The sequence below is a fragment of the Ochlerotatus camptorhynchus genome, unplaced genomic scaffold (assembly GCF_037179485.1).
Source record: "Ochlerotatus camptorhynchus isolate MF236.1 unplaced genomic scaffold, CSIRO-AGI_Acam_v1.1 ptg000577l, whole genome shotgun sequence".
NCBI lineage: Eukaryota > Metazoa > Arthropoda > Insecta > Diptera > Culicidae > Ochlerotatus > Ochlerotatus camptorhynchus.
The window spans coordinates 3,627,645-3,771,823 of NW_027041058.1; the positions used below are offsets into that span (position 1 = coordinate 3,627,645).

The 144,179-nt window shown below is 40.4% G+C and overlaps 1 protein-coding gene across 1 annotated transcript; it reads right to left on the reverse strand.

Annotated features, from left to right (window-relative positions):
• Positions 1–46,503: 46,503 nt before the first annotated feature.
• On the reverse strand, positions 46,504–118,412 carry kermit (PDZ domain-containing protein GIPC-like protein kermit). Its single transcript, XM_065236956.1, has 5 exons — positions 116,746–118,412; positions 47,431–47,661; positions 47,122–47,370; positions 46,966–47,055; positions 46,504–46,902 (listed from the first exon to the last, which is right to left on the reverse strand). Exons 1-5 carry the CDS (start codon positions 117,076–117,078, stop codon positions 46,750–46,752), a joined length of 1,056 nt encoding a protein of 351 aa, XP_065093028.1. The 5' UTR covers positions 117,079–118,412; the 3' UTR covers positions 46,504–46,749.
• Positions 118,413–144,179: the final 25,767 nt, after the last annotated feature.

A 144,179-nucleotide genomic window follows, 5' to 3' on the forward strand; every position in this document is an offset into this window, starting at 1 on the left:
CGTCATTTCCAATGTATATATTGATACATTTAAGCCATTGGCATTTGAGATAAGACAGAGATAGGATGCGGAGGGCCCACTTAGAAGGATCGTAATCCATTTATGATTTCCATTTATTAAATAGTTCAGATAGGCTAGAAATGACCGGTTTATAGTGAGAGAATGTACCATATTGGGAAAGCATAATTTTCATAGGTTTCAGAGCGGCTGAGCTGTTCGTTTGTAGTTTTTCCTTCCTTCAAAACCAATTTGGCGCTTGAACAATGTTAAACTTGTTCTGCATTATTCACATGTTGCAATTATTGAAAAGAGCTCGATATAAGATAGCCAAAGAGAACAGACGTTGAGGCTCCAAAATTTCTCTAAAAACTTGTGTAAAGATTCCTATTCGACTTAAGCGCCACTAACGGTGACTTCCCCACTTAAAAACCCTCTTTGACAACATGATGGCGCTGGCGTTGCAAAACTTACGCTAGACACTAAGTGCTGGTAGCGCCAAGTGGCAATTTTCAGCAGATAATTCAGCGCCAAATTGGTCGAAAGTGATAAATTTATAGAGGAAATCAGGAGATGCTAGCGCTACGTAACGGCAACGTTTCCACTTAACTTTACACAAGTTTCTGACCGAACTTGGACGTCTGGTCTCTGTGAGATAGCTTAATACAATTAAATATAAATGCTAAAATCTTACCGAGTAGTTTAGCTGTTCTGATTTCGGTACAATTTGTTGAGGTCGGGTATAGTTTCTGAGTATGGATGCCCATTTTGAAATAACTCATATTAGCACAGAGTAATAGTTTTATTGCTAGGGAACTTTCTTTTGGGATCGTCTTTTCTTCATACAATTCTCATTATTCATACTATATTAATCATGATCAGTCTTAGAAAATGTTATATGTTTAAGTCCCGTTCTAGATTTGTTTGTTATTCATATCTTATGCATTGCAGCTCGCGAGAGGTTACCAAATATGAGTTTTTTCCTTATCAACAATAGCTTGGGGGGAGGGGGCGATCTGCGGCTCACACTTAACTTGTTCTATTTCTTTCTTCCCCTCATGTCCCACGATTACCTACCTGAGAACAAATGGGAACTCGGCCAGATTTTCAATAGGAAGAAGGAAAAAAAGCGAGAAAACGTAAGAGAGTAAGCAGTCAGAAAGGATTAGGCCATTTGGAAACAGCCAATTTATACTGGACGGAACTGGTAAGTAGGATAAGAATTGTAAAAGGTGTGTGCTTGCATGATTTACCTATTTTAGAATTATCTATAAGCCACATGAGAACCTCATTTCCTTCAATTACTACTCCATTGCAGCACACACCTAATAATGATCACTAACATTCATATAGTTTCAGCATTATCGACATTTATAATCAAAAGGTGAGTTGTAAAGTATAATTACCATGCATAGATATAAGTTAATGTACCAGAACCTGGACGGACACGAACACCCAGGGGAGGACCCGGATACGACCACCCATGTGTGTCTAGAGTATCGCACGAGCTGACGAGTGCAACGGGAAGAACAGTAGGTGTATAGACTAGGGGGTTAGTCCCTAGATAAGCCAACATAGCGGTTGGCACAGCCACGCATCCGAAAACAGGCGGCAACTAACAACCAACCAGGACGCAAGAAGGACAAAGTCCCGGCATTTCGGATGGAGAATTTCCCGCCCCTTCGTGCTCCTCAGCAAAGGCAAGTGAATTCGCGGGTGCATTCCGCTCAAGCAACTTCCGGTGATTCTGCTGGCCAAAGCTCTCCATCCCCCCCTGGATTCTGGAGACAACCAACAGCGCAAAACAACAACCCCGATCTGTTCTCAGCGGATGAACTGATGGAAATCTTCGTCAACATGTCCGGTGCTCTTCGTAAGTGCCGCAATAAGCCCGAACAGATCCAAGTGCTCGGTAAGTTCATCATCCAGTATGGCGTCTAAACCGCTAAGTATCGTCACCTGGAATGCTTGCTCTATAAGAGCAAAAGAGATTGAGCTTGCCGACTTTCTCCGCAAGTACAGCATCGACGTGGGCCTTCTAACCGAGACCCATCTAAAGTTCGGCGACAGCTTCTGGTTGCCTGACCACAACATTATCCGGCTTGATCGCACCAGCTCCAGGGGGGGGGGGTGGTGTTGCGGTCGTCGTCAAGAAAGGAATAAAATACCACACTCTGTCCCATATCCGCACCACTATCATCGAGGCCCTTGGTGTGGAGGTGGAGTCGTCGACTGGATACGTCCAGTTCATCGCCGTCTACTGCCCTCGAAAGTGTGCCGCCAGCAGTGGACTAGCGGCTAAATTCAAGAAGGACCTGTCCACCATCACCCGTAACGATTCCCGCTTCGTAGTAGGAGGAGATCTAAACGCGCGCCATGAGGCCTGGCTTAACTACAGGCAGAACCAGAACGGCCGTCTGCTGTTCGACCACTCACAGCATAGGCTGTACTCCGTTTGGTTCTCGGATGAGCCAACATTTATCTCACCGGCGGGCAACCCATCGACGCTAGACCTGTTCCTGACAAATATCGGCTTGTCCAAGCCGGTAGCCTTGAACGAACTCAGTTCCGACCACCAACCGGTGGTGTCTGAGCTAGGCTGCAACGTGGCTCCTGCTTCAAGCCTGCGCAAGGACTATCATCGCGTAAACTGGGCCCAGTTTGGACGCGTGGTAGACAGGCACATCATCGACAACCCGCCGCTTGACACCGTGGAGGACATCGACCGAGCGTTGGAGGGACTCCACCAAGCCATAACCGTGGCTGACGAGGCGTGCGTCCGACGAGTTCCTGTGAGGGGTAAGTTTATTGCTATTGATTCCCACACCCAACTCTTAATTCGCCTGAGAAATGTTCGTAGACGCCAGTTTCAGAGGACTGGAGATCCAGCGATGAAACGTGAAATGGCCGATCTGAACAAGGAGATTGCTTCCAGAATTGTCTCACTCCGGAACGAAAGTTTCGGGCGGCTTGTCCAGAATCTGGACGACCACTCCAGACCATTCTGGAAAGTTGCCAAGGTCTCAAAGACGCACCCTAAACCCATTCCGCCACTAAAAGATGAAAATGATGACGATCGGCTCATAATCACCCCTCAGGAGAAAGCAAATGCGATTGGTGAGCATATTGCCAAATCGCACTTGCTTGGCTCCAACATCCAAAGTCTGCTCGAAGTTCAGGTTGAGCAATGCGTACTCAACCTTGATTCCTCCCCTTGTGCCATCCCTCCGGAGGATAGAATCACAGTGGAACAGATTTGCTCAGCGCTGAAATGCACCAAAAACATGAAGGCCCCCGGGTTTGACGGAATATTCAACCTAGTGTTGAAAAATCTCAGCATGAAGGTTCACTCTCTGCTGGCTGCTGTCTTCAACAGATGCTTGGAACTGCACTACTTTCCAAGTATCTGGAAGACAGCGAAAATCATACCTATCCGCAAACCCGGGAAGGACCCAACGCTAGCTTCAAGCTACAGATCAATCAGCCTCCTTTCAGCGCTGAGCAAATTGTTCGAGAAACTCATTCTCAATCGTTTGCTCAAGTTTGTCGAGGAAAATAACATTCTCCTTCCGGAATAGTTTGGGTTCAGAAAGGGGCACTCCACCAATCACCAGCTAGTGCGGGTGATGAATAACATCCGAAGTAACAAAGCTGTATCCAAGTCCACAGCCATGGCCTTGTTAGACGTTGAGAAAGCGTTTGATAATGTCTGGCACAATGGGCTTGTATACAAGCTCTGTAACTTCAACTTTCCATTACATCTGGTTAAAATCACCCGTAACTACCTCCAGCAAAGGTCGTTTAAGGTATCGTTGAATGGTTGTCTTTCAGACACGTTTTCCATCCCAGCAGGAGTCCCGCAAGGCAGTCTGCTGGGCCCCTTGCTTTACAGCATTTACACTTCCGACATTCCTCCCCTCGGAGACGGTTGCGTGTTCTTTCTGTTCGCAGATGATACCGCAATAGCCGTCAAAGGAAGGATGCCTCGCGAAATAACGAACAAACTTCAACGATGCCTTAACGCCTTTGCTGATTATGCCACCACGTGGAAAATCAGAATCAATGCTTCCAAAACACAAACAATCATGTTCCTCCATCGACAATCACCCAAACTAAAACCGGCTCCCTCTTGTACTGTAATCATGGATGGCACAAGGGTTGAGTGGTCCGCCGAAGTAACCTATCTCGGGATGTTATTTGACGAAAAGCTTCTAAAGGGTGTCCACGATGAAATTGCCACACACAAAATTGATTCGCAAAATTCGAGTTTTCATCCGATTGCCATCAAATTTTCAGGGATTGAGAAATAACTATTAAACTTCATTTTACCATTTTACTCGTATTTTATTTACAGTCCATACGCAAATGCCCGCACCTTAGCCTTAACCCCGGCCATAAGATTCTGCACAACCTGTGAATCAACCGTTTTTTGCATGTAAACCCATACTTTCTTCAGTTCCTCGACTGTTTTGACTACCTTAGGTCGTTTAAGAAGGTGCTGCTTCATAATCGCCCAGTACTTCTCGATGGGGCGGAGCTCCGGAGTGTTGGGAGGGTTGAACATTTTCGGCACGAAATTGACCTTATTGTCCGCATACCACTTCAGCACGTCCTTGGAGTAGTGGAATGAGGCCAAATCCGGCCAGAAGATTGTTGGGACGTTGTGGGCCTTCAGGAGAGGAAGCAGCCGCTTCTGGAGGCACTCTTTTATGTACACCTGTCCGTTCATCGTGTCCTGGGTCACGAAAGGTGCACTCCGCTTCCCGCACGTGCAGATGGCTTGCCAAACCAGGAATTTCTTCGCAAATTTGGACATCTTCTGAGTGCGGACATGCTCCGGAACGCTGAACTTATCCTTGGCCGTGAAAAACAGGTTGCCGGGGATCTGTTTGAAGTCGGCCTTCACATATGTTTCGTCGTCCATGATGCAGCATTCAACTTTCGTCAGCATGTTGAGGTACAACTTCCTGGCACGGGTTTTGGCGGACTTGTTCTGCTTCTCGTCGCGATTAGGGGCCTTTTGTACTTTGAACGTTCGAAGCCCAGCCTTAGTTTTGGCCTTCTGGACAAAACTTCGGCTTAGGTGCAGCTTCTTAGCCACATCCCTAACGGAGGCGTTCGGATTTCGGTTGAAGGCCCCAACTACGCGGTTGTGATTTTTGGTGTTGTACGGAATACTTTTTCCTTCACTTCTGGGCTTCCGATCGGTGGTCAACCGTTCCTCGAACCGCTTAATCACTCGCGACACCGTGGAATTCGCGATTCCCAACGTTTTAGCGATGGAACGATGCGAGAGATCCTTGTTCTCGTGATGAATGCGCAAGATTTTATCACGCACGAGCTGTTCTTTCGACTCCATTTCCGCGAGTTTTGATCACAGGACTTTAAAACTTGCAGGATGTAAATAATGCACTATGAACTAAATCCACCCAAATTTTCATTAAATTCTACCCAACGGTTAAAAAGTTAGAGCAATTTCATAGTGTGGCAATTTCATCGTGGACACCCTTTATTCCGCTCGCATGTGGAGAAAACCGTAGTCAAGTGTTCCACCTTGGTTAGGAGTCTGTATCCGCTGATTTGCCGCAGATCCCGCCTCTCAAGGGTGAACAAACTGGCCGTCTACAAACAAATCGTAGCACCTGCGATCCTCTACGCAGCTCCGGTGTGGGAATCATGTGCACAGACTCACAGGAACAAAATACAGGTAGCTCAGAATAGAGTGCTGAGGATGGTTCTTGATCGTCCTTTCGACACTAGAATAACAAATTTACATGAAGAGGCAGGCATTGCCAAAATAGATTCCAAAATTAACGAAATTAAGACTAAATTTGCACAAAAATGTAATTTATCAGAACATGCTTTGATAAGCAATTTGTATATAGTAGGTTAGGTGTACATAGTAGTAGTAGGTTAGTTGTAGTTGTAAATAGTAGTTATAAGTAGTCTCCTTTTTTCCAATTCAAATCAAACCAATCCCACCAAGGTGGTCATACTTTAAAATAGGCCTGATAGGACTAGGAACTGTAAATAATAATTAAAATCTCAAATGTACTAAAGTTGAAAAGACGCATCTGTGTCACTTAAAAAATTCATACATGTAAACCACACAATCACAAGAAATAAAGATCATTTAAATGGCAATGGTTGGCACAGCCTATACACTGAACAATTACAATTACAATATTTTTGAAAAATATAGTTTTAGGTATCAATTCATAATGTTGGAGTATTTTGAGTACTTCTGAACTTAAAAAAGATATTTCCCTGTGAACCTGTTGAAAAACCGCATGCAGTTTCGATTTTTCGCTGATATATATCCAAAATCAAAACAGAGGATCAAGTGTGTCCACTATCCCCTACCTTTTGACAGCAAACTGCACCCTTCAGTAAAAACAGCTAGTTCTTCGGAAAAAAAATGGTTGTGAATTTTCTACCAGGTTGACATAGGTATACCACCCAAAATGCAGTGCTGCACGATTATCTTCCTTCAAAGAAACCTACTGCGTTGTCTGTCGGGATAGTGGGTCAATCGTTGAGCTGAACTGTCCAAAATAGGCGACTTCTACAATCTGTCAACTGCTCACAGTACAAACAGTGATTTATAATTAAAAAAAATACAGCATGACACAGAAGAAAAAAAAACTTACCTTTGCATAACAGAACGCTATCCATGCTATGGCACGCTGCCTGTCGCTTATTCCCTTCTATGGACGTCGAACCACGAGCGCAAGCTCGGTGGCATCTAATCGGCCCCGTTTGTTACATTAACATTACAATCTGGCTAGGACAGCTATGTGCCCATTTAGTCTCCTCGCACCGTGCCTCGGTGCCGCTTACCAATATGGCCTAGCCACTGGAGTTTTCTAGCTCTCGAGTTACCGCCGTCTCTCAAAGTCGCAAGTGAGGTGGGTAGGAGTTTTTCTCTTCTATGCAGGTTGGGCTTTTTGGTATAAACACACACAGCATCAGTGCTGGCATCAAGCGTCTGGCTTGCTAGAAGAAGAAGTTATGTCACGTGCCTGTATCGAATTAGAAAGCTTTTTATTTAGCTTTCCGAGCATGGAGTGCTTCGATGGATTGTGCTTGGTGTAATGTGTAATCATTATTAGATGTTTACTTGATCGAATGTGCACAAGCTGGCGGCGTGCTGGTGGTGCCTGCTTCGATCTAAACTGGCCACCGAAGATATATGAGAAAAGTTTGGAATGCCAGCAAATATCATTGGTAGTTAGTTGATCAACTGCTCGGTACATGATGCAATAAAAAACAGCTGGTATTGACATGGCAATTGGGCAAGTGTTTCCAGAACCTTCTGCTGCTCAACATTGAAGAGAAGTACTTGCTTCGGTTACAAAATTATCAATGCAGCGGTCTAGTTTTTCCGGGATTCAGTAAGGCACACCGCTCGGTTGAATCTTATGCAAACATCACGGATAACTTTATAATTTCTTCCCGCCAGCTGCCCTTATCGATCGGAGACTCCGTTCCACCCCCGTACGCCTTCTTTATGCTCTGTTTCAATCAAGACTGCTTTTCATCAATTTACCTTTCTTATTATTTTGATTGAATAACACCTTCTTCTCTCGTCCGTTGTCTATATCAGTGGGGCCATATCATCCGCGGCCACAACGCCACCGGTTTTATATTTATCGCCGGTTATACTGGTGGCGCCCTCTCCGATGTTGCATCTGATCTCGACTATGTTTTCACGCGCCGATGTTGGCTGCAGAGAGGTTATTTAGGTGTGCATAAATCACTTATTAGATCACCCAGCCTGCTTTGATCGCTGCACGATTCGTCAATTTTCTTGATCGCAGGTGCGATGGCCAGAGCAGTATGGGGTAATGAGTCTTAGTTATTTGTCACACAGCAGACTGGTACGAGTCGTATACGAAAATAGAACCCGTGGAAACTTGGCAGTGAGTGTATGCAAAATTATGCTACGGAGCAGAAAACAGGTGGGAGTGTATTTCTCCTTCTCGGCACCAGCAGCGTCGTCAACGCCGTCGTCTTTGGTTGCACAACGTCTGTGATATTCCTTTCTCCCAGAAGTGTCTATGGGCAAGAATTATGATCGCTTTGGCCAGTGATTCCAATAATTGAGATTATGTAAATCAGCCGGGTGTGCTGTTACGAAGGTGTTGCACTGTGGTAAGGGTTAAGGATTTGGCGATTTGATCCCGTGAAAGCAGTTCACACCGCAGTATCCGCAACCACGGAGATCGAATGGAAATTCTTTACATAATTCGATTGCGGAGAATTTACAGTCAAAACAAACGAATAAATAACAACAACTGGCTGTACAAAGTAACTGACCTACCTAACTGGTTGCCCTCTTTTTTTGGAAATTTATATTTTCAACATTGCGTTCCAATTTCCCAACTACCTATACGAAGCGAAAACACGTGCAAGCCGGTAGACAGTGCCTTTGTCTCGTCCGTCTTGGTTTGCCAGAGATCGCGAACGGACGTGATCGACTGAAGTTTGGTAATTGCGGTGGACTGACGGAGCTTGAAGAAGTAACTTGCTATCAACACACGCCCGCCCGCACCGTCACCGCAGTTTCGGATGAGAAGACTACATTTACGCACTTCACTGGAAGACGACGCTTTCGAGTTGATCTTGTGTATTGCTGCAAAACAAAATCGTCACGTAATTGGTGACGTGTGTTGCGAGATGTGATGTATGATAGCAGAGCGTTGTTTGCGAACGAGACAATAATAAACGACGGAATCAACAGTACCCTTACGTGGTCAGATTTCGTTTCCATTTTTGATGCGATGACAACGATAATCAACTATGGGAAATTATGTCATATTTAGCAACAACAAAAATACTGAATAGTATATTTCTGTAGAAACAAATTTCCAAACAATGAATGATGAGCCTTGCTAGGTTTAACATTATGTATCTAAAGTTGTAGGATTTAAGTTTATGTATGGAATATTGTGCATTTGGTGGTTAACAAATAAAAGTGTTTGCACTTTTTTCAAAGTCTGATTTAAGTGCGCGAAGCAATAAATAAGCGTGCCGAGCCACCAAGATGATTTGGTGTAAATGTGCCAGACCAGTTTCAGTCACATTCAACAATAAAAAAAAAACCCGATTTTTGAAATCTTTATCACCTCACTCTTAAAAGTTTTTGTATCGGGAGGCAATTACAGTTGTTTCCTCGTTAACTGCTTTCCCTATAGAGCATTTCCAGGCCAAATAGTAAAAAAATGCAAGTCGAGTCTGAGACCTTCTCCAATTTGGATTAAACTTTTCTTAATTGTTTGTTATGGTCTTTCATTCGCATTTGAACAAAAATTCGGCCATTTGAATAACGCAAAAAACTTGAAAATTTGAATTCGATATTTTTCAACAAATCATAACTCGAAAACATCACTTCCAATCAAGTCTAACGACTACTGACAAAAAATTTTAAGGAAAAAAAATAATTGATTTTCATGGAAAATATACATGGTAAAAACATTCAAGTAATAAAAAATGTGTAAAACTAATGTAACAAAAAAATACCCTCTTCAAATTAAAAAAAAATCATTAAAAAAGTTTATGAAAAACAATACAGTTAACTCTCAATAACTCGATATTCAAGGGAACATCGAGTTATAGAATTATCGACTTCTAGAATAAACCATTTTTTTGGCTATAATTATAAGAATAATGCCGAAATACACCATTTACTGGAATATCTGGTCTTATTTACTCATATGCAGCGAATTCAAACACATCAAGCAACCAACGTTACAGACAAAACGCTTGCTACGACACCACGACAAACAATTCTCTCCATCGATCTTGTTTTCCGTACTGAGTACCAATGCAACCGACGCCAGGAAGGCAGCTCCCACACTTGGATCCTACCTATCGACCCATCAACTCATGAACCGGGGACCAACAGCGTGATAAGAAATTGTATGCCTCAGAAAATCCCGACGGCACCGACTGGGATTGAACCCAGGCCCTTTGGGGTGAGAGGCAATCACGCTTACCACAACACCACCGGCGCCGCTATTTGTTCAACAGCTGGCGGTAGTGATGTTTTACAGTGAGAAATATTCAATGTCTGATTGTCTGGGGTGACATTTTCAAGTTAAGATTTGTTGAAGAATATCGAATATGCCATTTTGAATTTCTTTTGCGAGATTAAAAATGTCCTAATGTAGGCTTAAAGGGTGTTCCACATCAAATTGCATCACGAAAAAAAAAACGCTGTAGAAAATTACCTATTTGACCGATTCTATTCAAACTTTCAGACAATAAAATATAACCCATTAGTAAGCTTTTGGCATATTTATTTCATTAAACTTCAATACACTTACACTTACACTTACACTTAGAAAAAATCATGTAAATTTAGGTGCTCTGAGACTGACATATACGAGCGTCAATTTTGACATAAAATTGAGTCATAATAGACGCAAAATTCTGCTCAATCAAACGTACTTTCGAACTTTTCAGTCTCGGAGCACTTAATTTTACATGACATGTTTGTTTACATCTCATCCTTTATGTTAAAGATGGATTCCGTCACGTGTAAAATTATGTATTTCTAAGTGTGTACCATAACCGTACGCTCGCACCTTACGCTTCCCAACTAACTTTTCCAGCGTTGTGCTGTAAAGTAGCTGAAAAGAAGCTGCAGATACAGCTACAAGCAAAAGCTAGCAAAATAGTTTTGGAGAGCGTTTACTCAAGTTTCTCACAACCATTATTCAATTTGTGAGTCGCACTGAATAACATCAGCCAATAAACGCTAATGTCACTTCTATACACACACTAATCAACTTTCCACTTGTAGCTGCAAAACAAAGCTAAGAAAGTGAATATATTACTCATTTGATGGCTTCTACACAACCAACAACTCTTGCTGAATAACATAAACATCAAAAGTGCTTTTCCAACAACTAAACAACCTGTACTCAGCTTATAAACTGTGTTAGAGCAACTTCGGAAACATTTTCACAGTCAACTAGGTTTATTTTTAGACGTGTGCAGTTTTACAGCTTTTACTCTGCTCTTTTATAACTAGTCGAGAAAAGTGATTCATGTGCACTATTATAAAGCCTCTACTCAGCGATTTTGTTGTAGAAGGGAATGTTGATTTGTTTACATAAGTTCAAAGTGTTGGCGTAGCACAGTTGGTAGTGTCAAGGTTTGCCAATGAGGTCGTCTCGAGTTCGATTTCAGGTTACCGGTGCAGGGTAAATAATTTGGTGATGATTTATAACTAATTTCGATTAATTTGATTCACAGCAAAATTAACTCAATAAATTCCTTCATAAAAAAAAGCGTAAACAGTATTTAACCCGGCTTCAAGAGAAAGCTGTGTAGTGATTATTGGACAACCGGGAAAAGGTTCAATAAGCGCCTTTCAAGTTCACACACAACTAAACAGCAGGATAACAGCTGTATAGAAGCGTTAATGGATATGCAATAAGAGCTTCTCCCGACCGTTCCAACAGCCATAAGTAGCTGACTAAATTCGCCAAATTTGCTTGTATAGAGGTTGAGTAAAGGTTTGCTCATATCTTATAACGTTTGAATACAGCTTGAGACTGTATAAATGAAATGAGTAAAGCGTTTACATTGTGAAAATTGTTAGTTGGGTTGTGAAAATTGTTAGTTGGGTTAACTCCACACACTACTAAAAAGTCATGTAAATTTCGGTTCCCTGAGACCGACACATATAAGTGGGCCTTTTGACATAAGAATCAGTTGAAAGAAACGTGAAAATCAATTCAATCAAACGTTCTCTTCGTCGAATAGCTGATGTTTTGGTTTGAGAACACCTAATTTTACATGAAATGTTTGTTTACGTTCTATGATTTACGTCCAATATGGATTATTTCTCGTGTAAAAGTAGTTATTTCTATGTGTGCATTCATTAGGTTCTGTACAACATCTGGCTGCAGCTGCAGCTTTTTCTGTACGGAAACCCACTTTTGACGTAGGACTACGTCTGTGATTTCTATATGGGGGTACACTTTGTGAAAACTGAAAATGGAACATGTTATGAAATAATGAAAAATTTTGAACGGTAATAGCTCAGCTGCCCCTGAACCGATTCAATAATTTCATTACCAATCGATCAGGGCTACGCTTACGCATCGATATCAATGTTTTTGACTGTTTATGTTCAATAAAAAACTATTGAAAAAGTAGTAAATGTCAAGCATTGTCCAAAAGCGTCGAAATAATTAACAAATCCACCAATTACGTACATGCTTATGCTGCTTCCCCAGCACAGTCGTCAGAGAGTAGTAAGCAGACGAAACAAGTCGAAATGGCATTCGCCTCCGATTCTTGGGCGCGTGCGAATAGGGAGGATGGAATTGCGTAATATTTTGCACACTCATCGCCATATTCAGAACCACACGCTCCCAACGACCACACAAAATGCTCTCCAGAGTTGTAATCTTGTAACCAAACTTGAAAACAAGGGATACACTCAAAAAATTTATCACATATGTAATGCATGAAATCCATGTGAATTTCACATAGCTTTCCAAAAATAGTTTTTTTTTTTCTTTGGTTTGTTTTCCGTCGATCTTGTTTTGCGTGCTGAGCACCAATACTACCGACGCCAGGGAGGCAGCTCCTACACCTGGACCCTACCTATCGACGCATCAACTCATGAACCGGGGACCAACGGCTTTACTTGCCGACTGGGATTGAACACAGGCCTGCTGGGGTGAGAGGTAATCACGCTTACCACTACACCACCGGCGCCGCTAGCAAAAATTAGTTGACGACAACATAAAGAAATCGTTTATAAACTTTGTCGTTCAGTTTTTTCCTGGAAATTTTTGTTAAATAAGCTAGAATTAAATAAAAATGGTTTTTTTCCCATACATTTTTTAACCGCTTTACTACCAATCCCCAGAGAGCCAAAACATTCAAATTTTAAAGAGAAAATTCTCTCTCACGATCTCAATATCTCAACATGCCATGTATTTTGATGACACTCTGTAACATTTGGTGGGGAGGGATTTGATGACACTCTGTAACATTTGGTGGGGAGGGATTTGAAGGCCCTCCCATTTGGCATATTCTGCATAATAAATACATAAAAATTCCCTCCCTTTTAACATATTCTGCAAGAAAATACTATTTAACAAAAATTTCAAGGAAAAAACTGGACGCTAATGAATGATTTCTTTTGACTTATTTTGACCATAATATGCATCCAAAGCGTTTCTATCCACTTTTCCAAATTTCTAACTTACTAACTTAATGAGAAAAATAGCCTTGATGGTGAAAACTATTTTTTTAATTCATAAAAAAAATCTACTCTAACTCTTTTCTTAAATGAACTGGGTGGCCCTGAAAAGTGCCGTTTTGTTATTTGGTTGTCATTCGTCGTCTGGCTCGACGTGGTGGTGTCAAGCTCATCTCCGGTCTGATGTACGAGAAAACCCGAGGTGTGCTGATGGTGTGCCGAGAAAATGTGATCCGTGATGCCGTCACTGAACACGCAGCTGCCAACACGTCATCATCATCTTCCAAAGGCTTTAAGCCTGTACTACCATCGGCCCTTTTCAGGGCTACCAAAATTTTCCTAAAGAGTTAATTTTATGAACATGTCCCAACTAAAATTCATACCAAAACGTTCTTTTTACGGTAATCATAGTCATACTAAAAAGTATTAACAGAGAGAACCCCGCAAACATTCCTATTCCTACACAAAACACAAGCTCCTGCTGCAGTTAAAAAAAATATTTATTATATCATACCACGTAGTCCTACGTCATCATTGCGTACAACCCCATTGGGCTTCCTCAGATTTCACCTCCTTGGGATGCTTCCGTAGTGCCTGCTTCATAATAGCCTAGTATTTTTCGATGGGCCTTAGTTCCGGTGCGTTGGGGGGTTCATGTCCTTGGGTACGAAAGTGACCCCGTTGGCTTCGTACCGCTCCAGGACAACATTTGAATAGTGACACGAAGCTAATTCGGCCAGAAGATCGTAGCGCCCTCGTTTTGCTTCAACAGAGGAAGCGGACGCTTCTGTAGACACTCTTTGAGGTAGATCTCTCCGTTTACAGTCCCGGTAGTCATAAATGGCGCACTCCGTTTGCCACATGAGCAGTCCGCTTGCCAAATCATGTTTCTGCTACCTTGCTTCCTCCGGAACATCAAACTTGTGCTGGGCGGTGAAGAACAGTAGCCCCGGAAGCTGCTGGAAGTCCGCCTTGACGTAAGTCTCATCATCCAGGATGAGACAATGAGGCTACGTCAGCATCTGGGTGTACAGTTGCCGGGCCCGTGACTTTCCCACCGTATTTTGCCGTTCGTTACGATTTGGAGGCTTCTGCACTTTATACGTATGCAGTCCCTTCCGGTCCTTGGCTCTCTGAGCGAAAGACTTGGACAGATTTAACTTTTTGGCCACATCCCTGAGCGAAGTATTGGGATTCTGCTTAAACGCTTTCATGACATGCTTGTGATTCTGATCACTAATAGAACATCCATTTTGACCGCATTTCTCCTTCCGTTAGATGCAAGTTTCGTAGTAACGTTTAATTACACGACTTACCGTTGACTGCACGATTCCGAGTTGTTTTCCGATGTCCCGATGAGAGAGTTGAGGATTTTACAGGTGCTTGCGCAAAATCAATTCGTGACGTTGCTTTTCAGGTGGCACCATTTTATTCAATTTTCGAAAGCGATAAAAATACAGTGTAATCAATACACTCTAAACTACTTCTACCCAAATTTTCAAGAGAAAATACCCAATGGGTAATTTTCTACAGCGTTTTTTCCATGATGCACAAATATAATCTGAACACGTTCTATTCGGAGATTCCACACTAGCTCATATGGAGACCAGACCACATGTACATTCTCAAGTATGGGGCAAGCTCAAGAGCAATATAGCGCCTTCAAGCAGTGAGCGTCTTTCAAATCTCGTGCAATCTTCGAAATAAATCCCACTTGACGATTCGCCTTAGAGATGATTGAGGAATAGTGTAGATTGAAGGTCAACTTTGGGTCCAAAAGAACACCAAGATCAGTCATACGTTCTACTCTGCGAAGCGTTACATTGTCAATGCAGTATGTAGTCGTAAAGGATTGAACTCTTAGAGCGGTGAAACGTCATCACTGCACACTTTGGAACGCTGATGATGAGCTTATTGCGTCGACACCAATCCACAAACAAATCTAGCAGAGCTTGAAGACGATGACAATCCTCAATCGAGTGAGATATGACGTATAGCTTAAGATCATCTGCATAAACGAGCTTGCATTTAACTCCCAACAAAGCTGCTACATCTTTGAAGAATAACGTAAACAAAAGTGGACCCAGGTTACTTCCCTGAGGTACTCCAGAGGTGCTGGTAAACGTAGAAGAGACAAAAGGTCCTAGTCGTACTCGAAGAGTTCGTCCAGTCAAGTAGGAATGTAACCACGACGTAAGTTGCTCAGACGCTGCTAGTCGGGAAAGCTTGCATAAAAAAACCTTCTGGTCGATTTTGTCGAATGTGGTTTTCCGATCAGTATATATGACTAGTAGTAGCTAGTTAGTAGTACTAGTTAGTAGTACTAGTTAGTAGTACTAGTTAGTAGCTACCGATCTACCGGGAATAAATCCATGCTGGTCAGTTGAAATGTAGTTCTTCGAGCGATTCAGGACAAATTTGCTCAAGATGATCTCAAACAGTTTGGACGCTGCCGAAAGACTGGTGATACCAGCTTTGAAAACAGCAAAAATATACGACTGCTTCCACAGTGTTGGGAATTTTCCTTGCTCAAATGATGCATTAAATATGGCTGCTAAAGGTTCTGCCAAGGCAGCTGAGCAACGACAGAACACCACTGCCGGAATTCCATCTGGACCAGGAGAGAGTGACTTTTTCAGTATCCTTGCTGCTGAAAGTACCATATCCCGAGTTACTGCGAATGTGCTCAGTTCCACTAAGTCACTAGGCGTATCAGAGGCAGCAGATTCAGCTTCAACGTCAATTGTCATATTTTTATCGAAGACAGATGCAAAGCGTTTAGCAAACATCTCACACGTTTCGCTAAGAGAAGTGGACTCTTTCCTATCAAGTAGCATATTGGAAGGTATACTCGCATCTTTCCTTTTGCTGTTGACAAATCTCTTTTGCGAGATAAAAAATGTCTGAAATGTGAATGTGATCACAAAAAAATAAACAATTATGCAAAGATTCATGCAAATCGGAAAATGTCGCATCAGATCGGTTCGTCATTTGGCGCGGAACTGCTCAATAGGAAACTACCACCGTGCTGTCAGTAGTGGTGGAACCCAATCTGACTGCATATACCTTGATTCATTACCACACAAAAGTCGTTTATATGTAGATGAACAGCAAGTTGATGGGAAGGACGTTAGCGTTCCTGTTATGGCTGCATGTAATGGACCATTTTATATGAGTTTTGTGCGAGTTGCACGACAAAACAAGAAATGGATGAAAAAGTTGATCGTATAATTATAGTCCAATTAAATGCCCAGGAAAGACCCACTTTTCGCACTCACTCAGTTTGCAGTTCATGCATGGGACGCAACACACCATTTATAGTGTGCATGATGCAGAAATTAATATCGGTGGTCATTGTTTTCACCATAAAAGCAAATTGCTGCTAATCAACGGGGTCTCAGAACGATAACCATATGCTAGTAATGGATGTGTGTAATTTATCAAACGTTTCAGGTGATCACAAGCGTTAGGGCATAACTGCCTTAGTCAATCAAGGAATCAACAAACAATTTTCTGTTTATTTTTTTTTGTAATATTGTAGCAATCTACTCGAAAGAAAGAGGCTGCAACAGACACGGATATATGTAAATACCTAAACTTTTTTTTTTTTTTTTTTTTTTTTTTTTTTTTTTTTTTTTTTTTTTGTAAAAGTGAAGTTTTATTTGTCAGTTTAGCATACAAAGTTTTTTTGTTTTACCGTCAATTTGCTACATCAAGATTAAAGTTCAAATCAGCTAAATCAATTCTTCCGTTACAATCGTTAACGAAGCAGATATATGTAATAAACATATTCAGAATTGCCACTCTATGTCTGTCGTTTATTCCTAATAGGGCAGGTCTTAGCAAGTCTTCGAACTCGAGTCGCCTCCATCCACCCAAGATGACTGCTATTCTCTGCTGAAGAACCGTCCAAGCCGGGCCGACGCGAGCACAAGCACAAAATTTGTGGGAGAGAGTTTCTGCTGTACGGTTGCCACAATGCGTACAGTTTTCGTCATCTACTCGCCGCATCACGAATAGCAGTTTGCGGTGCTCTATCTTCTCGTTCACCAACAAGTAAAGCTTCGTCCTCTGCGCTGAAGTAAGTTGCCTCGATGCAATGTTTCGCCATATGCGTGACCAGCCACTTGCTGGACTGTTACGTTCCACCCTTGGTAGCTCAGTTTGCTGGACGAAGTACTGGTGAATTTGATCGGTGGAGGGGTTCTGTTGGATTTGGTGGGGAATTTGGGATAAGTTTGATAGGATTTGTCTAAGGTCGGGAAGATCTATTGAGATGGCTGGGCGGGGATTATCGTGGAAAAGAAGGGATCTATAAAAAGGAAGGGATTCGATCTCTTGTAGGTGTCGGTTGATTGCGAGTGACTTACATTTCAGAGCTGGTAATTGCAGCTTCAGGCCTCCATTCTCTCTGCTGCGTGCCAGCTGTATCATTGGGACACGGGCGACAGTCCCTCTCCAGAGGAACGTACCCCTTGCTGATGTGATTTTTGCCGTATGCACTCCCAACGGCGGTAGTATGGACGCGAGGTACCATATCCTGGACGTTCCGAACGTGTTGAGCATGATGACCCTTTGGTGCAGCGTCAGCGTGCGCAGAGAATGCAGCCACATTTGTTGTGCGAACTTCCCCACTAGCGCATTCCAGTTCATCGTTGTCATCAGTCGTATTGAATTTGCGAAAACAACACCCAGAATTTTAACTACATTGACTGTTTGTAGCCACTGAGTGTTGATTCTGTTGCCTTCGCAAAGGCCAACATCGACGGCAACAGTTTTCCGCAAATTTAATTTTGCGCCAGCAGCTCTCTCGAAACGAGTGAACAGCCTATTTATCTCATCGATTTGCCTGGTCGATGTGACGATCACACTGATGTCGTCCGCATACGCCACTAGCAGATCATTCCCGCACACTCTTTCGAGTCTGCACACTAGTGGATGCAGGTAAAGAACGAAGAGATGCATTGATAGCGGATCCCCTTGCCGTACAGAGCGTTGAATTTCGAACGGACGAGAAAGGTGCCCATTGATCAACAGCCGAGAGGTGGACCGGCTGGCGATTCGCGAGAGTAGAGCGATGAGATCCTGGTTGAAGCCGAGCGAGCGCATGGTTTCGAAGAGAAAAGAGTGCCGGACCCGATCGAAAGCGTGATCGAGATCAAAGCTGATTAACTTCCCGGCACGGCGGTGGTGGCGGAGATGTGCTATCCGGTCCTTGAGAGCAAGAGTGGCTTGAAATATGTTGTGCTCTGAGTTGGAGCATTTCTGCCCGTCGCTCAAGACGTGGTGCTCTCTCATCACTTGCTCGAGTCTGGTTTTGAGAATGCGGGAGAAGAGCTTGTAGTCGCTGTTGAGCAGCGAGATCGGACGATATGAACGGGCTGTGTCGTCGCCGCCTCTCTTCTTAACCAGCACGATGATGCCATCGACAAACGCTGGAGGAAGATTACCGCTGAGTGCTTCATTCAGCAACAGATTCAACTCTCGGTGGATGACGTCGAACATGCGGTGGTAGAACTCTCTCGGAATACCATCGCAGCCGGGAGATTTTCGTGGGGCGCTCGCTTTTATTGCAGACCAGATTTCTGCCGTCGTAATGTCGTCCGTGCAGGCTTCATTCGATGGGTCGTTGGGTGGGATAACACTCTCGCAGACGAAACTGTTCTCATTCTCTTCTGTTTCCTCCTCCGAGTACAGCGTCGAGAAGTAGTCCATCATATGCGTCTCGATCGCTCGTGGCTCTGCTACCGTTTTGTCTTGCTCTGTCTGCAGCTGCGTGATGACGGTTCTCTTCCTTCGCCTCTCCCCCAATTGGAATATTGACATGGGTTCTCCCGCCACATGTGTTTCATTCATTCGCATGAACGTGTAGGAAAATCTCCGTTGAAGTGCTAGCATTTCACCTTTCAACCGGTTTATGGTGGTTATCATTTCAGGGTGCTGGTAGTACCCGTCGTAGGCTAACCGAAGCTCGCTGTAGAGATACTGATGTTCACTGTGGAATTCATCGAAGACGGCTCGAGATTTCCACTTGAAAAAGCATTTGATCTTGGGCTTAGCGAACAAAATCCACCATTCGATCCAGGAGCCATAGTTTCTGCGCTGCCGGGTCCAATATTGCCACTGGTATTGGAACTCGGCAACGTTCTCGTCACTCAGAAGATAGGGCCGAAGGGACCAAAATCCACGGCCATGCTCTTGACCAAGATGGGGGAGACAAAGTCGGAGTACCAGCGCTTTGTGGTCGGTAAATGAGCAGACGTGTGCATGTGCTGCTCGCAGGTGATCGCGCAAATCACTGCTGACGTAAATACGATCGAGTCGCGACTGTGCGTTACGGCAGACGTACGTGAAACCTGGATCACGCGGACACAGTTTCTCCCATACGTCGTGGAGCTGCAGTTGCTGGACGGCTGTTTTGAGGGCGGGACTAGTGTTTGGGCTGCTAGAATCACTTGTTCGAAGCACGCAATTGAAATCGCCGGCCAGAATGACATGCGTGGTACGATGGCGGAGATAGTAGGCAAGCGTCCCATTGAAAAAGTTCTCCCGAGCTGCACGTAGCGAAGAGCCGGAGGGAGCGTAAACATTACAGATCGTTGTGTCTTGCACTCTCAGCGCAAGCAGTCGGCCGTCCAAGCTTCTCTCGATGTGAGTGGCCTGGATGTGTTCCTTCAGGGCAATAGCTGTTCCCCTTCTCGTATGGTCCACATTGAAGAAAACGACGTAGCCAGGCAAGGAGAGCTGCTCGTTCTCTACTTCTTGTAGACACACGATATCGAGGCTATGGCTGTTTATGAAGCTTCGGAGCGCGTTCAGTTTCGTGGGGTTCGTGATGGTGCCGATGTTGATGGACGAGATGTTGTACGACGTGAGAGCCATTTATAAGCGATTGTCCTCGTCCCTCTCGTCGTCGTCGTCATCCCGGCGGGGTTTTTTGCCGGCTGGTTTTCCTCGGCTTCGTCTACTGCTCGTGGAAGCGGAGGATTCATCGGTTTCGTTCCCGTTGCCGCTTCTGCTCTGCGATCGCAGCGCATTTTCTGGCTTTTTGAACACGTCATCCAAAGCCACGACAGCTTGTGGTGGTGTTAGGAACGAACTTGACACATTGTGCGTTCGTTGTACTTGCGCAGACCCTGCTGCAGGCTGGCTGCGTGTGTGTGTTTTCGGGCCTGAGAATTCACTCTGGCTCTTCGGCAGTTCGGGGAAAACGTCTGACTCTAACGATGGCGGAGTAGTGGATTTTTGACCGACTAGTTTCGTGTTTGGTGGTTTCGCACCAGCTTTTTTGGGTTGCTGACCGGCTGTTGACCTATTGGCCTGTCCAGTTTGCTTCGTGACATTCGCGTAGCTTTTCTGATACAGTAGCTTTTTGTTCTGGACACATGATATGCCAGTGTGCGCTTGCTCTTTGCAGTGGCGGCAGGATTGCAGCTGTCCCTTGTAAACAACGAACGCTTGCTCTCCATCGACGGTGACCCACGAGTCAATGTTCCGCTTCACTAGCATACGAGCAGACCATATGCCGAGCGGTATGCCTTCACATTCGTTACTCTCACCCCACGATACCTCGTGAACTGAGATCACTTCCCCGAACGCACTTAGGAAACTAAAGACTTTCTCTTCAGACACATATTCGGGAAGGTCGTAAACCCGCACTTCAACACTACCATCTTCCAACGTGATCCGAAGCTTGTGTTTCTTCCCCTCACACTCCACTTCATGCTTCCCGTCATGTTCGTCAACGACTTTTTGTGCCAGCGTCAAGTCACTGACTTTGACGAAGGCACATGCTCCACCTCTGTGGCACTGAAGTCTTTTAATGTCTTCCCTATTTAGACCGAGAACCGAACGACAAAAACCATAGAGTTTTTCGACCGACGGCTTGACGGAGAACTGCGAATAGTCAATCTTAAAAGTGTTTTCTCGCCTCATCGCGAAACACTTTTGCACGCGACGCGGCGCAGCGGATAGAAGGGTATCCAAAACGTAAATGCTTCACTAGTGATAAGCGCAATCGAGAAAAACGTCTGCACGTCTCAGAAGCTGAGCGATAACTGTAACATACACGGATATAAATACCTAAACTCGAAAATGTAGATGCTGAAGATCTTGAAGAGTTTCAAGAAAGACAGCTTGAGAATTTGTATTAATGCAGCATATTTTAACAGATGTATCTAGACAAATTCTTCAAAAGTTCCTATCTGCTTTGATCGATTCTCGTCATCGACTTTCTTTTTTGGCGCACTAAAATCTTGTGCTGGAGGGAAATTATTGGCTGCCTTCTAGGTAAAGTGATTCCTCAGGACCAGTTGGTATTGGTATGATATTGTCCATGAGCATGAGCATGAGTATGATTGACCACAGAGTTCCAGAGTATGCTGAATCAGTTCCAGAGAAAGGCAGTTAGCAACACCCATGAGTTCGCCCAGCAATTACAATCATCAGGACACATCAACGAGGACGATATTATAGTAGCTTTCGATGTCACAGCTCATTTTCCCATCGTACCAGTCAAGGAAGTGATGAACCATTTGGAGGACTAGCTATTAACACAACGAGAGGATGCAGCATTCAAAAACAAGGTTCGGATGTACCTTAAGCTGACCCGCCTTTGTATGGAAGAGAACTATTTCTCTTTTCGAGGTAACTTCTACAAGCAGATGAAAAAAGCCCCAATGTTTTTTTTAAATCTTTATTATAGAAATTTTAAGCCGAAGGCTAGTTCATCTCTTATACCTTAAACCCCTTCCTGTGTGAAATTTTCTTGTCTAACTTGGAAACAATCCTGAAGGAGGAAGAACTATTACCAAACCGTTGGTGTTGGTTTGTCGACGATATCTTCAGCGTAGCTAAATAGAAAGCCCTTCCTCAAATTTTAGATGAGATCAACAGAATTCACACGGATATAGAATTCACTCACGAGGTAGAAATATAAAGAAAAGTCGCATTTTTCGATTTTCTTGTCATCAGGGAAACGTCATCATCTTCTTCTTTTGAATACGAAGTTTACAGGAAAGTCCCTATACTTCCAACCATTCATTCCAGCAAAAAATGGCCACCTTTCATCACATGATTTATCGGATACAGACTCTTTCACACAGCGAAACAGGAAAGGTTAAGGAATGTCAGAACATGTTCAAAACAGTGAGACTAAACACCGTATGAAAAAAATCATGTAAATTTATGCGATACATAGCGCACATGTTATTAACGGTAGATTTGGCGTATGTTTACACGGTATTTCATGTAAATTTAAGCGAAATATCGCGTAAATCTGCAGTATTGTATACAAGCTTGTAAACATTTTCATTGTTTACGCCAAATAGAGCTCAAAATTAAACGAGAGGAGATTTTACGAGACAGTTAAAATTCAGAACTTTTTCTGTGAACGGATACAAGGAGACCACACTGGAAATATATTTTCGTTATTTCTCTCAAGCTCATTTCGTAAAAATGAGTTTCGTACATCGTACAATATTTTCGTTAATCGTACGCAAGCAACATTCGTATTACATGTCGTGAGGTAAAATGCCAACATTACGCATAATTCGTAGAATTCATGTATTGAATTTCGTATGAAAGTTATAACCCAATACGAAAATCATTCCTACATACTAGCTATTGAACTAGCAACGTTACGAAAAAAAAATGGTTTATTCGATTCATATTTCGGCAGTTGTAAACTATTACCAGCATGGCGGTGTTCATTATCTGTAGAACAACAACAGCTGCAGCAGCGTAGTGGAAAAGTTAGCTGAATAAAAATACAACTTCAAATAAAAGTAGCGAAAATTAGCACCAACGCGTTGCATTGACCGGGACGAAAACGAGATTTGCAGCTGCCGGCTCAGCCTCAGCGCAGCGGTCTTCATTATCAGCAGAACAACAGTCGAAAAATTAGTCGACTGCAACCTACATAACTAGGCAAACTGCCTGTTTAAAGCCACCCAGAAGACAACATCAACATCGGAATGTGTGTATCGACCGGTACGGGAATGATTCGCCATCTTTCAACTGGATTCAATAGACGATTTTCATTTAATAGGCCTACCAACATTATTTTGCCGCTGTAGTCTTCTCAGTAGCCAAATTCATATTCTTTCTGCTGTTGTTGTGTTGGGTAAGCAGATGCTGATGAGAATTTTGGTGGGTATGAAGTTGGTTTGACCGGTATCTGGGAAGGCGGAACCGCTGTGTTGATGTGAATGAAGACTGGTCACCTCAGAAGTGGAATTGTTCCTAAGGACCTGTATGATAAACGTGGCAAATCTCATCAAACGCGCTGAAGGCTCATGAATTATTTGTGGTATGAATTTTTAAAAGCGAGACCGTAAGAAATGTTTTCGTGCATCCAAAGATAGCCAGAAAGACGATTTTATTTTTCTACGAAATGTTTGTGCCCCTTTATATTTTTTCGTATCATGTACGCATGTTGGTTTAAGATTTTACGAATGTTTCGTACTATTTTCAATTGATTTTATTTTCTACGATAATTTCGTGTCCATTTGTAATGATTTCTTACAATGTACGCATGCCATCAGTGTTCACTCGGCTGTCGACAAAAGCAGGCCACTCTCGATGTGTGCTACGCGATCGTCTGTTTACTCGGCAGCAACCATTGTGTGGTCCTCCTCATTGTTCTTCATCAGCAGTTCTTTCGGTCGATGCGTCGTCGACTTTGGAAAGCAACCGTTTCGTGATGAGTGTGTGAGTGCTGACCACGTTTTGCGTCCATTGCTGCAATGGACGCGCTCTGACCCTCGTTGGCGTACAACAATTTGCCATACAATGAAACTACTGGAAGCGGCTCCAGTTCTGATGGAGGAGGCTTTTTGGATAGCGGAAGATAAAGTGTTTATTGTGTTGTACCTTTTGACTATAGCTTTAAGATGTATTGTATAGTGACCATGAACCCTCGGCTCTGTTAAGTTAATTCGGTTGAGCCTTATCAAATAAATTAATAAACAAAAAAAAAATGTACGCATGTTGTTCTATTGGTATACGAATGTTTCGTGGTATTTTAAATCCTTGGTTTTTTTCTCACGAATAGTTTGTATTTAGTTTTTAATCATTCGTTGCAAAAATCAGAAGTGATTGGGGCAGTTTTTTGCGAAACTAGCTTCATATAACGTACGAATCTAGTTCGTTGCAGATAACAACGAATGGATTCGTGGAACAAACGAACGATTTCATTGTATATACTAAATTTTATTTTCAGTGCACAATCCAGGGAATCATGGATAAAAAAAAGCGAAAGTTCTACAAAATAGATTATTTACAACCCTCACTGCACCGCAGCTTCTGAACCCAAACGAGTGTCCGTTACACTTGATCAAGATATTATTTGTAAGCTAAGACCACATTTAAAAAATTCGGATTAGACTTAGTTTGCACTAAATAGTAGACATAACCAGTTAAAATCATAGTCAGAATCCACTAAAGACCCAGTTAATGTTTTAGGTAAAGTAGGTGTATATGAAATACGAAGACAACAAATCAAGAAGACTGGCAACTTTGCCAGAATCCAAGCGACAGATACAATAGCGCTGCGTTTGAGTGAAGGTGGAAGCAACGCATAGAAAAATGAGCAAATACACAAACCCTTCTTCTGAGGAAGTAATCTTTGCTATCAAATTCGTTCTAGGCATTTACCTTCGAGCGGTAGATAACGCGATTGTACCTGTCTCATAGCGTTCGTATGAGAAAATGGAAGAGTTCCCAGTCTTCTTGATTTGTTGTCTTCGCTTAAAGTCTAGAACGCGCAAAAATCGTTCAACTTCAAATTGGTGTATTTTTGCATTAAAAAAACCTGAAATGCTGCATTTGGAAGTTGAGTGTATATACAATGGTTGCTATGATGAGTTTCACCGTTTGCTCTCCAGTTTTCAAAATGACGTCCAAGCAAGAGGAGCAGCGTGTCAAAATTTTACTCGCGCGTCATGAGAATCCGACGTTCTAACACGCCAAGTTGCTGGATGTGGCCAATTCGACCGTGACAAACGTTTTAAAGGTGTTTGGGGAGCGTCTGTCAAACACATGAAAGCGGCGACAATCGTAATCCGGACATGGTAGCGATGATGAAGAAGGTGGCGGTAGCTGGCAAGCTCAATGTCTCCCATAGTACTGTGCAGCGGGCCAAGAAACGAGCCGGGTTGTCGACGTTTAAGAAGGTGAAGGTGGCGAACCGAGATTACAAACAAAACACGTCGGCAAAGCAGCGGTCCCGAAAGCTGTATGCGAATATGCTCACAAAGCTCGACTGTGTCGTCATGGACGACGAAACTTATATGAAGACGGATTTCATTACTACGGGAACCATCAATCAAGATATCTACGTCCAGGAGTGCCTGGAAAAGCGGCTGCTACCATTTCTAAAGCAACATATGCCACTATGGGAAAAAGGCAATCGAGTGGTACGATGCGAACAACGTGGTTGTGGTACCCAAAGACCACAACCCTCCCAACAGCCCAGAACTCCGCCCTATCTAACGGTATTGGAGCTTGGTCAAACGGAATCTCAAAAAGCTAATAAATCCATGGAAAGCAGCAGTTTAAATCTAACTGGCATTCGGCGGCGAATAAGGTCGATGAGACCACTGTGCAAAATTTAATGGAAGGGGTTAAGCGGAAGGCACGGCAGTTCGGATTATGCAAACCAAAAGAATAAACGAACATTTTTTCCTTTGAATATATGAATTGTACTACCAAAAGAAAAATAAGAAGATTTTTGTGATATGAATTTTGACTGAAAGAAACGATTTTTGTTTGTCGACCAACCAGCATATTAAATACCAACTCTCACGAAAGAGAATAACTTCAACGGTCAATCTATATCAACTGAATAAGCCAGTGCTGACCTAGTCTGACCTGTAATGGACAACTACATAATATAACCAAACAACAGCTTCCAATTTGTGCGAAGTATGGATCATGTTGTGGATCATCTTGTGGATCATTACAACAACACCTAACGATCCTGTTTAACTTTTAAAACTCGTTTTTTCAATTCAATTTGAAAGTTATATTGAGATTTTTAAAGTTTCTGAAGATAGCTAACGAATCTAATTTTACTTCTAACGATACACCTCAACTTCTATGTCTACCGCTTTAACTAATCGATCCCTGGTCTAGCCAAGAGTAATCTGCCTTGGGTCTTTTAATGCTTATGAACTGTGTGTATGTTGAAACTATAGAGGGTCTAGTATAAGAGAGGAGTGAATTGAAAACAAACTGCCTTGGCAACCTATGCCTAGGTGGTTTCTAGCACCACTGCCAATGCAATCAAGACAGGCGCTGCTCGATTGATTGGCTCTGGCTTTGACAGTTCGTTTGGCTCAAAACCAGCCAGTCCGCTCCTCTCTTATACTAGACCCTCTCCAATTGAAACCAAAACCAGCATATTTAATATGCTGTCAGACGATATTTTCTTTGATCAGAAAATGTACTTTGATTATTTTTGAGTAAATGTGAGTAGCTCAAATTTACTCGCTATATTTACTCTGAGTACAGCTGTCTTGTCCCTAGGTCGGAGTGTATTAGCGAATTTGTTTATTATTCAGTTCCAACCTGGATCGGATATCAAGATCGGCTCTGCTTGACAAACGTCAGTTTGATCGTTGGTTTTTAAAACCTATGTCAGGTTTACAAAAAGCTGACAAAAAGTGCGGTTTCACACTTCGAATAAATTTATTCTATGCAACCTAGCTCCTGTCTGGTCATTAATTTTTTTTGGGTACTAATTTTATCATAGTCTATTCTATATAGTATTATAAGTAAAGAGCTCATAGCTTCAATGACTATAACAATTGGAGTAAAGTCACGAAAATAACATCTAAATACATGAGCTCAAAAAGCTCCGTTCATAGCCAATCCAAGGCGCACACGCATTTCATCGACAGTGCTAAACAACTCTTATAGTTCATTTCGATTTCGAACATCATCTTTTTCTTTCTTTACACTCAACCCAAACCCCGCCAAGCACGTGCTCTTGCGACAACTTAATAACATACATAAAGATCCGAAGGTATAGAAAGAGTAGATAGGTACTTGCTATACCCAAATTGCTTGCCCATACGATCAAAGACAATTGACTATTAGGCCACATGGGTGGATAATTGATTGACAGCCGTTAGTGCTGCACTCTTGCAACAAGCCACACTCAGTACCCACACTTGCACCCCTTTGCTTCCATTGGCTGGCTTGCACTTGTTTGAAGGTAACACAAATGTTCGTCTAAATTTTGCGCACCCGCCCGCTGCTGGCTAAGTGACCCCACAATACCACTCGATAAACACTCTCGCAGTTCAGTTGTACACAACGATGATGATAATTGCCACCATCAACAACCAAACACTCGATCCATGGTGAGGTGAAAATCGTTTTGGCCCTCGAATTTTCCTCTGCCACTCTAAACAACTTGCTATGCTGCCTTGCGAAGAATTTGATATTACTATAACATGACACGTCAAGGCCGATGACCTGCATTGTTGGCTGAGCCTTTTGAGCATATGGGTGGTGCCGTCTGATCGGTAGAGAGGTGCGTCTGGAATGTGGGTTACGTCGGTGGAACCTACTGCAATAATAAATTGATCTCCTACGCGATGAGCAGAACTGACGACGCGTTCGGTCAAGGTTTTCCAGCGATAAGAAATCCTAATATGGACATAGTCAAATCAGAAACATCTGCACAATACTAATGAGATTGCATTGATCCAAGCCTTTGTCCGATTCTGTGAAAGGGTAAAAGCTACCATCGTTCGGTCTAGTGTGAAGAAACGCATCGTAAATTTTCTCCGATATCACGAACCATTTTGATCGCATCGTCGTTGATCGTGATGGTTGACGGTCACTGGCACTTCCAATAGGTAGTCCCTCGGCCGGCTGCGGAACGTGTAGCACGTGCAAACGGTCCAACTTCCACCCGACATCATAGACCACCCTGCTGTGGTGAATCGGTAATCAGGCAAGTATTATGCCTATTGTGCAACATTTCCTCGACCTTCCGTAGAGGTCCTCCTCAGCAACGTTCAATGTTTTGATTCTTTCGGTCAGTGAGTTATTAGAGTCGCAGAGTGAATGACTATCAAGTGCACTTTGAATGGGTGTACTCCTACTGTATTGTCAATCGATGTTTACTTTTTTTCGACTTAACATTCCGCGGACGGTCGAGTCGAGGATGCAAATGCTTCCATTGGGATCGTGTGTATGATTGATAGGCGAGTCATTTTGTGCTCCTCGGTGTGCCGGTCAAAACGGCGGAAAAAAAATGACAATCGCACCATCATTACATATTCGTAGTTTCGATTTTTGTTTGGTCGCAAGTGAAGGCGAATCACCCTTTTATCAAGTCCAATGGCAAATTGAAGGCTTTTCTGTCGGTTTCTTTGCTCGATGCTGTCCGTTTATTTTTTTTATTTTTTCGAAAATGTAAACAACCGTACTGTGACTCACCTCCGAAAACTGTGCAGAAAGGCCAAGGATTGGACATGCTTTGCGACCATTTACGTTGTATCATACTTCCGAGAAACTGATCCACTTTGTTATGTGACTCGTGCAGTGACAGAGCGTTAATATGTTAAAAGTACTAAAAAAAGCTAAATAACTGCCTCCAAGAGGAGCTGTACTTGAGTGTTTGCGGCAGTGCAGTCATTATGACTTGACGATGTTGATGAGATAATTGCATAATAGGCCAAGTGTACGATCTGATTGCCTTTGATGACTGAGTTGGCCTTTAAGGAGAGAAGCTTCAAATGACCATCATGAGCAGCTTTTCCTATGTGACTGCTTTAAATTTTAATTGAATATGAGTCTAGTCTCAATTGAAATAAATATTGTTTGAAAAATATGTATGCAATATATCATAACATATGCAGGGGACCATCAGGTGAACCAAAGTTGATTTTTGCAATCAAGATTTTTATTTTTCAAAACGATTTTTCTATATTATTTTAGGAGGATAAAGTCTTCTTTATATGCCTGCCTCCTAGTTGAGACTTATTCCGAATTCAATGTAATGCACGTTTTGTAGGATTTCGCAATTACCTTAGGCTTATTTCTAGACCAACAATTGGAATAGGTGGAACAACCAAACATAAACAATGCCTTTAAACCAGAGGGTGGGACACCTTGGCTGAATAAATAAAATATAGTTTGATATTTTCATTTTCTTGACTTAGACTAGTATCCGTAGAGCAACAATTGTTGAACACAAAAAGCTCTACCTTTTACATGTATTAGTGTAAGAAAAAAAACTTAAATACTATCAAAATATTTGATGATATTTTCAAATATATCAAAGTTGTCTTGTCCCTTTCTTTAAACACAGTACCAAAACACACCCACGCAAACTAACAATGGCATTCGATAAAGGAAGGTTGATCTATCATATTCTGGTGTAAGGTTGCTTGGATGTGTTTTGATTCTCTAGAAATTTGCGTTTAAGGTGAAAGGAGACGTCATTAATTTTTAAAAAATCAAAATCATCATCAACTGCATCATCTTTTTGTAGGAAATCTTCAGAATCGTTATCAATCTTCTTTCTGTCTACTCAGCGTGCGCGCAGCTAGCCACAGCAAAACACAATCTTTTCTGCATCGTAGATAAGTCGTCCCCCTCGACAAAAACAACGTTATTGTCTCTGTACCAATCCAACGTCGATCGCGCGTAATGGCATGATGCCAGGTCCGGCCAAAATAATGTCTCGTCTCCGTGGGACCGCAGGAAGGGCAACAGACGCTTCTGGAGGCACTCGGTGCGGTAAATTTCGCTGTTGATGGTACCCATTGTGGTGTACGGTTTACTCAGTTTACCGCATTGGCATATGGCCTGCCAGAGCAAGTATTTTTTGGCGAATTTGTCCACTTTCTTCTTTCTTATGTCTTCCGGAACATCAAACCGTGATTTGGCAACGTAGAAATCCAGCCCCGGTATCTGCTTTGCGTCTGCCTTGATGTAGGTTTCGTCATCCATAACCACACACATCGGTTTCGTTAACCACTCTCGATACAGCTTCCTTGCGCGGGATTTCGCCGCCGTGTTTTGTTGATCACGCCGGTTCGGTGCCTTCCGGACCTTGAATACACCAAGCCCAGCTCGTTTCATGGTTTGCTGAACGAACCAGGCGGAACACTTTGCCTTCAGAGCCGCGTCGCGAATCGAAAAGTTCGGATTACGCTTGAAATAATCCAACACCTTCCGGGCCTTCACAGGGTCAGCTGTCTTCGATTTTCTTCCACTTCCAGCCCGCCGCTTGGTCGTCTGGGACTCCTTACACGATTTTACCACCCGAAACACAGTTGTATGGGTGACTCCCAGTTGTCTTCCGATCCATCTCATGGTCACAGTCGGATTTTCCATGACGGCGCGTAAAATTCTCTGGCGATTTTCTTCTTGTTTCGATGACATCTCAATAACCACTGAACCGATTGTTCTCCGAACTAGTTATACCCAGATTTTCATCAATTTTTACCCACGGATAAAAAAGTTACACCCGGATAAAAATGGTGCATTTTTTTCGAGTACAAGCCTTAATATCTACAGTGCTGTTCGATATTATAGCAGCGCCTGTCGATTTTCATACAAAATTGGCAACTTTGACATGTTGTAACTTTGTTCTCTTAAGATTAATTGAGCTGAAACATTGGCCACAGATCTACAAATATGTTCAATTTTACTAATACAAAATACCAAATTTGTGGAAGCACCTGCCGGAAAGTGAGATATGTACTACACACTTAGATTTTTTAATAAAGTTACATCATGTCAAAGCTGACCATTTTGTATGAAAATTGGCATGCCTCTGCTGCTATATCGAACAGCACTGTAGGTACTTTATTAAAGTGGTTTTTAGCCTAAGGATAGTTCATCATTTGCTCTAATTCACAAGGACTGCTGTTTATGTCAAACAGGAACCTAAAGTGGTACATTGTCAGTTGTTACGCCGCTATTGGAGGATTAATTAGCAGATCGATCACGGAAATATCTGATTCCTCATGGAGAGAGTTCCGATTCAAATGGTTTCAAAGAGACAAGAGAGTTAAAAAGTACGTTTTGAGCATTTCCAGGCCAAATAGCAAAACAAAAATTGAATTTCAGATTTGACCTTCTTCGATTTGCATGAAACTTTGCAACGTTTTTGCCATTTTGAATCTCGCAAAAAAACAAAGTGGCGTATTCGAGATTTATCAACAACAACTCGAAAATGTCACTTCCAGTCGTTTTACTGCAGAAAGTTCATTCTACGATGGTTAGTTCATGAGTTATGAATTTTCAGATAGATCCGAATAACCTCAACTAAAAAAACGATAACTTAAACTAAAATTTCCCGGCAAAATTAATCACCCAGAATTTTTAGATATTTTTTTTTTTTAGTCCATATAATCATAAACTCTACCTGTGGGCAAAATTTCATTAAATTAAATACCAAAGGCCAAAACCTGTCCTATTATAAAAAAAAGCCATTTACCACTACTACTGGAATAGTGTTCCTTTTTAATGGAGGACGATTTTTGCATGAATGTATACAATTTAATCACAATAAAATATGTTTTCATCAAAATAGAGGTGTAAAGGTCCAAACGCAATGTGGGCGGAAGCGGAACGGAAACAGAAAGTTTGACAGTTGTCACAAATGACATCAAGCTGCCTAACCGAAGTCGATCTGGTTCTAACTTGTTTTCAATCCGACAAGTAGGTTTACTCAGATCGGGCTTTTCCGCTTTCGCTGTCATTGCGCTTGGGCCTTAAAGAGATTGACATAGAAAGATTTCATGGAGCGCGTTTAGTTTTTTTTTTTAATAAATAAAAGGTCTTAGTTCCTTCTTTCGCAGAAAAAAAGACACTGAGGCGTAAACCAATAAAATATTTTGTTATTATTTAATACGAAATTTCTATTTATTTCAGTTCATAATGAAGTTTCAAATCAATAAAGAAGTCCATTCAAATCAAACCAATACAATTGTTAAAAAATCTTTTCTAGTATTGTGTGTGTGTCGCCGCCAAAAGCTACTTTCTTCTCCGGTTAGGGAGAGTCTTTCGCTTTCAGATCAGACACTGTTTCTCGATTCCAGGAGCTACTTTTTTCCCCGGTTAAGGAGAGGAGTTTTCACTTCTAGGCCGAAAGTTCTTTCGGATTCAAAAAAGAGAAGAATCTGGAGTAACCTATGAAACTTAATTTTATTCAACAAAATTGTACAAAGTGATCTTACAGCTACGTGTTGCATTAGCAACTTATAATTATGTAAAACTTTTACTTGGTTCGTCCAGGGTTTTACATATCCCTTTCAATACCGGACTTTTGACCTAATTTTGCCTATTCTATTAGCTAGGATTTCGATCGCCCTTGAAAGGGTAAATTTGTGTTATTTGGATCTTATATACTATGCCCTCTCAGATCTGGGATTTCTCGGGTTATCTTGTAAGTTTATTTCTTTTTGTAACTCAGATCTGATATGGCTCTTCAAATAAGAATGAGACATTTGTAACGTTTAAACATTATAATTATATCCTTCGTTAAGGATAAACAGAGAGGGAAAGCTAAACGTAACCTAGATGCGCAAGCATGCCATGCGTGGGCGTGTTTATCCTACTTGAACGCAGAAACGTTCCTAAGTAAATACTGCAGTTAGATTATGTAAAACGAGCTCTCGCTCCTTTTGCCCTACTTTTCATTTCATATTCTTGGCCTTGGTATCAACGTCAGCTAGGGCTATGCAAACGGGATGCAACTGTGAGTATCTTATGGTTTTGGTTTGAAATTAATTGCCTCGCGGTAACATTCCGGAGCCCGTAAATCCTTCTAGGTTTACTTATATATGATCGTTATTCCGCGAGTGTTTCGTCATTTACTTTGTGTATCATTCCCACAAAGCAATCTTTTTTAATGATAGTTTCAACATCTTGGTGTTTCAACACCCGTTTTGATGCTACTTGTTCTTTTTTATTGTCTTCATTTGAAGAAGCTTCTCCTGGCGACTCAACATCCATAATAGCCAATTTGACTACTGGTCGAGTGTATTCTCCAGAGGCTGTTTTCACAACAGCCGATCTTACCTGACCATCCTTGCCTACATGTGTTTTTAAAACAATTCCCTTTTTCCACTTTGCCTTTTGATCATCTTCCGCAATCATAACGATGTCTCCTTCCTTTACATTTTTCACAGCTTCCGACCATTTTGTTCTTTTGGCTAATGAAGGAAGGTATTCGTGTAACCACCTATCCCAGTAAGTTTTAGCCATAGACTGCACTTTCTTCCATTGTTGTCTAGTGGCCTCTGCCTTCGACACATCATTCAATGATGGTTCGGCACCGCCGGCACAACCAATTAGGAAGTGGTTTGGAGTGAGTGGTTCGTCATCCGTGGCATCTAAAGATATTTTCGTCAAAGGTCTACTATTTATTATATTTTCGATTTCTGTTAATAACGCACGGAATGTGTGTTCTGGCATAGTTTGATTTGGTAAAAGACTTTTAACTTCTTGAACCAACCTTTCCCATGCTCCACCAAAGTGTGGAGATGATGGAGGGTTGAAATGCCATTCAATTCCTCTTGACGCAAGTCTGTGCTGAATCTTTTTTAGTTCATTGTCAGCTCCTACAAAATTAGTACCGTTGTCGCTATAAAGGAATTTTATTCTGCCTCGTCTGTTCTGCACTGAGTTCAAGCATAATAAAAATGCATCTGCAGACAGATCATGGGCTATTTCAAGATATACTGCCCTTGTTGTCATACATGTAAACAATGCTCCCCATCGTTTTTCTGTTCTTCGTCCGATGGACACATTGTACGGCCCAAAGTAATCTACTCCGGTATGGGTGAATGGTTTCACGAACGGTTGCAATCGACACTCAGGTAGAGGTGCCATTTTAGGGGTATTTATCTTCGCATTTTCATTTTTACAATGTTGACATTTTTTTATTGTCCTCTTCATTCCAGCATCTATTTGGATAACATGATATTTTTGTTGCACTGCTGCTATCGTAGCCTTCATTTTTTTATGTTTAAACTGTTCATGTTGATTTTTCAATATTAAATCAACTACATGATGCTTTGCTGGAAGTATGTAAGGATATCGAGCCGCATAAGGAACGCACTCTGCATCCTTATATCGTGTTTCTGATTTTATTGTACCATTTTGATCTAGGAATGGTGTTAGCGTTCGTATTTTGCTAGATTTGTCAACCGTCTGTTTAACATTGAGTTCCGTTAACTCATCTGGAAATGCATCCCATTGAGTTTTCAGAATCAGCAAAATTTCTGCCCTTTCCATATCAACAGCACTGATGGTCTTATCGAATCTCAATTCTTTGTTTGTTTTAGACCTAAGCCACTCTATATATTTTATTGTAATGCATACAGACCTCTTTAAACGGTCCCAATCCGAACACCATTTAACGTTCAGCCAATCTAAATTTGGTTTGCTTATGCTCTTTATTGAATGTACGGGACGTAATTCTTCATGACTTAAGTCTGAACTATGATTGTCCCCATTCACGGATGGCCAATGTTTCTCGTCCAGCTTCAAAAACGCGGGTCCTTCAATCCAAGACGATTTCGATTGCCTTACTTTAGTTCCTTCATCAGCCGGGTTTGCTGCTGAACTAATATATTTCCATTGTGATTCAACGGTGCTTTCGAGGATTTCACTAACACGGTATTGAACGAATTGTTTGAACTTCCTTAATTCAGATTTGATCCAACTTATGACTGTTTTTGAATCGGACCAGTATATAACCTGGTCTATTTGTAGTCTTAATGCTCTCTGTACTGTATTAGATAATCTTGTCCCAAATACAGCAGCTTGTAGTTCTAAACGAGGTATTGACATTATTTTCGTGGGAGCAACCTTTGATTTGGCAGCAACAATCGTTACATCAATGCCGTCTTTGCTTACTGTTCTCATATATATAACAGTAGCGAAAGCGTTCAGTGAGGCGTCGCAAAAAACATGAAGTTCTCGACGTATCACGCCTTTAAAATAAGAGTAACATCTTGGGATTTTTATCTTAGATAGGGAAGACAATCTATTAATCCAGGTTTGCCAAGTCTTATTTATGTCATCGGGAATTTTATCATCCCAGTCTATACCACGTCGCCATAAATCTTGCATTATTATTTTAGATTCGATTGTTATATGTGCGATTAACCCAAGAGGATCATACACACTCATAATAAAAGACAACACTTGTCTTTTTGTCGGTTCCAACATTACTAAATTGGGAATGTTGATTTTAAATGTAAGTTTATCGTTTTGCGTGTCCCAATACATACCCAGGACCTTTTCATATACATTTTCGTTATCATCCAGTTTCACTTCCTTTATTGGAGAGATTCTATCATTTGGTAATTGCTTCAAGCAGGACTTCGAATTTGATATAAAATTCCTTATTCGGAAGTTAGCTTTATCATGTATCTGAATGATGTCTGATACAGTTTTTACAGCTTCTTTCACTTCGTTGAAGCTGTCTAAATAATCATCTACATAGTGATTTTTAATTATAGCCTCAACTGCTTTAGGTCTTTCATTTATGAATTGTTTAGCATTTTCATTCTTGACAAATTGCATACAAGCTGGTGAGCAAGTAGCTCCAAAGGTCATTACTTGCATTTCATAGATGTCCAATCTTGTATTAGGTTGCTTTCGAGATACCATTCTTTGTGATTCTCGATCTTCTTTTCTGATTTTTACCTGATGGAAGGCCTCCTGAATATCCCCGGTTATTGCTATTGGACCTTCTCTAAATCTCATCTTTATATCAAGAGCTGACTCTGTCATGTCAGGTCCTGCTAATAATTGTGAATTTAAAGAAACTCCATCAATCTTAGTTGCCGCATCAAATACCATTCTTGGTTTAGGCGGTTGTTTACTTTGGTTGATAGTTATAAAATGAGGTATGTAAAAGGTTCTCGCAGTCTCAATCATATACTCATCAGGACTTAACTTTTTAAGATATCCTTTCCTTACATACTCATCAATTTGTGTACTATACCATTCTTTTAAAGAAGAATCCTTCTCTAATTTCTTTTCTAATAACAGAAAGCGATTCAGAGCCGTAGAAAAACTATTTGGAAATTCGACCTTATCATTTTTCCACAAGAGGCCGATTTCGTAACCCTTATCAGTTGGTTTCCATGTTTCTTGCATAATTTTTAAAGCGCGTTCGTCTAATTTTGATATTAATTCGCTCTGAGGTACCTTTACGCCAAAGGCTTCTGTAGAGAAGTAATCTGCCATTATCTCCTTCATTGTTTTTTCTTCTTCATTCACCTCATTCATTACAAACACATGATTTTTGTTTTCGGTGTTATTTCGGCTGGTACCGAATATAACCCATCCCAACTTTGTTTTCTTGGCAATAGGTTCAGAAAATCCACGCGATCTTTCTTCAATACCCTTAAAGAGATATGCATGTGGTAATCCTAATAATATCGTTGGGACTGCCTTATCGTAAGATTGCAGTTCTATTCCCTTTAGATATGGGAACTGTTCTTGTATTTGTTTTGAATCAATAGATTGCATGGGTAAAGCCAGTTCATTAATTGTACGTAAATCCTTAAGCAAAAACGATTTCTCGTTTTCACCTTTGATATGTACTTGAACGGTCATACTCTTAGTTTCTTCTTGGACCTCTCCGTTTGTCCAAGCTATAGTCATAGGCTTATTAAATCCTGAAATATTCAATCGTTCAACTACGCTATTATGAATTAAGCTTACCGATGAACCTGAATCGTAAAATACGTGAGTTTTTAAACTGTCTTTTCCGTTGTTCAAAGTAACAGGCAAAATTTGATAATACACCATGTTGTGTTTTTGTACGTGACAGTTTACTTTGTTGGACGCAATAGTGGTTTCAAAACTTTTCCTTAATTTTTCTTTTTTATCAGTTCTTGGATGTAGCAATCGATTATGTTTACTGGTACATCCGTCAATATTGCATGGTCGTGCTACTCTACAATCCTTTAATAGATGATTTGGATTGCAACATGAAAAACAAAGTTTCTTCTTCATTATAAACTGTCTTCTTTCTTCGGAAGACAATCCTCTAAATTCATTGCATCCTGTTAATCGGTGATTTTGTCCACACTTAAGGCACTTAGGATACCCTGTACTGTGGTAGTTCACTCTATCGGGTCTTTCCAATCTGGAAAACTTTTCATTTTTAATCCCCTTATCAGCTATCAACATTGTAGCCAGTTTTTCTTGGGGCTTTAACCATTCATAGAAATCACTTAGCGTTGGAGCGATAAATGGATTTAATATAGTTGACAATGTCTTATTTTCATTTACATGCATCAACCATTGTTGATGCAGCCCATTGGGTAATTTTCCCGCCAGATCTCTAATTAATCTTTGATCATTTAGATATTCCTTATGATCAAGACACGTCATATTAATTACCAAATTCCCAATTGCAGAGATGAAATCCACCATTGTTTTTGGGGTTTCAAAACGAGGATTTCTAGTTGCAAGAACCTCTTGCAATAATCCAGAATAAACCAATTCTACACTTCCAAATTGGTCCTCTAATTTTCGTATTATCAAATCCACATTATCGGAGTCGAGAAGAAGTGCGCTAACCGCGCGCAATGCATCTCCTTTTAGACTTTTCTGTATACGGTGTAAATTTTCAAGGTCCGAAAAATTTCCCCGCTGTGTGGTTTCGAGGTATGTTTTTTTAAATCTTGGCCAAGCTTTGAAGTTTCCATCAAAATATGGCAACTCCAGTAATGACTGTCTTAAAATGTATTTTTCCGTTGTGTTTTGTCCGCTAGCATTGATACCATTAATTTTTTCAATGATCGCTTCGAAAGCTTCTACTTGGCTATCTGCATTAGTCTTGTATTCTTTCCTGTTTTGAAGAGTTTGTATTTGCTCTTCCTGTGTAGCCAAATGGACTCTAATCTTAGTACATTTTGTACATGTCCAAGGCTCTTTTTTCTTCGGTATGTGATCTAATCCTACACAGGTCAGGTGGAACCAGCGATCGCAATCGTCGCAGGCCACCATGTTATCACTGTCGTCTTTCTCAAAACAAAGACGACAGTGTCCGTTTTTATTAACAACAAATTTTTCACTCATCTTGTTTTTTTTTTTTTTTTAATTTATAAATTTCTACCTGATAATATAATAGCGTCAACTCTGATTTTACTCACACTTTAATTTGAACTTTGTTGATATTAATGGCCTAACAGCTCGCCATTGGTCTGCTCCTTGCCACTGGACGTCCTTCTAGGATTTCGGTTGGCCTATAGCTTTTGTGATATTTTCGGCCTTCAGCCGTGGGAGTCCGGATTTGATGAACTGGTAGCCTGGTTGCTTGTGGTCTGCTTCTGGCCTTCAGCCGTGGGAAAGTGCGGCGTTTTATTACTCTGGCTTGAGCTACTTCTTTGTGGCGTGGTGTAAAGTGAATTTGCTAATATGTTGCCGGAACACTTTTTCTTTATCGGTACCGCGCCACAAGGTCACTGGAAACACCTTGCTTACACAATACACTCCCTTTGGAAAGGGTTCATTTAGCCACTTTTTATATTTCTTTACTTTTTTAATTTTGCAACCTGAATGTCGATTTCGTTGAAATACTCGACCAATTCATCAATTTCTTTTTGCAAATCGTTCATGTCCACTTCCACCGATGTCCGGATTTTCTGAAACTTTTCAGATCACTTGGCTATAAGCCTACTTGGCTTTGACGAGCCCAAATGTTCGCACTATCTGACCTTTGTCAGATTTGCACTTTGGCTCAACGGCCCACTTAAAACGCCAACTTTGCGGTTCTTTGCAGTCAGATTTTGACTGACTGCTATTTGGCTTAACGCCACACTATTTGGCACAAAGGCCCACTGGAACTGCCAACTTGCGGTTCTTTACAGTCAGATTTCGACTGACTGCTATTTGGCTTAACGCCACACTATTTGGCACAAAGGCCCACTGGAACTGCCAACTTGCGGTTCTTTACAGTCAGATTTCGACTGACTGCTATTTGGCTTAACGCCACACTATTTGGCTCAAAGGCCCACTGGAACTGCCAACTTGCGGTTCTTTACAGTCAGATTTCGACTGACTGCTATTTGGCTTAACGCCACACTATTTGGCACAAAGGCCCACTGGAACTGCCAACTTGCGGTTCTTTACAGTCAGATTTCGACTGACTGCTATTTGGCTTAACGCCACACTTTGTCAGATTGACACTTTGGCTCAACGGCCCACTTAAACCGCCAACTTTGCGGTTCTTTGCAGTCAGATTTCGACTGACTGGAAGTTCGCGGGCTCAAAACGTCGGAAAACGTCCTCCAAGATTCCTCTCTGGAGCCACCATGAAATGTCGCCGCCAAAAGCTACTTTCTTCTCCGGTTAGGGAGAGTCTTTCGCTTTCAGATCAGACACTGTTTCTCGATTCCAGGAGCTACTTTTTTCCCCGGTTAAGGAGAGAAGTTTTCACTTCTAGGCCGAAAGTTCTTTCGGATTCAAAAAAGAGAAGAATCTGGAGTAACCTATGAAACTTAATTTTATTCAACAAAATTGTACAAAGTGATCTTACAGCTACGTGTTGCATTAGCAACTTATAATTATGTAAAACTTTTACTTGGTTCGTCCAGGGTTTTACATATCCCTTTCAATACCGGACTTTTGACCTAATTTTGCCTATTCTATTAGCTAGGATTTCGATCGCCCTTGAAAGGGTAAATTTGTGTTATTTGGATCTTATATACTATGCCCTCTCAGATCTGGGATTTCTCGGGTTATCTTGTAAGTTTATTTCTTTTTGTAACTCAGATCTGATATGGCTCTTCAAATAAGAATGAGACATTTGTAACGTTTAAACATTATAATTATATCCTTCGTTAAGGATAAACAGAGAGGGAAAGCTAAACGTAACCTAGATGCGCAAGCATGCCATGCGTGGGCGTGTTTATCCTACTTGAACGCAGAAACGTTCCTAAGTAAATACTGCAGTTAGATTATGTAAAACGAGCTCTCGCTCCTTTTGCCCTACTTTTCATTTCATATTCTTGGCCTTGGTATCAACGTCAGCTAGGGCTATGCAAACGGGATGCAACTGTGAGTATCTTATGGTTTTGGTTTGAAATTAATTGCCTCGCGGTAACAGTGTGTAATGCACGTTTCAAACTGTCAGTCTGTATCGACATCATAACATCGTTAATTAAAACGCAAAAAGTAAAATGATCATTTTCTTTGGCATTTTATAATATTCTATCATTACAGGAACTCCTCCTCTGCACCGCCGGAATGCGTCAACATCGGCTTCTACAGCAGTATCGCTACTAGCAGCACAACAATTGTCAAAATTACTACCATTAATAACATTAGAATCTACACCATGGTGTACAGAAAGGCGCACAAGGGAAACACGTTCTTCCACCCATTCACGCACCAAATAAATTAATAAACAAACAGTGGTAAGTTGGTAACTTGATTGAAACCATAATTGAAAAATGTGGGTTTATTTTTTAATAATGATTTAATTTGGTTTTGAAACAATCAAAATAACATTTCAATGCAACAAAACGACAATTACTTTAAATAATGCTTTAATTTGATTCAAGCAAACATTTTTTTATATCAATAAAAGTCGATGTTCAATTCAATAAAAATTAGTAGAAATAACCAGCTCAATATTGTTGTTGAATTAATCTATCAATTTTATTGATCCATATTCGATTCAAAATTTAATTTAAAATGAAACATAATTTGTTTGATTGCACTATGCTTTTTTCTGCGTGATACTGGCTCACCCAACGTACACTTAAAAAACACTGAAAACGAAACTAGCTCAGAAAGTGAATCACTTTTACTCAGTTGTGAGTCGCTTTTACTCATTCGTATGGAGAATTTCTAAAAGCGTAGGTCACTCAGCGCATGAGTAACCATACGCTTTTAAAAATGTCTCCATACGAATGAGTAAAAGGTAAAGCCCTACAGTAAAAGTATGGACGACTGTCACCACAAAACAGAAAAAAACTGTTCCAATCGAGCAAAGCGGTGCATTTTGACGGTTCGATTGGAACAACTTTTGACAGACGTCCATACTTTTACTGTAGGGCTTTAGTAAAAGGGACTTACTCTCTGAGTCTTCAACTGACAGTCTGAAAGCTTCTATAAGTATAATGGTTGGTGTGTTCCGTATCCAACAGGCGAAAACTTTTTTTTCCAACATGGTGTAAAGTATGATGCCTACATTTTGGCTGTTCGTGTTTTCATGCGGCTGGGGCCAAGGCTGATGGAAGCTTAAGGTTGATCAACACTGCAAAAAACACACAAGCGACCATTTCACCATTTTGACAGTTTTGTTCCTTTAAATTATGCTTTAGGTCTCATTATCAATGTATTCCAATACAACACCAAAGCACTACAGTAATAAAATTTCCATTGTTATTTTTATGTGTCCCACACATGAATTTTTGCAATGTGATGAATATATGATATATATGTGTAAATCCATGTGTAAACACACATGCTATTGATTTGACTCATAAATTTCATGTGTACTTCTGAGTGGATTCTGTTTATGTGTGGACACATGAAAATCATGTGGAATTAGACATGGAAATTCGCCAATAAAAATGTGTCGAATTTTATGAGTGTAATCGAGTTTTGTCTAACGATCTTCAGGTGTTCTAAGATCTCCATGAAGTTCTCTTGAAATATTTTCAAGACATCAGGTTGATCAGGTATTATTCGCTAAAGATCTTCAACTATCCATCATTTCAAATCACATTTATTGGATGTTCTCTCACATACCTGGGTTCCTCAGAAATTATTCAGTAGACCATCAGATGATCAGAGATCCTTATTATAACTTTAGGTTTCTTTTTCAAGACTTCAGATCAATCAGGTATCAATCTGAAAATATTCAACTATCCAACAATCCAAATCATATCTCTCATATGATTCTGGCGGCTCAGAAATTATTCCAAAGTCCTTCATGTGTTTTAAGATTTCCATAAAGTCCTCTGGATACTTTATCAAGACTTCATCTCCTCGATATTCTCTCATGATACCAGGTGACTGAGTATATCAATTAATAAACGGATTCTTCAAACGATGTTTTTAAAAAGAAGGTACAATTGAGACTGAGCTTTATTAATCGATCCAAATTAATTGAAACCTACCAAGTGACCCTAAAAGTCCTAACGTTGCATTTCTCTACCCAGGTAGCGGGGCCATAGTCCGTGTCGTTGTCCTATGTCGTTGTTGTTGCCAAGTGCTGCGTCTGCAAGTCCGAGGTTCACTCGAGGCTAGTTGCTGTTGTTGTCAGGTGTCCACGATGGTTCGATGGTGCCGATGTTGAATATGCTTAAGCCGGCAATTTGTTTATGATGCTGATGAGCTGTTCCTTGGTCACCGGTGTTTGTGTTGTTGGAAAATGTAGGCTACCGCTGTTAACTTATATTCCAAAGACCTTCAGCTGATCAGTCTTCAGGTTGAACAAGTATTATTCTAAAGATCTTGAACTGTTCACCAACATCACGTCTCTTAGATATTCACTCACGATACCAGGTCGCTTAGAAGATGTTTCAAAGACCATCAAGTGATCAGTGACATGACATCCCTAAGATATTTTCTCATTTGATACCAAGCGACTCAGACATAATTTCATAACCCTTCATAGGATCAGAGATATTTTTTCAAGTCTTCAGGTTGTTTAGGTACTATTCTGAAGACATCTGGTTTAATCAGGTATTATTCTGAAGATCCCAAACTGTCCAACAATTAAGGTAATGGCTCTCAGATATTCTCTCAGGAAACCCGATGACTCCTATTTTTTCCAAAGATCTTCAGGTGATCAGAGACCTTCAAAAATATTTCTGGTGGATCAGTTATTCTAAAGATCCCTTACTGTCCAATAATAAATAATATAACTCTAGGCAATCAAAACAACTTCCGAATGAGAAATTTCTAGCTCAACTCTTAAACCAGCTTCTTCTTGTTCTTCGCATTTCAAGCTTATTGCATATCGCATATCAGCTTATTGCGTGCTCTCAACTTAGTGTTATAGATGCACTTCCACAGTTATTAATTAAGAGCTTTCGATGCCTTTACCACAGACAAACAGACATAACACATTGAATATTTCTCACTGTAAAACATCGTCACTAAAACATTACCGCCATCTGTTGAATACAGTGTGGTGGGTAGCACGCTGAACAGATGGCGGTAGTGTGTAAACGTCAAACACAAGGGAATTGAATATGCGCGCCACAGGTGGCGGTACTACCAACTACGATACTTTTAAATTGACCGTTAAATGCTTGTTCGATGAACAACTTGCGACTGTTATGTCTGTTTGTCTGTGCCTTTACCATTTTTGCATTGGTATAATTGTGTAGCAAGTCCAATAATACTTCTATGCCCAGGGAAGTCGAGAAATTTTCCAACCCGAAAAATTCCTAGACTGGACCGGAAATCGAACCCAGCCACCTCCACCACTCAACACAATAATCTTCTGTTTAAGCCATGCTATATTCACCTTTTCTCTACGATGGGACCGGCAGCATTGCGACCAGTGCGCAAAACAGTCAGCTTCAATGAATCATTTTCATATGAAAAGTTCACTGCCTCGTGAGAGTTTGAATGATTGAGAAGTAAACGAGTCACTGACAGCCGAGCACTCAGTCAGTACGTTTATTCTTCCGTGATGGTACCCAATCCTTGTTTCTTTCATTGCCTCGTCCTTTACCGTTTGGTACAAGCGGTCTGGACAGAGCCATGAATTAAATAATGCAGTGATTTCGATTCTTTGACTGCTTCCGTCGAAGAGTCCATCAATCGGCTGCTGCACGGTAACCGCAAAATACCCAATAATGAATACAAAGTAAGCATTTCCGAGGGAAACTGGGACTATTTACTCATTAAATGAGTAAAATGTTACCCATTTATGAGTAATTTAAACTACAAATATATGTGTAACATATTCATTTGTGAGTAACAAATACTCATAAATGGGTAATATTTTTACTAATATAATAAGTGGCCCCAGTCTCCCTCAAAAATGGTCACTTTGTAGTAAATATCGAGTCTTTTATAGTCATGTATTGTTGGGAAACTAAAAAATTTCAAGCAGTTTTCCATTGGCTTGCAAATTAAAATCGATCGACTCCGCAGTACCCAGCTGATTTATCATAGAATATACGTCGACTACTGTGACCGCTTACACCACATTGTGAAAAGTACCAAAGTACCATTCTCCTCCATTTTTTTACATGACAAGAAAGAAAAGGATAATATTGTTGGATTGTTGCATATATGTCAGGCGCACAATATGCTTCAATTTCACCACAGCTCAACGTGTACATTGAAAACGAAACTAACTCAAGGAGTGAGTCACTTTTACTCAGTTATGAGGAACTGTTACTCATTCGTATGGAGAAAATTCAAAAAGCTTATGTCACTCAAAACATAAGTAACCTGCGCTTTTAGAAATATCTTCATACGAATGAATAAAACGGGCTCACTTTCTGAGTACGATTCGTTTTCAGTGTAGCATAAATTCCCTGATACTAACTCTTTATTAAGAAACATTGTAAAAAATATAGTTCAGTTCCACAAAGCTTCCTCATTTGAGCCTTGAAATATAAGAGATTTTTTAAAAAAACGATAGACGCGATAGGAAAGTTTTGCCCACCGCTACTATTCGGCTGTTTTCTATACGGACCATGAGATCAACTCAGATGAATTCGAATAAATTTTGCAAAAAGTGGATTTGCTCACAAAGTGAGTAAAATTTTCCGAGTTTTTTCAGGAAAAACTTTTCTAATATAAGGAAAATCGAGAAAATGTTCGACATATTCAAGAAGTTTTTCCTGGAAAACTCCGAAAAATTTTACTTACTGAAAATTCACTTTTTGCAAAATTTAGTCGAATTCAACTAAATTTTGAATGATTTGTGTATTCAATCGATTTGCTATGATTAGTTTCAACCCTAGACTAATCGATTGCAAAAGTTCAGATCTATTGATTAGTTAACAGTCCAATAATAGCGCTGGCAAAATCTTACAGGAATCCCCCGACGAATGCGTTGGGTGGCACTGTTCACCTTCAACTTGAGCTGATTTTCTAGTTTATGGTGGACACGTACAGAAAATCAGCTCAATCGGTTGGAAAACTGCCAATAAAAAACGTTGGGTAGATAGTGTATAGTTACGTTGAAGGTGTAACCAGTGGTGGCACGAGTCCTGGAGTTTAACATTTTTTCCTTAACATTTGATACATTTTGCGATAACCATTGTGACGACACACAAAAACAAACTGGCAAGCGGCAAAAATGTCATGACATTTCTAAACTGTTTTCTGCCAGCGACAGAACATTTTCGCACAAAGAAGCAGACAAGACCAGCGGCGCGCGCGACATACATTTATGTCGTGTAGAATTTTGCTGATTTCTGGCTAATTACTGCATTTATTTGATGTTTATTGCATGGAATTAAAAGATAAGAATGAAGACTGACCACTCATAAGCATTGATGTTAAAATTATGCGTAAATAAGGGAGTTGGTAATTTACTGTCACACGCAAGCCTGCAGCTAAAATTTCATTCCAATAAACTGTTTGGAAAAATCAGGCTGCGAGATTTTATTTATTATCTATCTCCGCTGTTCGTTTGGAATGTAGTTATACACGGTCGCTCGTGTGCTGGCTGTTTTGTTTCGCTCTGGACGATGGTTTTTCAAAAAATGTACTGTTGCCACCTCTGGGTGTAACTACGTCAGTCAGAAGTAGTTTAGCTGTGAGTGAAGAATAAAAAAGACAAAATATTAAACTATTCGTCACAAGGCTTTCTCTGAATTGTATTCACCAACTCCCAGCATTTTTCTCTTAAACTCAATATTTCTAAACGTTGATCATTGCTTAAACATACAAACTCTTCTAATCGACACTTCCCACCTTGGCGGCTAAAATAATTCTCCATCCATCGTTCCATTCCATTGTATGACTTGATTTCCGTTCTCCATCTTTCTAAAATCTACACAAACTTTTCTGTTCCGTTCCTCCGTCGATTTGTAAGTGCACTTCTTGCTTCTATTTAGTCTGAATAACGTTTAACATTACTTTAAAATTACTCATATTATCACTTCCACATGTTTTATAGATTTTTTTTTGTTTTGAGTTACTGTTCGTTCAATTTTAGCTACACATTTCATCATAAGTATTGTTCCGCTTCCAAATGGAATGCTTTTCAATTTCCTGCTGGTTTCGCCGTTAAGTCATCATTACAAAAGTAAATGCTATTATTATTAGTTCACAGTACTTGTCATTGCTTTCTTAGGATGAAATCAGGGAAGATGAAGGATTTTATCATAAATAAGCATACATTCATATCGTTTTAGTAGTAGTGCATCATCCTTCCGGAAAGCAATGAAAAGTGTTCCATGTTCAAAACTGAATCCAAGTTTTATTCTGTTGATTGGTGGTAATTTTTATCATTAGACGCTTGGCGGTAGGCTCTTGCTATTATTTTTTTGGATCGATACGCACGTACGCAGGTAGACCACAAAACGACAGACTTATCTTCTGTGGCGACCCTGTCGGGCGTCGGTGACTGCTCCCCACAGTTCGATGATAAAGTCGTCGGTGAATCCGAATGCTTCCAGGTCGGACGCGTCAATTGCCTCGGCAAAGTCCATTGAGTTAGTTTTATTGCTACCTAGGTCCCAGATCTAAAATAAAGCAGGAAAAATCAACGACGATGCTAGAAGGATACTCAGACAGACATAATTTACTTGTGTCGCTAGTTCGGTGTCGTTGATTCCCATGAACGAATCTAGCAATGTGTTGATGGCATCTATTCCACGCTGTGTGACGTCGTCATGCTACAATGTAGGAATGGCAAATTTAATCAAGTTGTTTAGATATTTTCGAAGGATCTTCCGACAAACCTCGTCCTCGATGGCTGCATTGCCGTTGGCCTTAAACCTAAGCGTCTCCTTTCCACTGCCATAGCCTGGCTTCGACTGCTTGGCACCTCCCTTGCGTGGTGCGATACCCTGGAAGCCGCTCTTCATCGGTTCGATCAATCGAATCGTGAAGGTCGCTCCGGTGGGGATGTCCTTGAGCATGCGGGCTACTTCGTAGTGTCGCTTACCGACCACGTTGATGCCGTCCAGTTTCTCGATGTGATCGCCCACCTGGAAATTCCAAACTCAGTTTAATGTTGATACACCGACAGCGGAGGATCGAATCCTAACCTGTATGTGAGGAAGCCGGTCGATGACGCTGCCGCTTTTGATTCGCTTGATGAATGCATATCCGGCACCGTTGTCGGTGATGGTGAGTCCGAGGGCGTCTTCTGATTTCACAATTTCCACCTCCTTCGGTCGGCCTTTCTTGTGTGCGAAGATGAAATCGTTCAAACCGATCTGACCGCCCAGCAGGTTGCTCATGTCGACCTTGTGCGAGTTTAGCGTGCAGAATAGAATCTGAAAGGTTAGGCAATAGAAGGGGAGGATGTGAAATGTACGTTTAAAATTTGACAATAAAAGCAATTATTGCAATAATGGTCAAAGCATGTTGTACAAGAATTTACAAATTACTGCTTATAAGCGCATATCAGTTCCAATTTCGCTTGATTTTCTATTCATAAGAGACAGAGTTGTGCAATTATGAGGGATTCAGATTATACCAAATATATCATATTAACAATATGATCCATTAATGCCTTTAAGATGTAAAATCCATCTGTTTTGAACAGTAGTGTGATTCAATGTGCAATACACTTGAATTGATAGAGAAAGATTATCAACATTTCCAAGTTTGAAACACTAGAAATCAACGTGTCGAACACATTGAAACATGGTGAAATACTCTTAAAATAAATTTTTTTGTGCATATGAAAAATCAAGTGCTTAAACACTTCGATCAGACGAGTGGAATTTTTTGAGTGTAAGCAAATGAGTGGATCATATTGTTATGCCTTAAAATGTTCATTGCGGTATTAAGCCACCGTACGACGGCCTTCAACGAAATTTTGTAACAGCCCCATTTAAGGAGAATAGATGACTGCATCCTCGTAGATTTAGGATCTTCATGCGGAGGGCAAGTTCTGCAGCCATTTTTGGCAGTAGAACCAGATCCAACTGTAGATTGATTATATGATCATATAATTAATGTAGCTTGAAATGACGTTTTCTACCAGTCGAACTTTATCATGGAGCAATACTATGAGATTTATTCTACTGTAACTGTTTCGAATTGCGAGAGAAACGCGTCCCGATAGCTGGTTGTACGATTGTACGTCAAAGATTTTCTTCTTCTCTTCGAACACGGCCCATCATCTTTTGATTCCGTGATTAGTACGGAATTACATAATAAGATCAACATTTCCCAATTCAGAAGATAGTTTCGGGCTAAAACAAGGAGAAGGAAAATTTTAAGTTTCTTATTTTAGAAAAAAATAAGGAGAAGGGTCTGTGCCTAGGGGCACAAACGGAAGTTTGACGTAGGACCGCTAGTGGACGGAACAAATATCTTGATCTTTTAGTTCTTAACTCTTTCAATTCTGATTTGTTGGCCTTGAAAAGGGCCGGTTGTTTTGACGTAGGACTACGTCTGTGATTTCTATATGGGGGTTCACTTTATGAAAACCAAAAAATGGAACATGTAACGAAATTATGAAAGATTTTGAACATTAATAATTCAGCTGCCCCTGGACCAATTTTAATAATTTAACACCAATCGATCAGAAATATTTCTACGCATCAATAGAACTGCTTCCGACTTTTCAACAAGAAACTATTGAAATGTGGTAAATGTCAAGCATTTTCCAAAAGCGTCGAAATAACTAACAAATCCACCAATTGCGTACATGCATATGCTGCTTCCCCAACACAGTCATCAGAGAATCGTTTCTAGACGAAACATGTCGATGTAGCATTGCTGCTTCCCCAACACTGTCATCAGAGAGTTGTTAGTAGACGAAACAAGTCGAAGTGATATTCGCCTTCGACCTTCGGGCGTGTGCGAAAAGGGAGGATGCAATTGCGTAACATTTTACACACTCATCGTCATATTCAGAACTACACGCCCTTAATGACCACACAAAATACTCTCCAGAGTTGTAATTTTGTAATCTAACTTGAAAGCAGGGGTGCAAGTGATTTTGATCCATTCTCTCCATCGACTTCCTGTTTCGTTAATAACTCGAAGGCAAACACATTCATTGATATGTTTGTTGTTCTGGATGATAGAAGAGCATAGCAGAAATATTGCGAAATAGGTTAGTGAAGCCATGATCATCAAAAGAGGAAATCGATGAAGAGAATTGACTTTCACCCCTCTGCTTATAAGCCCCTTAATTCAGTCATCGTCATAGCAATGAAAACTTGCATCGCATCGCTTTTGATTCTTGGGTTACACTTTCTTGTTGCAATTCTACTGTTCGATATTTTCGAAGGACCACCAAAAAACATGAAATTTAACTATTTTCTAGGGATGCCTAAAACTCAAATTATTCGATTAACGATTAATCGTAAAGATTTTTCCAGCTATTCGATTAAATATTTATCGAATTTTCAATTATTTGAGCGCGTTACCGACATCCTATCTTATTTCTACTCGTTTGATTTTGCGCAGTAGAGAAGAACCATGACGTGAAACAAGATTATAAATTCGCCGAAAAAGTGCTAAGCGTCTTTCTGCTAAAGGCTCAGATTTACCAACTTGTTAAGAGAAGGAGTTTAACGAGAGCATCTAAAACGGAGAGGAGCTTTAGCTGGATGGATACTGATATTCTGCGGTCTTCCAACCTGTCGCAGACACCAGTTCAACCTCTGTCCAGCAGCAGACGGGCAGAGACTCTTGTGAGTGCCCAATCATTGAACCGAATAATATGGGATTGTCCGGTCCGATTTGCTGATCCAGCTGCCTACACGTCATCATCATCTTCCAAAGGCTTTAAGCCTATGCTACCATCGGCCCTTTTCAGGGCCACCAAGATTTTCCAAAAGAGTTGAATTTCTGAACATGTCCCAAATAAAGTTCATATCAAATGGTTATTTTCAGGGCATAGTCATACTAAAGAGTAAAATCAGAGAGAACCCCACTCAAATTCCTATTCCTATACACAAAAAAACAAGTTCCTGCTGCAGTTAACAAATATCATTTATTATTTAAGAACACGTAGTCCTACGCCATCATTGCGTACAACCCCATAGGGCTGTCCCTTGAAGTTTTTCAAATGGTGGGCACACCAGTGCAAGTCGATGCCGACCGGATGACAGCGGCCTAGTCTTGACTTCCTATTGCGGGAAGCCTTTCCTCCGGTTGATGTGGGTGCTTTCCGTCGTCTTTGTATTGGTGCGATGCGTTCTGTTCCACTCATACGTCGTGTCCGACGCTTATCCGTCCGTTGCTCGAATGTAAATGACGAAGAAAACGACTTGCAGGGCTGTTACAAAATTTTCTAAATATGATCCGCGAAATCCGCGATTTTTTAAAAGAAATCCGCGACTTCAAATACTAATCCGTGCCAAAAAATTATTTTCATTGCCTAAAAATAGCATTTGTATACTACTACATGGCATTTCAAGCTTATAGCATATTAGATTTTCGCCTGCTCTCAACTTAGTGTTCTTTGAAGTACTTTCACATTTTAATTGAGAGCTTTCTATGCCCGTACCATCCTATGCCCAAGAAAATAGAGAAATTTTCCAAACCGAAAAATTAAAAGACCGGACGTGAATCGAACTCAGTCGCCTCCAGCATGGACTTGCTTTGTAACTGCGCCTTTACCGACTGAGCTAAAAGAGTATCGTTTGTAACCTTTAATTTTTTTTTTAATTACATTGTATCATCTTCAGTTATTTATGTATAGTATAAATTCTGATTAATTAGTGAATATAATAAAACACCCTTACATTATGAGATTCTATTGAATAATACCGGCCTAGGTTTGAAACATTATTTAAAAAAAATGCATTTTCATTTGAAATGCAAATTTTCTTGACGTATTTTGCTGTCCTAAATGTTGTAGTTAATTTGGCTCTAGTTTTCTCAATGTTTTACCGATTCAAACTAAACACCCTGCACATAATCGAGAAATTACCAGAGGTTCATAAGTCACACTTGTTGGACACGTCGCGGTTGTGTATTTACACGGATATTCCTTGGGTTCTGTCCAATGGTGAGACATTTTCATTTTTTTTTCAATATGAACCTAGCACTTTTTGTTGTCAAATCATAACCGAATCGTATATATGTGACTTTGTGGATCATGTATGTATATTCCGAAAATTATAGGTTTTTCAAATCGTCCAGGACATCAGTTGATTTGCTCAAAGTGTCTATGTGGATCATGCATGATCTATTTCCGAGTAATCCAGATGTTCAAAGGTCTTCAAATCATCCTGGAGTTCAGATAATTTGATCTACTACACCAACCGAGACTGGGACAATGTCTTTAGTATCGAAATATTTCTAGATAGATGCACAGAGTCTATGTGGATCATGCATGAACTATTGCCATGTATACCATATGTTTTAAGTTCTCCAAATCGATCTGGAGTTCAGATGATTTATTCTACTAGATCAACCATGACTGGGATAAAGTCTGTAGTATCGAAATATGTCCAAACAGATTCATAGTGTCTATATGGATAATGTTTAATTATTTCCACGTATACCAGATGATCTAGGTTTTTCAAATCGTCCTGCAGTTCAGATGATTTGTTTTACTAGATCAACAAAGACTAGGATAATATCTGTAGTATCGAAATACCGATTTAGAAATCCTAGAACATTTGACATACACGGAAATAGGTTGGCATGATCCACATAGACACTGCAAATTTGTGTGGGCATATTTCGATACTACAGATATTGAATTAGTCTTGGGTGATCTAGTAGAAAAATAATCTGATCTCCAGAATGATTTCAGAACCTATAACATCTTGTATACGTAGCAATAGGTCGGGTACAATCCACATTGACACTTTGAATCTGTTTGGACATATTTCGATACTACAGACATTATTGGAGTCTTGGTTTATATAGTAGAACAAATCAACTGAACTCCAGGACGATTTGGAGAACCTAGAATATCCGGTATACATGGCATTTACTCGCATATATACGATTCGTTTATGATTTGACAACGAAAAATGCTATGTTCACATTGGAAAAAAAGGAAAATGACTTCATTGGACAGACCTCATTGAGATCATTTCTCGATTTTTCACACGGTGTTTGGTTTAAACCGGTAAAAAATTGAGAGCCAAATGAACAACAAAATTAATGACAGCAAAATAGTCCGGGACGGAAAGGTTACAATGCATTCCACAATTTTTATGACAGCACATCAGTCCCTTCGCGATTTTCGCGACATTATTTAATGTTTCCGCGATTTTCGCGACTGAAGATTCAAATCCGCGACAAATCCGCGAAAATCGCGAAATACGCGAAATTCGCGAAATCCGCGCCTGTTGTAACAGCCCTGGACTTGGCAAGCGTTTTTGTTATCGCTGCTTTTCTCCTCCATTCCTTTCATTGGTGAAAAGATGCGCATGCACAATGTGTCGTTTGTTCGATTTGCGCTCTATCGTTGCGTCCGTGTTTGGGATTTTTCGTTACATGTCTGAATTTTGAGTTTTTTAATGTGACCCCCAGTGTAGAAATTAAAGACGTAGTCCTACGTCAAAACCTCGCCCCAGTGCTTAGCTAAAGTAATTGTCTAGTCACTTTGATGTTACTGGATCACACATTTCTTTGATTAGCCTAAATTTTAGAATCTACTAATTAACGATTAATTTTAAGAATTTTAACTTTAATTTTCCTGGTGTTAGTCCACGTTTGTCTTTCTGCTATGTTGTGTGCTGCATGTGCCGTTTCTCAATACGATGTTATGCTCCCTTTGGCGTTGACATCTGGATGACGTTGACACCTCCGAGTGGTACTAAACTCACTCAGCTCAGTGGTTTCGTAACAAAAACTTCGAGAAAAGATGGTTTTGTTTATAATAGGCTGAAACATTCAAAATTTACTGTCCCATTTTCTTAAAACTGTCATGCATCCTCAATGTTTTCATGCATCCTCAATGTTTTCATGCATCCTCAATGTTCAGTGCTAAAAATCTAATCAGATTGAAGCTGGAAGACTAAGGAATCGTATAAATATATATAGCGAAGTATTTAGGTGAGAAAATCCAGCGAGCTTTACATTTCAATTTTGGTTGCCGAAAACAGTAACTGCCTGCCGAAGCCGTCATTTACCCTAGATAAATTACGGCTCAGAATAAACGCTATTTTGGGCTTATAGGCTAAATGCCATTGATTCACTAGGCTGAACAGCATTAGTCACAATCATGGAAAACTTAAGAACTATGACAGGGGGAAACTCGAGTTGACATAGAACTTTCAATGATCCTGGATCGAAACATGAAACATTTAAAGTTAATATTTTACTTGACTTTGTTTTGAAGACACAAAACTTTAAAAAAAATCAACATTGTGTCACATGTGTCATCCCAGACATTGAAATTTGTAAAATCTTGAACTTTTAACATTTTCTTAAACTAAGAAAAATCATCAAAGTGTCCTGTATTTGGAAAAAAAAAATTCAAACGATGGAATTGTAAAAAGTTGTAAAATCTAATACAATTTTAAATTTTCAAGATTTAAAAAAAAAACACGGGATTAAACATTAAAAAAAGGATCATTGAAGGATGAGGACCAAAGGGTGAGTCGATAATTATTGCCACACTTTCAAACTTGCGTAACTTTTTTCATAATTGACCGAAATTAACCAAATTTTTCCTAGTTTCTCATTAGAGTGTATTGTTTACATCCGCACAGTTGTGCAATTGTCAGTGACATGGAAGAAAATCAGCAAACCGTTCGCGAAAGGATTTTGTTCACCCACAAGCAAAATCCTGGGTGGTCTCATCGCGCCTTGGGAAAACGGATGAATATACATCATTCGACCTTCTCAAGGGTTCTCCAAAGGTTCCAGGAACGGATGACAGTAGTCCGAGCTGAACGAAAACCGGGAACCGTGCAAAAAAAAACGAGAGAGCGCTGATTGCTCATGGAATTTCAACTTCTTTTTGAATTTCCATTCTTCCGGGTCACTCTTATGTTTAACCGAGGTATAAAATTCCTGCCCAGGAATTTGATCGAAAACTGTCAGGAGCGGATAGACCGGGATTTTCGTTTCGAGCGTGCAGGATCGAATCGCGACGTGCTTGCTTCCAGGGCTTTGCATTTTCGAAGCTCTAAAATGAACTCGAGTTTTGTTTCTCTCATACAAACGTGTTCAATGCTTCATTTCTATAACGGCTTGCTAGACTATCAGCAAGAAATGATAATGAAAAAGAAGCACGCTTAGAAGGAAACGCTGGCTGTGGATCTTCTCGTCGTTGCTTTGCTCATCGCTTTCAATGTAATGTCGTTTTCGTTTTTGCGGTGTAGCTACACCGGTGCTACACTGCCGTACACCGAAATATTTTAGGGTGTAGATATACGATGCACCTTTGTTTACAAGCAAATGCTGTTGAGCTGTCAAAGACTCGCGCTTATTCCTGCTTACACGACACCAGTGCTACACCGCAAAAACGAAAACGACATAAGTAACGTCGATTTTCTAGTTAAACGAAACCTCATTATGGCTTTCAATCCCCTTTCACGAACACTCTATCACCGCTCTTTCAATTTGTTTAAAATGCGTTATGTCCCGTTTTCGTTCAATTTTTTTAAATAAATATGTGGATGGAAAATAAATTAAACATATTACGTGTAATCTTCAAGTGTTTTCACGTGAGAAATGCTTTAAATATGTAATTTCATTTTCCGTCATATACGTCATGAAACCTCTGTTGATGGGTTTCATGAAAGAGAAAACTATCAAAGTCGAGCGCTCTTTCGCTCATCCGTTTCACCGAAGCTGGAAAGGAAAACCAATGGAGCGACGGGAGAAAGAGAGACAAGCGATTGAACATTTATTATTGCACGCCGACTGAGGTTCTAGAATGCTGCGAAGCTGTTCGACTTTAACAGAAAAAGAAAGCCAGCAGTCTCTTCGTCGCATCGATTTGGTCGATTGAAGCTGATATTGTGACGCCCTGCTTGCTTCGGTGAAGCCATGATGTAAACAAATGAGCTTATCCTGACAACCAATGCCTACTGTGATTTTATACACTCTTAGCTTGATACGGTGTCCGGATTTTTTCGTGTTCAATCTTTATCCAATATGGTATAGTTGTCAAGCATAAATTTACAAAGTTTCTCAAACAGAAATTGATTTTTTTACAGCACTCAATTCCGAAAGTTCATAAAAAAAAGCTTGAATGAAGACTTCTAACAAGTAAGGTATTGATTAATGCAAATGCCGATGATCTTCTGAGTATTTAATTACTTCTACAGTCAAATTGGTGTGTTTGCTGCAAAGTCAACAGTGGATCAATAAGGAAGTCTGGTGGATAAACAACATTGCAGTTTACTTTTGGTGCTACTATACATTTATGGTGGGTCCCATGGAAACTTTCCATGACATGATGTGAGATGTGACCATAATTGATGCATGCGGAATCAGGAGCAGTTTTCAAGTACATAGTGCCATTATTGGTGCACCTCAACTAGTCTATTTTTCATTCATCTTTACCAACCCGTTCTAAATTAATGCAAGGTGAGAATAAGATATCGTAGTGTAATAAATAATTAATTTTGCTTATAGTAATGTCCGTATAGTAAGTAATTGGATCTGACGTGTTTTGTTTATGCTGCTGCTTTATTTTTCGCGAATTTTACTGAGTGTTAAGTGAAAATTTAGTAAGAGAATTGAAAAACTCCGTCAACTGAAACTTAATCAATAATTTCGTGTGTAAGTGCTCGGTTGTTACAACAAATAGAAACGAACGGATTATTAGACAACCACGAGTGGACAAACCGGTGGGAGATAGAAGAGTGTTGTGCTTGTAGATGGAAGCGAAGAAATTTCATCCCGTTAAATTTATGGATTTTGCGTTGCTCCGGATTTTTTTCTAACATATGTGGATTGTATCAGACGGCCAAGACGTATTTCAAGACTATACATTCCGTGCAAGCTTTACCACAAACCGGATTACCCTGTGAAGCGAACCGTCTACAATTGCGACTTCCCCTCTAACACATCATGCCAGCTTGTTAGGTTCACTTGGCCAGATTTGGTGAGTTCGTTCCATTTTGTCCTTTAAAATATTTTCATACTTAATTTCCGAGTACTAGTACTAGTGATACTACAAACATTTCCAAATCATTAAATACGCGTCAATCAAGCAATACCGCTTGGTTGAAAGTCCCAGTACATTATTAATGATTCCTACATTGAAATGTATTGGAGCGGGGCTTATCATATACGAAAAAAGTTTCGGAATGCTTGCGTTCTTGAAATGGGTTTTAGGAGTTGTGATAGAGCTGTCACCTTCTAACTCCCGGATTTAAGCTTCTTGAAATTATTTATATAAAAGATGGTTCCAGGAGGATTTTATCCATAATGCCACTGCCAGTCAATGGACAAATTCATGAAAGAAGGATACATATGTGGTAATATAGTAACAGGTTTCCTAATGACTACTGACTACTGATATTAGGCAGAATATAATGTTTCAACAAACACGTATTGGTCGAATTAGGATTTATCCCAGGCTACTATTGTAGAAAAACGTAATTGATAGATATTGGGCGGACCGCGTCGGAATGTTTAGAAAAATAGGGCGCACGCTTGATCCGGTTTAAGATACATTGTTGACTGCTTTCGGGAACATGATTTCATTTTAATAACTTGTTTACTTGTTTAACCAGGGCTTAAGCAATCGTCACGTTGGTCATAGCTTGTTATGATAGCCTGAACAATGCGTAAAGAGCAAACCGCGAAACATTGAACGTCGCGTGAAAGTGGAACTTAATAAAGGCCTAAGTGCTTTTTCGTAACTTTTAGTTTTCGGATTAGAAAAATAATCGGTTGCAGGACAGTGTTACCGATTTATATTAGATAATTCAAGCTATGTTGATCATTATAACATTAAATTTTGAATAACAAATGATAAGACAATCTTATTCAAATGTCGTAATAATACCTCTGACCAAGGAAAAATGATTTATATAGTTTTCATAAAAGTTGACGATACAAATACTAATGAGGAAAGGAATTCCGCATTTCCTTTTCCCAAGTCCTTTTCCTCTCCTTCCCTTCCCTTCTTCTCTTTTCAGAAAGCGAGTAATGGCGCTATAACCATATGCCATATAGGGCTAGGACAAGAGTTAGTGCTCAGGTCCCAACCGCTAGAAGAAAATGGTAGCGAGTAAGGGCGCTATAACCTAGGCGAATACAGCATTCCCTCCGTATAGGTTACGTCCGCACACCGCTCTCTGTTGTCCTTCGACTGAGGTCGGCTGGATCGATTGAGGGATGGCAGTGGGTTGGCGGTGCCGTCCACGCTTGTACGGAGGGAGGACTGTTTGCTCGAACACAAGGGGTAAATACCTGTGTTCCATCCCAGGAGATCGGACAACCAAGGAGTGTACATTAACTTTCTTAGCTCTGTCACTCCCAACGATTTATATAGCCTATTTTCAAATCCAGCATACGGAGCGGTTGGTACGGTATGTCCCCGCTCTTTGATTACCTGTGGATTAAATGTTAACCACTGTCTATACTTATTAAGTAGACATGGTAAACATTCACTTCCACAAAAATTAACTAAACGCTACACAGTAGGCCTGGCCGCTTTATTGTTTGTTTCACATCCTTGATGTGCAGCAGGCATTAATAATGACAAGAAAAATGATAGATGTATCATTTTCCAGGATTCTTTCAAGTACTGGCTGTGTATGTGTAGACTAGACTAGACTAGACTAGACTAGTAATGTCCGTATAGTAAGTAATGTCAGGATGTAACTAAATAAGTTCGAATTAATGGAATCCCAAGAGCAGTGTGTAGCCTAAATCTCTAATTTTATATCACTCTCTAATACATGCTTATTTGTATTCACCTTTGGTAAAGCTATGTAATCACACAATCCGGACTATTCGGTAATTTTCAAAAATATTCTTCACCACATCCACTTTATTAGAATTTCATCCCTCTTCCTATAAAATGTTCGTCACTACCACTGGAATGTTTATTGATTAAGCAGTAATTGTATAATAACATCCTCCTATTTTAAAACGATGCACTTATGGTTTTTCCATTACGATTTTTTCATCATCGAAAAAAACAACTCTTCACACTGTTAAATTTCACCGCTTCACTGTGGACCAATTACATTCCTGATAACTACTCAGAGCCACTAGCTCGAACTACCAACGACCGATCAAGAGGCGGATCCGGACAAACTAACGGTGCCACCATCAGTCCGCCAGCCAACTTGGCCGAACTTTGCTCGTGAAGATCACACCGAACTGCTTGATAGTGTTATGCATGCGCATCACCATCATCGTCATCATCATCATCATTATCATCGTCATCGTCTGCCCCCAACTCATCGTCCGCTCATCTACATGCAGCCTCCACCAATCCATCATGATCGCGATTATGATCAACAGCATCGTACGAACCAATATCTCAGCATATGCACCTCCTCGGATTGGATAGATAATGTATCATTCAACCCCGCGAGGGAAATACGTTCAATCAACGTATTTTTTTTTATTTCCATACACATGGATATGGGAAGTGGAGATGATTTTGTTACGAGTTTTTTTTCTATTAATTAGATAAATAATAAATTAACTTCGGAAGCTCCTCGGTTGATGTGGCACATCAATCAAACCATTGCAAATTTGGTGGCCAACATGAATTGAGTTACGTTTCTGCATTCCAACAGCAGCGGCCTTGCATCAGTTTGCATTTTCCAGAACAGGTTAGTATTGCAAGTTTTTTTTTTAAATTACATAAAGAAGCATTTAACATTTCTTTTACGAACATTTCAATAGCCCCACCCAATTGCCATTACCGAATCAGCTCATTAACCAAATTCCACACAAAAACAAACTCTCCTGCCTAGAGCCAATTACGATCCCACCCAATTTCTCAGCACTTCCACGCGATGATCGGTGGTCTCCACCTGTGTACATTATATTAGATAGATATAAGATCATATTGCATGCAGACATGGGAAATGGCTGCATGACGCAACGGCCGTAAGCCCCCCTTGGAGGAGCCACATTATTTTGGCTCAATTTTTGAGGATTGAATAACCAAGCGCCTCTCTGCTCGGTTGGTAGGAGGTACTTAAATGCTCAGCCTCTATTGGTTGTTGTTTGGTGATGATGCTGCTGAGGCGATTGCATGTGCATCAGTTTTATCCGCGTGCAATGACTGCTGCATGTTGAGGGTTAATTTAGTAGTAATTCTCACCACCATGCACCAGCTCAACTGAAGCGAACACTTGTAAATAACGTGTAATCAAAAGCTTTTAGACAGTGCCGCCCGTTGGGTGATGATTTGTTTTAGCAACTGTATTATGAGCTGGTGGGAAAAATCTCACTATGCTCGTGTCTGAAACAATAATTGCGGGTGCCACTTGGGCTTGTAGCTTTAGTGCTGCTCCAATTATTCACCCTATGTGGTGCATTCCTGCTTGCTACATCGATTCGCGTACGACATCTGCACTATCGTCTCATTCATGGGACAGAAACCTGAGTCCGGTCACGTGACAGATGAGCATGATTCGTTTTACGAGTTGTTTGTTTCGTTTTGCTCCATTGGTTCGTGTGATGCTGGAACACGAGTAGTTGCCGTCACGTTTACGTATCGATGAGTATATTACACATGCCATGTATAAACAAGCACTGATGTAATTTCAAAACCCAAACGAATGCCCAACAACGGTTAAAAGATCCTGATTGATCCACCACCTACCGGTGAAAAAAGCCACGTTCTTCTACGCTGCAACTTTCTGAAATATCCGCAGCTCGAGTCTCAAGTTCTTCAACGAAAGACCTTCGATCTATTAAGCAAGCATTAATTATAATTTTAATTATATCTCAACAAATAATCGACCTGCAGATGGAATTCCAATGTCAACATATGTAATAATATAACCTTATCATTTCCGTACTAAATGAACGCCATAAACATTTACTAAATTTATCATTTCCACATGCCTAGTCTGTGCGAGAAGTCGGGATAGTAAATAGAGTGGGTTCACAAATTTACTCGTCTTATGTTAATGTTAATCTGTTGCAACTACAGTCAATGTCCGAACGCAGGAGATCAGCAATGAAGATAGCCTTAGCGACGTCAGGGCCAACACTGAGAAGTTGTAGGCTCATCAATTTACATCGACTTTCATAATAAGGGAGGTTTACAGGGTCTCTCTAGCCAACGAAGAGCAAAGTGAAAAATCTTCTCTGAAGAGATTTAAGTCGTTTCGTGCCATTGTAGTAAAATGACGCCCAAACTTCTGAACAGTATGCCAGTGTCGAATGCTAGTGAGCAATATAGCTTGAAAACGCACGAAATTTCTCTGAAATCTTTAGCAAAGCGAACATTAAAGCCAAGCTACCATTTCCATGTTAGGCTCAACAGTGGATGTTGCTGTGGCCCCTCGAAAATAGTCCTTGAAATGAGATTGCTGGTTGTTATTTTTTTTCAACTCGCTCTGAGTCACTGTTATGCAAAACACAATTCTCATCATTTTAGTGGTAATTTCACTTAGTAAATTGAAAAGAAAACGTTCTATAAACCGATGAACTTGTTGTTGTTGACAGCAAGACAAGGGTAGCGGCGAAAAGCGCAGTCAAAAACTGAATGTTACACAAATTCTTAATTTTGCCCAATTATTTTGACGTAGGACTACGTCTGGGATTTCTATATGGGGGTACACTTCGTGGAAACAGAAAATGGAACATGTAACAAAATTATGAAAGATTTTGAACGTTAATAACTCAGCTGCCCCTGGACCAATTTCAATAATTTTATCATCAATCGATTAGAAATATTTCGACGCAGACTTTATCATTTTTAAAAATGTCACTATTGAAAATTGCACAAATGTGCAACTGTTGCTATGATAATTAAAATTACCACCGATTGAGTGTGAAAAGCGATTTCCCTGATTTCAAAGTTGAATTCCATTAGATCTCACCAAACGGTGTTTATTCAATCAATGAGTGGTAGTGTTCTCCAGCACACAACGAAAGACTTCCCGCAAGCAGCTAGCTGTCAAGGCTGCTGATCGGATTTAGTTCCAGTAATGTAATATCAATGTACCCTGAATATTTCTGGGGGGAGGGGAAGGAAGGTGACTGTCAAATACGAACAATCGTTGCCTACCTCGCATAACTGGTTCCAAACGACAACAAAGCCATAAGCAACGAAGGTTTGTTGATGTTTGGAACGAAATTCACATAGGGAAAATCAATTAGCGTAATCAGGTGAGGCCCAGTTAATTTATCGTCTCTCGTTCTCCGGCTTATTAAATTGATGACGAAGTTTGACGCCACTACAGGTTGATTCGGAGTAACTGTCACCGAATTGACATGTATGGAATTCAAGTATTTTTGTTTTAAAGTGTGTAGAAATGTCAGCTTGTATTGATAATAGAATTAGATATTTCATTCGTTTTCGATTTCATGCTGCCATGGACGTAAAAATGGAGGATGTTGTATATCTGTAAACAATCGTTATCTTTTAGAAGCTGAAATATCTTCAATTGAATGAAATATTTATTCTTCGCAACATGGTATATAGGTAAAAAGGAACCATGCGTGGAAAAATCTGTTCAATATCAGACCATGCAGCATCGCCAAGTGCTGGAACTAAAACGTGCGTGTCAGCCGTGATTCATTTTCGTGACAAATTTGGGTGGTAATTTAAGTACACAGCAAAAGCTTTATAAATGTACATGTGCCACATTGATGTATTTTATGCACTTATTTGAAGCATATAACAATATAACATTAATTTTACATGACAGTATTTAATAAAACATTCATTTGCATTTTAGTATGTTAGTTTTTAGACGCAAGTCAAAAGTTCAATTGACAACGATATAAATTTAAATGAAATTGTAAATTTCAGCTTTAGTTCATTGGATTTCAGACTGTTAAATGTGTAATTTTATGCTCCACTTGATAGTTGGAAATTACAAAATATTTTTATCTGTGTGTAGGGAGAATACGCTAAGTTGAAGGGTACACACTTAGAAATAACAAATTTTACACGTGACGGAATCCATCTTTGACATAAAAGATGGAACGTAAACAAACATGTCATGTAATATGAAGTGCTCCGAGACTGAAAAGTTATTTGCTCGATGAAAAGTACGATTGATTGAGCTATATTTCGCGTCTGTTATGACTCATTTTTATGTCAAAACTGACGCTCTTATATGCCACTCTCAGAGCACCTAAATTTACATGAATTTTTCTAAGTGCGTATATAAAGGGTGTACCGTTTAAAATTTGCACACACAAAATTCATTCTCAAAATTCGAGTTTTTATCCGATTATCACCAATTTTTCAGGGAGTAAAAAGAACCAATTAAAGTAAGTTTTGGCATCATTCATTTAATTTATTCCACCTTTATATCCTAATACGCGAACCTTGACCTTAACCCTAGCCATAAGGTTCTGCATGACCTCAGAATGGTCAGTTCTTTTTTATATATTAACCCATGCTTTCTTTATTTCTTCTACATTCTTCACCACTTTAGGTCGTTTTAGAAAGTGCTCCTTCATAATGGCCCAGTATTTTTCTATTGGGCGCAGTTCCGGAGTGTTTGGGGGGTTCAGATATATTGGCACGAAATCGACATCATTTGCCTTATACCACTCTAGCACGTCCTTCGTGTAGTGGCATCATGCCTAATCCTACCAGATTGCGGTGCCGGTGGTGTAGTAGTAAGCGTGATTACCTCTCACCCCAGCAGGCCTGGGTTCAATCCCAGTCGGTGCCGCCGGGATGTTCTGAAGCATTACATCTCTGATCACGCCTTCCTTCGGAAAGGAAGTAAAGCCGTTGGTTGATGAGTTGATGGGTCGAAAGGTAGGGTCCAGGTGTGGGAGCTGCCTCCCTGGCGTCGGTAGCCATTGGTGCTCAGCAGGAAAAACAAGATCGACGGAAAACAAATCAAGGAAAAAATAATAATCCGGCCATAAGATCGTCGGACCGTCGTGAGCCTTCAGGAGAGGGAGAAGCCGCTGGTGTTTGAGGTAACGAAAGGTGGCGAACTTCGACATCTTCTGTGTCCGGAGGTTCTCGGGAACATCACAGTTGGCAGTCACATACAGGTTTCCTGGAATCTGGTTGAAGTCCGCCTTCACATATGTCTCGTCATCCATTACGCAGCAGTGTGGTTTCGTATTCTGTTTCTCGTCACGGTTTGGAGACTTCTGAACCTTAAACGTACGTAGTCCAGCTCGAATTTTGGTATTCTGAACGAAAGTCTTGCTCACATGCAACTTTTTAGCCACATCTCGAACTGAGGCGTTTGGTTTCCGTTTAAAGTCACCAACCACGCGTTGGTGATCATTCTCGTTGACCTGACGATTTTTTCCCCGGATCTTTGCTTCAGATTAACAGTCAGACGTTCTTCGAACCGTAGAATTCTCGATTCCCAACTTTTTTTTCCGATGGCAAGATGCGACAGATCCTTATTCTCAAAGTACTCGTGCAAAACTGTTTCGCGCACACATTGTTCTTTCGCCGCCATTTTGAAAACTTTTGCGCACCTGATGATATCAACTCACAGAGTGTAAACAATACACATTAAACTATGTCTACGCAAAATTTCAATCAATTTTACCCACGCGGATAGAAATCTCCTTATACCTTTTAGCAAATTTCTATTGCTGATTATTCATAAAATGTATAAGTCAACTAATAAGCAGACGCCTTGCAAAAAGTTAATGAAGATCATGTGACAAATGAATTGTATAAGCGGTCACACATACCTTTTATGCATTCTTATAGGACCTATGCGGTTCGTCTAATGGAATGTATAAGGCTGATGTTTTGGCAAAAATGTATAAGTGAAACACATGAATAAAATAATTGATTTTCGTTTCGTGCAACGGATCAAAAGTTAGAGCAATGTGTGCTAATTTTAAACAGTACCCCCTTCTATGTAGTACTAGCTGAGTGTGCCCGGCCTTGATCGGGATTCAATATTAGCTTGAGTTTATGCGCCAATTAAAAATAACTACTCCCCCTCTTATTTAAGGGCGTGTTACGTACTCCCCCCGTATTATTTAAGGGGCTACCCCCTATGACCTCCAAATGCCAAATTTGGTTCCATTTGCTTGATTAGTTCTCGAGTTATGCAGAAATTTGTTTCATTTTTCCTTACAGACGGGGAGGGGTCTCGAACCATCATAAGAACCTTTCCCTGTCCCAAAAACCCCTGCATACAAATTTTCACGCCGATCGCTTCAGTAGTTTCCGAGTCTATAAGGGTCAGACAGACAGACAGACACAGAAATTCATTTTTATATATTTAGATAGAAGATATCTGAAATAAAAAAAAAAAAAAAAAAAAAACATCACATCACTATCCCTTAAGTATTCTGTCTAAATTCGGTTGAAATCATCGTTAAAATGTTCATGGAAATTTTTAATCATTTCAAAAAGTAGTATTGATATGTATGATTAGAGTATTGACCGAGGGGGGCGACACATCTCAATCTCAATGCTAGATGTTCGAAAAATCTCACACTAGCGAATCAATCTTCTAAAAATCTTCTTTCAATTCTCGCATCTACTTACATCGCGCATCATCTTTTTGCAGGAAAGCTTCAGAATCGTCATCAATCCTCTTTCTATCTACTCAGCGTACGCTCAGCTAGCCACAGTAAACCACAATCTTTCCTGTATCGTAGGTAGAGTTGTCCCCCTCGGTATTGACATACCCTTGCTACTCTTAACATTGCAAAAAAACGGAAATTGATATTTAACTAATCGCCAACAAGTAGTTAGATACAAAGGGAAGAAATCGAATCCCATTCCAGTCACTTCAAGAGTCCCGCAAGGCTCTCGTCTAGACCCCCTTTTGTTTATACTATTTGAAAATGACATATCCTTCATTATTAAAAACATAAAAGTTTTAATTTATGCCGACGACATAAAGCTCTTTGAAATGACAAGGAAGACATCAGGGCATTCCAGAATGATATACACATGTTCTATATTTGGTGCAACAAAAGCCTTTTACAACTGAACTGAACGTAAAAAAAATTCAATAGTTATTGGTAGAAAACGAAGTACACCATATGCATGCTTGGCATACACAGTTTTCGTCAAGAACTGCTCATTTGCTAATAACTGTTGACGAAACATAGTTCTTTTTGAAGCAGTAGATAGAATAGAGTTTAAGCTTGTTATAACTACGTGAAAAAAGTAGATATCATTTTTAGTAATAAACTGTATTTGTTAATGCGTTGTAAAAATGAAGTGAGAAATGCTTACTGCACATCTCGGACTTTAAGTGTATAAATTCATTGATGTTGATTCAAATGTTAAGATTTGCCTACTCTTTCCATATCTATAGTAAACTATGATCCTAATCCATGAATTACTTTAAAGAAATGCAAATTTCAAAAACTGATTTAATAGTTATTAACAAATGAGCAGTTGGTGTGTAGAACTTTGTACAAGTTACATTGATCGATTCTCTTCATCGACTTTCTCTTTTGATAGCCACAGCTTTATAAACAAATTTTGCACTTTTTCTGCCACATAGTTTGATAAAAGAGGTTCTCTCTCATCTAGCCTCCAGAATGGAACACGTATCAAGGAATGTGTTGCAGCTGAATTATTAACGAAAGAGAAAGTCGATGAAGAGAATCGATCAAAGTCACTTACAGTTTAATCCCCTAAGTTAGGTGTTATTTTCACCCTTCAAATCGTCCAATCTACATTGATCAATTTTCTTCAGCGACTTTCTCTTTCGTTAATAACTCTTCATCAAAAACATGTTCATCTGTTCTTATCGTTCAATACGCTTAATATAACTTAATTTTAGCATACTATGTAAAAAAAATTGCCCTAAATATGAATGCAGCCAAGTTATTGCCGAAAAAGAGCGTCGCTGAAGAGCATCGATCAATGTAGATGCTACAATTCGACATGCATAAGGGCGTAACCGCAATGATTGGTTCTCTTTGTCGATTTTCTCTTTAAATTACTACAGCTAAGGGAAGCAATTTTCTGAAATTTTACCAATATAGTGCAATAACATGTTGTATCGGCTATCAAAGGCAACAACAAATGCTCCAAAAAATGTTAATCCTAGCAAGTTATTAACAAAAGAGAAAATCGACGAAGAGAATCGATCATCTCTTTGGCCATTTTATTTATTATTCCATAAAAAGCCTAGCATGCTATAAAACCTTACAAATGTGATTACAAAGCTCTTCGCACAAAACTACAACCTATATGACAACACATGTTACCTAATATTTACAGCTTATAGAATACAACTTATTCCTAATATTTACTAATTCAAATCTTTTCCCACAATGTTTACCGCCAACTCAATTGGAATCAAACGCACAGCGTTGAGATGGTTTAAATTTAGAAAAATATCAAAGCCATACGCGAGCCTCAGAGAAAAATCCTTATTACGCAAAAGGATAGAAAAGTTCTCTTTCCATTCCATAAAAGTCACCAACTTTTCCCGTAGTTCAACAACTCTTGTTAGCAGTTTACCTCTTGACAATCGTCGAGCTTGTGCGTTCACGAAGTGGATTCTTCTTTGGTAGGAGGAGATTCATGGAAGGATTTTCAAATTTGAGAGACATTTTTAGAAATAGAGGCGAAAAATATGGAACGTGATATTTTTTCGCAACCCAAAGTTTGGAAATCTATGGAGTAAAGTATCGATCATTTCGCTGCGACATTTGCATCAACTTTACAGTGACAATTTGTCGCGCAAGAAGGCCACCTTTCTATAGGAAGCCTCAATTAACTGTCAGAATTTGAACCCACCATTTCCGAAATGAACCTTGATTGCATACGTTTGACACAGCGAATCACAGCTACATATCTGCTTTAAACCACTCATATTTTTATATGCTAATTAAGAATAGAAAAAGACAACATTTTCGTTCGAATACTCTGGGATCACTAACGACAGGCCTTCCCTTATCAAAAATGTAAGAAGCTAATACTTACATTTAAAAAAAAAAAAATTAAAAAAAAAATAAAGATTTAAAAAAACTCACATTTAATGAATTTGACGATTGGCTTAGGAGAAGAATCATCACTCGCCATTGCAGCACAATCAAGTTGGACTGAAATATAGCTATGATAATCATCAATATCAATCTCGTCATTCAACACGTCAAGCAATCAATTCAGACAAGCAACCCAATCACGCCTATCCAAAACAGTGTACAACTAACCCAAAATAGAGATCAAAATGAACCGTTATCGCAATATTGCCGCTTGTACCATTTTTATTTGTTGCTTTGTCGGAAGCATCATCGTGCCTTCATTAGAGTCAGAGCTGTGCTGCAGCTACCCCACATTAGCCTATCAACCGATAAGCATGCAAATTTACACTTGTTAATTGAAAGCTCCACGCTAACAAACGAATAAAGCTGGTTGGCCGCGATATAAATCTATTTGTGATTGTTCCCCACCTGATTCCTCCGGAATTGAATATCTGTATCGGACCATTCATTCGTGCATAAATTAGTATGTATGTGTGCAAACAAGACGCTCCTCACTCTTCCCATATAACCAAACGACTGGCATTCCACAGATTGACTTCGCTGCTCGGTTGGTACGTACATGAACGGACATCCATTGGAAATGGTTTGGAATTTCATCTTATCGACCATTGATACAACTGCATTAGGGCCAAATGAGAGACTCTTCATGAGTCAGCTCACGTTTTGTATTTCTTCAACATTTAACACCATCGGAAACTCGGATTTTTCTCACAAACTAACCCTACGTTATTCGATCCAAGTAGTTGCACCCACAAAGCAACCGAACTAGTTACAGGTGAAAATGGTTGGAATGTAAACTTGTTCGTTGAAAGGCAGATAAAATAATCCAGTTACATACGTTTGCTATGATGTACGCTATATGAGCTGACGACCCCTTAATCCCATAAGCAGAGCAACAGCAACAGGCGATTATAACTCTCTAAATTGATTACACCACCACCGGTGCTGTTCCTTTACATGGTGAGCCGAGATTCTTAGCGTAAAAATATTCCTCTAATTTCCGTTTTGCCAAACTTTGCCTTCGTGGATGAGCTTATGAACTTTTCCCATAGGCCCCATCGGCTTCCACTAATGGCCTTTGCTCATAAATCCGCTTAACCGATGCATCAGCCATGAACTAATGAAAAGCTGCAAAACCGAATTAGGTCTAACGGAAATCGAAACTTTCTTAGAGCAACCACGGAGCGATCGTTTATTATGGGTATATTTAAACGGATGTTGAACACACATCTACTGTGGTTCAATTTGTTCGTCACTGCGTGGTAACCTTGACTGGCACTGACCACTGCCACACGATCGGTGGTATTTTTAGATGAAAAGTCCAAAAGCCATACATACATGGCTCGCGAGGTGACTACTTTCGTTTTGCTGTACAGCAGATCAAAGCACACGACACGTATGTAGGTAGGTACCTATACCTGCATGGGTGCCGCTCCGGACATTGCACCACAGGTAGGAGCCTCTTCTTTCGAATTTTCGATACATTTACACTTTGTTTTCAGCATTTTTCACCTACTACACCTGAGCTGTATTTGGATGTCCGCCCGGCGTGGCGCGGTCGTCCACGGATGGCACGTTGAGTTGACTCGTGTGAAACAGAGCGTGGTTCCCCTCGTTTCAATCAGTCATCGTAAGCCATCGACGCTCGGTGGAGCTCGCTGTGCTCTATGGTATAGGTAGTGAGTGTGCGCTTTTTTCGAGTTTTCGTTCAATCCTACCGAATTTATCACCTGCGTCTTCATCCAGTAGTGAGCCTCTCGCTGGTGTTGGTGGTAGAGAGTGAAATTTTTCTATGGGTTGTAAGTGAGCATATTCTATGGGAAGGGAATCTGCGGGTTTTTCCTAAGGTTCATTGTTGTTGGTGGGGTTTTTTTTTCCTTGTTTGCACATAATTAAATTCTACGCTTGCAATGATGTCTAGTATTTTGTTTTTCGTTACAAGTTTTCATGAGACCTTTTGCTGTAGCAGGGCTAGCAAAATTCAACCAACCATCTCGACCCCACGTACCAAACATAGCTCCATAGGGTAGAGAACAACTTTGGCATAAGCGTGAACGAATCAATCATAATTTTCCTACGATAGTTTAATTCAATAGCTTCCGTAAGCCGAATTGCGTCCAATGACATTTCAATTTATTTGGACGGAATTGGTTGATTGGTTGGTTGGTTGTCTTTATTAAGGAGATTTTCAGCAAGACACTGGCTCATCTCTCGAGGACGAATTTGAAATTGGAATCAAGAAGCAGAGTTAGATTTTTAACAATATGACTTTTTTATCAAATCTAATGGTAAATAAATTTAGATGTAAAAAAAACATTCCATCTTTTGTTCGAACCCGTATGACGGAAATTAGATCTCAACCCTACATAGTGTTGCAAGCACTAGACCTAACTAGGATGAAAGTAAAATTTCTAATGCTTATACGTTGTTTAGCTGTTTCTGCCCTCTCAGCCCATTCCTACAACAAGAGAAGTGATCATACAGCCACAAAAGACGGTTAACCTCAATTTTCTACTGATTATGATAATTATTAACAGACCTCTCACCGCTTAATACTCTTACATGAAGGAAAGGTGAATTTGCACAATTTGTATGAAACCTGTCTCAACTTGAGTTGAAACAGGAAAATTGTAAAAGTTCATCGTGTGGTGTTTGAAGTAGAACGTAGTAAAATAGGTAAACTTTGGAGAGATCTGCGGGAAAATTAACAAATAAATGAAACGAATAAGGTCAAACTTTCAGTCACAAACCATTCAAAGCACAAGAAATGTGCACAATGTTTGACCACCAAAAAACTCATAAAATGTATACGCTTTTAATTCTGTTTTTTTAGGATTTGTCCTCATTTAGAATGAGTACTGAAATTTCAATTTTGTGGAATTTCTAGCGATAACGACGATTGTTTGTACTTCCAGAACGTACGCGGTCTAAGAACTAAAATTGACGACCTTCCTGTAGCGGTTTGTGATTGCAATTACGATGTTATGTTGCTGCCCAAACGCTCTCGCATATGTTGGCTTGCGTCATTGAGCGACACGTTCCGAAAAAAGTTCCTAAACAAGGTAATCATCGTCCTTGGCAAACAAGTGAACTCCGTATGTTAAAGTCTTCCAAAAGAGCCGCGCTAAGAAATTACACCAAGTACCACACCCTACAACTCACGGACCATTATGCGAGGATCAACCATGCGTATCAACGAACCAGTCGAACATGTTATCAGCGTCATCAACGAGATGTTCAACGGAAGCGTCAATCTCACCCAAAAACTTTTTGGAATTATGTGAATGAGCAACGAATGGAGTCTGGCCTTCCATCGACTATGTTACTGAACGGCGAAGAAGCTTCATCCCCTCAGGACATTTGCCGTCTGTTCTCAACCAAGTTTGCAAGTGTATTCTCGGATGAGAACCTACCTGACGAGCACGTTTCTCTAGCAGACAGTAATGTTCCAATGTCTGGTCAATCTTTGGCAGCTATCAACATCGACCTCGCTATGATAACTAGGGTGGCTAAGCAACTGAAGTCTTCATTTAAGCCTGGACCTGACGGAGTTCCTTCCGTCTTTCTCAAACAACACATCAATAGCCTGGTGGCTCATCTCTGCCTTCTGTTCGAAATGTCCCTCTCCAGTGCATAAGAAGGGATGTAAAAGAAACATCGACAACTATCGCGACATCACATCGTTATGTGCCATATCTAAACTGTTCGAGTTGGTCGTTATGGAACCATTATTCTCTCACTTCAAGCAGCACTTGAGTGAAGACCAGCATGGTTTCATGACAGGGCGGTCGACTACTTCCAACCTTCTGTGTCTCACCTCGTACATTACGGAGAGTATGACAGACCACATGCAAACAAATGTCATCTACACTGACCTATCAGCCCCCTTCGACAAGTTGAACCATCATATAGCGATCGCCAAACTCGATAGGCTCGGTATAAACGGCAGTCTCCTACTATGGTTCGCATCCTATCCATCTGATCGTCAGTTGGAAGTGACCTTCGGGTATTCCGCAAGGTATCCACCTCTTCTTTTTCCTTTATTTAACGTCGGTCTCTGTTCCGCAATCTAGTGCCAATCACCGACGGACATCGATTGCCATCCATTGACGGCAATCGAATGTGCAGGAAGGCAGCTTGCACACCTGCGTAGGATATCGCACCCATTCAACACACATGGGCCGGGACCAACGGCTTTACTTCCCTTCCGAAGGAAGACGTGACCAGAGATTTTTATGCCTCAGAAAAATCCCACCGACCTCGACTGGGATTGAACCCAGACCCATTGGGGTGTTAGAACGCAGTTACGTGTACCTCTACACCACCGGCGTCGGCGAGGTAGCCACCTCAGCCCGTTGATATTTTTTGTGTATTTCAACAACGTCAATTTCGTCCCCGACGGTCCACGACTGTCGTTCGCAGACGACATGAAAATCTATCTCCGAATCCGAGCCGTCGCTAACTGCCACCTTCTCCCCGACTCAACGCTTTTGCTAATTGGTGCCAACTGAACTGCATGGTTGTAAATCCAACGAAATGTTCAGTAATCACGTTCTCACGGAAGAAACATCCAATTACATTCAGTTATATCCTAGAAGGCGTTGACGTACATCGTGTGAATCACATTAAGGATCTGGGAGTCATCTTAGATTGTCAACTTACATACAGCCAGCATATGTCGTACGTGATCGACAAGGAATCCAGAACGCTCGGCTTCATTTTCAGGATAGCTAAAAGTTTCACGGACATCTACTGTTTGAAGTCGCTCTACTGCTCCCTCGTCCGGTCGGTGTTAGAATACTGCTGCCCTGTATGGAATCCCAAATACTAAAACAGTGTACAAAGAGTAGTTCTATATTTGCCTTGGAGGGATCCTCATCGCCTTCCAAGCTACGAAAGTCGGTGCCAGTTAATTCACCTGGATCCTTTGTGGAGCCGAAGAGATACGACAAGGGTCCTGTTTGTGGCAGACATTCTACAGGGCAGAATCGATTGTTCTTCTATTCTACAACAAATCGACGTTAACGTTTAACCACGAGCACTCCGTAACAACGCAATGCTTCATTATTTGATTTTCACTTGGCACGCTAGACACTGCGTCAGAGATTCCGTGATATATTTTTAAGAATTAGGAATTAATTTGGACTTCACGGCCTTTGCAGCTTGTTATTGTATTTCTTAGTATTGATTAATCCATCATTAGGACTAAACCCAGTCTGTTGATGTAGAACCAAATAAACAAATAAACAGATAATTATATTGATAGAAACGGGTATTAACGACAGCATCAACTCGATGCAACTTTTTGGGACTGTATATTCCTCCGGATCGTAATCGGGACGTAGGTGTTATCGATGCCCATTTATCTACTCTTCGTGAATTACGCGACGCAATGCCTAATGGAGACCTTTTGCTTGCTTGTGGTGACTACAATCACCCACACATAGCATAGGATTGGCTTGATAATGCAATCTTAAGCCTCGATTCTTCCATGATGTCTGCCGCCAGCGCTGCTCTGGTGGATGGTACGAACTTCTTGAATTTCCGGCAACACAACTCTATTCGGAACCACCTGGGGCGTCTCCTGGATCTGGTTTTCTGTGATTCCGATAGCAATATTGTAGTTAACTGTGTCCCTATTGCTGGCTATTGATTTGGATCGTCCTCCGCTTCTATTCTCTTTACCAACGCAATAAGATTGTGATGTCCGTGTGGAATCTCTTAATGCTGGTCAAAAACCGCTCGACTACTCAAAAATCGATTTCGCCATGCTCAACAAGTTCCTGTTAAACTATGATTGGAACAGTATTTTAAAACAGCGTGAAGGCTTAATGAAACTCCTCCAACTCACATGTGGTTAGCAAATACTATTGCCAAGTTAGCTCAGGTAGCCTTCACCTTGAGTGACTACAGAGTTGCCAGAGCTTCAACGAATAGCGAATTTGTTTTTGATTCAGTTAAAATCTGGATTGGGTATCAAGATTGGCTCTGCTTGTTGTCTTTCAAACGTCAGTTTGAACGTTTGTTTTTGTAACCTGGATCGGGTTGGGGTTCGCACTGACAATAAGCTCGTGTTCGTACGGGTTGGAACTGGTTCCAACCTGGATAATAATCAAATTCGCGAGCAGATTCCATATGTTATCAAAGGATGCTTTCCGAAAAGTTTTCCGACTTTCAAGGAAGTTCTGCGAACTCTAGGGAACTGCAGTGAACTTTAGGAAAGTTCTGCAAACTTAAAAGATGTTCTGTGACCTTCAGCACAGTTTAGTGAACTTCAGTGAAGATTTTCAAACTTGAGGAAAGTATTGCGAACTTCAGGGAAAATCGGCGAGCTTTAGGGACATTTTGCAAACATCTAGAAAGTTCTGAGAACTCCAGTAAAGTTGTAAACTCCAGCGAAGAGGTTCTGAGAATTTTAAGGAACTATTTCAAACTTTGGGGACGTTCTGCATTTTTTTCGGCAAGTTCTTTGAACTTAAGCGATACTTTGAACTTCAGGATGTTATTTTTTGAGCTTCATGGAAATTCTGGGAACGTATGCAAGTTCTACGAGCGCCAGGAAAGTTCAACATACTTCAATGAAGATCTCCGAAGTCAAGGAAAATTTTATGAACTTCAGGGATCTTGCAAACTACAGAGAAACAGAGAAGTTCAGTTACCTTCAGAGAAGTTCTATAAACTTCGAGAGATTCTGCAAACTTTCAAGACGCACCTTGAACTTCAGAGAAGTTCTTCAAACTTTAGAAAAAGTATTGCAAACTTAAGGGAAATATTGTGATCTTCAGACAAGTTCCACGAACTTCAGGAAAATTCTGCAAACTTCAGGAACGTTTTGCGAGCTCCAGGGAAGTTCAATGTCCTCCGGGTAAGTTCTACGAACTTAAAATGAGTTCTGTGAACTCTAGCAAAATTATATGAACTTCAATGTACTGCTGGTAATCGCAAGTCAGTCCCATCTGCATTTTTATCAATTTTGAGTTAGCATCATTATTCAGTTTATCTTTCTATGTTTTTTGAGATATGCTATTGAAAAAAGGTGGTTTGTTCAAGGAAAATGAAAAACAATACCAAGTCAAATTGTCCCACAGCGAAAAGTATCCGCAAGTCAGTCCCATAAGAAAAAATATGTTAGAAATGTTAGACAACACATCGCATCATGAGATTTGTGTCAAGACAGATTTTGCGCACTTTCCCTATGGTATCTGGAATATGTCCGGATGTGGCTAATATAGTTGTTACGATACTCAGTTTGACCGCCAATCGATGTGGCTTTGAATTATCATGTGATTTGATGTATCGCTTGATGGAAAAAAAACGGATTTACCACTCCCCCGGGGATACCCGGCAGGGTGCCTTCCATTCATTTTGACTAAAAAAATGTTTTAGAAAATTATGGAATAATAAGATATTATGGTGGTATTTTGCATGTGTAAGGAACAAGAAAAGATTTTAAAGTTTGTGTTTGACACATAAAACCTGCAATTTTAGCTTTGACAGAGCCACAATGAGCGATTTTCTGATCACCTCTTCGCGAAGAGTGAAGAGCGAAGTTGGAGTGAGATAAATAACAAAATCGCTTATTGCCACTCTCATGCAGCAACATTGGCTGGTATTATGTGTCAAACACAAACTCCACAATCTTTTCTTGTTGCTTACACAAACAAAATATTATAATAATATCTTATTATTCCATAATTTCATAAAACATTTTTATAGCCAAAATGAATGGAAGGAACCCTGATACCCGGAACATGTCCGGGTGTGGCCAACATGGTGCTGGTCACTCATCATGACTCTTATTGATCTTATTTTTGAATTCTCATGTGAATTGATTTATCGCATGGGGGGTTTGGCTCGTTTATAAAAAGCTCTGGTCTGATGAAGACCCATACTCACCGGAGTATGTTTCGGCCATTGCTTTGGAACCAGCGGAACAAATCCAGAAACATTCAATAACGTACCATGGTATCTTTCTACTGTTCAATACTGAGCTAAACTAATGCAGCATCGTCATGGAATTGTGACTGACTTGCGGTTATTTTTCTCATTCACGTTGAATGTAATCGCAAGTCAGTCCCACTCAGATTTTGGACATAAAATAAAAATTTTACGATATTTTTCCAATATTTTTGGGTAAACATAGATGCATTCTATCACATTGTACGTTTATTTTTAAATTTATCCCTCCAACATAAGTGTCAAATCAGAAAACTTGAAAAATATTTGAACGTCGTTTTCTCATTTCCAGTTTTTTACAGATGTGACTGAATTGCGATTATGGGCAGTGTAGCTTTGCAAACTCCAGGACAGTTCAGAAAAGTTGTTCGAATGTCAGGAAAGTTCTGTAACATTTAAGGACGTTCTGCGATCCTCAAGGAAAATATAACAAAATTAGGAAAGAACCCAAGTAATATTTTTTGATTTAATGAGAGTTCTGTAGACTATGATTTAGACTTGTAGGATGCTTTAAAACCTCGATAAAACGTACAATGTTACTTGGGTTTGATATATTTATTTATGGATATTTACATCCACAGACCATTTCGGTCCTAATGATGTTTAACTTAAAACTCAAAAGATAAAAGGTAAAAGAAAAACTGAAGAACAGCTCCATAGACACTAATAATAATAAGAAACTTAGAGTGCTCTTCAATTGTTCGTTGCTTTAGAGAGGACATCGGTAAATCAGCGGTGTAACTTTGGGCGAGGGAGCTATAAGATATATCTGCGAGTTTCAAGTTCGACCTTGAATAAGTTCTAAGAACCCCAGATCGAAGTTCTACGAAATCCAGGAAAAATCTTTAAAAAGGGATTTGAATTTAAATGTAGCTCCTATGAGTTGTCTCGTCAGATCGTCGGTTAATTTCACTCCATTCAAGAGGCAACAAGGTATGTTTGTGAGAATTTATTGCGATACTCAAATCTTGTACAGTATGGAATGTGATGAGAACATCGTAAAAATAACAATTTACCACCTATAAATATCCTGAGTACGACTCATGTCATGTCATGTCTATTAGGGTGGCGGTGATTTTTTTTTAAATCATCGGACAAAATAGGCCGAAGGGTCTCATAATTATGACACTTTTCCGAGAGAAAATTCAAAAAAATTGGGGTGGTCAATTTTCTCGAAAAAAAAAATAGATGAAGTATTAAGATTTTGCAATACTCCCCAAATCTTCATTAGTTACTTGAATGTGTAGAGTTTTGATATCTTCGGCAACTTTTTTTCAGAAGTTTACATTCAATTAGAGAGATAGTAAACTACTAGAGCAAACAATAAAAAAAAAAACTACGAAATGTTATCCAGAGTGCAGTACTCAGTTGGCTCTAAGATCTCATAAAGTATCGAATTGATTTCTATACAATGGCCGGGAATCAGGAAGTTAGCGCAATTCTGACGGTTTCACCGTTTCGTGATTTATTGAAGTTCCAATAGCTCCCCGAGTTTCAGAAAATGTTAGTTCTATTGCTTGTATTTCTGGGAGTTTTTGGAGTATAGAGAGTTCGTAGAACTTCTGCTGCTCCTGGAACAGTGAGAACATTCGGAACTCCAGTGCCCTCCAGCACACTTGTCAATGTACAATTGTGGTTACTTGTGTGCAACTTATTCCAGTCACAAACAAATAGCAGCAATTTATTTCGATGAAAGTGTGCTACTCGGGGAGCTCCTATAATCCCGGAGTAATCAATAAATAAAAAAAAGCTCGTAACAGTGATGGCTCCAAGTTCCAATTTGAGAACTTTTAGAACTTGAAAACCGCCCGAACTGTGAGACTCCCAAAACTCGCATGACTTCGGTAAATTTTGGTTCATCGGGAGTATTCAAAACTCCCGGAAAAATTCGGAAACTTACAAAAAAAATTGAGTCTGAATAGGTCGTAGAACTCCGAGTTACTTTGATGTTAAAGATACTTTGAAAATTTTCAAAAGAACGGTCAGTTAGTGTAAAGTAAATGTTACAAACGTCGGTCAGGTCGTCGTCGGGATCGAAACCTAGTAATAACAACTTGAACGGTAACTTGATCGTAATTGTTTTGTGATATAAGGAGCTCGGTAGCCTAGTGACGACCGATTTTGCTTAGTGAGCAGAAGACCGTGGGTTCAAACCCAAGCTCCTTCGTGATATTGAATCACTAGAACATCCTGCTGCAATCCCAACCCTTTTATTTAACATCCCAGTGATTTCACGTGAAAGTGCTGAGGTATTCCGCCTTTCATTATTCGAGTATTACGTAAACATATTCCTACCCATTCCTTTCTTGACCAGCATTCGGACGTGGCTGGCGCTGGTATTGTCTGGATTTAGATCACTAGTATTTACACATTGAAGATCAAGCAACGTCTATTGGTTCTCTGTGTAATTACAGCTAATCTGGCAATAACGGAGTTGCATCCTCGGACGGTCAATCATGCTCATGCTCATGTAAATGTTACCAGCACAAATAAGGTGCACCGGAGCAAGTTGAAATAGCCAACTACCTAGTTCAAAAATGGCTGGGTGTATCTTTTAACGGAACCGTTATTCACTGATGATTTCTAACCTAGTAGTTTGCGTACAATGCCCTCGCAAAAATAACCTTAGTGAATATTCACTTAGATACGCGATTTGTTTCAACTTCCCCGCACATTTAAACTTGCCCCGATTTACCTCGTATCTAAAATATTCCATCCATATTTAATATATCAAACGCCAAAACAACATTTCTCACCTAACCTTAAATGAATCACTTTCGCTAAAATGCTAATTCACATTATGATCGTAAAGTACAACCCGTCCGACATCTTGCACGTAGTCCAAAAGACGTTCAACTTTTCACAAAACAGGTACAAAATTTCACCTTCCGGTGATTGATGGCGTGGGCTGCTTCTCGAATCACCCAATTAATTTCATCTCGCTCACATTTGTCAAAACTAGAGTCCACCACACTGAGATTGTCGCCACGTCTTGAGTTATCATCGTACGCTACGCTGTCGCTGGTCCAAGGTTGGGTAGGAGAAGAAGGGTCTTTCATGTCACCCGACTTGATAATGTTGGTGTAAAAGAAATGGACGAAAGATAAACGACCAACTGAAACTGAAAACATTCCCCAGCAAAATACAAAACAAGCTCATATCTGCATGGTCCGGTAGAAAGTGGTAGCCACCATCGTCGTCGTCATCGTCGTCGTCGTCATTAGAAAAGTTGTAGTGCAACAAAATAGCACTGGACTGACTGATCTTTGAAACTGGCTGACTGATACGGTGGCTGGTGGCTGCCTTGTAGCCTAGGTGAATAATGTAACGATCGTGCTTTGGTAACTAAATGAGCACTGGCAGCTGGCGGTTGGCCGATGTGTCGGAGATCAGCCGCTGGTGATAAGTGATTCCAATCAAATTGCAAAATAAATTACCAAGCTTGGTGGGGGAAGCCGGACTTTTGGCGACCTCCGCAGTTGAAGTTGCAGAGCAGGCCCGGCCTGGATTGTCTACTTTTGGAGTACCTATAGCTATGCACGGTGACCACAAACGGGTAAGATAATTTCACTTTAAATTGGACTCACTACAGTGCGGTGAACAGGTTATATGTGTGTTTTCACCGTGGAGCGCTGAGTGAAATTTCCTTCGCCGCTGCACTGTCTTGGTCGGTTGTGCGCCGATGGAGCGCGTGGGTCATTTGCAGAGATTGTGGTTTTCGTCACAGCTGCAGTTTTTATTTGGCGAGATTGTCTTCAAAAGCCATAAAGAGGGATAACACTGACGTATGATACAACGTTATAACAAAATCGAAGGCAAAGGTAGGACGTTTAAATATTCTAAACTCTGCTGAACAAACACTAGGACAAACTATTCGTCACAAACTGGTCCATCGGATGATGCGAAAACAACGGTAAAAATGGATAATATTTAATTTACATCTTATGGGTCATTCCGCGCCAAGTGCCCAAGGCACGTGAAATTTACCGCTTCCGATTTTGAAAAATATGGTTTATTTTAGTCAAAATTTTATGAATACAAATTTGTGTACCGATCGAGGCACCCCTCGGTACAGGGGAGTATTTTCTATTTGTCGTGATTTTCAAGAAAGCATTTCCTTCTTTTATCAATATCTCCGGAACAAATGCAGCTCCAATTAACATTTTAGAGTGTTTTTATGAGAAAATTGGACAATAAATCTAAATATGAATTTATATTTTTCAATAGTGTTGCAAAATATGTTATATTTAAAATAGCGCAAAATTTGTTTTGGTATCAAAAGAGAAAAACGATGAAGAAAACCGATCAATAGGACCTTTTGAAATGTTTATCAAGATTTGTTGCAATTTTATTTTATAATATTCTTATTTAAGATAGGGCCAATTAGGGAACCGTAGTCTAATCTAATCTAATCTAATCTAATACAAACGCAGACAGTACGAGAAAGCATACTGGAAATTGATTAAATTAGATGAGGTCTAATCATTTTTCTTGTCTAATTGATGTTTACAGCATATCTCAGATATGATATAAACATCAATACGACCAGGCCTACTGCGTTGCAAAGATGATTCTTGGAAATGAATGGGAACATTTCTTGAATCTACAGGGGTGGAAGGATGCGTGGACATACCGTACCCAACGCTCCGAGTTACTATGTGTAGTTGTGTGTAATGTGTAAATATTTGTACAATATTGAAGAATCATAAAATAATGCAATGGAAGGATCTTACCGAATTTTCTCCTATTTACCACAACACATTGCTTGTTGAGCAGAAAAACGAACCACTTTTTGATTCATCGATTTGGTTGCACTTTCCCTTCTGTTCTGTGATTTCGTGCTTCACGCGGCAATTTCCTTCCGTAGATCGTCCTTGGTCGGTTTTGAACTTTTCTTTAATAGGGGAAATGGATGTAATTTCGGCCTAAATGTCTCTAATTTGGGCCCATACATAAATTCAGCAATCGACTAAATTTGCAATAGCGCAGGGTGGCCAGTGAATTTTCATTATGAAATTCCCGGTTTTGACCCGGTTTTCCCGGTTCAAATCTTTAAAAAATCCCGGTTGATAACACTAAAAAAAACTAAACTGTACGCATTTTTAAGAACGTGCTGAAAGGAATTTGTTGAAAGAAATTTATTGAAAGGATAAAAAAAAAATTTAAGAAGATTCAAAAGATTCCGGGGCTTCAAAATTTGTGTAGAGTCTGAAACCAGAACTTTTTTTTTCAAAATTTGTGATAACATTCTTCGTGATGCAAGATTTGAAAAATAAATAATTAAAATGTGAGATTTCGAAAAATTTTCAAGATCACAGATTTGTGAGTTGTGGAGTCATAATTGCCAATCTCTGAGACTTGGAAACATTTTGAGAGTTATAACAAATTACAGAACAATAAACCCTGGAATTTTTAGTAAAATTTAAAAGAACCCAAATTGTTGATTTCAAACAAATATTGAGAAGGATTCACAGTTTTCGAAGGAGAAGTTCTGAGCAGAATTCCAGAATTATTCTGATATGAAATCCTTAGAAATTGTAAGATGAAGGAGGAGAATGCATGTTCTAAATTAAATTGTTAGGTAATTTTAGAAGATTTAAATAGGAGTTGTGAAAAACAAAACTTTGTGGAAAATTCCTACGTTATTCTGAGGATTGATTGATTGATTTCTTTATAATATTATTATGATTTCTGCCGTTTTGAATAGAGTTAAAAGAAATTTTTGAAAAGATTTTCAAAGGAAACAAAGTCTCCGGAGGGGAAAGGAAACAAAGTCTCAAGAGAATTCTAGGAAGGATTCCAATTAAATTCTTAGAAGGAGTTTGCAAGGAAATTTCAAAAAGAATTCAACGGTAATTATTACGCAGAGTGTTTTCTGATTTATTTCAGAACAATTTCAAGATAATTCAGAGCAGTATTCCAAGTTAATTCTGAAATTCATATCATGAGAATTTTGAACAACGAAAAATGGAAACCCCGGAAAAGAATAATTCAGTTTCGATTTTTACAAATATTTGTTTCCCAAGTCCAAGATCATCAATATTTTCTTTAAAGGACCACGCACTTTACATCTGAAATTGAAACAACAAAAATCTATTTGCAATATTGCTGAGTGATTAAATTGTAAAAATAATAAGACGGTAAACTGAAGAAAATTATGCAGCAAATAGATTGGAGGCGAACCAGCCTAAGGCTGAAAGCCTCCTAAATAAAGCTAAATTAATTAATTAATGCAGCAAATAGAGCAAGACATTCATTTGGTAAAGGATCACTCTGTTTTAATGATTTATTCTGAAATTCTGGTGTAAAACTTTGATCCTATGGTATGGTTAATTTATTTGTCCCTATTTTCTCGCTGAATTCGCGGGGTTTTCCCGGTTTTCCAGGTTACTTTTCAAATTCCCGGATATTTACCGGTATTCCCGGTTTTCCCGGTTTGCTGGTCACCCTGAATAGCGACCAAAAATATCCACTAGTACCGTTCCAATGACGCGTTCATCTAGATAAAATTGATAAATAGCAGATTTTTAGCGATGGGCCCAATGTTAGATCCATAGGCCAACATTAGAGCAATTTCCCCTATGTCCTGATTTTAGCACTTTTTGCTCGTTTTCACAATAATCAGATTCAGATCCTCCACATTTCTGGTCTGGCAGATTCTCTCGAACTTCTACCAGCGATCGATGTTGGCTAAAACACCGAAGGGAAAACTCGACACCAGCACTATTCGCAAACTTTATCAATTTAATGAGACCACCGCTAAAAATCTTCATTTTTCAAGTATTACACAACCGAAAAAGAGTTTTTAGACGAAATCACACAGACAAGCTAGTCAGGGCCAATTAGGGAACCCCTAGGGTCAAAAACTGGCACACTTACCCTACGATTGGAGTCTCATAATTAAATTCTAGCAAGAATTCTATTGATACCTAAAGGGTGTCCCACATCAAATTGCATCAAGGAAAAAAAGCTGTAGAAAATTACCCATTGAGTATTTTCTCTTGAAAATTTGGGTAGAAGTAGTTTAGAGTGTATTGTTTACACTGTATTGTTATCGCTGTCAGTTTTTCTAAAGTTAGAAAAAAGGCCTCACGCGAAAAGCAACATTGCGAATTGATTTTGCGCAAGCACCTGGAAAATCCTCAACTCCTCTCATCGGGACAACGGAAAACAACTCGGAATCGTGCAGTCAACGGTGAGTCGTGTGATTAAACGTTACTACGAAACTCTGACCATCGAGCGGAAGGAGATATGCGGTCAGAATGGATGTTCTATTAGTGATCAGGATCACAAGCGTGTCGTGAAAGCGTTTAAGCGGAATCCCAATGCTTCGGTCAGGGATGTAGCCAAAAAGTTGAATCTGTCCAAGTCTTTCGTTCAGAGAGCCAAGGACCGGGAGGGACTGCATACGTATAAAGTGCAGAAAGCTCCAAGTCGTGGCGAACGGCAAAATACGGTGGGAAAGTCACGGGCCCGGAAACTGCACACCCAGATGCTGACGAAGTCTCATTGTCTCATCATGGATGATGAGACCTACGTGAAGGTGGACTTCCAGCAGCTTCCGAGGCTACTGTTATTCACCGTCCAGCACAAGTTTGATATTCCGGAGAAAGTAAAGAAGCAGAAACTTTCAAAGTTTGCCAAGAAATACATGATTTGGCAAGCGCTCTGCTCATGTGGCAAACAGAGTGCACCGTTCGTGACTACCAGGACTGTAAACGGGAAGATCTGCCTCAAGGAGTATCTACAGAAGCGTCTGTTTCCTCTGTTGAAGCAACACGAGGGCCCTACGATCTTCTGGACGGATCTAGCTTCGTGCCACTATTCAAATGTTGTCCTGAAGTGGAAGGAAGCCAAAGGGAGCACTTTCGTACCAAAGGACATGAGCACCCCCAACGCATCGGAACTAAGGTCCATCGAAAAATACTGGCGCTACGCAAGCATCCCAAGGAGGTCAAATCTGAGGAATATATGAAGAAAAGGTAGGTTTCCGTACAGAAGAAGCTGCAGTCAGATGTGGTACAGAACCTAATGAGTGGAGTTAAGCGTAAGGTGCGAGCTAACGGTTATAGTATTGTAGTTGAATGAAATAAATATGCCAAAAATTTACTAATGGGTTATATTTTATTGTCTGAAAGTTTGAAAAGGATCGGTCAACGAGATTATTTTCTACAGTGTTTTTATCCGTGATGAAATTTAATGTGTGACACCCTATATCATCAACCAACCAATTTTACCCTGGTGATCAATTTTAAGCTCGATCACAGAAGAGATTTTTTTTTTTTTTTTCGTTTCAAGATAGACTGGAATTATGGCGTAACAGCTTTTGTAAACAATGACTTCTTTCGATGGTGTCTAGAAAATCAAGGCTCGCCCACGCAAATCAACATAATCATCAGGTAGGGTAAGACTTCCCCTACCCGATGGTAATTTTGGTTTGCGTGGGTGTGCCTTGAATTTCTAGAAATCATCGAGAAAAGTCATGGTTTACAAAAGCTGTTACGCCCTTATTCCAGCTCTATCTAGATTTTTTTTGTGGCGAAATGTAGATTCCATTTCTATATTTGATTTACTTCTAATTTCATTTTATGAAATGATATGAACCAAGATGAAAGACGAAAAATACGATCACGCATTAGAAATTCAAACATCGAAAGCAGATAATAGGGGGGTCCCATATGGATAGCAGCCCCTGGCCCTCGGAATGCTAAATCCGGCACTGGTAGCCATCGCGTAAAATCTTCCCTTGTTTAATTTTGAGCTATATCTAGTTGTCATATTGCTTACAAGCTTGCATACATCATTGGTGATTTATGCGATATCAAGCATAAATTTACATGAAATATTGAGTAAATTTAAGCCAATCAAAGTGTACGCTATATATCACAAAAATCAACACGAACTATACAAAAGGTTTAAGTGGAATAAAATCATAAATAATTCCCCTTTTAGCGCTTAGGATTTCAAATCATACTTCGGAATTGCAAATGAATTTCAATGAAAATTTAAAAAAAAAATGAGAGTGAAATTCCATGGGCTTCTGACAAGAATTCCAAGGAAGTAATGACTATAATTCTATGGTTATTCTGAGGATAATCCTTAGCGAATTACAAAGAGAATTTCCGGTGAATTTTAATAAGACTTCAAAGGTAGTTCTGCGAAGAATCTTCGGAGAATTCTTAAAAGAATCAAAACTGATATTTGTAGATAATTATAAGAGGGGTAGAAAAGAATATTCCAATTGAATACTGAAGGGAGTTTCGAGGAGAACTGCAAGGTTATACATACAAGGATTCTAAGTGAAATCTAAATAGCGTTTCAAGTTATTTTTAAAGACTGTTCTCGAAAAAAGTGAGACACATTTATTAATTTGTAACTTTTAAGCGTGTGGGTAAAAATTGATGAAATTTTGACTGAAACTAGCGAAGAGTGTTATGGTTATCAAAATGGCATCGGAGTAAGAGCAGATGGATCAGGAAACACCTGGGAATCCGTCATCCGACGATTTCCCGGGTGGTGAAGTAATTCAAGGAGACCCAGATGACCCAGCGGCGGGCCGAGACCCGATCGGCCGAATCTTTCGATCTTTCGAAGAAGGCGGATTTTTAAATCTGGTTTGTCCAAAAAACGTGAGCCGGCATCCACGTCTACAAGGTACGGAAGGTACCGAACCGGATCGACAAACAAAACACGGTGGCCAAAACCCGCACCAGGAAGCTGTACCAGTGGCTGACGAACCCGAGGTGCTTCGTGATGGACGACAAGACTAAGCGGACACAAAGTAGTTGCCGGGGCAGGAGTTTTATGTTGGCACATCACGATTGGCCGGTCCTGATGAGGTAAGGAAGAAAAAGGTAGCCGAATTCTCCAAAAAGCTCCAGACTTGAAGAAATTTGTTTCTAAGAGTTTATCACTAGAAAAATATCATTCAAAGACGATTTCTCCTCCTTAACAATTTGACCAGTGCAACGGAGACGTTAAAAGCAGGCTAACCCATGATTCACGTATAAAAGTATAAATGCATACAAACTTTTTATAATTTGTGTTCTGGCAGTCATAAATTTTCAGTACCACTTTCTTTAACATATGGTATTTTACGAGGCATAAAGTATTGGCACACAGTCAGCTACAACCGCTGCTATAGATAACCAACTCAACCATAACAAGCTAAGCGTTTCTGTTTTAACGTATAAATAAACACAGGTGACGTTGAAACGTGACAATTATAAGCTAACGTGTGTCGCAGTAAAAGCAATCCACTGATTTAAGGGCACATATTACAATTACTGCAAACTTAACACCTGAGTATGTGTAGCTGAGTCCGAAGCCGAACCTTGGGGTGGCATGCAACTGCCCAGCAGCAGCGCTCATTTAGACGGAGGCTGAAGAAAATTCAGGTTCACCCGAACGGTTCAAGGCAGCTTGTCAACCTCGAGCGCTAACGAATCGCTTAGTCAGAAGGTTTCAAATTCCAAACTGTAAACTGTGTCACAATTGAGCTTTGCTGGCGGTGTTTTTCCCCATGGCTGCATTCAGCCGTATAGATAGCCAATTTTCCATCACTTCAGTTCTCGATTCCCCTCCGTTCCGATGTGATTGTGTGCAGTTTTAAGCTTGTTAGCTGGCAAGCAACCGTAGGGGCTTTGCCATCGATTCGCGTAGCTAAAGCCAATTTTCTGTCAATTACCTTAGTGCCTAGGTATATAGTTTCTATTTTTGTTTGCTACTGCTGCTGCTGCTGCTAAAATTCGTTGACCTTGTTTCGGCTTTCGCAAAAACAAAGCATCGCGTTTTCCTTTTTTGTGTGTGTGATCAGCATGCCGCGGCATTCGTCATTCATCATCCAGGAAACGGTGCAAATGTGAGGCCATTATTGCTCAAGGCCTTAACGCGGCTTTTTGGTTTGCTTTTCTTTCCACACCACGAATCTCATCGGGCATCTTACGTTACTACATTCGTACCTACCTAAATTACTCGTACGGGGAAAAATGAATCACAGCACTTTTTTTTCTTTTACGTCACCTGATACGTGTGCGGAGACAGATGAAGTTTAATGTGCCAAATGATTCGTTAAAAATGGTTTCAAATCAGCATCTCCTAATTGAAGTATCGTTTACAATTCATCCTACATGATTTTCTCCTCCAGCTCACCTATCTCTATCCAACTGTAGATACCTACACACTAATCCAGGCCTCCGTTGTTCGGTATTTTTTAACTACGGAACAGTTCGGTAAAAGTTTAAAAACCAGAGAAAAAAATAGAAAATATATTCCGAACTATAGACTTTACTCAGATTCAGTTAATTCCATTTAATGATAAAAAATAAAAATGTTCAGCTGTTCAAAAACCCGGGAAATTTTCACCGACTCCGGTGATCTGAATTCAGTGTGTACGGATGACTTACGCTGAACAAACAAAAATCTCAAACTTCACATTGATTCGACACCCATCAGGCGAATTAAAATTTCTTTACTTTTCCTCAACTGCCTGCTGCGGGTTTAATGCTGTTACCTACATATAACACAATGTAGGCACACGAAACAAATGTTCATTCCACGCAATTTCTGGTAAGGGGAGCTCTTTCTGCCATCCATCCACCGTCGTTGCCACTGCCTTCTCTTCGGTGGCTCTGCTCTGATCCGTCCAATCCGCTATGGGTCTCCTCCGACAGTGCCTTTTGTCATTGTGATGCTGCGCGGTATCCCTTGCATATTTTAATACTCTTCACGGTGCTGATGGTGAAATCCAATTATTCCACCGAAAACCACAACACTTCATTATGCATCAATGCTAATTAAATTTTCAACGTTCAGCTTTCAGGACAAAGAAGACCAAAGAAGCCGAGGTGAACGCACCCCTAGAGCTGACGGAACCATGGCTTTGATCGTATTCCACGGAGTTGCGTTGGGTGCGATTTATGAATAAGTTTTATGTTTGCAAAAAAATACTTACACGATCAAATGATATCATGTTCGGGGCTTAATTCGATGAGAAAAAAAACTATCGATGCAGTCACAAATTTCATAAATTTACCACCCTTGCTCGATGTTCTACCTGACTTAATGGTCCATTTGACACCGAGATTGGAATAGTTAACTTAAAAATCAGAGTTTGTAGTAGCACAGAAAACAAGGAGTAGCCATTTCAAATTTGTATGTTTTGTGGAAGCTAACATTTGTGCCTTTAAAGTTTCACGTTAAGGCTTCTGTTCGGATCAATTATAGAATATGACTAAATTTTTGCAGCAACTTTTCAAGCAGCTCAACTGTAATATATTTTTTAATAAAGAACTATTTCACCTTGAATTAATTACTAAATTACTTACAAGAAATAGTCCCCTCTAATCCCTCGTGCTACGACACTGGTTATGCTGCTGTTTTCAGTTCCAACACTAGTCAATCAATCAATTAATTCAACTTGTTTACGGAACTATTCTGATAGTATCTTCAGCTTCTGGCAGGTAATCATCCGATTTAGAAAGTCAACCGGATTATTTAGCACTAAACTAAGAAAATACCACCTCCACAGAAAACTGATTTAAACTTTAGATTTGTTTGTGATTTTACAACTTTATTAAACAAAACTGAGCTCCTCCACTATCTCTTGGGTTTGTTTTTGTTTGTATCCTCCGTTCTACTTCTCCACGAATCGATGTAAACAATCAACGACGGTCCTACCGCTGTAGACCGGTGACGCATACATCTCGCTTCTCACATCTCACTTCACGGCAGGCCGGTCGCGAGTACAGCTGAAGCCCAGTGGTGTCAACACACCCCAGCCCGTAACTCCGGTACCCGTTCATCAGTGGTTCCGGATTTACCATCAAGAACTTCCAGCACTGCAAGGTTGGCTACTCCACGCCGGAATACGCCTTTGCCTGTCCGTACGTCCGCCTGCCTAACTCTGCCGTCTGATCCTACGAAGACTTCCTCGACAATACCTCTAACCCAGCTTTTCCGGTTCTGTCCATCTACTACAAACACGAGATCTCCCTTCTTCAATGACTTCCTCTCAGCAAACCACTTGGTACGCTTGTTGATCGTTGGCAAGTACTCCTTGTACCAACGCTGCCACATCTGGTCCGCCAAGTACTGCGATCGCTTGTAAATGTCGCGCAACGCTTCTGCTAAGTCCACCGAACCATCTACGTGAACATCGACGGACTTGACCGTACCTCGAAGAAAATGGTTCGGTGTTAGCGCTTCGGAATCTGCTGATTCCTGGGGTACGTACGTTAGCGGACGACTATTTACCATATCTTCCGCTTCAGCCAGGGTAGTTAATAGAATTTCGTCCGTCAGACGTCTGCCATCGTCGAGTGCCTTCATCGCCTCCTTTACAGATCGAACCATCCTCTCCCAAATACCACCCATGTGTGGCGTACCAGGAGGATTGAAGTTCCACTTCGTTGTGCTACTCGTCACTGAATCCGCACATTCACTGTCAATTCGCTTCACCCAAGCAATCAACTCCTTGCTGGCTCCCTTGAAATTTGTCCCGTTGTCGGAGAAGATTTCGTCTGGAACTCCTCGTTTGCAGATGAATCTGTGAATGGCCATGAGACATGCTTGCGTTGTCAATCCATGCACTACTTCCAAGTGCACCGCACGTATAGCAAGGCACGTGAACAGGGCGATCCACCGCTTCTCCTTTCTTCTACCAACCGTCACTTCCACAGGTCCTAGATAATCGACTCCAACAGCACTGAAAGGTCGAAGCTGTCGGGTGATTCGCTGAACCGGAAGTGGAGCCATCATCGGGACCTCAGCATAACAGCGATTCACTCTACACCAGACACACTTTCTCATCATTTGCTGGATTTCCGTTCGCAACTTCGGAATATAAAACTTCTGTCGAAGCTCGTTGAAGACCGTTTCCCGATTTGCATGTCCAAACTTTTCATGGTAATATTGTACCAATCGTTTCGTCACTGCGTGTCCTTTCGGAAGGATAATCGGGAACTTCATATCGAACGGGATTTCGTCTGACTTCGCCATCCTACCATTCATTCGAATCACGCCACACTCGTCTACGATCGGGGTGAGTTTGTATAATGGGCTCCTCTTTCCGATCTGCTCTGGCTTCTGATTCGCTTTGAGTGATCCATTTCCCAGGAGTACCATTACTTCATCTGGGAACGCCTCCAACTGCGCCTGCCTCCACAAAATCACTTCCGCTCTCGAAAATTCGTCCTGCTGCAGTGGTCGCTGTACAACATTGTATTCCGCCTTAAGTAGCTGTTGTTGCCTCTCGTTCGCCACCATCGTTCGTAACGGAAAGCCCTTTACCTTGCGTCGAAGATTTGTAATGAATCTGATTACGCAAGCTGTGATTCGCAACAACTTACGCCAGCGCCATGTCACTTCTGCATCGATCACGGGTTCTGGAAACTCCTTCACTTCATGGTGCAGCAAGTATGCTTTCATTTCCTGCTCAGTGTTTGCATCCGGCAACCCCTCGGTCGGCCAGCAATCTTCTGGTTGGTGCAGGAAATTTGGACCATTAAACCACTCTCCTTCTGAATCCAATGGAGGACCTTGTCCCCACTTCGTTAGTGCATCAGCCAGGTTCATCCGAGATCTAATCCATCGCCAATCCGTTGAGCTGGTTGTCTCCAAAATTTCTTCAACCCTGAATGCAACGAACTGCTTGTATTTTCGTTGATCCGAACGCAACCAACTCATAACTGTTTGCGAATCTGTCCAAAGAAAACAACGGTTTATGGAAAGCGAATGGTTGGATTTGATCGTTTGTAACATTCTTGCACCGAGGACAGCTCCCATCAGTTCCAACCGCGGAATGGATTGTAACTTAAGAGGGGCTACTTTTGATCGAGACATCACCAACAGGCATTTAATTTCACCGTCTACCATTGCACGAAAGTAGGCCACGCAGCCATATGCCTGTATACTAGCGTCCGTGAAGATGTGCAGCTCAAGCCTGTTAATTTCGGATGACCGCGTCTGTCCAAAATATGAGCGCGGAATGCGAACCCTCTCCACTAACGGCAAGAGATCCGTCCATTGCTTCCACTTGACCAAGCATGCATCGTCGACTTCTTCATCCCACTCGCAGCCCGTTCGCCATAAGTCCTGAACCAAGATCTTTCCATGTACGGTGAAGCATGAGAGTAGTCCCAACGGATCGAAGAACCCCATGACACAACTCAGTACAATGCGCTTCGTTGGTGTCTTATGACCCTGCAGGTACTCTTGTAGATCTTCGCGGTGTTCAGTCGAGAAGGAGGAAACGTCTTGACCTGGATTCCAAATTATACCGAGTACGCGTTCATTTCCAGTCTCTTTGTCCTGGTTGAAATGAATCGTCTGGACGGGTTTCGGTTCCCCAAGACTGACTAGGACTTCCTCCGAATTGGATACCCAGTTTCTTATCTCGAATCCCCCTTTCGAATGTATAAATCTCACCTGCTTTGCCCGCTGTATCGCTTCTTCGATGGTATCAACGCTGTCGAAGTAGTCGTCGACGTAGTGTTTCTTCACGATTGCTGCGGCGGCTTCCGGATACTGTACTGCAAACTCCATCGCGTTCTTGTTCTTTACGAACTGGGCGGAACATGGAGAACTTTTCGATCCGAAAGTAGCTACGTCCATAACGTAAATACTAGGTGCTTCTCTGGGATTCGATCGGAAGACGAATCGCTGTACTCGTCTGTCGGCTGGACGAATCTGCATCTGGTGGTACATTTCGCGGATGTCTCCACCGAAAGCGATCGGTCGTTCGCGAAATTGGCAAAATACGGTGAGTATACATACCAGCAAATCAGGTCCTGTGAGAAGTAAGGAATTGAGGGATATTCCTTTCACACTTGCTGCTGCATCCCACACGAGTCGTACTTTTCCCGGTTTCTTTGGGTTAAGGACGACGTTGAGTGGAAGATACCAAACTTTTCCCGGTTCGGCTTCTTCTAATTCTTCGACACTTGCCAGATGCGCATAGCCCTTCTGCTGATACTCCTTGATCTGCTTGCAAACGTTTTCGAACAGCGCTGGTGACTTCAGCAGTCGTTGCTCCAAACATTTCATCCTGTGCGTGGCCATCGGATAACTATCTGGAAGTTCTGGCTCTCCTTCCTTCCACAGTAGGCCGGTCTCGAATCGATCGCCCACTCTTCTGGTGGTCCGCTCCAAGATTTCACGAGCTCTTCTATCATCTTCCGATTCTGTCAGCTTCACCACTACGGAGTCCTCTAAAGCGTACTGACTTTTCAGCAGATCATGCAGCTCCTGATTGCTTACTTCATCGTGATGTCCCAGATACACTTCCGCATTTGATAGCTGCACCTCATTTGGACCGTACACTGCCCATCCTAGCTTGGACCGCACCGCTATTGGCTCACCAGGCTTACCAACCTTTGCTTCAGTCGGTGCAAGCAAGTGGAGATTGTTCAGACCGATCAATAACCCCGGGCGTTGGTTTTCGTACGAAGCAATCGGTAACCCTTGCAGTTTCTTCATCCGCTGACAGAGCACCGACGCACTTAGGGATTGCTTCGGTAGTAGCAGCTCGTCAACAGTTCGAACCGTGCCGAGTTGATGTTTCTCCTTCCCATCTCGTCCGGAAATGAACAAGTCCATTCGTCGGGATCCCTTCTCCACGCGCGTGATATCGGCTGTCCATTTGATGGTCAACTGTTCCTTCGTTCCTTGAACACCTAGCTGATCCGCCAGGGAACTTTCTATCAGAGTCACTGATGCGCCCTCGTCCAGAAACGCTAACGTATTAACCGACCGCTTACCGAAATACAATGTCACTGGTATCATACGGAACATGATGGTACTGGTGGTTCGAAAGTGTGCGTTGATTACCACGGATCCGGTGGCGGAATGCAATAGAGGATTGTGACGTTCCCGACATTCGTCGATGTTGCACCGGATCTTGAATTTGCACGGAGCGTTACCGTGATCATTGAGGCAGACAACGCAGAGTTTCCACTTTTCGACCAACTTCAAACGGTCCCGAAGTGTCCAAGCCTTGAAATCCTGGCAGAATCGCAGACGATGATCGGTCCGCTTGCACGCTTTGCACGGTCTCGGATGATTCTCGCCGACGCCGGGGTTGGCCCTCTCCACTGCACTGTGATTGTATAAATGAGCTCCCTTTTCCTTCGCTTTGCTCTTTCCGGCGTGCTCGTTGCAAACTGGCTTCGATTCTGCTCTGAAATCCATCTTCACGTTGGCCTCGCAAGCTTCTGCAACAATCTTCGACACAAAATCGGTGAAAGTACGCAGGTTCACCTTCCTTTTCCGATTTTTGTAGCGAACCCATTCACGCTTATCATGGGCCGGAAGCTTATCGACAAGATCCTGGATAAGAAGAGGATTAACCAGGTGCTGCTCTAAACCCGCTGCCTCTAGATGCTCGCATAATTGCTCCACAGCATTACCGAATGGAATGTATGACGCCAATTTGTCTGACTTCGGAGGATCCAATCGCCGCACTTTCTCAAGGTGACACTGTAGCAACTGTTCCGGGCGTCCATACAGCTGACGAAGTTTGCTTATGACTTTCGGCACCGATTTTGGAAACAGTAGCTGTCCTCGAACGTTTTCCAACGCCTGACCCTTTAAGCTCTCCTGCAGCCGAACAAGATTCTCAACGTCGGAAAACCCACAAGCATCGTTGGAGGCTTGATAGCTTCCAATGAACAGCGGCCATTCTTCAGGCTTTCCAGTAAATAGTGGAAGTCTCTTGCTGATTCCACTCCGGGCCGCCATTTGCGCTTTAGAAGGTGCCGCATTAGACTGTCCCAGCCCGTGAGATCTAACTTTTCCTGACTTATTTTTCTCATTGCTCGTCTTCTTGGGTTCTTCTTCCTCGTCTTCTTCTTCGGTGTCCTCATCCGAGTCGCTTTCAGACTGCTCCTCACTTTCATCGTCACTGCTAGATTCATCAGACTCTTCATCTTCCTCTTCCTCCTCTTCTTCATCCGATTCGACCTTCTTGGTTTTCTCCGATCGCTTTTGGCTACGTATTTCCGGATTCTTCAACGGTGTTCCCGCGGTCGACTGTTTCACGGCATCAGAAACTTTGTTCACCGATTCCTTTCTGTCATCTTCACCAGCGTTTAGCTTGGACAACTCTTGCTGGACTTGATCCATCCTTGCATTGAACGACTCCCGCATCTTCTTCATCCGGTCCAAATGATCTTGCTTGTCCTTGAGCGCCTTCTCCAACAACTGTTTTTGCTGCTGTAATTCCTTAGCCCGAAACTCGTTCTCCATTTCGATCCGCTGTTCTTGAAGGATTCGGTCGATTTCCATCCGCTTTTCCATCAGAACGCGTTCGTTCTTCAGCTCTTGCTCTTTCTTTTTCCGTTCCTTTTCAAGAGCTTTGAGCTGACGTTCCATCGACGAGCCAGACCTTCCGTCGGATTTCACGCTGGACTTATCCGAGTTGTCGTCGGTCGTTTTCTTCTTCTTTTTGGCACCCGTTTTGGAAGATTCTGCGTCCAGTTTCTTCTGGCTTTGGCAGTCTTCCTCAGGACAATACCACTTTGCGTCACTTTCGACTTCCTCCGTGACTCCCACGCACCGGTAATGGTACCAAACGTTGCACTTGTCACAACATACCATGCCTTCATCCTCATCGGACACCGATCCGCAGCCTCCACAGGCGGTCTTGGTGAAATTCGCATCTCCCGGCATCATGTTTGAGGTTAGATCCTTTTCTCAATATTTCTTTTGAGTTTTCATCGGATCTCGCTTCTCACATCTCACTTCACGGCAGGCCGGTCGCGAGTACAGCTGAAGCCCAGTGGTGTCAACAGCTTCCTTAGAGTATCACCTTAAGTGAAACTACTAAAACATTAATTTCACCATTGACCTAAAACTAGTGACATATTCGAGGATGAAATTTGAAACCGTGAACTTCAGCGTGAAAAGCATGGATGCAAACCACTACACAGACCTGTCCCAACGGTGTAAAATGCAAAAGACATATCAGAGCCAGGGCCCCCCTTCAGGACGTTCTAGACAAAAATGCATACTTTCAGGCGTGAAGAAACGTACCACTGTCAAAAGTCACATTTAAGGTAACTACCTTTGTTTACTGGTAAACGGTAAACGGCTGGACAATGCGTACCATTGATACTTCGCATATCTGCAGGTATAAAATCACCCCGGGAGCAACTAAACAGCTCCAGTGTAATGCTAATGTACCCCGAAAATTCTGGTACTCTGGTTCTGTCAAATCGAATAATGGTGGAGTAAATTTACAATTGGTCTTATTTTTTTTATCAATTTTTTTTTCCCCGTTTTTAAGTTTTTTGTTTTTTTTTTAACTTTTTATAAAAAACATTGATATTTTTTCTAAAAGTCTTCCAATCGACTCAGCATGACGGGATCGGAAAATGTCTGTCTATTTATGTGTGTGAGAGAGCGCGTAAGACAATTTTCTTATATGTATTTCTCGGCAACCACTCTACCGAATTGAACGCAACAACAACCAAATGAAAGCTACCATGATTCTATAGAATGTTAATTAATAGACTTTCAATCGATTAACTGGTTCCGGATATATGGACGGAACAAGACCCTAAAATCCGGGAACTAAGTGATGTTTGTCGGCAACCACACAACCGAAATAAACGAAACCCTTTAATCGGGTTACTGCCCAGTGCCCACATAGGAAATAACCATAAAAAGTGCAAGCGATGATGATGAATTTTGATATAATTAAATCGATTGAATTCCAAGATACAATACAACACCAGTAATACGTCTCACTCAAAATTTATTCTTGGTTTGCTTTCGACGTCCACATGAAGTGAAACAAAAACATGTTTTCTGATGTGAAAAAAGTTGTGCCACCAACGATGGCTGACCCCATTGTTTACGTACGGTGGAGACATCTACAATTTGCAAGTGGGTACGTGAAACTAAGGTTTGCTGTCTAGATGCTCGGGGGGTGTATAAAATAGACCCCACTAGCGGTCCTTAGCCTCTTGTCCAGTAACTCCTATCCCTACCTCCCCGCGGTGCCGGCTGGGGTACGAGTAACCATAGGGAAGATCGGGTAACCAACCCCGGTGGGACCTTGGTCGTATGCTGACAGGGAAGAGGGGGACTCCTCTTTCCGGAGAGTGCAGTCTTCGAGCGTCTGTTCACCATGGAGGTGCGGCTCAAACCGGCGTCTGTTCTCCATGTTAGGAGCGGCTGATCAACGTCCTGGTGCCAGCGTGGGACTCTAAACAGTGCTGTGCACGATAGACCCCCGGCGAGATAATGGGGGTTGGTGCAGGCCCAACAAGCCTGCCGTGAAAAAAACAAAAGTACAGGAAGCAAGCAATGTAAATACGGACCGGAACAATCGGCATAGACCCAAGCAACGGAAACGGACTAACGATTGGAAACTCGGAGCATGGAACTGTAAGTCTCTCAATTTCTTGGGAAGTACCCGCATTCTTTCCGATTTATTGAGGGTACGCTAGTTCGATATCGTAGCGCTGCAGGAGGTTTGCTGGAAGGGATCTTCGGTACATACGTATAGGGATAGTTATACCATCTACCAGAGCTGCGGCAATACACATCCCAAGTAGCATTTCTTGTTTTATTGCACTCTATTAGTGGTTTTTGAGATCAATTTTATAAAACCGTCAATAAAATTAATAGCTCCAGCACAACCTTTTGATAACCGCTATAAGATCGTCTCACAGCTTAGTGGACCACTCTTGATAAGGTTTATAAAGCATGTTTGAGAATCACAATAAAGCTGTCTTAAAACCTTTTGTCAGAAAGCCTCATACTCTACAAAAGGTTCTCATAGCCTCTTTAAGTGTAATATTGTATTCAAGCAGTCTTATTACGCTTTTGGGAAAATCAGCTATAAATCCAATTTAATTTATATTTGCTTCAAAGCAGCCGCCATAAATTAACTTGTTGTTGTTCTGTTCTACTGAAACTTTTTTTCTCCATATGGAAATCTTTAGCGGTAAACAGAGGTTTGAGTGTTGGTGTCAAGATCACCATGTAATCAATTTTGTTTTATGGCGACATTAGTGAAAATCTTAAAGAAAATATGTGACGTTTTAAAAGTTCCAAAACATATGCGCTTGAAATTTTATCGTGTATATTGAGATAATATGAGCGTTAAATAAATGCGCCTCCAAAATAATTCAAGTTAACAAAAAATATTGTTTCAGAAATCAAATTAATTTGATGCAATCATCTTAATTTTACAGAAAATAGATCTCAATAAATAAATTCATACCAATGCACACTGGAAATCATTTCGAATATCTAATTTAGCCATTATTTTATAGAAATTTCTTGGATTTTATTCCAAGGCTAATGGCATGTTCATAATGACAAAATGACGACAGAGGACAGCAGGCAAGAAAAACACCAAGCGCAATTTCTTAAAATGTCTAATGCTTACATTAATTTGAAGCTTAATCCAGTATGTTTCTTGACAAAAGTTAGCATTTGCATAAGAGAAAAATACAACATTATATGGTTGTAAGCAAAAAAACCGAAACAGAAAGAAAAAACCATATTTTCGTCATTTTCTTTAACTCCATATAACTTGGAACCAGTAGGCTGTGGAAATTTCACGTCTTTAAAAGAGCTGTTCATTTTGTCAAGATAAACAACTTTGCCGAAGACATCAAGTCTCCAAAACATCAGTGAAAGAAGTTAGATTGTGGCGCCATCTTTGCGGAAGAGTTTTGAACTATTTGTTTATGTCAATAGATGTTCCTTATTATGACGAGAAACTTTGCCCAAAACACCAAGTCGCAGAAATGCTTCGTTTCGGAGTTAATAATTTTGCTCCGGTAGGTTGCATTCCTGGCCCAGTGCCAGTGTGCATTGAATGAAAGCAGAACAGAAAGACATAATGCATGATTTGATTACGAGCACTATTTTATTTTTACAAGAGCGATTCATTTTTTTTTATTTGAGGGCAAATGTATATTCCTATTCTACGGGTGCAACCGATGAATTTTACAAACATTTGGAAATGTTTTGAATGGTAGATTAACCTTTATGAAAAGTTATGCGTGATTGCAACTTTTTTGTCCTAGAACTGTCACCATTCCATTTATTTCGACCAATGGAAGCACATTCTTTACAGCTTGTGACATCCGCAGAAAATGCAGTGGCATTTTTTTCATGGTTGGAGCTATTCACGAAGGTTTGCGGCTGACTGTAGCAAATAAACGGGCTCATGCTAACAATCTTGTTGATTTTCTTTGTGCTCCTCTTGGAAATACCGAAAAGTTTTGATTTTTTTCTATGTTGTAGAAATAAACCGCACATTTACACTTATGACAAGTTGCAACTGAATGCTTATAATTGTTTTAAAATAACTGTTTCATGGCCAACTAGCTTTATTGCGCTTACTTATATAGCAATATAAGGATTTATTTTTGGGTTTAATAAGGGCAATTCATATTGCTTTTTTTTACACTTCACTTTTTACACTTCAAGGCAATCCTAAAACCTTTAATAAGGGGAAATAGCATAAGCATCAGTTGGTTTTTTATAAGCTTTATAGGGGTTTTGTAGATAGCTATAAAATGTTCCATGACTTGCATTGTATATGACCGTCATAAAGCTGTAGGTAATGGTTGCAGCTGCAATAAAACCTTTATAAATTTTGAATATAGCCAAGCAGCTCTAGATTTGTTACTTGGGATGAGCTGGATACAGCTTTCATCGTGATGGGCGAAATGCAGAAGCGCGTGATTGGGTGGTGGCCAATCGATAGCAGAATGTGCAAGTTGAGGATCAAAGGCCGTTTCTTCAATGTCAGCATAATCAACGTGCACAGCCCTCACTTAGCAAGTGACGATGATGATAAAGACGCTTTTTACGCGCAGCTGGAACAGGAATACGACAGCTTCCCAAGCCATGACGTCAAAATCGTCATCGGAGATCTTAAAGCTCAGGTCGGCCAGGAGAAGGAATTCAGACCGGTTATAGGAAAGTTCAGCGCTCACCAGCTAACGAACGCCAACGGCCTTAGACTCATCGATTTCACCGTCTCTAAGAACATGGCCATACCATAGAGGTAACTCTAAGACCAGAAGGTCCAGGAGAAACGAGCTCAACTTTTTGGCTCAGCTCTGGTACTATATTCGGTCCCAAGCTAATCGATTCACCCCTCGAAACATAGGAAAATCCACTAACCCCTCATTCTATCTGTCAAACTTTCATAGCGAATCAAAACAAACATTGTGTAGTACTAGAATTTCGACTAGAATGGGGTGCGTTAATCGTTTGCTTGGGACCAATAGGCTAGTCAAGTAGTGAGTCAATTTAAAATCGTTAGTTTCGTATTGATTGTATTGATTGATTGCCTCCCATATCGGTACACCTGGAGATCACCGCAGTAGACAGAATCGCAAATCGACCACGTTTTGATCGACGGAAGGCACTTCTCGGACATTATCGACGTCAAGACCGCGATCGCGGCGCAAATATAGATTCGGACCACTACCTTCTAATGGTCAAGGTGCGCCAAAAACTTTACGTTGTGAACAACATTCGGTACCGACGCCCGCCATGGTACAATCTGGAGCGACTGAAGCTGCCCGAAGTCGCAACTGAGTACGTGCAATGCCTCGAGGCAGCGTTTCCGGATGAGGGAGAGCTCACCGAAGCCCCTCTTGAGGACTGCTGGAGCAACGTGAAAGCAGCCATTAACAGCGCTGCTGACGGCGCTGTTGGGTTCGTGTAGCGGAATCGACGGAACGATTGGTTCGACGAAGAGTGTCAGACGGTTTTGGACGAGAAAAACGCAGCGCGGGCGGCGATACTGCAGCAAGGAACCCGTCATAATGTGGAGCGATATAAACAGAAGCGAAGACAGTAAACCCATCTTTTCCGGGATACGAAGCGCCGCCTGGAAGAGCTAAAGTGCGAAAAAATTGAGCAGCTGTATCGTTCTCAAGAAACACGCAAGTTCTACAAGGTATTGCCGCGAGCCGAAATGTGTCGCGATAAGGAAGTGGGTATCCTAACGGACGAACGTGAGGTGATTGAACGGTGGAAGAAGCACTACGATGGACATCTGAATGGCGCAGAGGCGGAGGACCAAGGCGGCAGGCGGAATGGCTTCGTCGGTACAGCGGATGAGGGGGACATGCCAGCTCCCACGATAGGTGAAGTTAAGGATGCTATCCGACAGCTTAAGAATAACAAAGCAGCTGGGAAAGATGGTATCGGAGCGGAACTTATCAATGGAATGGACCCGGATAAGTTGGCCACTTGACTTGCCTGCACCGACTGATAGTCAGGATCTGGGATACAGTACAGCTACCGGAGGAGTGAAAAGAGGGAGTAATATGCCCAGGATTTAAAAAAGGTGACAAACTAGAATGTGAGAACCACAGACAAACAGACGTAACTCTTTGAAAAACTTGTTCTTGAAAACATAGTATCTCAAAACATATAACCTCAGTAACGACATCTATCTGGCTTCTCGCGGAAAACAATCTTGCTCGCTAACTCGTAAACAATATTGCATAAAATTTCTATAGAATATATAGAAACGTCAAAGTGATCCGATGCCAGCGCTGCGGCGAGTAGTTCGCGAAACTGATCATATTCAAATCAACCGTTAAATGCATGAACGAAGATACACAATGAAGAGTTACGTCTGTTTGTCTGTGTGAGAACTATCGAGCGATCACTATTCTTAACGCGGCCTACAAAGTGCTTACCCAGATCATCTTTCGCCGTTTATCGTCGCTAGCAAGCAGATTTGTGGGAAGTTATCAAGCCGGTTTTGTGGACGGGCGATCGACAACGGACCAAATTTTTACGTTGCGGCATCAAGTCCCTACGCACCACCTATTTATCGATTTCAAGGCCGCTTATGATACTATAGACCGTGAAGAGCTATGGAAGATTATGGACGAGAACGGTTTTCCCGGGAAGCTGACCAGACTGATCAGGGCTACGATGGATGGTGTACAGTGCTGCGTGAAGATATCGGGTGCGTAATCGGACTCGTTTGAAACTCGCAAAGGTGTTCGACAAGGTGATGGTCTTTCCTGGCTCCTGTTCAACATTGCAGCAATTGGATTAAAGGTGAATACGTCGAAGACAAAGTATCTGTTAGCTGGAGGAACCGAGCGGGATAGGGCTCGCATAGGCAGAAGCGTGACAATCGACGCAGAAGCGTGACTTCACCTCCGTACTAAATGTACCATGTACAAGACGCTGATAAGACCGGTAGTTCTCTACGGGCACGAGACGTGGACGATGCTCGAGGAGAACATGCAAGCACTGGGTGTTTTCGAACGACGAGTGCTTAGGACCATCTTCGGTGGGGTATGTGAGAACGGTGTATGGAGGCGAAGGATGAACCACAAGCTGGCGCAACTCTATGGCGAACCCTGTATCCAGAAACTTGTGAAAGCTGGACGAGTACGATAAGCGGGACACGTTTCAAGAATGCCGGACAACAATCCCGCAAAAATGGTGTTTGCCGCGAACCTGGCCGGTACAAGACGAAGAGGAGCACAGCGAGCAAGGTGGTTAGACCAAGTGGAGCAGGATCTTGGAAGTGTGGGACGGTCAAGAAATTAAAGACAAGCAGCCACGGACCGAGTGAATTGGCGTAACATTGTGATGCAGGTGCAATTCTGAGGGAATGTCGGACCAGGATAAGCCAAACCTTTATATTGAACTCAGTATCCCATTCTTCATTTATCATCTAAACAAGGAAGGCGCTAAAGTTTTGGAGTATATTGACCTGATTATCATTCAGATTCATTCCCAAGGACCTATTTGAAAATTCCAGGAACATGGAATTGATGCCATAAATATTTAAAGCTGACTATTGGAGATGGAAAATACGAAAATTAAAATTTTAAAGCAAATTCCATTTCTTTGTATTCAAACGCAAAGGGTGGTAGTTTTGAAGTAGCCTTTGACCTCATAATCATTCAGAATCACGCAACCCATAGATTGAGCCTTAAAGTGATGTTCTATGCCCAGAGAAGTCGAGAAAATGTTCAACCCACAAGATTCTAGGCCGGACCGGGAACCGAACCTTAGAGCCGTTGGAATTCACAATTACCATAATTTAGTTATGGTTAACTTGGATGACATTCAAAGTAAGATCGTAGGACCTACAGAGCTCACCAGTAAGATTCCCAAACAACAGCCATCATATTTATATTTTGTATGCAAGTAGCACCCATTTATTGCAGAAATTTGTAGCAACTTGATATCATGGATTTGTATATGTCCAGGCTTGAACTAGTGATCCGAGTAAAGGGTGTATTCGATAAAAATGGCACATTGAAAATCTTCTGTAACTTTTGAACCGTATGAGTAAAAAACCTAAAAAAAACCGGAAACTTTACACGAAGTTGTTCACTAAATCGTGTTGTATCGTGATGGATGACGAAACTTACGTCAAGGCCGACTTCTGTCAAGTTTTTGGGCAAGAATATTTCGTTGCCAAGTCTAAGTTCGATGTTCCGGAGGATGTTCGAAAGAAGAAATTACCAAATCTGGCAGGCATTTTGCGGATGTGGTGAAATAAGCGTTCCCTTCATCACTTCCGGAACAATCAACGGTGCGATTTACACGGAAGAGTGCCTTAAGAATTATCTCTTGTCATTCATAAGGAAGCACAAAGGATCAACTTTATTTTGGCCTGATCTTGCATCCTGCCACTACGCTCGAAACGTTTTGGAGTGGTACCGAGCCAACGGAGTATATTTTGTGCCAAAAGACATGAACAAAACCCACCAAATTTACCGGAACTTCGACCAATTGTTAAATTCTGGACAATTATGAAGACGGAACTTAGCAAACATTCCAAAAATATTAAAACAGAGCTGGAGTTGGATGAAATTTGGGTAAAAACAACAAAAACACTGGGAAAATCGGTTCTACAAAATTTGATGGGTGAAGTGAAAAGGACAGTGCCGGCATTCGGGATGGAAGACGAAATTGAATAAAACAAATTTTGTAAATCATAACTCATTAGTAGTTTTTCATTCCCTGAAATTTCAAGAAAAACCGATAATCGGTTTAATTTTGGTGAGTAAATATGTGTGTGCCATTTTTAGCGAATACAGCCTTTAATATATTATTTTGAGGAGTATAATTCCCTCTCACAAACCTCCTGCAACAGGAATTTGTTGTCTCGCTGTCAAATTCACTGTTCCATTTAAAAGTCATCGAATGAGATATATCTCTTCTAGATATGGGAGTAAGATGGCCTAACACGAGAGTTTTCAACTCTTTCGATCTCCCGTTGGGTCTCGGGTGACGTCATTTCTTGGGTGACTTGTCCGGAGTTGAGATTTGAACTGACTTTGATTTTGGCGTAAGAGGTATGGATGTTAAACACTACACCGGGGCCGTTGTCTTTCATAAAGATTGATTTCTGATTGAATGCTTATCAAACGTATCAAATTGTCAGCAACTTTCCGGTGTTACATGGTGTTAATTACATTGATGTACCTTGTCTGGTATCTGTCTAGTTGTGCTGGCCATGTTTTTGAAGCATGGTGATGAGATTCCGCACACTCACACGCGGGCAAGATAATAACATGACTCTACAAAGAAACAAGAGACTGTCACGTATCAGTGATTTTTGGTACGAGGTTATATGTAATTACAGTATTTCTCATAGTAACATTGATAAGTCCCATAAACTGGAGTGTAGGTATCGAGCACTAGGCTGTTTCCGATTGATAACGATGCGATTGTCTATCACTTTCAAGTGGTGAGTTTATATGAAATTCCAATCAGCATCGTCCACCTGAAGTGTGGAACCCATTTGCTCCGGTAGTGGTTAACAGATCCCTTAACCCACTTGAACCCACCATCATTGCGAACTGGCAACCATGGCAAACTACCTCACGGTCATCAATCACCGTCTTCGGGATGATTACCATAACAACAATAATCTTGCATTCTCCGAATCCAAACAACACCGAACCTAAACACATCCGACAAGGCAAGGTGCATCCAATTCTCCCAGAGTACCGCGGGGCTTTGTGAAGTGAAAAACAAAAACTTGTTCCACGGTTGCATCCACTCACCATTTTTTTTTCCAACATGCATACAAAATAATAACATAAAAAGTGGTTTACCATTGCAGCGGTCCATTCGTCTGGGTTTAGTACCTACAACCGGTCCGCGTCAGGGCGGTAGGGAAAATGGGAACCACCCGGAAGGGGGTTAAAATGCACATAAATGGTTAATGCAGAAATCGTTCACAAAACACATTATCTATCCATAAAAAGGGAATGAATTAGCTTTATTTTCCGCATTGTTTGCGTTTTCACTATCCTCCCGGGTGGATGAGGGCTGGGCTGGGCCGAGCAGCATTGTATCAGTCAGTCGTATGCCTACCTTCAATAACAAAGCCGACGACGGCAAGTGCATTCAGTTAATGGTATTTGCACTTGGCTGAAGAATTCATGGGTGCATCTTTGGTACAACCTGTTGCTTGGTTAGTTGGTGTTGCTCACTGGCGTAAATATTGCACACGCGTGTGTAACAGCTCTGTTGACGAGCCTAGCGATCGGTGTGTCAAGCGAAAATTATTTGAACAAGTTTGTTAGCGTTTGCGCTGCATGGATGATGGGTTTGAAAAGGAGTCTCTGCACGGTTGAGTGTATTTCAATGGAAAATGAATAAGGGAGTTGAATGTACAAAGATTCGATGCAGAAATGTTTGCGGGGTTTTGGGTGCCAGATTTATACAGATTTCGGGTGTACATTGTTACAATACTATGACGTGGTTTCATAGAGCCAAACCACATTTACTCGAAACACACGACGCACAGTTGTCCAGAACTGTGATGTGGTGTTCGAATATCCAGATCCAAGTTTAAAGTTGCAGAATGTATATGATAAACATACTTAACAGCATGTGTTTTTATGCCTAACGTCCATTATACCTAATGTATTTATGCCAAACGTTCATTATGCCTAACGTCCGTATGCCTTATGGGATACACTCAAAAAAATAGGCATGGCTGGAAGCTAAAAGATAGTTGAACAAGTGTTGATTCTACCACATATACTCAGAATTGACAGTAGTAGCATAGAGGTAACTCTAAGACTAGAAGGTCCCGAAGAAACGTGCTCAACTTTTTGGCTCAGATCTCGTATTTTCTTCGGTCCCAAGCTAATCTATGCACCCCTTGAAACATAGGAAAATCTACGAACCGCTCATTTTATCTGTCAAACTTGCATAGCAAATCAAAACAAACATACTGTAGTACTAGAATTTCGACTAGAATGAGGTACGTTAAGCGATTTGGATGGGACCAATAGGCTAGTCAAGTAGTGAACCAATTTAAAATCGTTAGTTTCCACCGGATGGTGGTAGAGCGAATCAGGTGAGCAGTGATGCAAAATATCAAGACACTAACTCGACACTCTTTTTTTTTCTTGATTTGTTTTCCGTCGATCTTGTTTTCTGTGCTGAGCACCAATACTAACGACGCCAGGGATGCAGCTCCCACATATGGACCTTACCAATCGACCCATCAACTCATGAACCAACGGCTTTACTTCCCTTCCGAATATCCCGGCGGCGCCGACTAATCACTTTTACCACTACACCACCGGCGCCGCATCACTCGACACTCGTCAACGCATCAACCGACTATGGCTGACAGAACGTTTTGTCACGCAGTGAGAGGTAGAGCCATGGCAAACAACAATCACCAGTAATGGTCACTGCTCACAGGCAAAACGTAACACTCGCTGCTGATGATGTAAAGCACAACGAAAACAGTGATGACTTCTGCAGTACGATGATGAGAAAAAGTGAAACGACAGAAGAAAATGAAAACAATGCCTACGCATTCCAAGTCCGTCTCGGCACGCGCGACTGTGTGAGTTACAAACAAAGCTGGCAAAATTGAACGGAAGCTGTTGGACTCACTCACCAACACACTCACATAAGCAAGCAAAGCAGCAACTGCTTCAAAACAAGCCTAGATGAGTGTCGTGATTGTCGGGAATGACCAGATCGTTGATGGATCACCACCGAAGACGACATTCACCAGTCGCTTTTTACTTCTTTCGTCAACTTGATGGATGGTCATGGAGAGAGCTTCGACGAGCACATTGATAGGAATGTACCAAGCGTTGCTACTATCTACTGTTTGACGATCATAATTGTTTTTTTGATTGTTTATTAATTTATTTGATAAGGCTCAACCGAATTAACTTTACAGAGCCGAGGATTCTTGTTCACTATACAATACATCTTAAAACTATAGTCAAAAGGTACAACACAATAAACATTTTAACTTCCGCTATCCATCCAAATAAGCCTCCTCCACCAGAACGGGAGCCGCTTCCAGTGGTTTCATTGTATGACAAATTCGCCAACGGGGGTCACAGCGCTTCCATTGCAGCAATGGACGCAAAACGTGGTCAGCAATCACACATTCATCACGAAACGGTTACTTTCCAAAGTCGACGACGCATCAACTGAAAGAACTGCTGATGAAGAACAATGAGGAGGACCCTAGGAAAGACCACACAATGGTTGCTGCCGAGTAAACAGACGATCTGTCGACAGCCGAGTGAACACTCCGACGATCATGATAGTGATAGGCCGCAACTCAGCAGGTGAGAAACTGAAAGAATATGAGAAACGTTCTCACCGAGTGCAAACTCGAAAATGATAGATTAAAGACTGAACGATTTAGATATAAAACCAGCGAGAAATTGTTCTTTACTGTTTGTAAAGCTAGGAAGAAAATGACTGATTTGCTCTACTAAGCGACCGCTTGACTAAAACAATCAAATGTACTTGAAAACGACTCAGCAATTAGCCACAGTATGCTCCAGCTGTCAATTTCAATCATCAGTTATCTTCACCGAATCCAATCGATTCGAAAAAAACATGAAAATTATATAAATAGGTAATAGGTCTTCTAAACACTTAAGCTAAATGTTGGTCTTCTTGCAGCAATTTTTTGGTTGCATTGAAGTTTTAACCTGAACGAAATGATTAGTTTTGACCTGAATATAAAAATAAACGATGGCGATACGTTTTGTTAAAACTTTTACCATTATCACCGAAGTAGAATTCAGAGCTATTTAAGTCATGAAAACAAGATTATTTCCCAGTTAAATTCATCAAATTCCCTAATTTTCCCGGCTTTTCCCGGTGAAAATAAAATTCCGGCTTTTTCCCGGTTTCTCAGGTTACCTGGTTCACTTGTCACCGTGTTATTTGCTTCTGTGATCTTTTGTCACTGGATTCTCTCTAAGTGAAGAAATATTGCTCCATCCCTACAGTGATAGACATTCGTTTAGCCGAGCGCTATAATTTTTAAAAATAGCTGAGAAAAATATCTAAAACATGTTTTGAATTCGGATATTTTCAGTCTTAGTGGTAATGTACTTGAACCGCTTTCATGAGAAGGAAACGAGTCGCGCACACACACACACACTCCGAACCGGTAGCAGCGGATGTAAACATTCAAACAACTTTTTGACCCTAGACATTCGTTTAGCCAAAGAGAGAATAAATAGAGTTTTCCTAAAAAAAATCACATTTTTCCAGTCGATTTTAACACGTATCGCCAGAAAAACTTATAATCAGCAAAGTGCGTCAATAGTATGGTGTTTAATTTTTGGTGATTGGTGATAAATGTTATTGTTTCAAGAATGGCGAAGGGTACTCGACTAACGGAGGAAGAACGGCGTATTATAAGGTTGTTCAAGGAGGAGGGTCAAACAGAATGGTGTAATGTTGTGTTTTCTGACGAGAAAAAGTTTAATCTAGACGGACCGGACTGTTACAGTTGCTACTGGCATGATTTGAATCAAACCAATGTCGTGAGATCGAAGTGAAACTTTGGGAGTGAAAGTTTGATAGTATGGGGTGCCTTCTCCTACCATGCAAAGCTCGCGATTTTTTTTCATATCAACCCGGATGAATTCCGAAATGTACCTGGAGCTCTTGGAAGATGTTTTGATCAGTCATATTGAGAACGAGGCGAATAACGACATCGTTTTTCAGTAGGACAATGCATCTATTCACGTCTCCAAGCAATCCAAGTCTTGGTTTGTTGAGAAACACATTCCGCTACTGGACTGGCCAGCTTGTAGTCCTGATTGCAATCCCATAGAAAACCTCTGGGAAATCTTCGCTGCAATGGTGTATGCAAAAGGACGTCAGTTTGACAGCATTTCCAGTCGTAAAACAGCAATTCAAGAGTGTTGGGCCAAAATCGACATGGCAACACTGCGAAAGTTATCTGATTCGATGCCAAACCGTATTTTTGAAGAAATCCGAAACGATGGCTGCCGTACCAAATATTAGCTATCGATTGTCTTCGAAATTCGCTTTTATAAGTCATCTTAAGGGATCGTCCATTAATTATGTCACACTTTTAGGGGGAGGGGGGTTTTGAAAACTGTGACGAGCCATGCAAAAAAAATTAAGGTCCATACAAAAAATGTGACAAAGGGGGAGGGGGAGGGGTTGAAATGGGCCAAATTTGCGTGACATAATTAATGGACCTTCCCTAACATTAAAATTTAACCTTTCGACTAAACGAATGTCTTACCATTTTCCAATGTTATTTCTATCTTGTTATCCAAACGTGAGCTAATGTTAACTTTCAATGATGATTTTGTTGAAAATAAAAGAGACCTATCCTACAAGTCCAAAAAAGGGAAGTGCGTTGTGCCTTATTTCCGAAATAAATTTAAAAAAATAGGTGTCGGTTAAACGACTGTACTGTACGAAACCACTGCAGTGATAAAACAAACGCTAAAAAAACTTCGCAAATTAATAATAAAATTGTTTATTGACTTGAAAAATTTACAATAACTTTCTGGAAGTTCTGAGAAACTCACGGAAGTCCAGAAACAAATGGAGAAGTGCAGAGCTCTTTAGAGCAATTTTAAAGACTTCGAAAATTTCAGGGGCCCTGAATCAGGCAGTTCAATTAACATCACAGATATTTAAAAAAAAACTCCAGTTGAGTCTCAATATTTAAATCTTACAGTTCAGAACAGTTCCATGCATATCAGAAAAGTAGCGAGTCCTACTGGGAAGTTCCAAAAACTTCAGGATAGATTAGGGAACTTCAGGGTGCTCCACAAAAAATGAAGGTAGAATTCAGAGAGTTAAAAGAAATACCGAGGATTTAGGAGACGTTTCATGACAAGGGGGAACAACACCATATTTGCATAATACTGGACGAACTCAACAACTTTGTTCTGGAAAAGTTTGGAAAACAGCAAAACGGGTTGTACCATTGCTTAAGAAGCAATGGTACGAAGCTAACTTAAAGCGCATTTTCTCGGCTTGCTGATTTGTGCTATGGGACGGACTTGGCATGAGGGCAGAACAGGGCAACTACAGACACTTGTAAGAAGATCAGTTAACTTGAGGAAAATTTATTGATGTTCCAAGAACCTAAGGGAAGCAAGGGCTGTTCTAACAATTTATGGAAAGTCCAGACATTCAGGAAAGTTTAAATATCTGTAAAGTTTAGTTTCGATAAATTAAGGACAGCTCCCTAAACTTAAGGAAAATTTTGAGAAACTTTAAGCAGTTCCAGAAATTTCAGAGAAGTCCATATTATGAGAACTTACATAAGTCCAGTGATTTTCAGGGAAGTTCAGAGGCATTTGGGACAGTTCCATTTATTTTAGAGCAGAACCAAGAACTTGAGGATATTTGTGAAAACTTCAAGGCAGCTTCGGGAAAATCACTCTAACTTGCTGGAAAATTGCTTAAACTTGAAAAAAGTTCCATAAAACTCAGGGAATTTCAGAAAACTGCAGGAAGTCCAGATAAGGAGTTAAGAGATGTTTAGGCAGTTTGATTATTTTCAGGGATATGCCGGAGTACTAAGAAGAAGATCATAGGACTTCATAGCAGTTGCATTAAATAATTGCAGGAAGTTTCAAGAAGTTTCGAAGCATTATGAAAAGTTCCTAGAATTTCAGGAAGGTTCCAAAAATTTCAAGAAAATAACGGGGTCTTCAAGGAAGTTCCTTGTATAACAGGAAAATTTTAGGAACGTTAGAGAATCTCCGGGTTTTTGGAAAAATAGGGAATTTCATGATGGGATGGAAAGTTTAGACAAGTCCAGAGAAGATCAGGGAAGTTTAATGGTTTTACGGGAACTTTCATGAGCTTCATGAAAGATTAAAAAACTTCAGGGAAATTGCGAGAACTTTTAAAAGTCCTGAGAAATTTAGGGAAATCTAGAGCAGTGCTGCGTGCTGTCAACAATGTCAGTTGACGTAAAATATTGTTCTAGCCAGTGTTGTGAAAATATCAAAAGATCTAATCTCACCAATGTGCATAATCTCATTTGAATATCGTAAACCAAAAACTCAACACGCAAAGAACAGCCGATGATATTACAAGCTGTGATACGGTTGCTATGATATCATGCTAACAAAACTCCCCGGCTACAATTCTCACCCAACTGTGTTGCTTTTGAGCTTCAAGATTTTTGCTGTACATCCGAACACGAAACGAAACTTCCATCACTGCTGGCAGCAGTAACTTCGTGTCTGCCATCTGTGAAGCGTAAAGAAAGATAGCAAACTATGCTTTCTCTTTCTAAGAAAACGATGTGCAAAGGAATCATTTTTTTGGTAAGTCAACTCGTGGCTGCAATTTTACATGTTCTGAATAGACTCGCAATATCAAAGGAGCTTGTAAAAACAATATCATGCTTGATGTTTTATTCCAATATCATGCGTGATATTGGGAGCCCTTGAGAGCGAAACAAAATCATTTGAGTGAGGATTATGCCATCACTGGTTCTAGCTCTGAATTTCACTTTCGACACTAATATTCGTAGTAAGCATGATATCAGGAGGTACGGCTTTCACATTACTGTCCATATGAATATCACTAGGGAAAAGTTGAAATACTTTTATCTCAATAAATCAACGTTTTTTTATAACCGTTGCATTGTTTTAATATTACTGATGAGTTTTCTAATGATCGGTGGCGTATATAACAAGCAAATGTGGCAGAAATTTGAATATCAGTGCCCCGATGTCAATGTCATTTGCATACTGCCATTGAGGCGAATGACATTGATATTATAACTGTGCGAACTGATACTGATATCCGGAGGCAGTTCAGCATTTTTTTGGCATTGATATTTTTTTTTTTTGCAGCCCTGGTCTAGAGAACATTATTGAAGACAAGCTATCTTTAGGGCAGCTCAAATATCTTAAGGAGAGCACCGAAAAAGTTTAAAGATCTCGAAGAATTAATATTTTTTTTTTCTTATCAGTCTTCAAGAAACATTTCTGATTACAGATTTATCATCGCTATCGCTAGTCCATAGACTGAGACGTCAAACATAAGACATGGTAGAGCATATGAAATTGAGGTGGGCTTGGGCGCACATATAAAAAATCAGTGAGTAACCAGCTCTTAATTTACTATGACAGCACTGGTCAAAAGTATCTAAGGATCTCGCGAATATTGCATTTTAGCGAAGACATCATATCAAGAAGACTGACAACTTTGCCAATATCCAAGCGACAGATACAATAGCGCTGCACTTGGGTGAAGGTGGAAGCAGCGCATGAAAATACGAGCAAATACTCAAACATGGTTGTAATCTTTGCTATCAAATTCGTTCGAAGCATTTATCTTTGAAAAGCCTCTGCTTTTGACATTAACAGATCAATGATTAATCCCCCTAGAAGAGAGATCCGAAATTTTCATTCATTGCCAAGTCACTGAAGTCTGAGCAATCTCAGCAAAATTCTCGGGTTGAACAAATTTTCGCAGTGAATGGATTTTAGCCAAATATGTTGCTTACAAATGATCTTTGTTATGAATATAAATAAGCAAAATTTCAAAGAATTTGTTTAATTGTATTTCATTTAATGGTAGTATTATTGAAAAAAGCCGATTTCATATACAGGGTGATTCTGAATAACTGTCACTTTTAAAAATGGTCATAACGATTGAACGCTTGCATGTTTTGATGATATCAGTATATTCCAGATATACTACATATACAACCTTCACCTTAGAATACTTTAATTCTAATCTCTTTCCCTTTACCACATTTGTCACGAAAATGAACCACAGCTGGCACGCACGTTTTAGTTCCAGTATGTTTGGAGTCCTGGCGATGCCTCAACCTCTGATATTGAACGGATTTTCCAACCATGGTTCATTTTTACCTCTATAATGATGCGAAAAATTAATGTTTCATTCTTTCGAAGAGATTCCTGTTTCTAAAAGATAATAGACGCATTTATACAGATTTATGACATGCTCCATTTTTACGTCCATGGCTGCTTGAAATCGAAAACGAATGAAATTTCAAATCCAACTATCAATACATGCTGATATTTGTACACCTTTTAAAACAAAAATACTTGAACATATACCCTTTTACCCTTTTGATAATTGCATATTTGTGAAATCGCTGACAGTTATTCTGAATCACCCTGTAACTGTTAAATTTCACACGTAATCAGGCAAGCTTGAAACATCACCAACATAACGCAAAAATCCGATCAACCATCAGCCAAGACGATTCGGCCAAACGGCATTCGGCCAAATGCCTTTCGGAGAAATGGCCAAATGGAGTGTGCCAACACAGCTGTTTCCAAGTTATTAAGTAAAAAAGCTGCACGAGAAATATCCTGATACACAGTCCACTCTCCACAACTCGAAGACTACTAACTCGATATCGAGTTATAGAACCTTAGTATAAATGAATTTCATGGCTAGTGATTTTCTATGGGATTATTGTTCTATAAAACGATATTTCTATTACTCGATGGTCCCCTGAATACCGAGTTGTAGAGAGCTCCCTGTACATGGATTTTCTTTTTCAAATTGAAAGAACTCACCAAATTAATCCATTAAACGGTGTCCAATGGTGCGGATACATATACAGTGAACTCTCTACAACTCGATATTGAAGGGACCATCGAGTTATAGAATTATCGAGTTATAGAATAACAATCCCATACAAAATTGCTATCACAGTAGCCATGAAATTCATTTTTACTATGGTTTTATAACTCGATATCGAGCTAGTGGACATCGAGTTGCGGAGAGTTGACTGTACTTTGAATCCAGCTTTGCATCCTTTTCCGAAGTGATTCATGTTTGGGGCACATTTGCTGTTGTAAACAGTTACTTAAATCGTATAAAAGAGGTACCATCCATTTTTGCAATGCCAGTTATTAGATTCTGATATCTGTGATAAGAAATATACAAAAAAAAAACAAAAACAACATTCCTGGGCTTGTTTGCAAATCGGGGTCCATAATTCACCCATAATTCACCCAAAATATGTTAACATATGCATTGGTTAACATATGTGTCCTTAGCGTATTAAGAACTTTTCCTCGAAACAAATTTCAACTGCTTTAGTCGTTTATCAAAACATAGAACCCTCATCTCGAGGCAAATTGTTTGAAGTATGTTTAAAATGATATAAACTCAGTTTTATCTTATGATGCAGTTCTCATGGATCAGTAATACCTTAAATTTGATTATTCTAGGAATAACACTCATGACCCAAGAAACATTTCTGGTTTTATGAGGGTTCTATAGAATGCTATAAAAATTCGATAAAACTTGAAATGTTGCTTAGGCAGTTCCTAGTCAGGAATGATATGGTTTATGAAACCAATCATCTTTTCAGGATTGAGCTTTAAACAACCAAATAAATTTTAATCTGCGCCTCACGCTATGTCTGAAGGCACTTTTTTGCAACATTCATGAACCTCAGATTTTTCTTCACTGGATGTTAGTGTTTATCCTAAAAATCAAATCTGTGATGGTTTTAAAATAATTAATCTTGGGTTTTTTTAGAAATCGTGTTTTGAAGTTTATAAAGCCGATTATGAAGGCGTATATGGACAATTTACCATACAAAACTATTACGAATCAAACACGCAGTTAAATAAGGTTTAAAAGTTGATTGAATTAATCCAAATGGCATTAAAAAAGTTCTCGTTGTAAGTAAGATCCATATTGATTATGTCGACTTTGCGCAAAATCAATTAATAGTTGTTGGTAGCACAACATCTTATTTAGTTTCTCTTCCCTCATAAGAGTAAAAAAGAAAGAAATGAGCAGAACAGTTCGTGACAGCCATGTAATCATAGTAGGCATTGATTGGTGTCCTGTTTTGAGTGTTTTTTTATAGATAAATCGTGTAGAAAATCTGGAAAAATTAAAAAAAATCTTATGAAGAAAATAGAGAGTTCAGTTGTGCTTCAAAAAAGCAACTCTGAAAAAAAATAATGCCACTTTAGTAGCGATTTTTACCAGTTCAATAAAGGAGATAGTAGGTATCCGAAAGTTTTGTATCCCCTACTCAACAGGTGGCGAAGGTGAAATTTGCCACCAAAACATCCTGAGGGATGGAAATTTTGCTTGAATTTTTAAAAATAAATTGAGATGTTTGACTCAACGGCGAGATCGAAAATAAATTCTGGCAACCATAACGAATTTGTTTGAAAATCTTTTATACGATAATGTCAATAATACAGAAATGAAACTCACATGAGATCAACTACTCTTGCCTAGTGAGTTTAGGTAGCTCTCACCTTGAATTACTACAAAATTGCTAGAGCTTCATTGCAGTTCCCATATTTTGTTTATGGAAACATTTTGGAAGTTTCAGCAACTTTCTAGGAAATTCTGCAAACTATATGGAACTGTAATGAATTTTAGGAAAGTTTTGCAAACTTTAAATAAGTTTCTCCAAAGAAGCAGAGAAATTCAGCAAATTTCAGAGCAGTTCATTGAACTTCAGGGAAGTTCTACAAACTTCAGAGGAGTTCTACAAACTTCAGGAAAATTCGACAAACTTGAAAGATGTGCTTCGAGCATCAGAGGTTCAGTTCTATAAACTTCAGGAAATTCTGCCCACTACAAGGACGGTTTGTGAGCTTCAGGGGAGTTCAATGTCATCCTGGATAGTTTTACGAACTTCAAGAGAGTTCTGTGAACTATAGCAACATTATATGAATTAAATGATGCTCTGCAAAAGTTCTTTAAACGTAAGGAAGTTTTTGCAAACTTTACGATGGTCTGTGCACCACAGGGAAAATTTAATAACGTTTGGAACGTACTGTGAACTATAAGAAATATCTGATAATTTCAGGGAAAAGCAATGCCAACGAAATTATGGAAAAACTTATGAACAGGGATTTGAATTTGAAATGTAAATTCTATAAGAGGTAACATCGGGTCGTTGGTGGAACAACTCCACCTCCATGTGTTAGAAAAAAGGTATAAAAGAGAGAATTTTTTGCGATACATCTTCCTCTTTTACGCTTCCCTTGTAAAATGTGATCGAAGGCATGTTTTTCAATACAAAACGATTTTTTATATCTTTTCATTTTTCTTTAAAAGTGTTTCTTATTACCTTTCATTTGATATTTTTATTTTTGAAATCGGCCTAGTCGTTCAAAAGTTTTGAAAAAAGTCATTTAAATAAAAAATAAAGAAAGATTTTTTGGACCACCCTAACGTTGAAATGGTCACCCTAATGCCAAAATAAAATTTGCACTAAGGAACAAATTACCTTTTTTTACCATATTCTGAGAAACACTATAATGTTTTGCTATGGAATGGCTGAATTTTAGTAAATTTAGAGACTAAACCATTGTTTAATTATGTTTTCAATTAAAACATTATGAGATCATGGCAAAGCTACGATATTGTATGGTACCGAAGAGGGAATCTTACTGTATCATTGAAACTTAGTATTTTGACTACTTTAATCCTTTTTTTTTAATCATTTTCAGCTGAATTTGTTTCGATCCGTAACAATTTTGTATACGCCTTTGTAAACGGCTAAGTATACTTCAAAACACTTTTTCTCAAAGAACCCAAGATGAATATTTTAAAACCTTCACAGATTCGATTGCTAGGATCAATACTAACTTTCTGTGAAGAAAAAACTAAGGTACATGAAAGTAACAAAAAAAGTGCCTTCAGACATAGCGTGCGCCTATGCACTACAACTGCAAAGTAGATGCTCCGAGGTTTCATTTTCCATATTACAGAAGCATTAGATATCATTCAAAATTCTTCAAAAGATATCTGCTAGGCCAGTATCTTTTGTTAAGCTCTAAAAGCTTTTTATTATTAGCATTTGGGATAATAAATCTGTTTGACTGGTTATACTTTCTGACAGCCAACCAATTGGTCATCTTTTTGTTCATCCCAGCATTGATTTTTTTTTATTATATAGTTTGATGTATCGCAGAATGGTTCTGGGCCAATTAGCTGTTAATTAGAACCTAATTTCGCAAGATCGTCTGCCCCTTTTATTCCCTTCAATGCCACAGTGTCCTGGAACTTAATACATATTCACTTAGTTTGTTTGACACAATTGCCACAATGAAAGTATTCACTCCCAGACAATTTTTGATGTACATTTGTTAGCACAAAATGCTTTCAACGCTGCTTGACTATCAAAGAAAATACAAATATTTGCATTTCTTTTCACGCAAACACTGACGCATTCTAGATTTGCAAAAACTCTCTTCCTGAAAAACTGTTATCCAAAATCTTTGGAAAAAGATTCCTGCACCAGGTTTTGTTAACTTGATTAAAAGTTAAAATTTTAACATATGTTCTAAAACAAATTTAGTACGCTTGTAGGGGATATGTTTACTAATCTTTTGTTCGGATATCTGAACACATCCAATCTTTTATAACTACCGTCGACCCACGTTAATCTGAACGACACTTCATGCATATTAACGGGGTTCATTTTCAATTTGAACTTCTAGTAACCCTTTGACCATAAGAAAATGCGAATTTCTGGTAAATTTATTTGCTGTTATGTTTAGATTCTGCGTTCCGTTTCGGATCGTTTCATTTCACTTTACTCCATTCCATGTGGTAAATGACGTTTGAGCAATTTTTAGTGTGCAGATCAAAAGTGTCCCGATTAAAAACGGTCAGATTACCGGGGGTCCCCGGTATTCATAACAAGTTTTGTTCTACATTCAAATAAATAATTATACAATTATAATCGCTGAAAAAAGTAAAATAATCAGATCACACGTTTCGTTGCATGAAAAACTATTACTCAACAACAACAAAATACGGAAAACCCAAATTGACTATTACAAAACTTATAACATGCAGCTATCACTTATCTGAGTCACCATTCAAAACTTCAAACTCAATCAAAATTTCCAACTCAATTGAAACGTCAGCAATAATATATATATATGTGTGTGCAAACCAAGTGAATGAGCAAAAAAACAAGACATTAGAGCCAATAAAACGGCTTTCAGGAGAAATCCCAACTGCTCAATAAACCGTCTTGAACAACGACGAAAGGATGGCGCGGGTATGGGTATAATCACGATAAGATAATGCGCAGCACAACGCTAAAAAAAACAGGCTCACACATCGAAAGATAAGACATTTTCTCCACTTACCTCATCCATCGCGAAGTCGTAGCATTCGGCGATCTTCTGGTACAGCTCCTTGACGCTGGCAAATCCGGTGATGAACCCGGTCGGACTGCCGTGGGCCAGCTGGCAGTTGAACACGAGCTGCGGCTTGGTCACGTTGCTCTCGTGGCTGCCGTTCAGATCGTCGATGTGGGGCGCCGTGGGCATCGTGCTGCCTGCCAGATTCTTGCCGTTGCTGTTGTAGCTATTGTTGTTCTCGTAGAAATGGTGCTGGTGACTGCTAAGTTGATGGGGGTCTTTCGTCATGGGAGGGGATGGGTTGGAGATTTTTGCACTCTTCTTGTTGAACAAAGGCATTTGGGTTCGGATGGGTCGCACACGCGCCTTCGACGATCGGGAAACAAGAAATCGGCGAATCCGAGAAAGAGGATCCGGAGAGGAATCGGTAAAAATTTCAAATTAATCCAAAGAAATCTCTATTTGGTTTGGTCTTCTTCCAGATGATGGCCTATGTCAGTACCCCACACACAGAAGCACACACTACGGATTGGATGATGATTTTTTTTCGGGTGGGTTTATTCTCCTTTGCTTTACTTTTCCTCCGATGGAAAACGGTAAAAATTAATGCACTCGCACTCGATCCGAAAATTTCAACCAGATAACGATACCGAACACCTCATCGTTTACTTGGCAAGCTCACTCTACAACCGAGTTGGCCTCTCCTTGGATCGAAGGCCTTCTTCTTCCAGAACAACGGTGGAAACGAGCTGATAACTGCGAGCTTGTATTTTTATCTTTCACCAACACACTCCACACACGCTGATAACAGAACCCCGTATAAACACACCATCAACTAAGAGAGTCGTGTATCAAAATAGTGTGACTTACTGAAAATCTATTTACACTTGAATTTGATAAGAGAGAATCGAAACAATACGGAAATCAAACAATTTAGAAAACAAACGTCACATCTTCTGTACAAGATCTAGATCGAAACACCCATCACCAATTCACGGCACACTCGGATATTGATATCTCACTAAAAAAAAAAGAAAGTTACAATCACTGCACAATGTGCTGCGGCAGGTTTGCATTCGAAATAAAAAATTAGGGTCACACACAATGTACAGCACGCATATTTTACCAAATCCTGAAGAAGAAAAAAAACTCCGCGTGCAACCTATGACTTTGTAGAGATATTACGAGGCAGATAAAATCAATTACAATTTCAATTCCCCGAACAACGGGAACACACTGCGCGCTATTGGCCACCCCACTCACGCCTTCCAGCTCCTTCTGCTGGCTGGTAGGTTGCTAGGTAGGAACGTATGCACACACACGGTGAATCGAGGGAAGTGAGAAAGTTCAATGAATTCCGCACTGACTGGATGCTCCACAAGTTGGTCACTGGCTGCTGCTGCTGTTGAACCACCGATCCGCGCTTACAGATCTTGGACTTGAACTCCAAGCAATAATAAAGAAAAACACACCGAAATGAGAATACACGAGAGCGAGTTCGAGAGCTCTTTCTCCGACTAAACCGCGGCGACGACGACGACGACGACCACGGAGAGCTCTCCACCACACAAACGAACGAGGCGAGAAAGTTTTCCGAGAAGAAAACTGCTGAAACTTGAAATTGTATATGGTATAGGTAGACTCCAAAAGCCACTTCTGAGCAGCTCGGTGCTTGGGACCGTTATGTTTGCTACTAAAAAGCTGGAAAAAATAAGCGCTTGTCGCTCGCTTATTACAAACTTGTGGGCTCGCTCTCACTCTCGCAGATCACCTCAACTTTTGTTCTCTTTTATTCTCCTTTCCGTTCACTCTTATTATCTCTTTTCTAGTGTTCCCACCCATTCGCTTCGCGAAGTAGCCGCGCACTTTCCACCATGCGTTCTCTCACTTTCTAGATCTACCTACTGTGTCTACTTGGTTTGCTGGCTGTGACTGATTTATAGTGCGAGCATAAATGTGATTGACGATCGAGAGAGAACAATATAGGTAGTAGGGTGGTTCGAAATTTCGGATTTGCTCCACCAAGCTCAATCGATTCTTAATCAGGTCCTGATCATTCTCCCAAAATTTGAGTGTGTTTCGATGCGAACACATACTCTACTGACCCTTTGTAGTTTATAGGTATGGGAATTACACTCTAAATTTATTGTCGTGTGGCTTCTGGAACCGACGAATCACCCAACACGCTCTGCGACACACAATCCATCTTACTTGTCCAGTCTCGCTGATCAGAATCAGCATTCCGTTCCGTTCTCCCCTCACAGTGTATCTCTGAGGATCAAACCGAGATTCTGCTTTCGCACGAGTTTATTATTTTCTAGTTTCTTAGATTTTATCTTGGATTCCCGGTCTCTGGTGCCCAGAAGTTCGTCATCAAATGTTACCTTCCCGCGACGTAATAGAGGAAGTCCTCGTCTTATCTTTCGTCCCATCAAAACTTCTTCTGGTTCTTTCATAACAAAATGAGCAGCTGCGTTGTACGCTTGAACCGCAACGTTTAGTTTTTCTACATAATCCGTTCCCCTTGAAGCTGCAGCTGTTATCGTTTTGTTGATTAGCTTTATACAACATTCGGCTAATCCATTCTGTTGGCGGCGCAATGCAGTGGAAAAGATAACGTTTATGCCACGCTCAGTACAATATTGCTTATAAACTTCGCCATTGAAGGGAGGACCATAGGTGTGTAGAAGTATCGTATCAAGATCAACAATTCAAAAGGCCTCAACTCCATTTTGTAAACAAACCTTGTAAGGCCATTTTCTCGCGAACCGAAGTCCGCCAACTCAAACCAACAAAACGAACAGGGGAAATTCTCCTCTACCCGATTGTGTTTAAGGTTTTCGAATGTAGGTTTCGGTTCGCGAGAAAATGACCTTCCAAGGTTTGTTTACAAAATGAAGTTGAGGCCTTTTCAGTTGTTGGTCTTGGTATCGTCAAATCGTCAAATATTTTGAAAAAGTTTAGGGAATTTTGTAGAAGATCTATAGTTCCATAAACTTCTAACAACTTCAGGGATCCTCACTCCAGTTTAGGGAACTTCGTTGCAGTTTGTCAGAGATCTTACTTCAAGAAAGCTCCATGAACTTCTTGGAGGTTATGGGAACCTCGTTAAATCTCAAGTAACTTTCCAGGTGCTCAAGAATATTTGTATATAATAGGTGTCTTTCCAAAACATCTTCGTAGAATTACGAGAGATGCAAAGAAAATATGGAGTTTGGAATAAATTCAGGGTACTTCGTAGAAGTTGAGGAAATTTTGTAAAACTTAAGGGAGTTTTGTAGATGATTAGGAAACGTTGTATAAGTCACAGGATATTCTTCGAGATATCCTTCCTAGAAAGCAGGAAATATTCAAAAGATCTGCATAAAGACGAAGATATTAGTAAAGTTCTCTTGATATTTTTCTAAGACTTCAAGTTGATCAAGTTCGGAGGTTCTCCAACTGTTTAAATATTATTTCAAGACTGTAAATTGCTCAGAAAGTATTCAAAAGTTTTCCAGCTAATTGAATCTAATGCTAAAGACATTCAAAATCTGGTATCTTAAAAACCTGATAAAACAATGATCCGGCAGACCCCGACATTATCCAGGACTTGACGACTTCTCTACATCAAGGAGAGGCACTCGTTTTTTCTACAAAACTGACACACTCCATAGAGGAAGAAAATAACGAAGATCACGACACTTTGCAGAACGAAACAAATTCGGAACATGGATCAGGGGTAAATAATTTTGATAATAGTTTTATGAATGACAGGTTACCATCAACTTCTTCACCTAATCTTCAGACCAGTACAGAAATTTTAGTATATTGCCAAAATGTTAACCACATGAGAAGCGCCGGTAAAATGAATGAAATTAACAAAAATATATTAAGTTCTACTTACTCTGTCATAATGGCTAATGAAACAAGTTGGGATGATAGTGTGAGAAGTGAAGAAGTTTTTGGTAACAATTATAACGTTTATAGAGACGACCGCAATTTTAAATGGTCTGGAGGTGGAGTATTAATAGCGATTTCGACCCAATTGAATTCAGAAATTATTATGGCTACTAAATTTAAAGAATTCGAACATGTATGGGTAAAAGCGCAAGTAGCAGACGAAACACATGTCTTTGCTTCGGTATACTTTCCTCCAAACAATGCTCATAAGGACACGTATGATAAGTTTTTTGGAAAAGCGGAAGAAATTTTGTCTAGTTTACCCCCTGAAGTAAAAGTCCATATATATGGGGACTTTAACCAACGCAATGTTGACTTTATTTCTGATATGAACAATGAAAGCATCTTACTTCCAGTCGTTGGGGAAAATGAAACACTCCATTTCATTTTTGACAAAATTGCAAATTTAGGACTCAATCAAATTAACCATGTGAAAAATCAACAAAATTGTTATTTAGACCTTTTATTAACAAATACTTATGAAGATTTCTGTGTGACTGAATCGTTAAGTCCCATATGGAGAAATGAAATGTTTCACACAGCAATAGAATATTCTCTATTCGTTCACATAAATGAAAGAACCAACGACTGCGAATTTGATGAAATCTTTGATTACAATTCAGCAAATTATGATAACATTAGAAATAGATTGAACATTGTCGATTGGCAAGCAATATTAAGAACTGCAGGAAATGTTGAATGTGCAGTTGACGTATTCTACAACGTGTTGTTTGAAATAATACTTGAAGAAGTGCCAAATAAAAGAAGAAGACGTCAGAGTCATGCAAAACATCCAGTTTGGTACAACAGGGAACTGAAAAATTTAAAAAATCGAAAGCAAAAAGCGCACAAATTTTATAAAAAATATAATAGTGAAGAAACTTTGGCATACTATTTACACACTTAAATTTTTTCGCCGAGATTCCAACAGCCGAGTAGTTCTGCAAATTATTTTGCTAAGATTCAGTAAAACAATTGCCGAGACTCAGCTAACAAATAACTATTTGCTGAAATATCAGCTAACAAACAAATATTTTGCAGAGATATTAGCAAAAGTAAATGCCGAGGTGATCGGCTCTGGAAGATTTTACCGAGCCAGATTAAGTGTGTAGACATTTGCGATCAGTTAAATTTGGCCGTGAATATGGCATTTGAGGAGTATAATTTAAAAACTGAACTTGAAATAAAATGTTGTCCTAGAAACTTCTTCAATTATGTGAAAACCAAATTAAAATCTGATAATTTTCCCTCAAAGATGCATTTGTACGATAGGATAGGTGAGAACTCGGATGATATATGCAATTTGTTTGCAAATTTCTTCCAAGAAATATATACTACGTTTTCAGAAGAAGACCGTGATCGTGAATATTTTGAATCATATCCAGAATTTTCAAGTGACATCAGCGTAAGTCAAATCAAGGTTCATGATATCTTAAAGGGTTTAAACAATTTAGATGCATCTAAAGGTCCTGGCCCTGACGGTGTTCCGCCAGTTTTTATGAAAACTTTAGCAATTGAACTTACTGCTCCCTTATTTTGGATTTTCAATATGTCACTGGAATCCGGAAACTTCCCTAAAATATGGAAAAACTAGTTTTTAGTGCCTATCTTTAAATCGGGTAAAAAATCCGACATACGTAATTATCGTGGTATAGCTATTATCTCTTGCATTCCAAAACTTTTCGAGGCGATTGTAAATGAAAAACTCTTTCTTCAATTTAAAAACAAAATAACTACTATGGGCTTCTTTAAAGGTCGAACAACTACGAATTTGCTCGAATTAATTAATTATTCCTTGAATGCAATGGATAACGGAAACCATGTAGAAGTGTTGTATACAGATTTCAGCAAAGCGTTTGATCGAAATGACATACCCTTCTTTTTAAACTTCAAAAAATGGGAATTCATTACGCACTCCTCAAGTGGCTTGAATCATATTTAACTGACCGTCATCAAATAGTAAAATACAAAGGAAAGATATCAAATCCCGTTAACGTCACTTCAGGAGTTCCTCAAGGCTCCCATTTAGGACCACTTTTATTTATTCTCTTCGTCAATGACATATCTTTCATTATTAAGAAATTGAAAGTTTTAATATATGCTGACGACATTAAACTTTTTTTGGAAATAAAAGATGCCAAAGACATCATCACATTCAAAGAGGAAATTCAAATATTCCATACTTGGTGTCAAAAAAGCCTGCTACAATTAAATATAAAAAAATGTAACTCCATTACCATTAGTAGAAAACAAAAGCTACCCGATATAACAGTCACTTTAGGAAACCAGATCGTAGAAAAGTGTGATAGAGTCAGGGATCTAGGTGTTATTTTGGACTCAAAACTTACTTTCACCGATCATTATAACACAATTATTAACAGAGCTAACAACATGCTTGGTTTCTTCATAAAACGTTTCTGCTATAACTTTCACGATCCGTATACGATTAAAACATTGTACATTGCTTATGTAAGATCGATATTAGAATATTGCAGCATAGTTTGGTCACCTTTTTCAATCACAAACGAAGAAAGAATAGAGTCCGTTCAAAAGCAGTTTCTATTGTATGCACTCCGCAAGTTAGGTTGGACTGTATTTCCTCTGCCATCTTACACAGCTCGGTGTATGCTCATAAATATCCAAACATTAAAAAAGCGTCGTGAATTTGCTATGATTTCTTTCGTAAACGATATCGTATCACATCGAATTGATTCAATAGAACTATTGTCATCCTTAAATTTATATACACCATCTAGGCATTTACGAAATAGAAATATATTTGCTACAAATCGTCATCGTACGAATTATGCCAAATTTGGACCCTTGAACCAAATGATGGATACATATAATAAGCACTGCGATAACATTGACTTTACAATGACAAAAAACCAAATTAAAGCAATATTTTAATTCGTCACATAACGTCAACTAGAAGTAATGTTTTAACTTGTTCTTAAGACATATTATAAAAATATAAACAAAGACAAAATTGTAAAAATAGCACTTAAGACAACAATTGTAAAACGGTCTACACTGATTGACGACAAATAAATAAATAAATAAATTAAATTATATCCTGTCCTACCAAATTTCAAGATTTTTCGAAATTTTTACATTGAATTTTTTTTTTCTTATCTCTAAGAATTTTTCTCTCGAAAAATGCTGTAAGTTTTAGAATCTAGGTAAATTTCCCAAGATCTTGAATTATTAATTTTGAAGTCCAGGAGATTCAAAGCTTGTCGAACCCTATGATATCAACACCTTTTTTTTTAATACCTAAAATTTATTTCGAACAAAATTTCAAGGACTTTTTTTTCAGGCTTATTTATTTTTTGGAGTTTTTATGAAACTTTTGATTAGGTTAAACATATAATAATTATAAAAATTATTTCATTTGTTTTTAATATTTATGTATTAGAATTTTTATGCAATTACTGTCTAGGAAGGGTCTCAATTTTATCTTAGTTTTAGAATTATGATAATTGATCTAATTGCGTTGGCTTTTATTATCATTTATATTTGAAGAATTTATGCTTACAATTTGTATCAGATATATATTTTTTTTAGTTACAAAATCATTCAATCATATGTGTGTGGAATCTCAAAACTATTTTTATTTTTATATTCAGAATGTTAAGAATTGTGCATCGACATATATCTTGAACATTGTCCTAAGTCCTAAATGTATCAAATTTATTATGCGAGCACTTTACTTGAAACATGGCCACAACGTTATAAAATTACAAAATTCAAACTCTTAGAATTTAATGTTGGTTCCTATGTCTGAGATTTAACTGATAATGAATTATTCAAAAGCTGAAAAACCTGATAACAAAATTCATGGAATTAAATAACTCTGATAATTTTCTTAAGTTTGAGATGCTATGAATGAAACTATGATATACGGACGCTATATGATTTCATTACAAAAAGCATGAACAAACGATCATTGCTTGTTCAAAATCAGTAAGTTTTTAAGGCTCCCCTAATCGTTGTTATGAAATAAATGTAATCAAATTTAATGTTTCACCATTAAAATAATAGCGAGGCTCAATGTCATATTGTTGGTCACACCCAACAAAAAGTTGCCTTGACGCAATTCGATTGAATAACATCTTCGCTAGTTTTTATTCAATCGTAGTTGAGCAAAATAAAAACAAATGCAACAGGCCCCCCTAGGCCCCCTCAGAATAAATTGTCTAGCTACGCCAATTGTCAACCTGTACATACCGTTCTCAGAAAAAAAGGTGGTTACATCTCTCGAATCTTCGTGTAATTCCAAGTGGTAGAACGCGTTTATCAAGTCTAGTTTAGAGAAGAACTTCGCCCCATGCCCCATTGGTTTTCATCTCGTCCACCAATGGCAAACGAAAGTACTTTCGCTTGATTGCTTGCTTTGCCCGCATGTTAACCACGTTCAATAATTCCTCGATTCATGTCCTGCAGTCTTGCTCGTGCACTATCCCTGTAAGCTGCCGGCACGCTGTAGTAAGCGTTCTTTACTGGTGATACAGACTCGTCGACACTAAATTTTACTGTACACCCGGTACATTTGGGAACACTTTGGTTTCTGGTGGTTGCGCCAACTTTCAATAGTCTCAAGTCGCTTTCCGTGGATTGACCAAGAAGAGAACGGCGTCCATCGGCAACAACTAAAAACTCAGCGGTGATCAATGGCTTGACGTACTCAACTACTTCGATTTCCGCTCTAAAACCACACTTCACTGATAAAGGTTTGCGTAACGTGTAGGATTGCAGGTTGAAACTGGCCGATAGTTTGATCGGTTCCAGTTTAGCAAGGCCTGCGCGGAATTGAAGTTTCCCATTGTCTCCAATTCACATCTGACCCCGAGTCTAGTAGAAACTTGATTGGGTTCGAAGATCCTATTCGACAATCAATAAGAACGTCTGTGATTGAGAGTGCGTTTATTTCCTGTAAACATGAGTATGAGGATGAGCATGAGCATGATTGACCACCCACGGTTACTACTCTGTTATTGCCAGACCAGCTGTAATTACACAGAGAACCAATAGACGATGCTTGGGACTAGCAATCATCCTCAATGTGTAAAAACTGGTGATCTCAAACTAGGCAATACCTGCGCTGGCCGCGTCCGAACACAGGTTAAAAAAGGAAGGGGTACGAATGTGTTGACGTGACACTCGCTTTGATGGAAGCCGAGCACGAATCTTCTGCTACCTCTGTTGGTCCGCTAGTGCCGCTATCCCTTCTGCTGGTGGACCTTTGCTGGCCGTCCGCTCTATCCACAGTCCGTCATAAGAATGCCGTCAACGAGTAGAAGTAGTAAAATTATGTTTATTTCTGTTGATTATGATAGTACATTGAAATAATTGATTAGCCTACCTGGCTCATCATATTCGTTTAATTTAATATTCTAATTTAATATTTGCGTTTTCAACTAGTTTACAGAATACCCCTTTGGGGGTGCATTTTGTTTGAATAGAAAAAAGTGACAACCTACCTAACTACGAGCATAACTTAACTTAACGTGCTAGACCATGTATGATCTGATGATTTGATCTTAGACAGGTGTCTCTGATCCTTTCCAGGATGAATACTCTCCGTTCTTCTAACGTCTGAATTCCAGCCAGGTGGATCTTTGAATTTCTAGTCCGCGGGGGACCATCCTAAGGATCTTGTTCTGGATCCTTTGGAGTTTAAGGTGATGGCATTTGACGCAACTCTCCCAGATTGGCATCCCGTATTCTATTAGGCGAAGGAGGATTTTTTTTGTAAAGGATAGGATAGACCTCCTGTTGATGATGGATAGATACAGTGATCTTATCAAGATGTTACACTGGATTTTGGTTTTGTCAACGTGCTCTCTGAAAATCAGCTTGCTGTCTAGTGTTAAGCCGAGGTAGACAACCTCTTTCGACCATTTCACCACTGTGCCGTTCAGGCAGATCTTATTATTCACCGACGGAACAAGTCTGGGAGATTTAGAGTGTGGGAATATGTTGATCTTGGTCTTTGCCGCGTTGATACGTATCTTACAGCTGTTGAAATATTCAGACAGGACGTCCAGGCCTCTCTGAAGTTTGGCAGTCAGAGCTCCGATGACCCTAACCTTGTAGACGATGGATGTGTCATCTGCGAATAGAGGAGACAACGATCCACCATCAGGGAGAGCCGGCATATCGGAGGTGAATAGGTTGAATAGATTGGAGCCTAGGATGCTTCCTTGTGGAACCCCAGCACCGATGATGCTGTCAACGAGCTTAGGTACCTTATATTTGTACCTCTAGCTGTATCAAAATTCCAGAACCAATCAGATTCCGTTTACATACGGTCTATCACGCTTTACACTCACTCGATTCTACTCATTTCTCTTCCACACTAACTGTATCTACTACACTCTGCACTTCCACTGGGATATTGGGTAACAGGGTTGGGTTTGCATCAGGGTTCGTTTTGGGAAACGATAAGCTGAATTGATGTCCTAACGACCATATAACCATATATACATTCTTCCCCTTTCCTACTCTGCGTAATTGAAGATCGGGGGCAATTTATCAACCCTCTCGAGGGAATTTCTTCTACCCTCTCGGAGGAATGTCTTCTGGCTTCCCGGAGGAATTTCTTTAACCTTCTCGGAGGAATGTCTTCTACCTTTTCGGAGGAATTTCATCTACCCTCTCGAGGGAATTTCAACTGCCCTCTCAGGGAGCGCCAGTAGCATCCTCGCAAGAAAGAGGATGGTTCTCACTTACCAAGTTGCGCCATTGTCGCGACTGGACCGATGTTTCCAGCCTCGTTTACGGTTCCACGCATCTACCGCTCAGCTGGTGGCCCGATGTAGTAACTGGACCGAGGTTTCCAGCCTCAGTCACGGTTCCTCGAATCTGCTGCTACCTCTGTTGGTCCGCTAGTGCCGTTATCCCTCCTGCTGGGGGTCCTTTGCTGGTCGTCTGCTCTCTCCACAGTCCGTCATAAGAACTTTTTTTGACTTTAAATGATCTTTATTTCTTGTGTTTGTGTGGTTTACATGTATGAATTTTCAAGTGACACAGATGCGACTTTTCAACTTTAGTACATTTGACATTTTATTTATTAATTACAGTTCCTAGTCCTATCAGGCCTGTTTTAGAGAATGACCACCTTGGTGGGATTGGTTTGTTTTAAATTGAAAAAGAAAACTACTTATAACTACTATTTACAACTACAACTACTATATACACCTAACCTACTATATACAAATTGCTTATCAAAGCATGTTCTGATAAATTACATTTTTGTGCAAATTGAGTCTTAATTTAGTTAATTTTGGAATCTATTTTGGCAATGCCTGCCTCTTCATGTAAATTTGTTATTCTAGTGTCGAAAGGACGATCAAGAACCATCCTCAGCACTCTATTCTGAGCGACCTGGATTTTGTTCCTGTGAGTTTGTGCACATGATTCCCACACCGGAGTTGCGTAGAGGATCGCAGGTGCTATGATTTGTTTGTAGACGGCCAGTTTGTTCACCCTTGAGAGGCGGGATCTGCGGCAAATCAGCGGATACAGACTCCTAACCAAGGCGGAACACTTGACTACGGTTTTCTCCACATGCGAGCGGAATAGGAGCTTTTCGTCAAACAACATCCCGAGATAGGTTACTTCGGCGGACCACTCAACCCTTGTGCCATCCATGATTACAGTACAAGAGGGAGCTGGTTTTAGTTTGGGAGATTGCCGATGGAGGAACATTATTGTTTGGGTTTTGGAAGCATTGATTTTGATTTTCCACGTGGTGGCATAATCAGCAAAGGCGTCAAGGCATCGTTGAAGCTTGTTTGTTATTTCACGAGGCATCCTTCCCTTGACGGTTATAGCAGTATCATCTGCGAACAGAAATAACACGCAACCGTTACCCAAGGGAGGAATGTCGGAAGTGTAGATGCTGTAAAGCAAGTGGCCCAGCAGACTGCCTTGCGGGACTCCTGCTGGGATCGAAAACGTGTCTGAGAGACAACCATTCAACGATACCTTAAACGACCTTTGCTGGAGGTAGTTACGGGTGATTTTAATAAGATGTAAAGGAAAGTTGAAGTTACAAAGCTTGTACACAAGTCCATCATGCCAAACATTGTCAAACGCCTTTTCAACGTCTAACAAGGCCATGGCTGTGGACTTGGATACAGCTTTGTTACTTCGGATGTTATTCATCACCCGCACTAGCTGATGATTGGTGGAATGCCCCTTACGGAACCCGAACTGTTCCGGAAGAAGAATGTTGCTTTCCTCGACAAACTTGAGCAAACGATTGAGAATGAGTTTCTCGAACAATTTGCTCAGCGCTGAAAGGAGGCTGATTGGTCTGTAGCTTGAAGACAATGTTGGATCCTTACCGGGTTTGCGGATCGGTATGATTTTTGCTACTTTCCAGATGCTTGGAAAGTAGTTTAGTTCCAAACATCTGTTGAAGATAGCGGTTAGAAGAGACTGCACTTTCATGCTGAGTCTCTTCAAGATCAAGTTGAATATACCGTCAAACCCGGGAGCCTTCATGTTCTTGGTGCATTTCAGCGCTGAGCAAATTTGTTGTACTGTAATCATATCCACCGGAGGCACGACACAAGGGGAGGTATCTAGGTTTTGAACGCATTGCGCAACCTGATCATCGAGCGGACTTTGGATAGTCGAGCCAAGCAAATGCGACGAAGCGACATGCTCGCCGATCGCATTTGCTTTCTCCTGTGGGGTAATTAAAAGCCGATCGTCATCATTTTCGACTTTGAGAGGTGGAACGGGTTTGGGATGATTTTTCAGGACCTTGGCTACCTTCCAGAATGGTCTGGAGCGGTCATCCAGATTCTGGACAACACGCCCGAAACTTTCATTTCGGAGTGAGTCCATTCTGGAAGCAATCTGCCTATTCAGATCGGCCATTTCACGTTTTTTGCCCAGATCTCCAGTCCTCTGAAACTGGCGTCTACGAACATTTCTCAACCGAATCAGTAATTGGGTGTGGGAATCAATAGCAACAAACTTACCCCTCACAGGAACTTGTCTAACGTATGCCTCGTCAGCCATGGATATGGCCTGTTGGAGCCCTTGCAACGTCCGGTCGATGTCATCTACGGTGTTGAGTAGTGGATTTTCATCGATGTTGCTGTCCACCATTCGTCCGTACTGCACCCAGTTGACATGGTGGTAGTCTTTACGCAGGCAGCTTCTAGCAGGAACCACATTGACACCGACTTCAGTCACCACCGGTTGGTGGTCGGAGCTGAGATCGTTGTGCGCCTCCGGCTTGGATAGTCCGATGTTTGACAGGAAAAAGTCCAGCGTGGAGGGATTTCCCGCCGGAGAGATGAAAGTTGGTTCGTCCGGAAATTGCACAGTGTACAGACCATGTTGTGCGTGGTCGAACAATAGACATCCGTTCCGGTTCCTCTGGTAGTTCCTCCAAGCTTCATGGCGGGCGTTCAGGTCGCCCCCAACGATGAATCGGGAGCTAGTACGGGTGATGGCGGTCAGGTCGTTCTTGAATGCCGTCAACGAGCTTAGGTACCTCATATTTGTACCTCTAGCTGTATCAAAATTCCAGAACCAATCAGATTCCGTTTACATACGATCTATCACACTTCACGCTCACTTGATTCTACTCATTTCTATTCCACACTAACTGTATCTACTACAGTCTGCACTGCCACTGGGATATTGGGTAACACGGTTGGGTTTGCATTAGGGTTCGTTTTAGGAAACGATAAGCTGAATTGATGTCCTAACGACCATATAACGCGAAGGAGCTCCTTATTAATCATCGAGTTGCTGTTATTACCATGTAGTCATATTAACAAACAAAACGATTGACGATTGAATGTGGATGGGTCAGTTTTGGTCACGAACTGCTCATTTGCTAATAACTTTGCACACAGCTGACGGAACATAGTTCTTTTTGAAGCAGTAGATAGAATAGAGTGTAAGCTTGTTATAGATATGTAAAAAAAGTAGATTTTAATGCTAGTAGTAAACTGTATTTGATTTTGCGTTGTAAAAATGAGGTGAGAAATGCTCACTACACATCTCGGAATTTAAGTATTAAATTGATTAGTGTTGATTCGAATGATAAGATTGACCTACTCTTTGCATGTCTACAGTTAACTATGTTCCTAATCTATCAATTACCTTGAAGAAAACAAAATTTCAACAACTGAGTGAAAAGTTATTAACAAATGAGCAGTTGGTGTGTACAACTGTGCATGCCAAGCATGGCTCTAAGGCCACTGAGCCCCTTACATTACATCACACCGTTACTCGAGTTGTTGTAACCATTCAAACCCGGCACCGACGACGACGACAAGTTTCGCAAAATATGTTTTTATCAATTTTTCGATGATTTAACCAAGGGCTACTCAATAGACGTATTATATTGAATGTTTGAAATTTTTAGGAATATTTGAAAATGGTTCAAATAGGTAGATTTCAACTTTTTACCCCCCACAGTAACACTCAAAACTAGCCCCGTAACGTGGGTAGATCACCTTTTTCTGGTATGTTACGGGCTGTAAGATCTAACACCGATTAATAGTCCTGGCTACTTCAAACTAAGGGAACAGGATTTTTCAGTAATCAAAGGAACATATCTTAGTCCTTATTATTTATTATGTCTTGTTAATAGGGACATAAATTTAGGCGTTTTTAAGGCCGTAGTTACGTTTTAACGGCCACTGTCCCGACCACAGTGGGCCAGGAATTAAATCTAGCAGGAAAAAATAATAACGCTCTGGGATTGCATCCAATTGGGTTGACGTATTCAGTGAAGTTTCTTGGATTAATTAGTACTACAATTGGTGGATAAAAATAGTTCAAATAGGTAGAGGTTGGCTGTCTTCGGTAAAGTTTAATTCGAAATAGGTTGGGTAAGCGAAACAGCTTTTTACCTAGGAGTTTCCCTAATTGCCCCTATGTTAATTTTAATTTGTGTTACTTGATTTACCAAACTTGTTTCCATGCAAGGTTAAAACATATAGAAAACAAGATCATTGCTGTCTCCCAACCCCACACGGAACAAGTGAGCGTTTAGACAATAGTGATTGGACGTGAGACGAGACATCACGCGTATGAAGTCTCGACTCAAGTCCAACCCTTTGAACCATGCAAACTTCGACACCTTAGGGATAATTGAATGTAGCCATCGTCCCAAGCTCTCTTCAAAAAAAAAAAAAAAAAAACCCTGTTGTAATCGATAGATGCTTGTCAACCTTGTTGTGTGTAGTAAATAGTTTGTTAACCTGGATCTAGAAGTGAAGTAATGTGTAAAAAAATTATCAATTGGGTTTTCCTTAGAAACGCAAAACTTTTTTTTTTTTTTCCTTTGGTTTGTTTTTTCCGTCGATCTTGTTTTCCGTGCTGAGCACCAATCCTACCGACGTGCCAGGAAGGCAGCTTCCACACCTAGACCCTACCTATCGACCCATCAACTCATGAACCGGGGACCAACGGCTTTACTTCCCTTCCGAAGGAAGGCGTGATCAGAGATGTTATGCCGCAAAACGTTTCAGCAGCGCCGATTGGGATTGAACCCAGGCCTGCTGAGGTGAGAGGTAATCACGCTTACCACTACACCACTGGCGCCGTTAAACGCAAAACTTTTCATTTTTTCCTTCTTGCGACAGTAAAAAAAATGATCGATTTTGACAGTTCAAAATGGTTCAAAATCCATTACGTCTCTGCCAGACCCAGGTCTCAACTACCAACAATAAAGTGACACCGGTGGTGTAGTAAGCGTGATTGCCTCTCACCCCAAAAGGTCTGGGTTCAATCCCAGCTGGCGCCGCCGGGATTTTCTGAGGCATAACATCTCTGATCACGCCTTCATTCGGTCCCGGTCCATGAGTTGATGGTTCGATAGGTAGGGTCCAGGTGTGGGACTGGGAGCTGCCTTCCTGGCGTCGGTAGCATTGGTACTCAGTATGGAAAACAAGATCAACGGAAAACGAAATTAAGGAAAAAATATCAACAATAAGGGAGCCACCTCTTGCTACTCCTTAGAGCTACCAATGTTTGTCAGGGATATCTAGGACGCCAATTCAGCGTTCTTGGGGGGTGTATGTTTAGCAAGCTGCTCCAAAGCGAAATCCAATGAACATCCGTTGGGATGTCAAATTCTTCTTTACATCTTCTAAGCATATTTTACAACATTTCTGAATAAGTAGCGCAATATTAATAATAACAAAAGACTTTCAATCACACTTTCCACCATGTTTTCTGAACAAATTAATTTGCAAGCAACGAACCCACGATCATCGACTGCACTGCTACACTCCTCACTTGAACTCATTTACCCATTCCATCGTTGCGTTCAATTTCTATCCTACCTTTGTTTAGTGCCATATCACTAGTCCAACGCGGGGCGAGAATTTACCTGTTGTTGTTGTTACCTCTCAATTTTTACATCGCCTTCTGTTTTCTCGTTGCACCGTGACTCACATTTTTTATATGCTCTTTTTCGTCGTTGTTTCTCTTCTGCTACATGATCGTAAAACATGATCAACATGTCTTTTCCTTTCCATCGATGTCGTCCGCCTGCTTCGGGTCTCGTTGAAAGGGTGGAAGACCCCACCACTACTGACAGAAGGCCTACTGCGCGCGAGGTATGAATTTCCCATTGTTGCTTCGGTGCACGATATTTGAATAATTAATGCCCTTGCACAGACATTCTGAGCTCGTAATTTCTCCAACAATGGGCAGTGATGACGACGACGACGGTTACAGGCTAATTTGCACCAAAAATAACGAAATGCAATAACAACAGAAGCATAAAATGCGTGAGTGGGTTAATTTGATCAGCCGAAACAGAGATACCCTACTAAAATGGATGGAATGACAGTTGTGGATCTGGGTGCCCGTTTTTATTCAACAACCATATGACACTAACTGGACGAGAAAAAGTATAATTTACCGGCATCGTTGTAATTACACCTCGATTCACATACAATCTAGGGGTAGGCATGCGAATAGCAGCAAGTGTGTTCTGTTCAGTTTTTGCAAGCTAAGCTACTTCGAAAGGGGTTCACGGTCGTTCTATAGTCTCTACAGTCTCGCTGCCTCTTTTCCGTTTTCATTTTCGTTCATAATTTATGCAAGCTCACATTCTAGTCATGGTGAGAAAGCTGTATGGGATAATGATTCATACATTTACGGGTATCGATAAGTGATTATTTTTTCGCTTTCTGCAAGTTGTAACAACGTAACCCTTTCACCAGTTTGAAATTATGAATTCGGAGTCTTGCAATATTGGCAAAATTGGTAATGTCAATCCAATCAACTGCAACAAATATCCGTTCACAGCAACTGAACCGAAAGCCTTGGACTCTCACGTTGGACAATATCCGTTGAATAGATTACGTACGCCATGGGTTGGGTTGCTGTTTTCCTGCTTTGGATCTTGCGCTTGCGTTTCCATAATGAGGGCTGTCTGTGTCGTATAGTCGTCAGGTAGATACCGGAAACGAGTGCGCCGGCCGGTAATGCTTACCATCGATGATCGCCATAATGTATGCGTAGATGTTCCACGCTTGCTTCCATCGTTGCTGGATTTATGGCACTAGTAAACGCTGTCGTGTATTATTTATTAGCGAAGCCTTGGTGTTGGTAGCCCAAATTGGCAATGTATTACTATAGATATTAGATAAGACATTGCACAGTGGTCCAGAATGGGAATTTAGCAGGAAAGATGCAGTTAGAGCCTGAACGTGAACATCCACAAACGTGCCCTTCGTTGCCATACGTTTCTCAATACAGCTAGATCTAGGGCTAATTATGGAATGCACGAACCCATCAAGAGTATGTGTCGTGTTTTTGACGTATTATAAAACATAATTTTGTGAGAGTCCTATCTGTTTGATGTTATTTTTACATGTTACTTAATTTAAGTTAGTAATTTAATCTATTGACTATATAAATTAAAAAATCAATATATTTTAAATATATTTGAACTTTGACGATCTCTGATATTCCTCGAAATAGCTCCAATTATGAAAATAATGAATCTGCTTAAAAATCGTTAAACTTTACGTTACTGATCTTCTTTGAAGATGTCGGAACTTTACTGAAGTTTTCGAAAATTCCCTCATTTTTTGGAACTGCTGTAACTTCTTCTTCTTCTTTGCCTTTCAAGCTTATTTCATATCGCATATTAGCTTATTGCGTGCTCTCAACTTAGTGTTCTAGATGCACTTCCACAGTTATTAATTGAGCGTTTCCGATGCCTTACCATTTTTGCATTAGTATAATTGTGTGGCAAGTACAATCATACTCTATGCCCAGGGAAGTCGAGAAATTTTCCAACCCGAAAAATTCCTAGACCGGACCGGGAATCGAACCCAGCCACATCCAGCATGGTCTTGCTTTGTAGCTGCGCCTTTACCGAATGAGTTAAGGGAAGCCCCTGGAACTGCTGTAAAGTCCCATGAAATTAATTGAGATGACCAGAGTTCCCTGTAATTTCCATGAAATTAATTGAGATGACTAAAGGAAATGAAACTATTCTAAAATCGTTAAACTTCCCTGAAAATCTCTAACCTTCTTTGAAATTCACAAAATATATCTAGAGTTTTCCCAAAATTTTCAGGACTTCTCTGGACTACCCTGAAATTCATTGAACTTCTTAAAGTTTCTCCAAATTTTGCTGACATTTATAGTGCTGTCCTGGATTCTTCGAAACTATCTTCATCTGGTCCTACTTCAATTTGTCGTCACAGTTTCTTCATCATCAACTCGTCGTCTATCGTAGAGCCGTGAACTATATATGTGTTTTCAGCTAGTTAAGTTTAAGCATGTTATATTTATGAAGAGCTTTGAGTGTGTTGGTTTATTTCCTTTAAATTCCGTTATAATTGCAAATATAATTGTTGTATACTAATCAATAGGTACTAAAAACAGCAGTATCCACTGCCATGTCAAAATTTACCTAACCAGGTACCTAAATTGTAGGTAAATTGCTGCAATTATTATGAACTTAATCGAACGGACTTGAAGTTTTCACAATTTTCCGGATATTCATGGAATTGCCATGAAATTCTCAGAACTTTGATCTTACCTGTAGTTTACTGAAATTTCATGGATGCCTTGTAATGTTCCTGGAATTTTCTTTAAGTTAATGGGTCAGCCGTGAAGTTCTCTGATCTTTATCTAAGTTCACGAAAATTTCCTTAAATTCATAGAACTGAACTGAATTTATCGGAATTTCTCCAAAGTTCAGGACTTTCCAGTAGTACTTGGAACTATCCTGCAAGCTTGCAAATACTCATTGCAGCTAAAATACTATTTTTCGGATTTATGAAGCTATGAGATATTTTAATGATAATTTTTATTTGCAAGATGCAAGAACAGAAGGCAAAGTGTGTGTATGACACATAAAACATGTCAATTTAGCTTTCAGAGGGTCACAATAGCGATTAGCTGTAACCAGTGTTGGGAAAATATCAAAAAATCAAATCTCACTAACGCCCAAGATCACGCTTGATTTTCGTAGACAAAAATCAACAAGCAAACAAATGTGGTTGATTTTGCAAGCTGTGATATCGCAGCTCGGAATATCAAGCTAACAAAACTCACCAACTGCAAATCTCACCAAACTGTGGTGAGATTGAGTTTAACGATTTTTGCTTTACTCCCGAATGCAACCGAAACTTGCATAACGGCTTGCAGCAGTCCCTTCGCGTCTGCCATCGGTGAAGATTAAAAATAGATAGCAAACTATGCTTTGTCTTTCTAAGAAAACGATGTGCAATAGAATCATTTTTGTGTCGAGTCAACTCTTAGCTTGATTTTTGCACGTTGGGAATAGTCTCGCTATATCAAAGGAGCTTGTAAAATCAATATCAAGCATGATATTTTGTTCCAATATCACGCGTGATATTGCGATCGCATGAGAGCGGAAATATATCAATTGTTTTCTGATTTTGCCAACACTGGCTGTAACGATGAGCAACGCGATAAGTGAGCAATCAGCGATCATAAAATCGCTAGTTGTGACCTTCTGAAAGCAAAATTGACAAATTTTATATGTCATATACAAACTTTACCACCTCTTCTTGCATCTTACAAATAAAAATTACATTATAGTATCCTATCCTATTGACCTATTGAAAATTAATAAAGTGTTCAATTTAGCAGATTGGTAGATAAATTCCCAATTCTTTGGCTTGTTTAGAATTAAAATTTATCTGCTATTGACAGAGGTATATGTGGTCAAAACCTGACCTGTTTTCGTCCTGCGGTCGATTTTGGTTTTTTTGAAATTGCACCCCCAATATGTTGCCGAAAGACGTAATCCTATGTCAAAAGGACTCCATCCACTTTCCATCACCAATCACTCGCGACACCAGCTCCTCACCGGTCGGATCAACTCGCGACCAACGCCGAAATCAGAACCAAAATCTCCAGCGACCGAAAACCCACGCGTCTAACAGCGGCCACGGTACACATCGATTGCATTTCTGAAACACAACCTCAAAGCGCAAACACGACGATGACAACATTCGTTCAGGAAAAAAATGCACACACAGAACACGGCACGAGCAGAACTGCTAACGTGGAAAGCCAAACGCGAACTGATATAAGGTAAATATATGTAGGGGAGAATGGTATACAACGCACCCCCTGGGCAGAACGCACCAGCTGACTTTCATTTGTGTTTTTCATGGCTTTTACGTAACTTTTTTGTTGTCTTATCAAGCAGCACTTCTAGCATAGCATCTGAACTCAAAATCCTGCATGATAAATCCTAGAATTGGATTAAAAATTCCAAGAAAAACTCAAAACAAAATGAAAAAATGCGTCTTACCCCGGGTGTGCGTTATGTACTGTTCTCCCCTAATGGAGAAATAAGATGTAGGGTAAATTATGGCTTCGGCACCCATTGACTATTTTCGGCAACCGAAATTGAAACGTTAATTTCACTGTATTTTCCCATCAAAACTCTTCGCTGAATGTATTAAGCCGATTCCTTACCTTTTCAGCTTCAATCTGATTACATTTTTACGACTGTGCAATCCTGTTATGCCATATTTTTCTTTAAATTAAACATACACACTACAAAATACGGCTGATTTCGAGTTGCTGATAATAGAACAGCTGGTTAACACGCAGTTCAAATGGAAAGGGTGCCGAAGAAAAAGAGACTGCCGACAATAGTCACACTCACCTGAGAAGTTTGGATCGTTGTAAAAACATGTTCAACCCGTTTTGATCAATTCTGTCGATTAGAATTGGTAGTACAGCAAGCAGCAGATAAATGTCAACAAACAAACCTGTCATGTATGTATGTGACGCTGAGAAATCGCTAATAGAAGTTCGGACGCTGCTTAGATTGACGAGAATACGTAAATTCCCCTATCAAAACATTTAAAAAATGAAATATTTAAAATACATTTATATGGATAAAGTTGTTGATATCCTGCAATGAAAATAATAAATAGTGTACATTTAAAAGGTGCAGGTTTATGTCTCCCCAGCAATGGCAGGGGGATGTAAGACTAAAATGTCAAGGTTATACAGTAATGCCCCGTTTTTGTCAGCCCCCTGATGAATTTAGGGCTGACAAAAACGGGACACTGACAAAATCGGGAAATTTTTTTTCGCTTAATTTTTTTAACATGATATCTTTAAATGCTGTTTGATAATGCAAGATTTATGTTTTAGGAATCATTAAATATATACGAGCCCATTTAGGGGGGGCGGAGGGAGCTGGAATTTCAAACTTTTCGTAAGTGTCATATAAGGAAAGACATTCTTACAATGATGGTGTGGAGGGGGGGGGGGGTGGTGTCTAAACGAACTTAGGTAAGAATTGAATGGCCACTCAATGCATATGTTGTTAAGCATTTTCAGTAAGGACAACAGTAATAGTACATAGTGCATAATGAAGACTTGCATAGGTTCCATGGACCGAGGGGGGCGACACATCTAAATCTCAATTTTAGATGCTCAAAACATCTCACACTAGCGAATCAATCTTCGAAAAATCTTCTTGCATTTCTCGCATCTACTTGCATCGAGCATCATCTTTTTGCAGGATATCTTCAGAATTGTCATCAATCTTCTTTATATCTACTAAGCGTGCGAGCAGCTAGCCACAGCACAACACAATCTTTCCTGCAGCGTAGATGGAGTCGTCCCCCTCGCCATGGACCCCATATTAAAAAATGAAAATTGTAGAGGTTTAGACACACACACACACACATACACACACACATACACACACACACACACACACACACACACACGCACACACACAAACACACACACACACACACACACACACACACACACACACACACACACACACACACACACGCACACACACAAACACACACACACGCACACACACACACACACACACACACACACACACACACACACACACACACACACACACACACACACACACACACACACACACACACACACACACACACACACACACACACACACACGCACACACACACACACACACACCTTTTTTTCATAAAGTTATTGAATATGGTTAAATAATCAATTGACCATTTCATCACATGGGCCGAAAATCGTAGAACTTGTGACCGAAAGTGGAAGACGAAGGCTTTCGACAAGGATCTGTTCGTTGAGGCACTTCGTGTGGACAGGAGTCCCGCAGATCTAAATGCGCACGAGCTGACAGAAACGTTAGTGAGAGCATGTGACACGACCATGCCGAGGAAACTGGAGCCAAATTACAGACGGCGTCCAGTCTACTGGTGGAACGAGGCACTTAGCACTCTCCGCGCTAGTTGTCTCAGAGCCAGAAGACGTGTTCAGAGAGCAAGAACGGAAGCAGACAGAGAGGAACGAAGAGAAGTGTTTCGAGCGGCCAGGGCCGCAGTTAAACGAGATATTAAGCAGAGCAAGTCGAACTGTGTCGAGACGCTGATGCCAACCCCTGGGGCGACGCATACCGAGTCGTGATGGCGAAGATCAGAGGTCCAACGATGCCCGCTGAAATGTGCCCAGAGAAGTTTAAAGTCATCGTGGAAGGATTTTTCCCAAAGCACGACCCAACAACCTGGCCACCTACACCGTACGGAGAAGGAGAGGGAGATAACGTCGAAGTCACCAACGAGGAACTTGTAGCAGTGGCGAAAGGATTGAAGGTGAAGAAAGCTCCCGGTCCAGATGGAATCCCCAAACTAGCGCTGAAAGCGGCGATCCAGTCATCCCCGGACATGTTCAGGATGGTGCTGCAGAAATGCCTGAACGAGGGTCACTTCCCTGACAGGTGGAAGATACAGAAGCGTGTTGCTGCCGAAACCAGGAAAACCGGCGGGGGATCCAGCATCGTACAGGCCTATATGCCTGCTGGATACACTCGGAAAACTCTTGGAGAGGATCATCTTAAACAGGCTGACGAAATACACGGAGAGTGAGCACGGATTGTCGGAGAGGCAGTTCGGATTCCGGAAAGGGAGATCGACGGTGGATGCAATTCGGACAGTGGTCGAGAGAGCTGAGAAGGCGTCTAAACAGAAGCGGAGAGGAGATCGATATTGCGCCATGATAACGATCGACGTCAAGAATGTGTTCAACAGCGCCAGCTGGGAGGCCATCGCCGAAGCACTGCATAGAATGAGGGTCCCTGACTACCTGTGCAGGATCCTGAGGAGTTATTTCCAGAACCGGGATCTGGTCTACGAGACAGACATGGGACTGAGATCGATTAGGATCACAGCGGGAGTTCCACAAGGCTCCATCCTTGGTCCAACGCTCTGGAATGGGATGTACAACGGCGTGCTAACGCTGAAACTGCCCAAAGTAGTTGAGATCGTTGGCTTTGCAGACGACGTCGTCTTGACGGTAACAGGCGAGACGCTGGAAGAGGTGGAAGTGTTGTCAACCGAGGCAATCGACATGATTGGTAACTGGATGCAAGGAGCGAAGCTGCAGATAGCCCACCACAAAACGGAAGTGTTATTGGTCAGTAACTGTAAAGCGGTACAGCGGGCAGAAATCACCGTCGGGGAGCACACCATAACCTCGAAGCGTGTGTTAAAATACCTGGGAGTGATGATCGATGACCGGCTAAACTTCAACAGCCACGTCGGATATGCCTGTGAGAAGGCTTCAAAGGCCATCAACGCGATAGCTAGAATCATGCCAAACAACGCTGGTCCCAGCAGCAGCAAGAGGCCTCTTCTGGCCAGCGTGTCATCATCGATACTGAGATATGGAGGTCCAGCCTGGGTTCCAGCGCTGGAAACGAAGCAGAACCAAAGGAAATTGAGCAGTACGTTCCGGCTCATGGCCATGCGAGTCGTTAGTGCGTACAGAACCATCTCGTCGGAAGCAGTATGCGCTATCGCCGGTATGATCCCAATCGGCATCACCCTGGCGGAGGACAGCGAGTGCTACAGGCGGAGAGAAGCCGGAAGAGTACGGAAAGTTGTGAGAGTGGAGTCATTGGCTAAGTGGCAACAGGAGTGGAACACGACGGAGAACGGTCAGCAGGGCAGTCACGCAGATTATGTCGGAGCTGCAGCCTAAATGGAGAGAAGAGCAGCGATCTAGCAACGTCAGCTAGCGCTGAGAGTACGACAAGTGCATGAGCACAGCCACCCCTCGAAGTAGTCGCTTTACAGTGGTCCCGTGGGGATCCAGGCAGAGGAGAGAGTAAGGAATGGGTTTTAGTGGAGCTGTACTAGGCAACTAGTGGATACCACACCGTGCCAACTACAGGCTAGGCTTCTTGAAGCTTTCCTAAACCTTACTATAAAAAAGAAAAAAAACACATGCATAACGTACATCATTTTCAACTAGCCCCTCAACCCCTGCTTCCCCTGCTTTGATTTTGCCACCACTGCACATTTAATTCTCGAAAAATGTCAGTATTGAGCTAGACAATCAATAAAATACGAATACGACTGTAAAAAACAGTCCACCTCAACCAAAACTAATTGAATCATATAGGCTGACAAAATCGGGTCAAAAAGCTGACAAAATCGGGGATAGACAAAATCGGGAGCTGACAAAATCGGGTCACCACTGTATTAAGGATATTAAAGAGACTAAATTAGGTAAAGAGGTGACATCTTATCCATTTGACAGGTCTTCTGCTCGATTGGAATAACTTTCCTATGACTTTATTCTACAAAAAGGTAAAACAGGGAAATCGCTCTCTAATGTCAGATTAGCATGATTTTTTTTCTACAATTAGAAGTTAATGGAAGCTTAACCATAATGAAGTAGTAACTACAAAGTGCGCAGTCAAAAAAAAACAATTCCGTAACACAGACATCAGATTTCAGGTGTTAAGACTCATTGGTGTGTCTCATGAGGGAGCTTTAGGGGCCAGGCTTCGCCATAGAATTACATAGTCTCCACGCCGAATGTTTTTTCGATTCGTTACGTTACTCGTTTACTCCCAACAAACAGAGATGAACAAAAGTAAACCTGGAAAGTCAGTTTATTTCCAACAACAAACGCCAGATTGGCATGAAATTTTTTCTACAAGTAGAAGTTATTAAGAACTGCCTTCTGTGAAAATTTCAGCTTGATGACATGTGCCGTTGATTTTTGAAAAGCCATAATAAAATTATTCCACAAAAAGGTAATTTTTTTGCGCAACGAAGGTAAAACGGGGAAATCACTCTATCTCTAACAACAAATGTTAGATTGCCATGATTTTTTTTTCTACAAGTAGAAGTTATTACGAACTGGGTCCTGTAAAAATTTCCGCTTGATGTTCCAATTTTGACATGTCGTCTCATTATAATTTCAGGTACTTTAAAGGATATAAATAGTTTTAATCGAGTGAGTACTCTCTCCTTACAATAATTCTGAAAAGTTAGATGTATAACTAACAGGGCTAAAAATAAAATGGAAATGGAATCTCATCTATAAGATATCATGCAAGATGGGAAATAACCTGAATAATAAATATATGCATCTAATATTATGTGGTGTATGACATAATGAAAATTGTTTTGCTTTATAGGATTACATACATATCAAAGGATGACACTGCCATCATCTAAATATAAGAGTCGAGTGATTCGTAAAACTCGAAAAATTCGTAAAACGAGAAAACTCCAATCAGGCCTGGATGTTCTGTACGACTATTTCAAAAGCTGGAAGATTTGTATCAATGAAGCTAAAACACAGACCATACTATTTCCGCTCTCCAATTCACCTCAGCTTGTCCCACCTGGTAACTTGACAGTCCACCTTTATAATACTCCCATTGAATGGTCGAGTGAAGTCGTCTACCTTGGTCTCACCCTTGATCGAGGGGGACGACTCTATCTACGATGCAAAAAAGATTGTGTTTTGTTGTGGCTAGCTGCGCGCACGCTGAGTAGATAGAAAGAAGATTGATGACGGTTTTGAAGATTTCCTGCAAAAAGATTATGATAGCAAGTTGCGTTCCCATGTGGACAAAACATCCACCAAGTGCAACATCTTGGTTAGGTCGCTACCCAAGCAACACCATTTGTTTCTCAGCGAGTATCAACAACCTTAGTGTAACTAATAGACGGTCTAAATTATGGACAACGCACCGTATATAAAACTTCATTGTACCTTAAAAAGCGCAGAAGGTGGAGTCTCTTTGCAACTTATGTTTGTGGCATAAAGTGTTGCAAATAAGGTGCATGTAACATGATATATGAATGACACAAGTTGTAAATGAGGTTTTAACTGACTTAGCTGCAATGTTTCACTGAAATATTTAAAACAGTACTGTGATGTTTTTAAATACATGTAAATGACATTCAAGTTAAGCACATATTGGATATTTTTGTGAGGTGATGCGGAAAAAGCATACTGATGTTTTTATTTAGACTGCAAAATCAAAGATGACAATCGTAGAAAAAGTCATTTGAATAAAAGTATGAAATTAATTACTTTAAAATATTGATAACTAGTCCGTTTTTTCAAACGCATCTAGTTTTATGGTGAAATTACACATTTTGCTTCGATTAAATATACACGCCTTCAAAAACTTACAAATTTATGCCACAAATTTGCAGCTTAAAAATATGTCGAAATAAAAAATTGATCTCTAAAATTAAATATGTATATTCAAACTATTGGAAAACATTACAGCTGTAATAAATATTTCACGTTTTTATGTTAATAGGGTGTGAAACATGAATAAATTGAAAAATAAGCTTATTATGTTTATTTCTGGTGGATTATATATGGCTGCCAGTCTTAACAACAGCATTCTAATTGTGTACATTGCGGGTCAACATGTTCAGAACAACCATATTTATCTGTATGTGTGGTTGTGTTTGCGAATGTGATTAGTTTTTGATTTCATTCTAACCGAATTAAAGTAGCATGATGATGAGTTCTTAAAACTCAAAATTATGTTTAAAAAAAGTAATAATCAATGGGATGGTCAGTGGTCACTCTACATAATGTACCCAGGCACTTTTTCGGCTCTCTAAGGCAAGGCAGCGCTCTGTTGTGAGCCAATCACCGACAAGATATTCTGACAAGCTGGTAGATGCCAAACCCCGTCACATCAG

Excerpts from the sequence above, each read along its gene's own strand:
- kermit (XM_065236956.1), bottom strand. The coding sequence starts at position 117,078 with ATGCCTTTGTTCAACAAGAAGAGTGCAAAAATCTCCAACCCATCCCCT. Across the intron at positions 47,662-116,745 it reads ACGACTTCGCGATGGATGAG|ATTCTATTCTGCACGCTAAA; the intron begins GTAAGTGGAGAA and ends CTAACCTTTCAG. Across the intron at positions 46,903-46,965 it reads ACACCGAACTAGCGACACAA|ATCTGGGACCTAGGTAGCAA; the intron begins GTAAATTATGTC and ends GCTTTATTTTAG.